Source organism: Blennius ocellaris (genome assembly GCF_963422515.1).
Source record: "Blennius ocellaris genome assembly, chromosome: 2".
Taxonomy (NCBI): domain Eukaryota; kingdom Metazoa; phylum Chordata; class Actinopteri; order Blenniiformes; family Blenniidae; genus Blennius; species Blennius ocellaris.
This window is the reverse complement of record NC_137651.1, coordinates 13,956,421-14,100,599: the sequence shown is the minus strand read 5'-3', so window position 1 is coordinate 14,100,599 and position 144,179 is coordinate 13,956,421. Positions and strand designations below refer to the sequence as shown.

General features: G+C 40.6%; 4 protein-coding genes across 4 annotated transcripts; 3 read left to right on the top strand and 1 right to left on the bottom strand.

The window, feature by feature from the left end:
- The first annotated feature begins 39,412 nt into the window (after nucleotides 1-39,412).
- On the top strand, nucleotides 39,413-47,960 carry ccnl1a (cyclin L1a). Its single transcript, XM_080510139.1, has 10 exons — nucleotides 39,413-39,705; nucleotides 39,948-40,022; nucleotides 40,758-40,867; nucleotides 42,613-42,733; nucleotides 42,870-42,934; nucleotides 45,332-45,431; nucleotides 45,540-45,644; nucleotides 45,768-46,021; nucleotides 46,100-46,198; nucleotides 46,283-47,960. The coding sequence occupies exons 1-10, from the start codon at nucleotides 39,457-39,459 to the stop codon at nucleotides 46,755-46,757; spliced, it is 1,653 nt and encodes a 550-aa protein (XP_080366265.1). The 5' UTR covers nucleotides 39,413-39,456; the 3' UTR covers nucleotides 46,758-47,960.
- A 5,747-nt stretch (nucleotides 47,961-53,707) lies between these two features.
- On the bottom strand, nucleotides 53,708-124,778 carry veph1 (ventricular zone expressed PH domain-containing 1; the record flags this gene model as incomplete). The annotated part of the gene is made up of 14 exons (XM_080510112.1): nucleotides 53,708-53,890; nucleotides 54,162-54,215; nucleotides 57,219-57,355; nucleotides 69,715-69,832; nucleotides 78,725-78,859; nucleotides 79,794-79,933; nucleotides 83,929-84,308; nucleotides 86,708-86,959; nucleotides 90,157-90,377; nucleotides 95,204-95,413; nucleotides 96,171-96,334; nucleotides 118,178-118,352; nucleotides 123,407-123,625; nucleotides 124,641-124,778. The coding sequence occupies 14 exons, from the start codon at nucleotides 124,776-124,778 to the stop codon at nucleotides 53,708-53,710; spliced, it is 2,526 nt and encodes an 841-aa protein (XP_080366238.1).
- On the top strand, nucleotides 107,478-115,362 carry ptx3a (pentraxin 3, long a). Its single transcript, XM_080510148.1, has 4 exons — nucleotides 107,478-107,814; nucleotides 110,174-110,336; nucleotides 110,523-110,962; nucleotides 113,397-115,362. The coding sequence occupies exons 1-4, from the start codon at nucleotides 107,676-107,678 to the stop codon at nucleotides 114,032-114,034; spliced, it is 1,380 nt and encodes a 459-aa protein (XP_080366274.1). The 5' UTR covers nucleotides 107,478-107,675; the 3' UTR covers nucleotides 114,035-115,362.
- Nucleotides 124,779-134,746: 9,968 nt separating the features above from the next.
- LOC308140403 (lysosomal amino acid transporter 1 homolog) lies at nucleotides 134,747-141,386 on the top strand. Its single transcript, XM_080510172.1, has 9 exons — nucleotides 134,747-134,872; nucleotides 136,365-136,409; nucleotides 136,497-136,762; nucleotides 136,848-136,977; nucleotides 137,360-137,447; nucleotides 138,704-138,813; nucleotides 138,948-139,049; nucleotides 140,163-140,348; nucleotides 140,967-141,386. Exons 3-9 carry the CDS (start codon nucleotides 136,560-136,562, stop codon nucleotides 141,081-141,083), a joined length of 936 nt encoding a protein of 311 aa, XP_080366298.1. The 5' UTR covers nucleotides 134,747-134,872; nucleotides 136,365-136,409; nucleotides 136,497-136,559; the 3' UTR covers nucleotides 141,084-141,386.
- Nucleotides 141,387-144,179: the final 2,793 nt, after the last annotated feature.

Below are 144,179 nucleotides of genomic sequence, written 5' to 3'. Positions count from 1 at the left end.
TGAGAAACTTTTGCTGCGTTCGGGCTATGGATTCACCCCCTGTATGGGTGATGCCCGTGCCTTCTACAGCCAATGCGCACACAACGCACTCACTCCGTGAGTCTTTTCAATTTTACACTTAGTTTAAAATTGCAGCGGGGAAGTAAAAAAAAAAAAGCACGTTATTAAGGGAATTATTTGTAAGATTTCAGTGGCCTTGGATGAATGGTCAACATTAGCAGCTGTATTTCTGAAAGCAAATACGCCGTAAGGTTAAAACGCAGCTTCAAAATGTGAACGTCCGCCATGTCATCAAATTTTATTTAACTCTTTTGGCCACTCTCCATACAGTCTTTCTGTATCAAACACAGGCAGAAGACATGCAAAATCCTCCTCTGAATACTGTTTATCTCTCTTGTCACACAACTCTTATTCTGAGTTGATGATTCCCAAAACCCGGGCAACCAAAGCTGTTTGCTTGAACAAGCATAATAGTGCGCTTTTTTTGGAATCTTAAAACGCAGCCCAAGGTGAGTATCTTCTGAACTTTCAAACACTCTTCTTGATATGAAAATGATGTCAAAACATTGTATGAATCATGGATTTCATCTGTGATTTGAAATGTATTGTGACCACTTTTGTGATCTACAGAATAAATAATTCCATATTTGGTCTAATTAAGACAATCTTCATCTCTGTAGCATTGTTACCACATCTTGTTACCACATCTTGTTATGTTGTGTCGTTTCAATGCTTTTAGACCTCATTTTGATAATATAACATTTGGTTCTGAACCATTTCACAAGCGTGCACACAGAAAGAGGAATACACCCTCTCCATAAAGGGAGTAGATGTTAAATCTTATTATCTACTTGACCTGACAGGCTGTAGATGAAGCATTCATTGATTCCCTAATGCTTCCTCCCTTTCCCTCTGTAACCTACCAATCATTCTGTCTCATTCTATTCCCTTTTTCCTTCTAAATGACTGATTTCTAGTTTTCTCTCCCATCCCAAACAGTGCTCGTGCTGCCTCCTTCAGTTATGTGATAGATTGTGTCCTGCAGAAAGGGTAGAGGAGTTGAAATACTACATACATACATTATATATAGAACATGCTGCAGCATTGGTTTTTGATGTGTGTACGTATCATGGTTGCAGCTCCTGTGGACGGACTTACCAAAGCTATGCCATATTTAGTTTATTGTTGGATTCTGAGTATTTTTGGAAGATCGATTCTTTTTTCTGTAAAACACTGACATTATGTATAAAGGCACAAAAATACTTTCTGCTGTTGCTGTTGTTTCTTATGCCTCTTAATTTGAGACACGAGTTGACGTGGAAGACCTCAGATAAAGCATTCCTTTGTGTTGTTTTTCCAAATTTCCTTCCTTCACCTCAATTTTCTTCTCTTTTTTCTTTCTCCTTTGCTCATCTGTTCAAATGTTCTCTCTCTATTAATCACATTTTTAGCACGTTTGTATAATTCACAATCCATTCTATAGTTTTCTTCTCTTTTTTAATAGCTTCTTTGTTTGGGTACCTTATGTAGGTCAATTAAATATCATGTTTTGTTTCAAGGTAAGTTAATGTGATAGGAATTAATGGATCTACACCTAACCATTATATTTCGTGCAAATTTTTCAAATGTCCAGTTCATCGTTTTGTTACATACACGTGTGCGAAACATGTACATCCACCCAACACAGGGGGATCAGTGCTGAGACAGGGAGGACGGAGGGGATGTTTGCAGTCTCACGCGACCCACCCAGACATATGGACATATGCTATAGGGGGAATCGGCCTAAAGGCCATGTTGCATGAGTTGTGTGGGGAGGATCAGGCGGCCATGCTCAAGTCTGTGACTTATTTACAGGATAAGGAGTCTCTGCGTGCGTGTGTGCGTGCGTGCGGGCGTGCGTGCGTGCGGGCGTGCGTGCGTGCGTGCGTGCGTGCCTGAACATATGGGGACTTGTATTTACTACCATTGTGAGGATCAAGCTCTGTTTACACACTCTCATTTTGGTGAGTTTTCATCCTTTTTGCAGCTATTTTACATTTTACAGGTAGATTAAGGTTAGAACCACAAATACAGTTACTGTATTTAAGTAGCAGTTATGGTTGAGATCAGGGTACGTCAACAACAAAAAAGTGTGCGTGTGCGTGTGCGTGTGCGTGTGCGTGTGCGTGTGCGTGTGTGTGCGTGTGCGTGTGCGTGTGTGTGTGTGTATTTCTCCCATTGTGTAACATTTATACAACGACTTCAGGTTTACGGAATTCCTCTGACCAATCTCCAGCAGGGAGAGGTTTGTGCATGCTTTTGTCTCAAGTTGGATTGACAACTGTAATGTCTTTTTGGTCTTTCACCTAAAAAAAAAAAAAAATCTTAGAACTCAGCTGCTTATGTGTTGAGGCTCAAGACCTTTCCTTTGTTGTAGAGTGTGGGAATTTTTATTTAGCAATATATTCATCTTTGATATCATGTTTAGACTGATTATTAATACTTACTCATGTTCCAGTTAGCCTTTAGTTTTCAATGAAGGTGTATATACACTGGCGCGAGGTGGGTGCATGGGTGGGTATTACTACCGGTAGTTTGTTTTTATTGAGTTCTTAACTGTGTCAAGCACTTTGTGCTGCAGTTTATTGCGCAAATAACTGTGAGAAAAAATAATGTTTGATTTGATTTCAGTTGAAACAAAAACAACAAAATAACAATGTCTGTCAAACATTTTTGTAAATATCTTCAAATAGGAAGCTGTTTCACTTCAAGAACTCCATATGAAAATCCCATTATAGACTTCAGACTAAAAGCACAGTAATAGCTTTTGTATTTCATAGAATGACTAATGGCATTGTAAAAACTGTGACTTCTATGAATTTCTTTGACATATAAGAGTAAGACATTGCCAGTGTCTCCAAGATTCCATTTATTGAGAGACAGATCACAAGTGCATGACAACCCAAAGACACTATCACACTTTAGAAAAAAGAAAAAATGTTTGTTTGCATCATTCTATTTTGGAAGTTTCATTTCATTAGCATTATTTTATTTATTTATTTTACAGAAATAGAAAGCTTGACAAAATTCAATTGTACTCATTGTATAATGGCCGTAAACATTTCTTTTCTTTCATTTTATTGTTGTTCATGTGACGTACTCTAGAAGTCCCTAACTTCGACTTATACTCCTTTCTTGCTGTATTACTTAGCAAACAGGCCAGGTACTTCTCTTCCTACTCCACGCATGGCAGACAGCCAAGCGAGGTCTAGACAGAGCTCCAGATGGGACGTCTGAGTTGATCGGCTAACCCTCCTTTCACTTGAAGCGGATTGGTCACCTTCTTCAGCATCTGCCGTTTGTGTTTGTACTTGTGCTTGTTTGTGTGTATGCGCTGTACTCTATCAGCTCCTTTGTGCATCTTATCGGTTCCACAACCAACTGTTTGTATGCAGGAGGAGTTGCCGTGACAACTGGCCTACCTTTGACTCTCCCACCTCCATAAAGCATCACACTTTCACACCTGTTGTATTTCGGTGGCGCCAGCCTGTTGCTTTGGAAACGCATATGTACATGTGTTTCAGGGGCGGGGTGAGGAATTTTTCTGATCCAAGCGTACAATCTGATCAGCATGCCAGAGGGACACTCAAGGGCAGATTGCTTTGTCATCAGTGGTTACGCTCACATGCACACTCTTCAGGATGTCCGAGCATGCCGGTAATCTTTGAGTTGTGTTACACGTTCACTTCTCAGGCATGTGAATGGAGATGCCTGCAATTTGTATGTCACTTTGATCACCCAATTTAAAAGTCAGACTTTTGGCTACTGGACAAATCTGCAGCAGTGCTGGGAAGTTATGAACTCGGCCTATGGATGCTCTGACAGCATTTGTCGGTGGATCAACAAGAGCTTCGCCAACCTTGTACCATAACATGTAGGATGATATGTACATATATAAAAAGGTGTCGGGAAGCTTCCTGCTGCTCTCTGATTGGCAGGAGACGCTGAGCTCATTCTTTCATCAGAGGATGAGCACGTGGATGATCCAACACAGACACGGGCCCGGTTGAAAGGATGGATTAGAGGGAAGAGAAGGATAGTTGAAAGATAGGATGGACACACTAAGCAAGGGGGAGAGATGAAAGAGTGGATGGTGGAATGAGTGAAGGTCAAGAGAGAAAGAGCAAAGGATTGATGTGATTGATGTGATACAGCTTGTTTTCATAAGGCTGATGCATGCCAACCGCTGTGTGTGTGTGTGTGTGTGTGTGTGTGTGTGTGTGTGTGTGTGTGTGTGTGTGTGTGTGTGTGTGTGTGTGTGTGTGTGTGTGTGTGTGTGTGTGCATACCTGAGCGTAAGCGCATGCGAGCTTTGTGTCAATGCACTTTTTTTCTTTATTGACAGTCGAAGATCTATTGATCGAAGGGTGAATTCAAGGACCCCGTTTCTCGCAAGAGCTTCTTTTACTATTTCAGACACCCACTTGGAAAAAATTTTTTTATTCTGTTTGTAGCTTAGCCTGCTGTTTATCTTATGTTAGATAAAATCATTCACGGTCCTCTGGCAAAAAGAGAATGTTCATTTTTCTTTCCACTCATTTAAAAAAAGTCTCCCTTTTCTAGTTTCTCTGTCTGTTACGGAGCCCCCTTCACCAGTTTTATCGTTTATCATGTAAGCACACACCGCTCAATAAATGCTATTTTCCTGAAATGGTGAGCACTTTTTTTCCTCTCGTGCGTCTGTTTGATATTTTGGGGACGAGAGACTCAGCAGGGTGTCGTAGGCCTGTCGCAATTTTACTGTTGGGATTCACCGTGTTTTGGACTGTCTGCCTTCTCTATGCTCCCCCTGAATCAACGGCAAACTGTACGCACATTTTCGTCCACTTTAATCTGGAGAAGCACGCCCACGTGTTTTGCTCGGTGTTTCACTTTCATGACACATTCTTTGACTGGTTGACACATCTAATTACACAAAGAAATATATCTGGCCGAGAAGGTAGATTTAAACTTGATTGTGTTTAGCATTCACAACAGCTGATTACCTTTCTTTCAGAGCCAGCTGAAGGCCGCAGAAATGTGTTCCATCTGCAGTCTGTAATTTGAGTGATAGCTGTTGTCAAGCTGTGATTATGCATGCTACATCTAGTGGCGTTACCGTCATTAAAACTTGCGCAATGAGGAAACCTTTTCACCCCCTCTCATGAAAAATGGGCTGCATCTTGTTGCAGGTGGAGACGGTCGACATCCTGAGGTCACACAGTTCACACAATCTGTTCCATGGAAAATTAAATAACAATTAAATTGATTTATGCTTTTCACACCAAAACCCTGAGATTTTAACTCGCTTTGACACACCTTCCATGTGTACACCGGCTGCAACGTGTACACGCAGCTACAAACCTACCCCAAATGCCCCGCCACTCCTTCGCTGTACTGTTTACTTGACTGCACATTGAAGCCTGAGTATTTCATAAGAACACGTCTAACTTCTGTGTCACTCCAACAATTCCTCCTTGTTCTCGCCCAACTACTTTTTCACCACTCTCATTAAAAAGAAAAAAAATACTGAGATCAGAATGTAAAGAACACTGTAAATAGTTGAGCGAGACAGAAGACAGACTGAAGCAAGATAGAGGGACCAGGAAAAGGACACAACAGAGGAGGAACAACATGTTGTGACTTAACCACGCATAATGTAGACACACTCACAACTGTCAGTAGCTGTAACAGCCAGGGGAAAGAGAAGGTTGAAGACGAGAGCAAAAGTGCAAGACTCGGCGAGAATAAATTGCATGGAAGGAAACAGTGTGGTGGAAAATGCAAAGAGGCATGTGCTTGTTTCTGTGTGTGGTCAATGTTTTTCCAGACATCTCTGATGGAAATTGCTTTTAATTTTTGGAAAATATTTTTCCTTCGTGCCTGATAGATAGATAGATAGATAGATAGATAGATAGATAGAAATACTTTTTTCATAGACTTTACTGTCTCTTTTGTTTAAATCCCTTTTAGTGAAATGTGCACATAATTCCACAGTTGTCAGAAGAATCTTTAGGATTGGAAGTGAAAACAGGCCATCTGCCTGTGAGCTCAGACGTGCAGGCTCTCTCACTCTGTATCCTCATTGCGTGTGGTTGCAAGGTCACAGGGCTAGACAGCCAGTAACACACACACACACACACACACACACACACACACACACACACACACACACACACACACACACACACACACACACACACACACACACACACACACACACACACACACACACACACACACACACACACACACACACAAACATATTAACTGATCATGCCGCCAGAGAGGAGATTAGGCTGAGAAGCCGACAGGGTTAGGAGGGTTAGGGTAAAGTCTGTGTGCGATGTGTTTGTGCACAGAAGGAAAGAGTACCACATCCTGTCATGGCACGCAGAATTAGAATTAAAAGTGATTTTGAATATAGTTTCTCAAGAACGAGGCAGCAGCCGCAGGAGGCAGGAGAGGTGATCTCGAGCACATGTAACTGGTGTATTTTGAACTATAAATATTCAGAATTACTTCAGAGGAACATCCCATGGCAACCAAGAGCACTTGTCAAACCCAAGAAGTACATGATGCTTTCTTGAACTTGTGCTGATACCAGAGAGTGAATTCATTGTTAAACTTGGCTGCTTCCACATGGACACTGAAGCGTAGGAGTACACAAAATACTAGTTGTGTAGATTTGATATCTTGCTCAAGTGCTTTCCGGTGACACTTGAGATTTTGAAAACATACTTTCCTTCTGCCTGAATGTAAAATGCTGGTGAAGTAGATGTGAATTGCGTTTATAAAAAAAAAAGAAGAAGAATTTTTTGTTTTCATCTGTATGTCTTCACCTCTGACTCAACAAATACCGAAAACTATACCGAGTATCCATGCCATGCAATTTGTGTCTCCAGGGAGCAGAGGAGACTGAGAGAGGAGCAGCTGTCTCAACAGGAAAACTCTGAGAAGGAGCGCATAGAAGAACTACTCAGGTTTGCTCATCTCTACTATTTCTTTCTCTCGACAATTGCGTTTCACATCATGCGAAGTATTCCCAAAATTGTCTCACACTGCTTTAACACATTACACTCATTCTCCTTCTAATTACTTGCTTTCCCTGCTTGATTGCTCCTCGTCATCCCTATCTGCCCAGAGAAAGGTGTGTGTTGGCACCAGCTGAGATCTGCTGCTGGATCAGAGGAGATCTCAGGCCACATAAACTGCTAGTGACACAGCAGAGTCTCGTGTGAGGCTGGTGCGACAGATGGAAGCACTTCTTTGTTGGCTGGGAGTCATGTTACGCGCACACACACACACACACACACACACACACACACACACACACACACACACACACACACACACACACACACACACACACACACACACACACACACACACACACACACACACACACATCTGTGCACAGAGGCACACAGATTTTGTAGACATGCAGAGGCGCGGTGGCACTTCTGTTGGAGCACATCACACTAATACACAGGCAAACACATGTGTCTCACAGACACACACATGCACACCCAAGCCACATGTGTGGACAGACAGACAGGGCCTCTCATCTTTCCGTGCAGGCGTTAGATGTGTTTAGGGTGTGTATTTTTTCACATGGTATCTGCTGGTATTCCTTTTCTGAGCCACCGGCAGCCTGGTGTGTTCAATTACACTGTCGATTTATTTCCCTTCCCACACAGTGGTCTCTGATCTAACCCCTCCAGCTTCTATACAACCCAACATATGATAGTGGTGGATACCGGTGGGGTGGAGACTATTTCAAATGAGATGAGTGGTTAGTGGGGGCAGGGAGCACCCCTGTAGCTGTGAGAAAATGTAATGGGAGACGGGGATTCACTAAATTGTCCAAGCGTTTAGGCGAGAGCTGCCGAAACACATTGTTTTCACATGGGGGAAACACATGGATTTATATATGCTTTGGCTGTGGTTTTATTTCATACATTGACCTGAAACAGATAGTCTTCTGACCAGAATGCTGATCACACATGTGGTGGTATTTGTTTAAAAAAAAACTAAAGGCTTAATGGTGAGATGAGAAACTCTTTCTATGTTTAATAGCATAGCTCCAACCACAGACCAGAGGCGCTGTTTTCAGGCCACTCCTCTTTATGAAAGTCAAGTCCTTCTTACCATCACCTTAAAAAGAATCTATTCATATTTGGTGTGTTTTTATTCAGATAAACATTCGTTCAAAGATCAATTGATTCACCTTTGGTGGTCAGTTTTCAAGGAAACTGTTGCTTCATGTTTGTCCTTTTTGGTTAATGTCGTACCGAAGAGAAACATATTTAATCTATTTCACACAGAAACACTCAAGCTTTCATGATATATTGCTTTCATTTAAGGGCTAAACTAAATATTATATATTTGGACTCTATATTTGAAGAATTGTGTGTGTTCTCAGTATGACTATCTGTTTAGTAAGACCTGATTGTGTCAAATACTTTACTGGAGAATTAACGGTTTGCCACCTACATATTAAACTCGTTTTAACATGTACCTATTAACCTGTTAACACTGGCCTCTATTTCCTTCATGACTCATGAGTGTATTTTCAGTTATTTAAAATGTGCATGCTCTTGATCTTTTCATAATCAGATTTTTTTTTTTTTTAAGTCTTCCTGGAATAATCAGGACATCCAGTACTTGTGTCTTTGGACTCTTTGATCTTCGGTTTCTTTTCAACAGCTTAAAAGTGGAGCTGGAGCAGAAACACAAGCAGTGGTTGTCATGTCAACAAAGGTGCAACAGTTTGCAGGAGCAGCTGTTGTTTCAGGAGCAGCAAGAGCAGCAAATGAAGCAGAAGTACTGTGCAGTTGTGGAGGAAGTGACACAAGAGAGGAAAGTCCTGGAGAGGATCCAGCAGGAAGCGACAGAACTGAAGAGAGAGAGGTCAGGACTGTATTTTCTATTCTATTCTATTCTACTCTATTCTATTCTATTCTATTCTACTCTACTCTGTTCTGTTCTGTTCTGTTCTGTTCTGTTCTGTTCTGTTCTGTTCGGTTCTGTTCTGTTCTGTTCTGTTCTGTTCTGTTCTGTTCTGTTCTGTTCTGTTCTGTTCTGTTCTGTTCTATTCTATTCTATTCTATTCTATTCTATTCTACCGTATACTTTATCTCACTCTTAAAATGGTCATTGTCCTCTTTGTGATGATACTTAAAACTTCCCTGCAGCACAAACCGTCAATAAAAGAAAAGACATATACTGTACATTCCTCTGACATTAGATAATGAAAGTGTTTTTCTTTCTTTGTCATTATACAACATAGTTCAAGGACGCTCAGGCCTTCCAATGAAATCCACAGCTGATGGATCATAGAAAATTAGCCTGAAGCTTTGTGCACCAGGGAGTCCAGCTTTGGTTCAGATTCACAAACTAATATTGTCTATCGGTTCTGAGCCGGGACAACAGAATCACCAAGCAGGATGACTGGCTTGTGACCCCAAAGCACAAAACACTGCTGTCAGGTCGAATCCTTGTTCTGCTGGAATAATCAATTCAGCTTGTTCCACTGCAAAAAAAAACCCCAAAAAACCTTTGGAGTCCAAGGAAGCATTTCCACCATAAGCCACCTGAGGTAGAGGTGGACTAAATATCTAATGAACTCAGCCTTCTTCAGATTTGTAGTGTTTCTTCAGCAATCGATAATATTCACATACTTCCAACTTCCCCAATTGATTTTTAGAGAACAATTGTTTATTTGCTGTTGTGGATGTGATAATAAAGTGTCATCCAGGCAAGCTCTGAGTTGAAATGAAATGTAATTAGTGTAAAGCATCGGGGTAATTTGACAACTTGGATGTTCTCCTGGGTAACTTCATTAGGACAGGAAGTGACGACAAACACCACAGAAACACTTTTTACAATGTGGTGTGAGAATGATTTTGTTTCTGGGCCATTACCGTGCATCCAACTATTATTTCAAATTTCTCTCCGATGACATTTAAACTCTGTGATGCTTATTGCAAAGAGCCATGACATGAAAATGAAAGAAAAATATTTGAATGTACAAAAACAAACTCCAGGGAAAGCAATGCTTTTTTTCCAGTAGTGGTGTGTTTACTCAGCAGCTTGTTTATCCACGCTTATTTATCACATTTCTTTCTCTTTATGAGGAGACGGCAGTGAGCATTATATAATAGAATTGATAGCTGATGCACAGTAAGTATGATGATGGATGCTGTATGAAGTCGCTTTGTTAAAACATTTAAAACCAGCTTGAAAGGATTGGGGTTTTATTGCTGCAGACTATTGAAATTGTCGATTTTTTTATTTATTTCAGTTAATCCTTAATTCTCTGAATATTGACAAAACCATGTTTGTCAATATGGTTGCATTTTCTTTTCAGCAATTCACAGTATTTAGTGTGAATGTACGACTAAGCATGGCACAGTCAGATGGCCAAACATGTTTCAAAGGCAATTAGGGTCTATGAGTGTGGTCACACCTGGCAAATGGGTTTTGATTGAATATTGATTAACTTCTTTTGTGTGAAGGTGTAATTTCATTTGTTTAATCTCAACCTTGCGGGCCGACCTCTTTGAGAAGCAAGTCCCATTCCACATTCACTGAAGGCTCTTGCAGCCAGTTTTAGCAGTCTTATGGATGGATGGATGGATGGATGGATGGATGGATGGATGGATGGACTCACTCACCGTGACAAGGCAATCTAGGCACCTCAGTTTAAGGCTCAGCAAAAGATAAAATGTAAATTTGCTCTTCTTTTGTCTACAACGAGCCAGCATATGTGTAGTGTTTATTACTCTCTATGGGCCAAAGTTGCCAAATTTCCTTGAATACAAGATATAAAGGATGCAGGATGATTGTTTTTTTTAATTCGTATGAGACAAATGATTATTCCTTGTTCTTAACATTTCATAAGACATTGTAGTTTAAATTTTTCTCAAAAATAATACCAAAATACAAAGCACAGAATATAAATACATGCTTTGTTTTGTTTAGTTTTTTTTGTCTTGGCTGTTTCAACATGTTCTTAATTGTCTTCACGTGTGTAAAATTCCAGTAAGAGAAATGTGCTGCATTATTGAGTCACACTGTTCCAAGAAACTTGGAAGGAACATGCATATATCGCAAATTTATACAAGTAAGATTTTTTTTTTTTATGTTTAGTCTTTATTGTAAAATTGTGGGGGGATCAGTCCTCCTCTGCTGATTTCTGATGCCTCATGTGAGGACAGGCTGTTCCCTTCCTGCTTTGGTCTTTCTCTCATACTGTTCTTGCACATTTTACATCACACATCATGCTACACTTTAACAGTATCTCGCTTTTCTCCATTCATCCTGTGCTTCCTCTCACAGCTCGACCTGGTTCATCTCTCTCTGTCCCCCTCTGACCCCACTGACGCACACCGCCAAATGCACACTTCACCCGTTGTGACACCAGGCCCTGTTCCAGCATCTTGGTTGAATAATTTCACCAGACACATACACTGTCCCTCTGCCCTCGAGCATCTGTTTACGCAGTTGGATGTACCGTGACAGTACTGTGGTTAATTGTTCACTAGAGTTTAAATATGTATATTACTGAGACGTTACTGATGGAACCAGCCCTTCATCAGGTAAACATTTATTAATATGAGCTTTTAATCTTTTTGAGCTTATTTATCTTTAGTGTCTGTTTCCCTTTTCATACATATAATGTTTATTCTATGTTTTTCTATGCATGCTTCTGCATTTCAAGTCAATTAATTTGGAGTAATTTTAAACTAAAAGAATGTCACGTGAAAAAAAAGCATATAAACAACTATCCGTATGATCCGTCAATCTTCTCTATTGCTTCAGACATTCCAGGGTTGAGGGCTATGGGTAACGGCAGTTTATTCTGGATGAAACAAACCACCACACACACAGTCACATTCACATCTATAGGAATAATCACCAATTATCCTCATGCATATTTGGATTGTGGAAAGAAATTCATGCACAGGGGGAGCATGCAAACTCCACACAGAAGGAAGGAAGGAAGGAAGGAAGGAAGGAATAAAGGCATAAATGTAGAGAAAATGAGGTGGGAGGCAAGGAGGAGGGATGGAGACCGTGACTGTGGTTTCAGTGGTTACTTCACACAGTCTGGCTCTCGCATGCACACAGCTTGGGTCGCAGAGGCCACACACACACACACACACACACATGCATGCACGCACGCACATACACACACATGCACGCACAGGCATAACATGACAGCCTGCCCTGGTTCAGTATAACTGACACAAAGTTAAAAACATAGCGACAGGGTGAGTGAGGAAAAGTGGTAAGAGGGGAAAAAAGAGTGAAAGTGGCAGAAAGTGGAGAGAGTAAAAGATTTAAAAGTCAAGAGAGGTCAGGAGTATCCGTGTGCTTCCTCATCCATCTGTTAAATGTGAGAGGACTTGTTTCAAGTGGTTTCCAGCAGCCAAGATTTCGTGATAAAAATGATGATCTCTAAATCCCAGCGGTCTGTCGATCCACATCCAGAGACATGAAGTAATGCTTCTTTTTTTTTTAAACAGGCTAATAAAAGAGTCGAAAAGATGAATGTCAACAAATCGTCCTTGAAATAAGGGTTTACTCTGTTCACTGCTATCTCTTTCTGTTTTCTACCACAACCATAGAGCAAAATAACCCAACTGGAGGATTTTTTTTACTCTATATCCAACATCTTTGACCATTTTAAGCAATTATTACTGTTTTTAGAGATTTTGCCATATATTTCTTTCATTCACTAAGTTCCTCTCATTCATGTTTCCTGACACAGTACACACAGCCAGTGGGAGGTAAAATATATTGTATATAATCTGAGTTATAACTTAAGTTTATTGTTTTGTTTTTGTCAACTTAAAATGTTCAAAATAAACTGCTTTTTTTTAAAGATCCCCAAGCCTGGACTTGAAACGAAGATATTCAGTATCATCATGTCCTCCCACTTTCCACTTAACATGTGAATGGACCGATGATGCACTCGATGTACTTTGACTGTATTTTTCGGCCTGCATCATATAACATCATCAGCATACATAGGAAAGAGTTTCCCTCTGGGATTCCAAATGTATTTTCTATTCTATTCAATTCTCTATTACATATGTAACAAGTAAACATATGTCAAAGTAAGTGTTGGATTTTGTCTTTGCACTGGACACAAATGAGGCGTTGGAGAAGGTCCTTTGTTTTCTCTTTTACATATGCTTTATCAATCTTTTCGCACATGAACTCACAACAAATGTGAATTTCAAGTCATTTTACATTTCCTCATTAATCTTTTTACAGCCACTTTATTTGGAAGCCATACTGCTGTTTTTGCCTTCATATCTGTAATTTCTTTCTTTCGTCTTCTGTCCTGAGGATGAATTGTTATATTAAACTTTCCCGGGGTCTTGATTTTTATCATGCGTTCATTTTTATTGGCGGTTCAGAAATTCATGTCACATTTTTACAGGCAGTTTATGTACGCTGTGAAAGTCTGAGAGTTTGAGAAGTTTCTCGACTTTGAAATCTTAATCACCTTTCCAGGCGGAGAATTTGTCCCTGACAATTCACATTGAGGAAGCATGATGTCAGCGGAGATTCCTGTCACCGGTTCATCTCTGTTGTTGATTCATAAACAGTATGAACCATTTCAGATCGCCCTTGAGCTTTGCTGTAAAAACTGGACATCAGTGGAGCCGGTCGTCTTTGTCTGCATGCGCACGCAAAGATTGTATCAGCAGTAAGTGGAAAAATGGAATGTGTCTTTTGACGAGGTAGCAGCCGCTCATGCTGCACACACACACACACACACACACTCCCTGCACACGCATGCCTGTCCTTAAAAGCAGCCTAGCGTGTGAGTGAATGAGAGAGTGCTCCCAGATTTTCCCATCATTCCTCCCTGTAATCCCCCCAGACCTCCTTCTGAGGGCTGAATTTGCACGATCATGCTCCCTGGGGGGGGGGGGGGGGGTCACAAAAAAACACACACATATACACACACACACACACACGCACACACACACTCACACACAGTGACACACGCCAACACACACATGCACATGCAGGCTCCTAGTCAATTTACAAACTTCTGGCACTTCACCTTTGCAGGAGTCTACTTTTTTTGGCAATGTGGATTTATTAGGGAGTGTAACATAACGCAAGCACTTCAAGACACACGCACGCACGCACGCACGCACGCACGCACGCACGCACACACACACACACACACACACACACACACACACTAATACTGGATGCATCAGCAAGTTTGTCACATTTATAAAAAGGGTTCAGCTTCTTAAAAGTGTAAAATCCCCACATCCAGGGATTTTAACTGGCAAAAATCAAACTGGAAAAGCTCCAAAGTATGCACAGAAATTTTACATGCACAGGCACTGAAAATAGTCATAAGCTCTGTCAAAAATCTGTCATTTTAACAGCGTGCATACTCCATGTGAACAATTACATCTAATCAGAAAAAAAAAAGGTTTATTTACTCTGATGGATGGGTGATTTCTTGAAGTATATTTAGAAGTTATCTAGCTTTCATCCTGTTTGTTCTCCTGGCTGGAAGACATTTAAATAAGAGTCGCATCTCGGCATCAAACTTGCAACTCTTGGGGTGCGTTCAAGCATGGCTTTCTGTCTGCATCTATTTTTGTGGCTCTGTTTGTCTGTGTGCGTCTGCAAGTGAGTGTGTGTGTGTGTGTGTGTTGGAGGGGAGCAGCCTGATGTGATTAGCCAGAGCCAGTGGAGTGAATAATATTGTGTCTGCCCTGACAAGGAAGAGAAGGAATGTCACTGCTGCAATTTATTATTATACTGCAGATTTTCTACTTCTCTATCAGACAAATATGCGTGGGCATCAACTCACATTTTATTTCCATACACAAATAGTCTCAGTAACAATACAGCTGTGTGATATAGGGTTAAGATTTTTATTCATTCACATGTCGCAGGGTAACAAAAGCTCCAAAACCCACTGTTGGTTATAGTTTCAGACTGTGCCTATTACAGTTCAGTTTTCTAGCTAAAAGTTCAATAAACATGGATGTTTTCACAATGTACTCACGCTTCCTTGGACTAAAACTAAGAGGAAAAATAAAATGTTGTTACTGCTCTGGCCTCATACAGATGAAAATGTTCCCTGAACTAAAATAAGTTTAACTTTCCTCCTGAATGGAGTTTTTCTCATGATGCTCGGTGTGTCCCAGCATGTGCCAAAACCTTTGTGCACTTGTTTATTTTGTTGCAGATTTCCTAAGATGCAATGTGTTTGCAGGCGTCTCGGTTTTCTCTGTGATTTTCTTTCAGTATAGCAGAATGTGTTCAGAGGGTTGCTCAGTTTCTTTGAGAGTTTCTTTCAGAACGGTTTTCTGCCAAACCGAACTGTACAAACATTTGCAAAAAGAAACAGCCGGTTCATCAATGTGCCTGCGACTGGTCTCAGATTTATGCTGGTTCACTTCTTATCAGCCACAGCAGCTGCTGAAACGACATATTATATTTGGACAGAAGATCAACAAATCAATGAAGTTTACACTTTCCAGCACTCCCAACTTCATCTTTTATTTTCTTTTTTTCTTTCAATTTTTTTGCTCACTTCCCTCCCTCGACCAGCCATATTTCTCTAATTCCCCGGAGACTGTTGGGAGTTGTCTTGTTAAATATGCTCTATGCAGCCTGACACGCTGAGAGGATCATCAAAAAAGCAGCATGTGTAAATATTATCTGAGCTTTTCGGATCGTGACACACATAGATATGATGTTGGTTTGTGTTTACCGTGCTTATTCATTCAACTGTTGAAAGTGCTGCTCTGGTAAAATGGTTAATGCAGTCTGGTGTGCGTGTGTGTACAAATGTGCATTTTACACTTTTACACATGTTAATTCATTCACCATCCGGTTATACCTCAAACTCCCTGCCTGTTTTGTCCTCGTGCTGTTTCTGTGAAAATCTATTTAGTTTCATATCAATGTCAAAAAAAATCTAAAGTCAGTTGATTATTTCTTTTATTTTTGACGATTTGCTCTGTGAGAACAAGTTTTTTTTTTTTTTTTCTTTGTCAAACTCCAGAAGCTAAAGCAGACAGTGAGTGTGAACATCTTTGGTCTCATATGCTAATCTTAGGGCATTTACAGCAGTCTTCTGTCTGGATTTGGAAACAGATGGCTGTTTGCATCTGCTGTAATAAGTGAGGCAATGAGTTATTTAGTCCTACGGCAGCTGCTATTTGAACATGATATCAAATGTTGTTCTCAACCGGATGCCACATTTGTCTTCAACGCAGCATCAACACAGACATTTTCTTGCCTAATGTCACCATTGTATTGAAGTCATGGGTGAAAATTCAGTTACACCACATTTCATCACAAAATCAACATGTGAGTGCATTAACGCTTCAGTGTTTGTGTGTCTGTGCTGACAGGGATCTTCTTATAGTGTTTCATGGAAGAGCTCTGACAAAAATGAAGGAGGACTTCAGTCAGCAGCTGGCCGCAAAGGTGAATACTGACTTGTTTCACTAATACCTTAATATTTAAATGCAAATTATGTTGAAAACTGTGCCTATTTACCACAATGCTCACATTGCTTGTATTGCATCCAATTGAAGGGTAGGACTCTCGAAAGGTTCAGAGACTTTGGGGGATGACTACTAATTCCATATCTAAAATTAAAACTGCTGTCTGTGGACCTTTTCTACATTTATCAAAAATTCTCGGATCTTCTATGTTTTCTATGTCTCTTCTATTTTCACAGGCTTCTCCATTATTACTGTATGACTTTGGTCTTCCTCTTATAGCTGCTCCTGGACTGAAGGCATAATGTATTTCTGGTCATTGATTGTCCTCACATCATCAGTGTGTTACTCTTGGAAATGCAGGTGAACGCGGGAATAGAAACCTTTCTTGTTTATTTGATGATGAATACTTGGAACTAAAGGTTTCGTGTAGTTTTGTTAGAAAATTCAGCCATATTGGCTTTTCCCGGTGATTGAGCAAAATTAATCCACAGCCACCCTGTGATTAATCTGATTATAATGATTTATAGTTTGATAGCACTAGTAAAGACATAACTGGGAACATTTTTCTTTAAAAAACTATGCAAATGTCCTACATGTCATATCAGTAATAAACACAATTAACAAACACAGCATTAAAAGCAGAACTCTAAAGAAAAATTCCTATATATATTGTAATTATATGCAAGTGACATTACAATACGCAATCATCAATGTACAACTACTGAAAAATACAAATTTTTGTTACAGCAATGTGTAATTCATTACTCCCATCCCTGGCAAATGTTGATTTAATACACAACATTAAGAATAAGCTTTGTCGGGATGTGCTAAACTCATTTTATGGATTGTTGTCAGGTCTAATCCAGCCATGTATAGTGATTGTTTAATATGTAAATTAGCATCATGTTTGTCATAAATGTCGTATTCTAATCTCTTTAAATACTGACGAGAAACAAAGGCAGTTTCTCAACATCATCTGATCAGCTTGTTAATTCTGATGTGGTTGAACATTATTATACCACCTCACCACACAGCTGCTCACAAGCTAATCAGATAGTCCCCCTCAACAGGTTCTACCCTAAGACCTTTGTTTATAGTGCTAAAACCATAATGTTTTAATTATGTATAATGAGCTCAAACAAATCAAGATTCAGCTCAGTAACTGTGGACGGGTATCAGTTTGTGATTTGCGATTTGTTCCAGTGTGTTGAAGTAAACAGACATTTAGGACAACACCGAAAGCCCTGTCACAGCTCAGAGGAGTTTAATGGGGGGAATCCTGACAAACACACACGCAATGTGGTTGAGATTAAGTGGCTCCAAGACCACCAGTCTGTACAACACCAGATAAACAGCGAGACAGAGAAATACAGACACACATAGAAAACCAATCTGTCTTTTATTAGTGAAACTGTGTCATTGTGTGTTGGGTTGCGTCTTTCTCTCTGGCGGCAAGAGTCACTGGGTTTTAGCTGTACGTCACAACAAAGAAGATGTGTCAGCAGAAAAAGGGAAAAGACATCAAGCAGTGTTTGATATTCAGGGTCTTTTTTTCTCCATGATTCTTTTATTTTTATTTTATTATGAAATTAATCTTTGTGATTGAAAAATGTGCTGCAGTTTTACTTTAAATAGACTGTGGTTTTAAATCGCTTCTACCAAACGTCTGTGAACCGTAGTCGGCTGTAACACAAAAAAGTGCTGTCGAACAAAGAGTTTTGGTTTTCCATACCGTTGTGTCTCACTTGACATGTACTTGACCTTCACCGCCACCTCAATTCCACTGTGCATTTGAGACACATCTAATCCCACAAATTGCATCACACAAAACCCACTCTGTCATCGAGCGTTTTTGGTCACAGTGATCAAAGCGAGTCTGCGAGCAGAATTTGAACCGATGAAATACGAGATGAGGAGAAATTTGTCTTGCCGGGACTTTTTGTTAGAAGCCAAACGTGAGAGCCGCGGGCGTGCTAAGCGCTCGGTCAGCTCAATCCGCAGAGACTGCAGCCTCGCTCCAGCCAACCCTGTCATCAGAACCAGCTGCCCGTCTGTCAGCGACACGACCATTTAAAGCGCCAGGGCGAGAGTGACTGGACAATCTGTTCTCACCACACTGACTGACGGAGCACATTTACGACACAAAAATAGTTTTTTGTGTTGGCTCAATATGAGGATGGTATAAATTAACTCACTGATCTTATAGTGACGTTGGAGAGTCCGTGCCCTGGGAAGTTGGCTGAGTGGGAGCCCATATCAGTCATAGATACTGTTAATAAGATCCGTACATGTAAACAGTTGAAGATTACTGTGATTTGATCTGTTCCTGAAAGAGATTGCTTCGTACTTAGTTATACAATTTCACTGAAAACCTAAAGATTCTGGGGATCCCGAAGTGATGCCCATGTGCAGACTTACATATTCAACTGGAACCTTATCTGTTCACTGTGACAAAATGCCAAAAGTGCAATACCTTCTATGTATGTCGATGCTTTGTTCCTTTATCTTCTCCTTCATTCTCCACCTGTGGGATTGCTGCTGGCATTGCATTGCTAAGCCAGCAGTGCATGCTAAAGGACAGCTGAGCACACACTCTGATGCCTATCCATTTGAAGACACTGACACATGCTGCAGAACCACTAAGACGGTGCACGCACGCACACACGCACGCACACGCACACACACACACACACACACACACACATCCAGGTTATTGTTCATTCCGGGCTTCCTGACCTCACACAAGTTTATGCCCATTAAAAGGAAGCGGTCACTCGGAGCACTTCTTAAATACAAACGACAGCTGTGTACACACACTCATACGCCTGCACACACACACACACGCACACACACACAAAAGGATATACACGCACAAACCATCCATGTTCCTCACACGTACATTCACACTGCTAAGAGGAAGTGGTGTTTTCTCATTTGCTCCAACACACGCAATCTTCGTCTCTCATGCCGTCTCCCCAACCAAAACCAGAGTAAACACGCACGCAAAGGGTCAAATATGCACTTTTTCACACGCCAATCTGCTTTTTTTCTCTCACACCCACATCCACTATTTCTTCTCCTGTTTCACACGAGCAGGCATAAATACACACAGGGGCTCACGCAGATAAACACACGCACACACACACACACACACACACACACACTCACACAGAAACACAATGGCCTCATGGCAGCGGCACTCGTTTTGTCAGATCTCTTGTGCTGGTTGAAAGAAAACAAGGTGGCCTTGGCAAAGCTTTGTGAAAAATATGTTACATGTGACTTTGGTGCCTCTCATTTAAAGAGATGAAGCTGGTGTTTTATATCATCCAGCCATTCATTTTTTTTCTTCTTTTGCCTGTGGGAGTGTTATGATTGGGCTAGTCACAGAGCAAACTGCTCTCACTGTCACGCACCATAGCAAAACAAAACTTCTCATTGCAAACGCTCCTTTTGTGGAAAAAAAAAAAGGTTCAGTGTTCTTTCTATTCTGACCTTGAATCAGCAATGGTACATACCCCCAACATAGAACAGTAACACATTTTTTCAAATGTTTCTTTAAGTTAAGAGGCAACAAAACATTTCAAAGGAATATAATAGGATGAAATAGAATAGAATTTACTGCAGCAGCTGTAACTCGCAGTGAAAAATTTATGGGAAAATACAATAATAAATAAATTGTGCAGATCAGATTTAAGTGATCATGGATTTAATTGCACATCATGTGGAGGTCATGTGTGTGGGAGATGAGTATTGGTCCTCTGAAATACAACTGACCTTCTTTTACCGTCACATCGAATGTATTTTAGTGGGGGTGTAGTGGTCTGTTTACAATTGTGCTCTGCCACCTTCGCCGCCCCCTGCAAGTCTTTCTGTTCTCCTCTGTACAGCTGGAGAACCACAGTGCAGCAGTAGATCAGGACGTTCTGAGCACAGTATATCTAGTTTTACAGATAAAGGTCCAATAAATCGAACAATGGTCTCCAGGCAGACCGTGCAGGAGCATACAGTGTGGGATGTAACTTCAGCTTTGAGGTACTTTGAATTAGATTCAGTTTCAATTCCTATTGTTTCTTCCCACCACCTTGTTGAAACAGCTTTTTTTTTTTCTTTTTCATCATACTGACAAATATTTCTGACTTTCCTTGTTCCTGTTTATATTATGACTAGATCAACTTTTATTGGACTTTTTCAGCTCTAATTTAGAAAAAGACTTGAGGATGTGAGTCTTTGTCTGCTTCCAGTTAGTGAATTGGTATTGAGTAAAAGCATATCTCTTGTTGTTCATGTTTGACTCGTTTAGCTGTCTGCTTCCCTCGAAGAGCAGAGATCCCAGAGTGCGTTGTACTTAAAGGAGCAGATGGAGGAGCTTCGTAGGGATGCAGAGCTTGAGCTCAGTGTTCACATGGAGAAGAACCAGTTGCTTCTGAAACAGTGCCAACGAGACGTTTTCCAACTTCAGCAAAAGGTGCGAACCAGTTGGTAAAAAAAACCCAAAACAAACACAAAAAAACGCAGCTAATAAATACATCACAGGACGTGCAATATGTAGGGTTAGTCTGTTAAGTCTGTTCACAATATCAAACAATTTAATTGTCTTTTTGCATTTTTTTCTTTCTTTCCTATCATGTCTTTGGGATTTACTATCACTAGAATAAGATAATGTCATATAATATTGATAGAGATAAAGCTTTTTTTTTTTTTCATTCATTTCGCATTCACCAAATGAATTAAGAATTTTCACTTTGCAGCTTTGCCACAAATGGGCAGCTGTTGTGCATCAGTTTTTGGCCCGACAAATGCAGGGTCTCTCCCCAAACCTGCAATCATTTTGTCATCAGACCTCATGCAAAATGGAGCTCATAAAATGAGTGCGGAGGCTGCTGGATGGGGGCTCCGAACCTGATGGAAGTACTGAAGGCTTTCTTTGGCTTCGTGACAGATTTTAGACATCCACAGAACAAAAAGGTCTGCAAACATTTTGAAGATAATCTGGATTCATGTGAAGCCCCTGACTCACCAGAGGAAAGTCTTTTTTTAAGGAATTTATTTTGGAAACTCCTTTGTGAATTCTGTTCAGGGTCAGCAATTTGTTGGCCTTAGAAACACAACATAAATTACTTTTAACACTGATTTGACAGACAATGAAAAGGCTGAATGCGACTCGTCCCCTGTACAATGTCAAGATAAGATCACAAAAACCATGCTGTCCCTGCTTGCACATTGCTTGTAAGCCATTGCATGATCACTATGTCTCATCTTTAGAACACATTAACAGGTTCACATGAGGAACCTGGAAGTTGTGAGTGATGCACAAAGATCAGCTTCACTATATACACAGATTGATTCTTCTATATTCCACCAGTTAGAGGAGAAAAATCTTCAGCTGCAGGACCTGCTAGAAGAACTGTGGCAGGAGAAGAGGAGCACCGAGGAGCAGAGGAGAACACAAAATGAAAAACAACGAGAGGAGTTGCTACAGCTGAGCCAGGCCAAAACTGAAGTGGACTTACTGACTGACAAGACTACTGAACTTCAAGAAGAGGTGTGTCTCTGTCAGTGTGTGTTCATCATGTATCTCAACCATGCGGTGTTCATCTCAATAAGAAAGACAGTAGAAGTAGAAGTAGAAGTAGAAGCAGCGCGTAAAGGAAACCAAAATCTTTCTAAATGGTTTTCTGTATTGCCATCGTTGTGTCTCTGCACTCGCCCTGTTCAATCCGGGCTGGTTTAGATTTATTGAGTGTGTATTTATGTGAGTGCGATCACAGCTGAAAGGAAGTGAGCGAGAGAGAGGAGAACTGGAGACAGACAGATCTCATATTTGCTTTGGCAGCAAAATCCACCGTGATGGATTTCTGTGCCAGCACTATCCAAATGGAGCTGAATTAAATTGTGAAACAACACGTGAATAGATGGAAAGCAGTACGAGGAGGAAGAAGGACGGATAAACACTCAGAGGAAGAAATAAATAAAAGAAAGATCGTGCGTGCGTGGGTGCGTGCGTGCATGTGTGCGTGGAAGACAGTGAGGAAGCAAATTACACAGACAAGAACAAAGACAGAACAGGATGGACAGCTCCCTGGAGTAATGAGCAAGAGTGGCTTTGCTCGACGCTCTGTGTGAATGTGAGTGAATGGCTGTGTGCGGACACGTGGGGCTGCCTGTCTTGAGGGGAACCGTCTGAGGACGCAGTCACGACACATCTCAGCTGTCTGACCGCGGACAGACACGCATGCAGGCACAACCCGACACAAACAGGCAAGGCCCATTTTTAGGATGTGCTTCCCTCTGTGCCCTCTACCTCAACTTTACCCTTCGTTTGACTTTTGTTTCTATCGCGTTTTCTTCTCGTGTTCCTTTCTTAATTAATTTTTGTGTCGGTCTGCTTTATAATAAGGACTTCATGCCAAGATGTGCTGATGGTAACCCTCTCAATGTATTTCAGTTTTAAACTTTTTATCTCCTGTTATTCCTAATAATCGCAAAAACTGCAGGGTGGAAAGGAACAGAATCTAATAACTCCATTATTGCTACTGTGACAAGCACAGCAGAATTATGAGAAAGAGGTAAAGCTTTAAGCCACTGTATCTCTGGGCAATCTACTCTATGGTCGTCATACATCCAGCTGTCTTATAATATTTTATCCAACTTGACATTACAGGCTGTTGGAGCCATAATCATAGCTGATTATGGAATAAGTCAGAGTATCTGGATAAAACTCTCGCATGCACAACATGCAAATTCAACACAGTGAATTGTGTGGTGACCCAAAGCCTCTTGAGTCTGAGTTAAAACCAATGAACTCGGGATGTCCGGGTTATTCACTCCACCAACTGAGCTTCCAAAGAGAGAAAGATTAAACAGAGCATCTACAGTCTTAAATAAACAAGAGTGTAATTTCTGTAGTGTGAGAAACACAGAAGAAGAAAAAAAAACTGAATCAAGTCACAAAAACAAGATTTTGTGACAAATGCCAAATTGTTTGTGGATGTTTCAAGAACATTTGAAACCAATGAAGTCCTTTTACATCTTGCGATCTTTTGGACAGTGGAATATAACCTCAGGGCTGACACTGATAAGAGACTTTTACAGAATTCTGGCAAATGAGTACAGACATGTTGTCTTGAATCTTTGTATTCACCATGTGAGATGCATCCGGCAAAAACAAACAGCTTCTGTTAATATATCCATCCTAAAAATGTTAAGAAAACACACAGAAATGTCAGCTGCTTGTGTCTGTTGTTGAATTTTCTAAAGGAGAAAAAAAATGAACTAAAAATAAAATGGTGTCAAGTAATTTGAAGCGAGCAAGTAGAATGTGCATGGAAATGTACATTCTTAAAAGAAACATGAAATATATTGCTAGTAATTGCTTTTTTATGATTGTACTTAGTCATATTTATTTTGTTTTAAAATGGAAAACTGTTTCTTTCAATTTAGCACATGTTCACTTGAGCTAATTTCGGGTGGCCAAAGGTGAAGGTTACTGTGACCTCATGAGTCCCATAGTCATCAAAGCAATAAGCCGTGAGGGAATCTCATCATATTGGCTGCAAATGTTCATTTGGAGTCCATGATGAACAAGAATTTGATGGCCATAGGTCAAGGACACCATGGCCTTCCCATATGTGAGCTTTTTCAAAAGGCATTATCTTTTGTAACTGTATATATCATTTCCAACTGAAAACATGCCGGACAATTGCAGCTTTGGAAATTGCAGCTTTGGAAATAGCAGTGATGATTCTGTGGGCTTCTGAACGCTCTACATTGTTACTGCCGTTGGCTGCTTCTCAACAGCTAATGTGGAAACACAACAATGTGGAAAAAAATACAAAACCTAGACAGGCTGAGAGGCTCTAAAAAAAAATTCTGTACAAAATTGGGAGATTTGCCACTAATCAGGGAGGCCCTACTTCCTCATTACAAGTAATTTGATCCATTGTCCAAATAGCTGTTTTTGCAGCTTTTCAAAAGTCTTCATTCGAAGCATATGGCTGAACAGGTGTTAAACATGTTGTATAAGAACACGCAGTCATTGTTCTTCTTTTCCAAAGGTGCATTTAAACGTTGTTGCAACACCCCCAGAATGATCACAGAAGGGAAGCAATCTGATGCCTTTGCCTGCAGAGGTTATCAGGTCAAGTCATTGCCTCCTTTCTTGCACTCATCACTCCTTGATCACTTCATGTCTGCCCCCCCCCCATTCTCCCTCTCCCTCGTTCATGCAGCTGAGCTTTGTACTGCAGCAGCCTGACAGCCCTCCAGCAGCCCTCCCTTTGTGTCCACCCACTGTCTCTTTAACTGCCTCCCTTTCAGACAGCCTGTCCAGATAGGTTCAGCCAGTTCAAGGTGCCCTGATGCCAATTTCACAGCTGACATGCTCTTTTATGTCATTCATGGACCTTCAGCACAGCAGCTCCTTCACCCCCACCACCTCTGTCTTTCTGTTCTCATTTAATTTAATGGGCCTCTTTCTTAATGTGCTGTGTCTGTAGTTAAAGCTGATCAGTCAGATAATCCCTTTAGATGGTTTCTTTCTTTCTTTCTTTCTTTCTTTCTTTCTTTCTTTCTTTCTTTCTTTCTTTCTTTCTTTCTTTCTTTCTGTCTGTCTGTCTGTCTGTCTGTCTGTCTGTCTGTCTGTCTGTCTGTCTGTCTGTCTTTCTTTCTTTCTTTCTTTCTTTTTTACTGTCTTTCTTTCTTTCTGTCTTTCTTTCTCCAGTCTTTTCCTCATGCTCTACACCTTGTGTGCGCGTGTGTGTGTGCGTGCTTGTGTGTGTGTGAGTGTGTTTGAGATAATTGGCTTTTGATTGTGACCTTGTGATTTCACTCTGTTGCTAAGATACTGATGTATTTTCCTGGAGCACATCAGTGACCTTTCACCCACCAGTTTTTTTAGATGGTAAACTAATCAATCTCCTGAGATGTGTGAGTCATTTTTGGATCGCAAATATAAGACCTGTCTTGAACAACACTTTCCACAAGTTATCAAAGCAGCCATTATTATATTTGTGGTATCTGTCCTTCAAAAAGTAATATCCTTTCACAGACACAATCCAAGTGGCTGATGATTTGAGCATTACGGCCATGACTCACTCTCCATTGCTTACTACTGACGACATGAAATATGTTATCATATATACAGATTTGTACTGAAATAATGCATTTGGGAGGCTTATAGCATCTCTAAATTATGACATGAGTCCTATTGATTTTTCTATCACTCTGTCATTTCAGATCACAAATACGATGAAAACTACATCTGCTGCATGTTCAATGTATCCATCCAAATTATATACTGCTTCATCCAATTCAGGATCACAGAGCACTGAAGTTTTATCGAGTTAATCTGTGTAAGACGGGGTACCCGCTGGACAGGTCACCAAACACAGACTCAGTCAGACACAAAGCCGAATTAGAGTCCCCAAATAATCTAAATGCATGTTTAAGGTATGGGAGTGAAAACTGGAGTAATCTGAGAAAACCTATGCATGCACAGGGGAAACATGCAAGCTCTACAGAGTGAGGCCCAACCTGGACTCAGACCCTACACCTTGAATAATGTAAAGGAGAAAACCAGCACAAAAATCCTGCCCTGAACAGGCTTTGTGAAATGCTCTTACACCGTCTGTCCGTGCTCTGTCACTCTGCACTCTCCCTGTCCCCTCCTGTCTCTCTCGCCACCCTCCCCCTCTCTGAAGCTTTGTCACAGTTGACCAGGGCAAGAGGGAAAGGTCACTATGTCTGGGAGAAAAAAAAAACGCATGACCTCTAACCTTCCACTAAGCTCTGAGGTCACACAACACAGAAGGTCGGGGAAAAAAGTGTTTGTTTTTTTTGTTTTTTTAACATGCGTGTAGTCAAATGTGCAAAATCCTCAAATTGTATACTGTATGTATATAGAGCGTGCGTGCGTGCGTGCGTGCATGCGTGCGTGTGTTGCCACTGGAATGTGGTTTACAGTTTTAGATTAAAAGCAGGGGCTCTGTGAGTTTGCGTGTGACTTCCTTCTAATAGCCCTGTAATCCTGCTCTCACTGGGAGCCCCTAATGATGGCTGTCTCTCTGTGCAGCAAGACTGGCATACACAAAATGTACACACACATACACACACATGCACACTATACACTACACATGCATGCGTGCGCACACACACACACACACACACACAGACTTACATGATCTAACACATGCCTGCATATTAACAGGCAGGAAAGAAACTCATACACACCCCTCAAGGAAGTGGCCTCACGCGTGCGTGCAGATCTGCCACACACTCCAACAGTAAAACGCCAATTCAATAGCACAAGGTGTGACACACATCATATGGAACATGAATAATGTGGCTTGTGTGTGTATGTGTGTGCACACATTATCTCATCCACATATGTTCAGAATTATTAATACATTAAAAAATATATATGTACAAAATATGAAAGTACACAGTTACATACACAGTTAATATTTCAACTTTTCATTTTAAGATATGACATCAGAGAGAGACTGGACTTGGTTCACTTTCAAAAACACACCACTCCCTATAAGTTAACATATGTTTAGGCTTTCCCCCCAACGTATATTCATTCGGCTTGTTTTCAGCAGGGTTAGGGTTAGTGTCGTTCCCACCATGTCCTTTATCATCCTGGTGCAACTGATGGATTCATGAACATTTGGTGCTCTGTCTGGCTGGTGCGAACATTAAGAGCTCCAAAATTACTGAAAACCACCAAACCACTGCTCTTTACTGAGCTGTGAATAAATCAAGGTGTTTCATCTGATGTTTGACACATCTAAGGAAGTGTTATAATACGATTAACAGTATGCATTACCTAATACTGTTAGCCTAGCCTAGAAATGTGTTTCATTAAAAATCTGCGGGGTTTTTTTTCCTTCAGATTTAATTTTTTAAGTGACAATATCATATTTTGAATATGATACATATTTTCTAGTCCATGTGGAATAAAACAGCAGTGAAATGTAACATTAATTAATTCATGACAGATGTGAGAAAACTTTAGATTGATGTTGCTGCTTAACTGAGGTTACACGTGGAGTAGAAAGGTCCAGATGGGATTATTTCACCTCTGGTGGCCAGAATAATTTAAATCAGTATGGGATGTTTTCATTTAAAGCTGTGGTTTCAAGGCAAATTCCTTTCCATAGCACCATTCAGACACAAGTTAGTTCACTGTGCTTTACAACGAAATAAAATAAATACACTAAAACATAGGGATTCAAAATAAAAAAGGACAATACATGAAGTAAAAGCTTTATTAAGATAAAGCTAATAGAATTACTAAACATTTAGTTTTATTGGAAAGACTTAACAAATAATGTTTTAAATGGTAAATGGATTTCACTCATGTAGCGCTTTTATAGCTGTGTGAGCAGCCCCAAAGCACTTTACATTGCTCATCACATTCACCCATTCACACACCATTGGAGACTGCAGCCATGCAAGGTGCTGTCACTCCAATCGGAGCAGTTTGGGGTTCAGTGCCTGGTCCAAGGACAAGACAAGACAACCTTCTGACCTCCTCAGAGGTCTGGAGGTTTCATATTGGACAATTCAATCCGAGATGTATTTAGGCCCGAGGCCATTCAAAACTTTCTGAAAACGAAAGTAAGATTTTGAGGTTGATCCTTTGACACACAGGTAGCCAGTGCAGAGATTGAAGCTCAGGTGTAACATTCTCCACCCTCTTTGTTATGCTGGGGACTCTGGATGAGCTCCAGCAGCCCCTGATTTAGATGTAGTCTTCTCATGAACTATACCAACAATCCTGTAGTACTTTTCTTGTCCGCAGGGGAAAAAAAGGGCTGCTTTAACACTAAATGTTAATAATGACATAGATTGCACGTAGGGATCTTAGTAGGTGGCGGTAGAAGTGGCTGCTGTTAAATAATGAAGTCTCACCTGCTGGATGAGAACAAATTAATATGCCGTTCTTCTGCACAGCTTCATCAGTCACCTGTAATATATCAGTCATGGAAGCCCCACCTCCGTGCTACACTTTCCATAGTTGTAAATGCACACATGTGCCGAATGTGATTTAGTTTGTGTGGTGTTAATGCTGTTATGTTCCCACACAGACTGCCTACAGAAATCCTTCTTATCTCAGAATTTAATTCCTGTGTTTAGGTTTGTCACTTCACCTTTTGGAGATGCAAACATGCGTCTGTGTTCTACCGGCAGATGGCCATAATGATGTAATCCGTTGAAATGGCACATGTTTATGATTAAATGAGCCAGTGAGCAGCATTTATGGCCAGGCTCCATATTGGTGGGGAAGAGCATATAACATCACAAGGAAGATATGAAACGCTCTGAACAAATAGCTTTTCTATTTTTCCAAATTCTGGCCTGGGACATAAAGTGAGCTGCTTTCCTGTCTCCCACTGTTTGCATGTCTCGGTTACACAACAACAACAAGTGCAGAGGATTTTAACTACATTTTCTCTAATAGGCTTTATTTTTCCGTAGAACACAAGATTTTGATCAAGCAATACTTCACATGGTGTCCTTTCACCCACGTCTGATACTTTTCACTTTAGTGGTTGAGATCTTAACAGCTGGCTTCACTCTAACCCTCACCCTACAATTCCAGGTGTGTGTGGGGGGGGGGGGCTAACACTAACCCATAAGGTTTACAAGGCAACATATAGAAGATAGATAGATGGATTTATATCTGCACAGATTATCCGCAATCGAAAGTTCAATTCTTGCCATCATATATTGTGATGTTCTTCTTTCCTCTTTTGTTTTTGCAGTGTGGTGCCGTGATGCTCTGCTGCATGCTATTAATACTGCCCCGCTTTCACTCTGCTAGAACAGCTTGTCTTTTGGGTCTCACTGACCGAGTCTCTTTGACTGTGCTACATTCTTAGTGTCACCGTGTTACTCTGCACGGTCACCCTTTTTTTTTTTTTTTTTTTTTTTATACTGCACACATAGCGAGATTGATTTTCAGGTACAAGTGGTTGTCTCCGTCTCATGCACTTTCTGCTTGTTTTTTAAACCACGTTCACTTGCACTACAAAGACGCGCATCTCATGTGCAGCGGTTTGCAAATCTATTGAGCAGTTTATTTTCATCCATTTAGCAAAAAAAATAATGGATTTACACTTCACACAATAGACATTCATTCCAAATACTGACACAGTATTCATGATGCCAGTCATCTGTGTACTGACAAGAAGACACAGAGCCGAAGGTTTTAAACAGGAATGTAAACACTGTTCTAAATGTACAGAATATTGGCTTTGGTGTGTTTTATATGGAGGCAAACCTGCTGGGTAGCGTATTTCATTTGGCAGATTTGGTTATGAATTTAAAGCACCCCACCATGGAATAACAAATAAAACATGCAGGGTCAGTAGATTTATGAATTGGGTAAAACTAGACCAACTACAAATCATCCTCTAATCACCACATACCTTCCTCTCTATGTCCCACTCACATTATCTCCTGAATGCCTACACTTCATTAATTTGAACCTTATGTTTACTCTCGTACAAAAAAATTCTGAACTGCCAAGATTTTAAGCTCCAAAATTTAAAGATGAAAGGTACTGTGGCTTCACAGGTCTACCATTTGTGTGAATGCACTCACTGAAAAAGCCTTAAGGTCATATGTACATATTTAACACAAATGTTCCCCTGGACTCTATAATGCACTGGTCACACTGTGGTGGTCAAATGTCACAGTCACCTTGCTGTGATATCTTCAGGCAGTCATGCGGGGATTTCTTCAAGAGGTCATGTTATTTGGCTGGGTCTTGCCTTTGACTTCTTTCCCAAACACATGCCGGGTATGTTGACATGGTGACTCCTAATTGGCCTTGGTGGGTGACGATCCGATGGTCTGTCCATGGATGTCCACCGCATGACATCATAGGTCAGCTGATGTGGCCACTTGTCCCTCATGACGCTGCTCTGGATAATGTGGACATATAAAATAACTCATTGGATTGTCCAGGTCACCGTGTCCTGATATTTATATCATTTTTAAGAGTGGAATATTGAAAGTTCAAGCTTAATCTGATTTATTTGAACATTTCTGACGTAATATTCAAGGAAAAGCCTGTCGATCAGCTCTACCCTCCTTCTGACCACACTTTCAAAACCCTGTGAGTGCAGACAAATGTTTCTATACTCTATCAAATAAATAACAGAGTATATTTAATATTACAATAATAAATATAAATAAAGTTGTTATTAGAAACAATAAATGTCATGAATCAGAATCAGCAGTATACTCATGTGCTGTCTCTCTCTTGTTTCCCTCTAGGTGGCGTTGCTCCAAGAAGCCGTGAGGAGGGAATGCGAGGAGAGGGAGGAACTGACTGCTGCCCTGACTCGAGCTCAACAGGAGCTCTCTGGGCTGCGGTCCGGTGCATCCCATCAGGGCGCCTTGGCGCCTCTACCAGACTCCATACAGAGGCTAACGGCCCGGGGGCAAAAGAATTTCCATCCCCACAGCCAACTCCGGGTACTTCTTACTCGCTCTCCAGCCTCCCCAAACACACTCCGACACTCCCCGTCCAGCAGAGACAAAGACAGAGGCTGGGGCACAGATGGAGGAGACGCAGAGAGGAATGTGGAGCCCCGGAAAAGTGTTGTGGTGTTAGGTGAAGACAAAAGACGCGAGGGGACCCTGCCGAGGCTGAAAGCAAGCGGCGCAGTGAGTGAAGTCAAGCAGAAGGTCAATACAGTGACAACAAGGAAGGACAAAGTATAAGAAGCCAACCTGTAAACTGTAGTTTAACACTATTCTAACAGTATTTATAGATTTCTGTTCTGTCTCTTCCATCACTTCCTCTGAATCTGAGACGCACAAATGAAACTCCGTTCACAACTTCTAACCCTGTTGATACACAAGTAAACTCCCAGTGCGTACAGCTCCCCAACAGTCGTCCACTTGTTTCCCCACAACCTGACCCATGCACTCTCTCAGTGGCACGCACTGGATTTTACACACACACACACACACACACACACACACACACACACACACACACACACACACACACACACACACACACACACACACACACACACACACACACACACACACACACACACACACACACAGAGCCTGTCACAAGGGCAGGGCTGAAGTAGCATGACAGCGTGTCCCCTGCCACCCGTGGACACAAACAAAAGGCAGGCGAACACAAAAGAAGCTGTACAGCAAGCACCCCCTGTAGCAAACACGTACGCACGCACGCACGCACGCACGCACACACACACACACACACACACACACACACACACACACACAGACACACCACAACCCCCCCACCCCCCTTTGTATGTTACTGACATCATTCACTCCAGTGGAAGGTCTTTCCATCCTCCCCTTCCCTGCACTCTTCCTCCACATTTGAGATGCGTGAAGCATGTGTGGCATGGAACTCATTTCCCCATTCGCTGGCACAAATGCACACAAGGTTTTGATTCGACTTCTCTGTGCTCTGCCCCTCCTTCCAATCCATCTGTGAGGACGCACACGTGCACATCGTTTGCTCAAAAAGGTGGATTTTTTTTTCTCATCCTGCCAACGCTTCCTGTTTGCCAAAACACAAGCACAAGCGCACTCACACACATACACACACACACACACACACACACACACACACACACACACACACACACACACACACACACACACACACACACACACACACACACACACACACACACACACACACAAGCACACGGTTTATCTGCTGAAAACCTTGGTCCAAACAGAGAGGATGTGCTGGACTGCTGAACAATGAACATTTTGTGCTGCTCAAACCGACTTTGTCTTTGAAGTGTTTCTCTGAGGGTTTAATGGCATGTTTCCAAATTACTTTTTTGTAAAGATGTAGTATCAAGAACAAAGAATTGAATGTACTAATTTTTATTCATGAGATCATTTGTGAATTCAAATGTATACTCCAAAGTATTTTGTGTTTTTCAGTGTGTACGGTTTCCTTTGAAAATGACATTTTCCTTTGATGTGATTTGTGCGACAGAAGCCTCTTTTTTGTGCTTTGCTACTGATTTGTTGATGTCTTCCTGTGTTTGAGTGTGTGGCCTTGTGTACCATTGCTGTGACTGCGTACTATGTGTGTATGTGTTTGTTTCTAGGCCGTGATTGTTTCTGTCCTAACCATTACTTCCTTTTTATGCCTCCAGAGAGGCAACAACTGTGATCAGAGCCATTATATTTTCAGATTGAAATACAATTTCACAGAAAACACCTGGAGGATTTTATAGCCTGGTACAGAAGTTCAACTGGACTCAATTATAAAATCATGGTCAAAGGGCAAAGACAGTGTGTCCTCACAAAACATGTTTGTATCCCCCAACTCAAGATTCTGTCAGTCAATTATTACGTTTTTCACTAATGTCGAAAATGGATGAAAAGATATTGTTACTTTAAAAATGGTGCTTCAAAATAAATGTTTGAAGCATCCACATTTTCAAAAGTTTTATTTTCTTTGTAGCAAAATTTCCAAAAAGAAAAGCTATATCTGCTTGGATTCAACTGCTGAGTGATAGGTCTATAGAGGCAGATCTATACTAGACAGAAAATCCTAATTCAATGATCACAACAGTGTTGTTATCTATGTGTGGAAAACGTGAAGATGTAACGCTAAAAAGTTGTTCCACTAAGTTTTTGTGAGCTTGTTAGCCACTTGTGGCACAGAAACAATACAGTGGTAGAGCTCCTGTCTCCCTTTGTTCTGCTCATTTAACCGGCTATTAGCTTTAGCATTTTTAAAGTTTTTGTCTGAATGTCGGACAGTGGAAAGATGTGTAACTTTGTGCTGTGATGCATGAAGCTGAAGTAAAAGCTTTATTAATGTCTGCGTTTCATCTTGGCGATCCAGGGGTCACTGAGCACTTCACTGGTACACTCCATTCATGTTATTACTGACACCTGTGTACTTCATGCTCTGTAAAGTCAAAACGCCGGCCATGAAAGGAGTCCATTCTAACCATGTGCTGACCTTTGACCTTTTCTTTTATCCATGTTCTGCCTCCTCTCTCCATGACCTGCATTTGTGCCGTTCATAAAGAGAGAAGAAGTATAACGATCCCAGTCGGAGGCGTGAACCTGCCCTGCTTTCCACGCTCCTCCTTTGTACCACCACACACTCTTTCTTCTCCTTCTGTCTGGCTCACAACATAAACACTCTCCCTCTCTCTGTAGCTCTATCACAAACACATAAATCTGTCTCCGTGTGTCAATATTCCTTTAATCTTCTTGGCCTTCTTTTGGTATTCAGCCTCTACGACCCTGCTGCGAAAAAGCAATTCCAAGTCAGCCTCTCCTCCTCAGCTATCTTTACTTTATTTTTGATCCAGTCGGCTCTCTCTTTTCTACTCCCCTCTGCTCTTCTGCCGAGGCGTTTTCCTTTGCTGGTGCCCTTGCTTTGCAGCCCTTGACCTGCTGTCCTTCCTGGTTTAAATGTGTTTCAAAAAGAGCCACGAAAGAAATGTGGTCTAAATAGATACGACTAACGACAAACTTTGTCCACGTCTCGATACGCTGATTGTCGGCACATGGTACGAAATTCCATCGAGCTGATTGACACGGATGAAGTTTTGATCAGTAATGAACATTCAAATTTAATCGTCCCAAACAAATGCCCGAGCACACAAATGTTCATGCAGCCCACGCACACACACACACACACAGGGAATGTGATCTCCTTGCGGTAATTATCATAGCAGGGCAGGCACGCACACGTGTCCCTGGGGAATCTGTGCGAGTTGCTCGTAAACACACACGCTGCAGGGAGTGGCGTGTGTATGTGTGTGTATGACTAAGCCCTTGTTCGTCACTGGGTGTCCCTTAACGCCTCGCTGCAGCGTTGTCGTACGCTGCTTTTGGTATCCTGTCGTCCCGTGAGCCCTCCCACACCCTATAATTAGTGTCACCCGGGCAACCGGAGCAAGAATGCTCAGTATTCTTGTCGCGGTGGTAACTGCGTAAGTGCGGGGGCCGGAGGTGCTGCTTGTAGGTGTCGGTTAATGACGGGGACAATGAGACCTCAGTCTGCCACTTTATGGGCTGCATTAGTGAGATCCAGATAGGTGCCCTGTGCTGTTCCCTGGACGCCCTGACAGGTTATCCAAGTGAGGAGACCGGGGGTTTGCAGGCTTCACAACCATTTTGGCCCCGTCTCAACAAATCTTAACTTTTCATGTCAATACGTATATGCATATGTATATGTATAAACCCTGGGCCACACAGTGGAGGTAGTGGTTTGCACTCTGGCCTCCCAGCGAGAACATCATGAGTGAAAGTCTGTATTTAGAGACCTTGTACTCCATTTTCCTCCCACAGTCCAAAAACATGTGTTTGAGACTAATTAGTGACTCTAAATTTAAGAAACGTGTCAATCTGAGTGTGTTAGATTGTCTTTAGTGTTCTGCCTGTGATGGGCTGGTGATCTCTCGTGTGGCTCTTTAGCCCCTCTCTAGTGGATCCTTTAAGATTTGAGATATACACATATGTTTTATTTGTACACACACACACACACACACACACACACCACACACACACACACACACACACACACACACACACACACACACACACACACACACACACACACACACACACACACACACACACACACACACACTTATTTTCTCCTGGTCAGACAAAGCGGTTCAAACGACAAGAATTCTTGTTGAGATCAAATGTCAAAACTGAGAAAATGACTGAAACTGCAACCACAATAGCTGAATATGGCTGAAGGCAGAGTACACAGTGAACCAGTCCATCATTCACACACACTCACATTCACATTCACGTGCGATTTTAGAGTCACTTATTGACCACAAATGCATGTTGACTGAAATCCTCCACATCACATCAGTCACCTCAAACTTTCAAATAGGAGTGTGTTTTTGAGATACTCTGATGCGGAAATATAATATAACCATTAATTCCCATGTGACATTGTAAAAGCTACAGGGAGAAACCAACTACAGAGAAAAGACTGAAGCAGACCTTTGTTTCTACATGATTACAGTTTTTGCTTCCAAAGTGCACAAAAATAAACAACTGCAGCCAGATCAAACTGTGTTGCAGGGCTTGAGGCCATAATTTGCTGATTGGCTCCTACTTAACTCACCGTATCCTATGTCTGAGAGTTTCTGAGGCAAACGACCCCATGTTTGTTGTGTGTCAGTTATTGGGTCACATTTGTATTGAAAATAATAAATCGTGGAAAATGAAACTGAAGTATACTGCAAACCAGCTCATTGTATGAAGGGATCAATCTGAGAGATCAAAGGCGATATCACTCAATGATCAATCCATCTTCATTTGTATTTGTATAATAGAGCAATATCACACAAGAGGGAGCGATGTACTGAATGTCAGCACGGCTGAGATTCACCAGGACGAAGGTAATCACAGCCGTGCTGTTATTCTGTTGCTTCAAAACAACCATTACACTCACGTTGGTTGACAGCAATAAAAATGGAAACTGACTTATGTACTTCATTGGTTACTAACACAAATCTTCCACCACTCACCTACTAAGTGCTTGTTGGCATATTAGTTTTACATTACTGTATGTTCTGCTCTTTTTTAAAGTACTGCTCATGTCATCAATGAGACTTGTATTCTAACAACTCTTTCTTGGTTGCATTTTGCTGTAAGAGAGGAGGATACAGTAGCCAGTGGATGATTAATGCTAAAATGGCAACTGAAGATAAACATGAAGAATCTGTTGTTTTTTTTGTTTTTTTTTACATATTCTCAAAAGACATATAGAAATAAAAAAAAAATTTTTAAATCATGAATATGTATTTTGAGTGTATATTATTCAATATCAACATTTAATGGTCTTCTATGAAAGAGCTCAATTATTCAAAGTGGGCCGTGTCAGAGGCTCTGCCACAGATTTGGATGATAATGTAACAATAATCCCATAAAAATCTCAGTAAGTGGATCAGCTCTTTTCACAAGGAAACTTGAATTTTGGGATTGTATGCAGGGCAGTGTCTCCTTTAGCTGAAATACACTCCTGTGAACAGGCGAGACAACTATTATTGAGTGATGATTTATCCTTTAAAGCGGGGTGGACATTTAATTTTATTTTTAGGGGCACTTGGGGAAAAAAAACCCTGGGATTTTCTTGGCAGATAGAGCTGGTGGTTGATCTCAGTTCTGTTAAAAAAAATTATATACTTCTCAATAAAAAGCTGTAAATTGAATATGTTTGATGATTGACACATTATTGTTCTGGATTCAGACCGGACAGACCAGGAGTGATTAAAGGGTCACGACCACATTCAATGAGAAAGTCAGTAACATGGAGGTCAAACTTAAGGCCCATGAGCCAAAACCATCACCAGATAGTCCAATCTGGCCCACAGGGTTATAATATAAGGTATGAAAATTACAAAGGAAATGTGTATTGTAATTTTTGATGCATCAGCGACACAGTAATCTTAGCATCAAAGCCACATTGTGAGAGTACATTTGTAATTGTGTGCTTCAAAATGCTACAAATTTATTTTTATTTTTTTGAGGGGGGGGGGGGGGGGGTTGTTGAAGATGCCATAATGTAAAAATTGCTCTTCTTTTTCTCCTGGATTATGGAGTATTAATGAGTACTTAAGAGGCACAGCTCATGTTGGACAGTTTGATGGGAAGGTGAGAATGACCATTTTGTTTTTGTTTTTGTTAAATATGTGTGAGATGATAGCTTTGTAGATGAAACGGTGCTGAGGATGGGAGTGATAGCAGGAGATTGGAGAAAGCCAGTGAGGAGGTCTATTGATGTAGTAACGCAGAACATGAGAGTGACTGGTGTGAGAAAGGAAGATACGCAAGAAGGAAGAAGAATGCTGGTGTTTTGCACTGCAATGTTATCCAAAAACTAATATATGGCTACTTTCTTTAAGTACATAATTCTAACCATATCCTCTTCTGTGGATCTGAAATATGTTGGTATGGTTAGTTTACTTTTGTAGAGGAACAATCATTAGCATCACTGTTCAACTCAACAGACTGGAAAAGGTGCCTCTATGAGTATGGACTATGTATATAGAAAAAAGAATAGTTAGGGGCATTCCAATGAAAATTCACTGACAACATAGTAACCCTCTGTCCTCATCATCAGGGAAATGTAACATGTAACAAGGAGAGGAAGCCAAGTGCAAGATCCAAACAGGATTTACAGATGCACCAACAATATGTGTGTATATCTGGCACATTGTCTGTGAATAATAAAGACAGAAGCTGTCATTAAGAGAACAAACATTTTAATTTATGGAGCGTCAGACTTGATGGATATTTGATACATTTACTGTCCTGACTTTGACTCTTTGCTTCACTTCAGGTATATCAGGGCTTCACCACCCTCTACTAGTGGTACTCTGGTTTCCTCTGCTGTCCATTTATAGTTACTGCAAAGCTTCTGAGGCTGAGCTGTGACTGAACAGTGTGAATGAACACAATGTTCCCTGTACAAGCTGCTCATGTGGCGCTGTGGATTTATGAAATTAAGATAATGACCAGTTCAATGTTGTTTTTGTCCTCTCCTCTTGGTTTGCTTTATATTTAGACAAGAATACAAGATCTTGTATTCTGTCTATCAATAGACTCATTTCACAAAGTTAATAGAGCAAACAAACTGGAATTTATGTATAGTATGTCAAGTACTTTATTTTTTGTCATAAATAGCTATATATACATTCTTTCTTTCTTTCTTTCTTTCTTTTTCTTATCGGCGGATTGATATGTACCCGCAGTGGTGGTGAGAAGCCCGGTGTTTCCTGTAAAACACGTCACAGAAACCGTTGGCGGTGACTCGTTTCCCTGTGCTGCGTTGGTGAAACCTCGGAAACATTGAAATGTATCAGCTACCGTTGTGTGATAACTTGTAGAGAAACGTCAGACATTAACATATATGGCAGATTTACATCAGTTAGTAGAAAATCTGGCCATAGCCATTAGTTTGTAAGCTCGATAAATCAGTTAAATCAGTACGGAAATATAATGTTGGAAGTAAATAAAAATATTCCTGAAGTCTTTTAATGCAACATTGAACAACACTTCTCTTTTTGAGTTTTGGGTATGGCTTATCTTTCTATCTTCATTCTTGTGCTTTCCTTAATGGCAAGGCACAAAGATTACTATCCTAGTGGGCGGTCGTTTAATTTTCTTATAATGTCTTTCCACATGACTCATACCACACCATTTGGAGCATAGACACTAACAGCGTATCATAACGTGCTGAACATTCGTGAATATGCTGCAATGACTTTTGTTAACAATTTGGCCGTCCTTTTCCGAATAAATCCCCAATTAACTGTTCAATACAAAGTGGATGGGAAATTAAAGGAGATCAGCGTCTGTTGCCATGACGGTGTTGATATCAAAGAAGAGGGCAGGCACACAGAATTTCTCTGCCTCTTTAAGAAGCAAGGCGCAAAGCCTGCTATACCAGGCAGACGTTTATTTTTTTAAATTTTTATTGTTGTTATTATCAATTTTCTTCTCTTATTATTTTTCCTGTAAAACTAGTCCTGCACCATTAGAAACACAGACACACGTCAAAACGTGTTCGGAAACACAGGTCTGTTGCTATGACACAATATTTCCTCTGGTATTTTCAACTTTACATTTAGTCTTTCTTATGTCCAAATGTTTATTTAGAGTCAATTTAGATCTTTATACAAATCCCAAACGAAATATTTACTTATTAATATTTAAAGTTTATCATAAGGATCACTTCATAAGAAACTGCGGCATTCACTCACACGCAGGTTCAAAAAAGAGAACTATTTTACACTCGCGGATGTGCACTCTGACGTCACATCTTTAGTCGCGTGCCGCTTTCCGTTGACGTCCTGTTGAGGCTGAGCCGCCGCTGCTGGTGACCGCCGAGTATTCCTGTTAATATGGCTGCTGGTCAAATCCCCGCATCTTCAACCAACGCTCCCACCACCACCACCAACGATGGCATCCTCATTGGCGACAAAGTTTACTCGGAGGTTTTCCTCACCATTGACAACTCGCTAATCCCGGAGGAGCGGCTCTCCCCGACGCCGTCGATGCTCGACGGCCTCGACCTGAACACGGAGACCGACCTTCGCATCCTCGGCTGTGAATTGATCCAGTCAGCGGGTATTCTGCTCCGGTTGCCCCAGGTAAAGCATCAGACGGATTCACAAATTCTTAAAACACTTGAATAAAGTATCAGCCGTCCATTTAACACGGGAGATTGCGCGGTTTTTAGTCTGTCTCGCTGCGGCCTAGCGGTTAGCTTCATGCTAATGTCAGGTCTTTGACGCTGGCGTGGTGGAGTTAAAATGGCGGCGGTCTATTGTGCGAGGTGAGGCCGGCTTTCACTGGGCTGAATACATATGTGGTTTTATTTCCCTCCCTTCAGGTGGCCATGGCGACGGGTCAAGTGCTTTTCCATCGGTTTTTCTACTCCAAATCATTCGTCAAACATAGCTTTGAGGTAAGTGTTGAGTGTTGGAATCAGATTCAGCCGCGTCATTAGCACGACGTTATAGTTACGTTGGTGGAAGCCATGTTGTCATCAGGAGTACATTTGTATCGATGCGAGGCAGGAACTGACTCTCTTTTGTAGATTCGAAATCGGAGTATATCTTATCTGAGATTCACATTTTTGATGTTGTGATTTGAAAGATATCCATTTTTGTTACTTTGATCGTCCGTGCGGCTTAAGGATTAACATCGACTCACTTACCAAGCGTGTAGACCCACTTCTATTTTTGTCGTCTTTGCACGCTCTGTTAAATATTATTCCTTGTAAATCCTATTTTCCTGAGACTTAACTAGTGATATCTATTCACGATCAGAGGGCCTCTGTCCTGGACATTGTGTCTTTAGTGATTGTGTCAATAAGCTCATGAGAAAGTCTATTAAGGATCAGGTTTACACTATGACCAGACCTAAAACAATCGGGGAAATTACCCTTCAAGGATCATCAGCAACTTTTTTTTTACATTTTCTGACTTTACATCCTGGCCTCTTATCCAGACTGTCTCAATATGCAGATAAAGTACTCTGTTTATAGATGTGAGCCTTACCCTTACTGAAGAGCTTCACCTATTCCTTCCATAAAAAGCAAACATCTGTCATTGTCTAATCACGTGTGGGCTCTATTCTGGTTGCGTGTCCTCAGAAAACTCTTCCTTCCAACTTTGCACTCCGATCGTTTCCTTCCCAGATTGTTGCAATGGCCTGCATCAACTTGGCATCCAAGATTGAAGAAGCGCCACGGCGAATACGAGATGTCATCAATGTTTTCCATCACCTGAAACAGATCAGAGTCAAAAAGTAAGTATCAGCCTTGAATGTATCAACCTGATGGACTGTGACATTGTATTATTTGCATCTTACACAATGTTGTATATTTTTAATTTTTTGCTGTGAAAGTGCTCTTCTGTTTATCCATGTAACCTAAACCGTTTTAAAACTTTTCAGTTTTCTCTTCTCTAATAGTTTCAGAAGTGCAATTGGCTACCCTTAAACATGAGTCTTGCATTACAATGAATTTGATTTCTCAACAAACTCGCTTCACAAACTGAAGCGCATAATGAGACTTGTAAGACAATGCACATTAACTTTGTGCCTTTGTCCTACTAGAAATTTGTTCATGTCCATATTTTAGACCTTGGTATTAACTTGGACTCTTTTTTCCCTTGCAACCAACTAACAGCGACCAGCTACATTTACCAAAGCCTGGGTGATGTGGAATGGTACGTAAGATGAAGCAGTCGGCATGACAACCATGATGCGAGGGGGTCGCTCTGCTCCCCCTGGCCCACCCCACCCCCGACCTGTGGGAGACTCCTGTGGTCTGAGCCACCGCGGGGCACTGGGATCGGGGATGACAGGTTGGCCGAAGGTCCTTGGCCCCCGGGGCCCCTTGAGGACTCCTGTGGTTCAGTCTTAAGCTTTGGGTATCTAACTATCCGTCCGTCTGTGGACCATTGGGTAATGTAGTTCTCTTCTCTGACTGCTCCTCACCATGCATTTTGAATGTGCTTCAAGAGCAAAACCTCATTCACCCACTGTAACCCATGGCTTTTAAAGAAATATCACTGAAGACAATGAAGTGGTTACTTGTTCATTAGAGCTGTCAGTGCATGAACTTTAGTTGTTGTAATCACATGCTGTTAATGTGAGTCAGTGTTTGCCCCGAGCTTTGATGTACTTTAAAATGATGTTTCTTTGTTACTGATGTGAGATTGTAAGATTTATGTATAATGGAGATTTGACTTTTTGAAATGCATGTGGTTTGTAGCATGATATTCACTTGTTTTTCTAAAAAAAAAAGCCTTTGGTTTTAAAACAGCTCTGGCTTTGATTTGGTCAATTGCTGGTTTGACTGCTTGTGAATGACGAATCTGTATTCAGTTTCCAGATAAAATGATGATGATGATGTTGTGATCAAGTTTTATTGATGGGGAAAAAATTTACTCAAGAGACATCTTGTCAACAGATACCAATTGAAAGGCATTTTATCCAATCATGTGATTTGGCAGGCACATTTTGTTCAGAGTTTGTTAAAGGTAAAATTTTAAGTTTCTCTGGTTGTTAATTTTGAAGTAGCCAGCCTTTATCTGTATGTTGTGCATGGATTTATCGTTATTACTGGCTGGAAAGATTCTGTTGTGTCTTTGCTCTTCCATATATGTGTTGGATCGGTTAAATAATGAGTTGAAGTTTCAGAGTTTACTGTGATCGTCTGCCTGGTGAGGTGAAACTGTTGTGGTTTGCTTGGTTGAGTTTCCTTTGAAGGCTTGAGGCCTGAAGTGTCTTTTGGTGGCAATTATTGATATTTCTTTGAAAGCTGTGGTAGAGGGTGTTTGAGGCGGAGGGCTGTCTTCAGATCCCAGCAGATCAGCAGAACCACAGGAGTCCACAAACCCCGACAAACTGTCAGGCATGCAAGCAGTTGCTTTTAGTTGGTTGAACCAGGAGAAAAAAGTGTAGGGTGACAAAAGGGCACTTTCATCTTTACGTTTCTTACGATGAGAGGGGAACAACTTTTTATTTTCATCCCTTTATAAAACTAGGAATCCAAGTTCATTGATACTTGATCAGAACTACATAAATACCAAAAACCAAGTCATCAAAGCGGAACGGCGGGTCCTGAAGGAGCTGGGCTTCTGTGTCCATGTGAAGCATCCACACAAGGTGAGTGAAATCCAAACAATCAGCTTCGTGTTTAGCCACCTCGTTGTAATCCAAATTATTTAAGTTTCTCACTTCTGTGGAAAGGAGTGAGCAGGTTTGTTTCTGTTTTTAATAAGCTTTAAATGTTCCTTTCCAGCTCATCGTCACGTACATTCAAGTCCTGGAATGCGAAAAGAACCAGACTCTGGTCCAGACGGCCTGGTAAGTTTCTTTGTTGTTCTGCACTCACAATCCCCCCACAGCAGCAACCTGTGTCATGTCTGCAAGAAGTGCCACCAGACCTGGGCTGTAGAGGAAGTTGAACGACTTTCAAATGGTGTCATTTCTTGAGTACTTCTTGGATCTCATTTTGCAATCTAAAAAAAAAAAGAGTTGTATTCAAGTGGCCTCCAATTTGAAAAGCATTCAACAAACCATTTTGCCCAGGTCTGACAAAGACATCCCCTCACTCCATTTGAACCCTTCCGCATCCTTTTTTTTTTCTTCTGATGGAGCAATTTGCAAACCAGCTACTAGTCTCACTCTCTTGTCTGCCCTTACATGGCTTGCTTTAAAGTCTGTTTGATTTGAAATGCCCAGGGAACTTGGTTTAACTTTGTCCTTTCTCTCTACTCTTTGATTAAAGGGTAGTCCATGCTGGTAAGTCACATAAAGAACCTCTGAACTCTGCCTCCTCCAACCACATGACCTCAGGAAGCTCCCCCCATTGGCTGGCTGGCCCACTCCTGACAGCCAATCCCAATGCCGAGATTCTCAAGGGGGCGAGCGGGCCTTTTCCAACAGCCAGCATCGCCTTGTTTTCTCTTGGGTGTCCAAAAGGATTTGTATTTTTTTTGGTCTTGCTACAAACTGTAATTCCTATTTTTGCCAAGTAGCTACAGGTAGATTCCACTTTTTGTAGTTTACTTGCATTTATCAATGAAGTAAACTTAGCCAGAACACTACTATTTATTTATTTTTTCAACAGTTTGATTATTTTTCACTTTAAAAAGTAAAATGCTGTCTTGTCCCCAACTGACGTGGTGTTCAGACATGTGTCTCTTACAGGCTGATCCAGTTCTCAGGTTTTGCCTCCAAGGACCTGTCTCACCCACGCAGCAATCAGAACGCAACGTTCGTATATCTGTAGTAGCGATGGCAAGTCTGGCTATTCATTGATGGCAGAGTAGACTGGCAGTTTTGTCTTCGGCAGGTTTTCAAACATCTGCAAACCTCTGCTGGAGTGGAAGTCTAAATATCCACATGCTTGTAAATGGCTTGACACACAAAGTGATGCCTATGTTGAGGTGTTGAATCTGTAAAGGAAGTCTGGTTGTCTTGAGAGAAGTTGCTGTATCTTTGTTGTCTGGTTTGAGTGATACCAATGTTGAGTTTCTTTTCGAAGATGTTACCATCTCACTTTTTTTTTTTTGTCCTTACGACTTCTATGTGTCTGAATAACATAGATGTCATGCCACCCTGCACTTGTATGATCCCCATTATGGTCGTTGTGTCTCTAACCCTCCTAGTGGCTAATCTCATTTGTGGGTTGTCTTTGACTCATTAACCTGTCTGTGTGGCAGCACCGGATCTTAACGTTGCACACCGGAGCTTCTAACTGACACATGCCGAAACTGAGTCAGAGGCTGACGAAACCTGTCCTCATACCCGGCCTGTGGCTCACAAGGATTTCTTAGGTGGAGCAGGAATGTTCTTGTACACCAGAAACTTGGATAAAAGGGAATTTTGGTCAGTTTGACCAATTTCAAATGTTCCCTAATTCAAGGTAGTTGTTGCATGCTGCCATATTTGTTCTGCCTCCTTGTGTTTTTCAGATGTAGCGATCTGAAAGCTGCATTCTAGCAGTTTGCATGAGTGTTCCCTGATCTAAAGGCATGTGCCATTGTTGTCAGTCATCATTGGGTCTAATCTAGCTATTGTTTGGTTTCATGGGCCTGCTTACACTTGGCATCAACATGCATTTCGGGTGATCAGATCATATGTGGTGAGCCCTGCCGCAGACTGTTTCTACTGGTCGCCGTCATTCACTTCAGGCCGACCACTTCAAGTTAGGATTCTGTTACTACCTCTACGCCACTTCTGCTAAACGGTCAAAGGGCCCGCTGTGCACTGATTTCCCCCAAGTCTGTCCGCAGACAAAGGCAAGGCTGGTCAGATCACCCAAAACGTGTGTTAACGCCAGGTTTCCTGGGCCCAGTGTGGCCAGATGTCAGCGGGTCATCAGTGGACTTTCTTTGCCCCATTTGTGTCTTCATTCTTTATCTATGACCAACAGCACTCCTGTGGATGCCCCCGAGAGAGAGAGAGAGAAACGGACAAAGTTAAACTCGCTAATGAAAATAAATCTTTCACTTCACTCTGACCTTTGGATGTCTGGTCCAAATGTAAAATAACAAAATGAACTTGGAAAAAAAAATCACAAGACGAGCCACAAATGTTTTCAACCTTAAAGACAGAGTTAAAAGTTTTATGGCCTTTGTGGGAATTTGGCACTAAATAAAACCCATGAAGATTGAATTGTTGGGTGATTGGGTTAGTGAGACCTTGTGTGGAGAAGATGCTATGTTTTTGTTTTTGTGTCGTTTTCTCCCTTTATAGGAACTACATGAACGACACCCTGAGGACAAATGTCTTTGTGCGGTTCCAAGCGGAGACGATTGCCTGTGCCTGCATTTACCTCGCTGCCCGTGCTCTACAGGTGAGATTTGTTTTTCTTTACACTTGGGTTGGCTTTGTATTTCAGATGGAGTTGCCTAAAGTCATCTCCAGGTCCGTGGCCTAAACAAAGCTTTGCATATGTTCTCAGATTCCTTTGCCATCCAGACCTCATTGGTACCTGCTGTTTGGAACCACTGAAGAGGAGATTAAAGAGGTCTGCATCACCACCCTCAAGCTCTACACAAGGAAGAAGGTAATGATCATGTCGCAGGATCACTAAGCTCCTCATAAAGTCTTAACCATGATGTCAGTCTGCTCAGCTGCCACAGGAAAACTTGACTGTCAAACATTCAGAATGGTCTTGTTGTGTTCTCAGCCTAATTACGAGCAGCTGGAGAAGGAGGTGGAGCGGCGGAAGGTGTTTCTGGCCGAGGCTAAGCTGAAGGCCAAAGGCCTGAATCCCGATGGAACCCCTGCACTTTCCACACTGGGGGGCTTCTCTCCTGCTTCAAAGCCCTGCTCTCCAAACGTGGTCAAGGTGGAGGAGAAGTCTCCAAACCCCCAGACCCTCAAGCCTGTGAAGAAGGAGTCTGACAACCGGGCTCAAATGAACAAAAGTCCACATAATGGGTACGACTTTTTGGCCAGACGGAACTTCTCTGTGATCTGTGATTTTCTAACTTGCGTCTTTTCTTTCTCACCACGAAGGTTACGAAAGGAAGTGAAGATTGGGAGGAACAGCAGGAGTGGAAGTCGTTCTCGCTCTAGAACACGATCACGATCAAGGTCGCGTTCTCCCCGCAGACAGTAAGTTGATCCAACAAAAACCGACTAAAGTTTACATTTGATGCTCTTGGATGACATTCACCATCTTCTTCTTGTCCTCCACAGTTACAACAGCAGACGCAGTCACTCAGGGACCTACAGCTCTCGCTCACGTTCTCGCTCCCACAGTCGCAGCCCGTCACCGCGGCGACACCCCCCCTCGCCCCTCCTCCCCCACCTCAAGTCCAAAGCCAGCCACCACGGCAACAGCGACTCCAAGCTGAGCGGTCGCCACAGCAACAGTGGAGGTGGCGGGTCGGGTCACAAGAGGAAGCGTTCGCGCTCTCGCTCACGCTCCCGCACGCCGGTCAAAGTAGACCGGGAGCGCGACCGAGAGAGGGAGCGAGAGCGGGACAGAGACCGCGGCTCCTTCGAGCTCACTTCAAAGAAACACAAACACGAGCGAGGAGGCGGCCACCGAGGAGACCGCCGCGAGAGGGAGCGCTCTCGCTCCTACGACAGGGAGCGAGACAGGGAGCGTGGCCACAAGAGCAAACACCACAGCAGCGGACACTCAGGACACGGTCGTCACCGGCGCTGAGACACACACACACACACACACACACACACACACACACACACACACACACACACACACACACACACACACACACACACACACACAAAGGGGTCATGGGGTTGATTGTCACTGAAGCATCTCCAGTATATGCAAAACTGTTGAGTTGGACTTTTTTTTTTTTTTTGACATGTTGAAAGTGAGCTGAAAGCAGGAGTCGTTCTGTTCTCTCACAGCCAGCTGGAGCCGCACCTCCTCAAACCAAGTGAAGCAAAACTTCTGTGAAAGTTAACCAAATGTTCAACATTTTCCAGTATGTCAGATGGTATTGTTGACAATTCCACCCGTCTGATGTAGCTCAGACGTTTGCTTGATTTTGGGGATTTCTCCAGCCTGGTGCTGCTGGTGCCGTCTGGGGTTTCTCCCATGCATCCTTTAAAAAAGGCTTTCAAATTTAAATGTTTACATTTAACACTTTACCTGTAAATCTGCCAGTCTTGCATTGACGGTATTTGTTGCTTTGACACTGATGTCAAATTACTCCTTTTTGCGTCCGAGTGACCCAGACCACCAGAGAAGATAGTTTCCACCTGGCCAGACACCATCAGCCCCAAGCCCTCTTCTCAACGCTCCCACCACTTATACACCCACCAACCATCTAGCCTACCCTTGTGTTCTTGGTTTTACATGTAAAGTTTTGGACTCTGGGGGAAAAGAAACTTATTTACAGTGTAAAGACGGCCTGCTACCCACTGAGACATTGTGAATGCTTTGATTTATAAAAGCTAAAGTGCTCAGTGGAAGGATTGAATGAGTAAATGTAAAATAAAAGTCCATCAGGACAGATGTGTGTTTGCACATTATTACAGAAAAGTGGTTTTGTTTTTTGTTTTTTCACATGTATGTACAAATGCTGATGCTGTATTTTGTACAGGTTTGGAGAAAAGCAAACTTTCTTTTTTTTCTTCTTCTGTCCAGCAGGGAAATGCAGACTTGAGTAAAAAAAATATTTTAGGGTTGATGATTTGTTACACTGGTTTTTAGTCCACACGTGTTCATGTCAAATTTTTATTCAGTAATTAAAGAGTTATGCCACTGAACTCAATTTTTTTTTCTTTTTGTCTTGACCAGGGAACAAATATAACAATCCAGTTTGGATGAATGTTACATCATGTTTAGATCTTGGTTCAATGTGAAAATAATTAATAAAGGTGCCGTTGGAGTGCAGTTGTTGACATTTCTGAAATATAAGATGGCAGTATTGCAGAAAGTACTTATTGTATTGAGACACCAGATGGCGTTGTGGAGCCAAGAGACTAAAAATGACCATTTATGACCACATCTTGTTCTTGAAGTGACCCCACACTAAGTTTTATCCTGAGAAGAAAGTTAACTGTTGTGCAACACAGAAATACCATGGTTTTGTAACCTCTTATTGTCTCGTGGCCAATTTATAGACCTTTGTTCCTGGAAACATTGGCCAATAGCACCTCCTGAGTCCAATGACTTCGCAGAAACCTTCAGCAAAGCCATGATAAACTGGAGTGATCGTTGTCTAAATGATCCAAATTATGATAAATGAAAACCAATTCTGAATCTCAAGCCAGTAGCAGCCACCTTTCTTGTTCCATTTAGGCAGAAATAAGCAATAGAACGTAATTTAGAGGTGGTTATTCTGCCACCCAGTGGTGAGGTTACAGATTACAGGCAACATCCATTCATTCATCTTTTACACCACTTTACACTGGAGCGTGATCCTAGTTTCATCTTGAATTTGCTTCTATCCCATAAATTAGTTATTCCTCGCACCACTTCAGTGAGATAGACCTTCAATTTGTGAAGCTTGAAAGCTTCAACTTGAAACTTGAGAATGAGTTCAATTTGTATCATGTAAAAAGTCAGGAAGCCATCACAATAATCTGATTCTCTGTGGGTATAGTTTTTTGTTTTAATTTACAAGACCAAAACTAAACCCAGAGAAGAAGAACAAATTCACACTTGACTGATTCCAACGATTTATTGTACAACTCTGTCAGGAAAAGGGACGAAGAGGCGAAAATGCGACCGGTGAAACAGGCAAACATCACAGTCTAAAACAAGGCCAGTGTACAGTAATCATCAATACCACATTTGTTTTGCAATTTCAACTCAGAGTAATATTAAAATGGAAGAAGAAGAAGACAGACACTCAGTAGTCTTTGGAGACATGATTAAATGCTCACATTCATGTAAAAATAAATACTGACCTCATATCAAATAAATCAACAGTGTTATTGTAAAACAAAGGCAAAAGAAAATCTGAGATTCTAAACACAATGTTGATTTTTTTTTTAAATGTATACATTCAGATACCCTAATACTTGTATCAATCACAGTCTTTTGATTGTTGAAAATCTACAGCCTTGAAATCTCATTGTGCTTTACATTACCAACTCACTACCGCCATAGATAGATAGATAGATAGATAGATAGATAGATAGATAGATAGCAACTCTGACATTCACATTATCAGACATTTGCTTCAGTTAAAAAAAAGAATTGAGAGATTAAAATCAGCTTCATGGTACTTTCACGTTATAGAAAGTGCATTTTACCTACATGGAGCAGTATTTCAAGATTAGATCTGCCTGTCAAATATACACAAACTGTATGGGAATTTGAGTTTGGTACATCAGCTACTGCTCATCCTACAAGTGCACTGTCTTGACAAATGTGGCACCATTTAAATGAGAAGCAATAAGGCTTTCCGATTCTTTTCTTTTTTTGTCACCATGAAGCAATTTCAGAGCACAGAAATACTTTATCAAAACATAGAGTTCCATACTGTACCAGTATCAGTGTTTTCAACACTGTGTGAATTTAGACATTTTCAGTTGATCTTTGTTTCTATGCTCTCACTTGGTGAAGCCTGAAATCCACATATGAATTACCTCAGGCCAGTAAACTGCAGCTTTACAATGAAGTGAATGTAACTCTACTTCTTAAATATATTTGTTTGCTGTTATTCTACAGTTCTTTCAGATTCAATTACTATAATATACTATTATACTATTGGTTCAGTTTCTTGACGTTATTTGATCCACGGCTATGCGTATTAGATCCGAGTTTTACCGTGTGACATCAGGGATCACATGATTTACGTTCATGCCACCATATTGGAAGACAAACGTCTCTAACCATGGTTCAGTGTTTGACCATAGACTGCCATACGTAAATGGTAACAAACTGTCACTAATAACCCATTTAAATATCTACAACACTGGTGCAGCAGCTGTTAATTCCTCACACAAACTCCATCGAGCCTCTACATTTGTCTTCTAATATGGCAGTCTATACCAGTGGAGCATTTTGAAATGCATTGTGTCTGAGCATAGCACTAACTTCATCGCACATAGACATTCATGTACATATATTTCAACTGAGGATTCATGAGGACTACATTGATAAGGCCAGTGTTGATAGGTTTCACTTGGTTACAGATATAAAACAAAAATAATCACATCATTTTAATCTAAAATGTGTGTAAAGCCTCAATGTTTGACTGCATCAAACACGCCACCTTTAATTTAAAATCTTGTCTGAATTGTATCAGGAAGCACGTCATTCAAGCTTGTTTAGTTTTGTAACGATTGTATAGAATAGAATTCAGTAAAATAGAAATACTTTATTAATCCCAGAGGGAAATTCCTTAACATCTTGTGTCAGCCTCCGAGCAGTCAAGGTAAGAATATTCATGACATGTTAAATCTAGGACAGGCGAAACCTGATATCTGCCATTGGGAGAAATAAAAAGTGCAGATATCAGCCGGAAGGGGTGGAAAACATCTTATTACCTAATATCAGGCCAAAAAAAAAGAATGAAAAATCTAGCATCGTGTGAGGCAAAAAAAGTCAAGTAGAGGTTGAGTTGTTTTTGCACTGGATGTAAACATACCATGTAGTCATAGTGGGACCCCCCCCCCCCCCCCTCCCCGCACTCTAGGGTGTATAGCCAGCTGTGTATGTAGGTCATTAAACTAGAGAGGGTGGAGGAGAGGAATCGAAATGTGAATGAGAGGCATGATGTAAATACAATTATGAGCAAGCAGATGCAGTTCTGCAGCGTAGGAGGCAGCAGGACGAGCACAAAGGCGACTTGAAGTACAAACGGCGGTAACTAAAGCCGGCGTGAAGCCGTGTGCAACGGCGGCATGTCTGACAGGATTTTAGCCATTCGGCCAACTTGAAAAGAGAATTTGTTTTTTTTACTGGTGACGAAGCGAGACCACCTTCAGGCATTTTAAAATGCACCTAAACCGAAAGCACTGAGTGAAGTGGAGGCCCTCACCTGTGGGCAGACACACACCTCAGATCTGGCTCCAGATAAACAATGGAAATCAGACATCACACAAAATGATGGATTTGCTGCAGCCGGCCGTGAACGCTCGTCCGGTGCAGGAGGTTCAGAGCTTAACCGGGTCCAGACTTTGGTCGTCCGCCACTTTGCCGGTGAAGGCCACTGAGACCTGGTTCTGCTCAACATGTTGAATGTGTTGCAACCGGTTGATAAATTGGAGAGTTGACCAACTTCTCAACCAATCCGTCTCAAAGTTTGAACGAAACTCAATACAGGCTTTTCGACTCTCACGAGAGAAAAAGGCCTAAAAATAAGGGAGCTCACATTTGGTCTCTGTCTAAACAAAATCGTTCAGTGAATCATCCTAAATCAACACGACTAAACTGGCAAGAGTTTCCAAATCCACAAGGAAACCACTAATTTACTTCAGTGTTTTCTTAGAACTCTGTGGTCCAAACTTTGCTATTAGGCAACAAGTTGTACTGACATTGTTCCTCGTAAAACATCTGAGAAAAGTGCTGCAGACGTTTCTCATTTGGAGGAAGCCAGAAGTAGCTCCGTCTGTACGGTACCGGGATTGCAAAAGAACAGAAATGTGACAAGAATCTTCAGGGCCTCGCTTCATAACTCACTTCAGTACTAAAACACAGACAAAGGAGTGGGGGTGTTTTTGTTAGAAATGAAAGACAATATAAAACAAAAATACATGATACAAAAGACACACGCGATGAAATATTTACACTCAACAATAATGTGTTTAGAAGAATAGATTGACATTTCAGGAAATACCCCGTTTCACTGCCCTGGCATTCGACAGCCACAGCCAGGCTGGATGTTAAGATTTCTGGCCTGATCGTAGGAAGGACGGCCAACTCTCACACTGACTCGCATTATCACACCACACAGCAGTACTCAGCTCAGTGATAAACTTCCTGAGTTTCACGTGAGAAGACGAAAATATTGTTTAAACTATTTTGAAAGTAGTCATTCTGTATTTATCACCTCCAACTCCACTCTGGCCTGTTTTATAGCTTTCACTTTGTCCACATGACATTTATTTAAATGCTTTCACCCTCTGTTCCAAAACAGTAATGTTTTTAACGAATGAATATTAGTTCTACCTTTCATTTAAAGCTCATTTCTAATAATTTCTTCTCAAAAATAACTGGATGAAAAACAAGCTCGGGAATGCTGGAGTGCTTCTACAAACAAATTATTTCTGTTCACACGACAGTGTTTGGAGCCACTGTAATCCTAATGTTTCAAAAATGCCCCCCCCGATGGAACTATTTAAAAACGCTCAGTCGTATATAGAGGTAAATGTAACTTTTTTGAAATGCTGCTCCTGGGAAAGCTCACCACAGCCATAGTTAATAGTTCTGCACATATGCGAGTGGATGGACAATAATAATGGCCACCTCCAGAGTGGCACGACTTATGATCTGTATTCTTCTGGAACCTGGTCGTCTTAGAGTTGAGAGTCAACCGTAATAGCAATCCATACGATCGCCTGTGCAACTTGGCATTGTTAATGTCTGCAGCGTATTGTTCTCTGCACGCATGAGTGTGGTTTACAAATACAAACAACACCACCCACTAGTGGCCCAACAAGAAAACCTCATCGTTTTCAAGTGTTTCCGTGTAGACGGACATCATTTTCTAAACATTGCCATGGAAACGTGAAACCTTTCTGAAACGAAACCATTGCAACAATGTGCTTTCATTTTGTTGTGTAAATGGGGCCTCAGTTGACAGTGATCCGGTGGTATTTAATACACAGTGTGTGTATCTGCAGACCCCTCGGCCATTAAAGGAAAAACACTTTAGTCTGCAGTTGGCAGAACTGAACTTCGCTAGTTTAGGTGAATTTAAAGTATTCTAGCAATCTTCTCAATGTAGCATTGATTTGACTTCCAACTCTACATGCATGGTGAAAATGTTGTGTGCCTTCTCCTGGCAATAAGTGATGAGCTATTCCCTTTAAATGAGTGAATTTGATCTCGTTCTGTAACTCACTCACACACATAGACAAAACTTGAGTTTTCAATGTGCTTCTCCCCCTCTGCTGTCCATTTGCCTCCTCTTCATCCTGGCTGCTCATGAGGAGTTCTTCAGTCCCATTATTGTGAGGTCCTTTCGAGGTTTGCACTTGGATTATTGCTAAATGCTACTCTGGGCTGAAAACATATCTCGCTCATCATGCATCATTAAATTCTGAAAGTGTCTACAGATATTGGTTTTGGTTGGTCTTTAGTAAAGGAACGTAGTTTGGTCCAGTTACAGGAAATCAGCTTAAATCTCTTAACACTTTTGCTCTGTAACATTCAGTTACAATCCACAGAAGTAGATGTCTCTCATGGAAGCAGGTTATCATGTAACATTTTTTTTTTTAAATAGCTGGTTGATTGTAAGAATATTGCATAACAAGTATTTTTTATTGTTTTTAGTGGTATTTTGATGTCGTTAAGACAGAAAATAGAAACGACTGAACACAAGTGCTACTGAGACGCTACTGGCAGTGTATGTTGTGTGTTTCATGGATTAGTTTTGCTCCTCACGGTGACCCGCTGTGAGTTTTCCTTTCTCGTCAGCGAGCATTGACTGTAGATCTGGCTTAATGTTGACTTGCGAACAGTTTTCAAAGGTAGGTGGTGGCCTCTCGGTTCTCCCGCTCTCTGGCCTGAGCCACGGCCACGTTGATGCACTGCAGCCACTCCTCAGCGTGTTTCTCATCCTGAGCTTTCAGGACGTAGGTCTTGCTGTCGGTGAAGATCTCGAAGGCTCGCGGCAAACCCCGATCCCGACGCTTCTTGGCAACAACCTAAGGGGTATAAAACAACGGACAGCAGGAGAGAGGATGAGGAACTCGGATTTAAACGTGTGTCCCCTGCTGCTGCTGTCAGGTTGAAGGTTGATGCCCTCGTGTCGCCTCTTTTCTAACTTTACAGCATCTCATGTGTTGACTGTGAAGCTATAATCTCCCTGCAGTGTTTGTGAATTTTTTAGTTGCATTCACACAGATTTCCCAAACGGACACAATGTAAAGTGACAACAAACTCAACAGAGGTGCTTTAAGGTAAGACGGCGTTCACCTTCACACTCTGCACCTTACTCAGCTCGATCGGGATATCATCCAGCTCGTCTTTCTGTGGAGAAGAAGAACAGTGACCAAAGCACAGTATGAGCATCTTAACTTAAGCACAGTTTTCTTAGTGGTGGCCAAGTATGTGCTACCGCCGAATAGACCATTTATGGGACGAACAATTGTCCTCTATTGTTTGGTTCTCCAGAGCAGGAAATGAAATCCGCCGGCTCCGTGGCGCACCGGTTTTGTGTGAGTCTGAATCTGAATCGGTGCCTTTGTGAGAGCGGGGAGCTGCAGTTATGTGCATACTGTAGCTCTGCTTGATCCTCTTACCCCATTACTAATATGGTTTGAACCACATAAACAAAGGCAGCTGAAAGAGCCATGGCAAATGTCCACATCCTTCTCGCTCTGTGTGTGTGTGTATGTGTGTGTGTGTGTGTGTGTGTGTGTGTGTGTGTGTGTGTGTGTGTGTGTGTGTGTGTGTGTGTGTGTGTGTGTGTGTGTGTGTGTGTGTGTGTGTGTGTCACCCATGCACTGCTGACATCGTAGGGACCTATACCACATTGTGAGGACATGTCCTCCTCATGAGGACAAAAGCAAGTCCTCATGACGTGAATGTTTACAATCTATGGTTTTAATGTTACAGTAGGATGAAGCAAGTAATACTTATATTTTAATGCAAAGTATTTGTTAGAAAGGTTCATGTCAGTGTCATGTCCCTGAAACCTGCAGAAAACAAACACGTGTGTGTCTGTTTGTCTTTCTGATGCTTTCATGAAGCTAGGACTTTTGGAAGTTACAAGGAGGGAAACTCATTTTTTTTGTTTCATTAAACCTACGAGTAACGCTGAACAAATCGTGAATGTAAAAAGTTTAAACATGCATGCATTTGGAAATATTGATTTTCTCAGTAGTTAGTGAACTACAGAATCTGGATTATTAATGTGACTGTGATAAGGAGAGAGAACATCATTAAAGGAATTCTCATGCAGATACAAGAACGCTGCTTTGACAACTGAAGTTTCATCCTTCGAATCCCGTTTCGTTTGAACTGTTGCTTGGTAATTCTTTTACTGCCTGTCATAAAAGGCTAGTAGTCAAATGATGGTGTTTTAATGCGTTACCAATGCTTTTTGAGACAATAGTCACATTGACTGTTGTGCAGTTATATTTTAAATTCTGATTAACACAATATTTTTTTTATTATTGGCATTCACATTCACAGCAGTATGATCATCTCTGGCTGCTCACCCAGATACATTTCTTCTTGTTTTCCATGATACGCTTGCTTTACTGTCACTTTTGCTCACATCTACTGACAAATCAGCTTGTAAATGCACCACGACCCCCATTTCAGAGGTTACAGTTCTCCATAAACAACCATGACCAAACATTTTTCACTAGATTATATAAAACAAACTGGTTTCAGGTGTCTTAACAGTGAAATAAATGGAAACCAAAACCTTCCCTAAAGGCCAGAAACACTAAACAAATGATGATTGTGAAGTACTCCAGTAGATGGCAAAAAAATTAAGGGAATGATATGTTTACATGGTCAGTGGTTCTAAATATTGGTCGTGAGGAAGCACTGCTTTGAATATTGTGATCATTCATTTGTTTCAGGTGTGCTCGAACAGGAAGACAACTGAAACATGGAGGGCACAGAGTTCCCACGAATACAACCCAGTGACCCACTACAGTTTTTAAAGCATTTAAAAACAATAATAAAAAATCAAATTATGGCCATATAAACCAGCTATTGTAGTGAAAAATGCAAACAGATTTAACACTCCATTCTTATTATTAGATACTCAGGAGATTCGTCCAATTCTCTGAATTTCAACATGAACAATCGCCAAAGAGAAGTCCTGAATGTAGTTTAGTGGTACTCACTTTAAGACACACTAGTGTCGATATAAACCACAACATAGACGTAATTCTGCTTTGTTTTATTGCTATATTTTATCGATCAGAGCGAAACATTTGAGCTGATCCAGTCTCAAAGGTTTTTCCCATTCACTCTAGTGCAAACAAAACATGTTTGGCTCATAATCTTCTACCCAGTTGGGGGAAAAAAAAACGAGAGAGAAAAGATCTTTCACAACATACCAACCACTTCCAGAGCACTGTTGGCAGAGATAGACAGAGCTTGGAGAACAAAGACACTAAACCTTCCCAATCCGTGGCTGCAGCAGAGTCTATTACCATCTGGATCGCAACACAAAGACTATTGTTTGGAGTTAAAAAAAAAAAAAAAAAAAAAGGCGCCCTTTCCACTATTTCTGCATCTCTACCCCACATTTGTCTTTTTTTAGTTTTGGAGAGCTGACTGTGTATACATGACATTCCCGAAAGACCTGGAGCATGAACAATCTGCTGTTTGCTGCCACATTAATCCTAATTATAGTGGTTTACATGATCAAGAAACAGGTCTGATTTGCTCGATGTAGAGACTTTTTCAGAACCAAGGCTACAACAGATTCTCCATTATGCTACTTTGGTATTTTTATTTATTTATTTTTTGTGAAGCCATTCTTTTAATCTGTTGTGAGATGAGACTTTGTTCAGCTTTTCTGGTGAGTAACCAGCAAGTGCAAGCGTTAAAGGAAAAACCGTGCTGATGCAGTCCGGAGGGATAAAAAAAATCACCTTTGCTGAAATAAGACTAAACAGTCTTTGTCTCTTTCGCACGTCGTGTACGAGGCGGTGTCTCCTCCTCTGTGTTTGCTACTTGTGCGTAATATCTGCTTTGAGTTATTGCGGGTGGGAGTGACTCATATGTTGTTGCAGCATCATGCTTTGGCCTTGGGGGGGGGTCCCTCAAGCGGCCCAGCCACGGCCAGAATTTGCTACAGTTGGATTCAGCAGATTCTCACAAGGGAGCACCGATCGTACGACAACACAGGGTTTCCACGGATTCAGGCAGGGTTTCATTGTGATTTAAGTGACGCAGAACTTGGAAATAGAAGTGCCGATTTGTCTGAGTCAGAGGTGATGGACGACGTGCGCTTGCATAATTGTGTTTGTGTGTGAGGAGGCTTCATCTTCGCCTCCTACGTACTGATTTGCCTCTCCGGAAGAGGAGTTGATTTCCTGCCAAGGTGAAGTAACGGGTTTTCCAGCGCTTAATGAACTTCCAGCGGACCTGCTTCTCCTTCAGCTTGCCTTCGATCAGAGGCTGTCCCTCCTGGTTCACAACTGAAGAGCCACACAAACACAGCACAAGAGAAAGAGAGAACATTTAAAATAAATTATAGTTTAATTGTTTTTGTTCTGCTTAATAAGAACTCCACAAAATGTTAAAGTACACCCCAAAACTAATAAGGAACCTAACGGCCTCCTGGGTAGCTTGAGTCCGATCCTCAAGGAGCAGAGTAATGAAAAACAATAGCTGTCTGTTCGCAGGCTGAAAACATTATGTGTCACAATCTCAACCACCCTCCATGTTCTGCCACTTGATTTTTATTTAATTTGACTGTTTTATGATCCATTCTTTTTAGTTGACTGCTTTCCATGTATATCAATTTCAATGGACTCCTGTTGACTGCATACAAGTCTGAATTTGTGTTTTTTTACTTTGTATATTTGTGTTTTCCAGGTAGAAAGTAAAAAGAAGTGAGATGTCTCCAGATTCCATTTGTATTTCAGTAGCACTGGACGGCTTTGGTATTTGAAGCAGGCACTGCTGTTGGTACAGAGAAGGCGGTTATTGACTTAAAACATTGGGAAAGACAATTAATCCAAAAAAAGCTTTTTCTACCAGAGGTATATAAAGTAAATACCTTCAATTTAAGGATGAGTCATTGATATAACACAGATACAACAGAATAAAATAATTATTTTACTCATCATGTGGCTTTTAGGTTGAGAGAATTTGATTCTTAATGCTGTAGCATTGAGTTTTGTTCATTTTCAGCAGGACTACTGTCTTTTAATGTATGTATGTATGTATGTATGTATGTATGTATGTATGTATGTATGTATGTATGTATGTATGTATGTATGTATGTATGTATGTATGTATGTATGTATGTATGTATGTATGTATGTAAGTCATATAAAAGCTGGCAGAAAAAGACAATGTCAACGTACGTTTAAACACGTCAGTGAATGCACATATGAGGTGAGCCCTCCAGCTCATGTCCTCCTCATATAACCCGTTTTTTGTTTTTTTGTTTTCCAAACAAGGGTGCATTGCACTGACACACATTTTGCATCAAAAGCACGACAGAGCCACCCCACCGATCAAAGACTTACATCATTAACTAGCTAAACACCCCCATAAAGTTTGGTTAAACTCTTTATTTCCTTTCTTTTTATTTATGTCCTTTGGAGCTGCTTTTGCATGACATTGTGCGATCAAAAACAAATGTGAACTTACTCATTCACAATGAATCCTCATGAGTTGTTGAGTTAAGATTACGCTGAAAACAAGGCCACATAGTGGAGTTCGGATTGGTCTCAGAGTACTGTTTAGGTCTTATTTATATTTATATATATACATGGGAGTGAGTAGTACCTTTTGTTATGCCATCAGAAAACTTTGGAACATATTAGAGAGGATTTATACATCAATTTTCCATGTGTAAGACTGCGGTAACAATGACTACACTCTCTGTGAGGACTATTAACTTAAGGTTAGATGTTTTTGGCATGCTCACGTTGGAACTCCGTAAACCTGAACTGATGTGGATGATCAAACAGAGTAAGTCTTTGTATCCACAGTGCTGAGTCAAGCTGTTAAGAGATTACTGCAGTCCTATCAGTTTGTGCCTAAATGTGGGTGTGCATGCTGCAGAGATGATTCAGAGGCACCCGTGACCAAACAAAACAAACTGTTAAAGGTCATCAAACACATTTATCAGGAGAACACAGAGAAGAAAGAGAAGAAAGAGCCTCTCCTCGGCTGCTTTCCTGGTTCACATTATTGTAAAAGAAATATTTTTAGTTTCTTGTAACCAGTCAAACCACATTTGACAGCATTTTTCAAGATTTTATTTGATGGTGTGAAATCTTCTGATTGTATGTTATGACACTTTAAAGATTATACGGTGAATTCATTCAAAACAGAAAATTAGTTGAAATGGTAACAATAATAAATGTCAGGCAAAGCATTACTCAATAGTAAACATGCTCTGTACAATCACCAATTCCTGCTTCAGGGAAATGAACTGATGAGGGACTTTTTAATAATTGTGTGGGTTTTTTTGTGTATTGTTCAACATTTTATGAATGCAAGAAACAAAATGAAACAAAGAAAACTACTTGATTTGTTAAGAGAAATAGAGTAAGAACATCCTACCAGGCCAAATTTTCTGAAAACACAAGAGAAGAGCTACACTTTGAAAATATGTACCTAATACAACCAAATCACTAAACAGTGAACGGTGAGCATTTGAAGGGTAAATTCAGCCCATTTAACACCCAAAATAACTCACATTTTACAAATTGCCTTTGATTAAAATTGCCAGCATATGGTAAAGGCAAATCACATGAAAACATAGATTTGAAAACATGATGTGATTATAAAGTCAAAAAATCACTTATTTGTGATGTATAACGAACCATAGCTCTTATATATGGCACTGGAAAACAACTGGCAATTTCATCCGTTTTTAATAATGGCTGAGAGTTGCAAGCAGGCAGCTCCAATGGAGGTTTACAGGTTTGAATGCCATTGCGGACAAGTTTCCACGGTGAGTCCACGAGGGAGGCAAATTAATAAAGTATGCTTCTATATTTAAAATGCCACATATCTGGAATCTGTGACCTCTAGTGGCCGCAGTAAATATGATGACAGGAAGACATACAAGAATGAAAACGTCCTCAGAGACAAAATTATAGGAGTGGATAGTCAAACACACTACTGTGTTGTCTGGGGACAAGTTTGCTTTATTCTATGATTGAGTTACATCAGAACTTTCTTCCATCATAAATCTCACTGGAGTTTATTTTTGAGAGAATAACGCCAACAACACCCTGAAAACGTTACCTACATATTGTTCTTGCGACTGTGACAATATAAGTGCCTCACCTGTACTTTCACAATGCTGCATTTATGTGCCAGAACGGTGTCGGTCGTGTAAGAACATTTACATTTTTGAGAGGGGAACAGAACGGAGAAGCCATCTCTGCATGGTAGCAGCTTTTCATCATTCAGCAAATATTTCACGTTTTAAAGCTTTGTAAATCATTGTGCCTCGTCACCCTGCTTTGAAGTCTACACCTGGAAAGTGATCCCTTGATTTGTTGTAAGCCTCGGGCAACTGCTCTGGTTCACAACCTCTCAATAAAGACACACTGATGTCAGACAAAGACGGCGGCCGAAAACGCACAGGAACCCATGAGCAAATGATAAGGGCATCTGGTTAATCAAAACGCAGGATATTTTTGGCCACCACCCTTTTTTGCATGCAGTTTATTGACCATTTGACTTTTTTTTTTTAAGTATGTTTCGGTCCACCGGGTCACACTTTACACTTAAGACACATTTTAATAGAAGTAAGAAATCCCACTGCGGTGCTTGATCTTAATTTACAACATTGTTGGAGTGACAAGAATTTCGACACTCTGACAGGAGTCAACCGTCCAACCCAAATCATTATCAGAAACAGCTGCTCCTGTCAGATTTTACCCTCAGGTATAAAAATATGAAGAAGACATGTGCTTTTAGAGTAGTGCTTGCCAATTTAGTTCGTACTGTGCGTGAGTGTAAGTGTGTATTGCTGCAAGTCGGCAACATCAAGGTATGGCTTGTATGAATATGACTCGTATGGAGAATTTTCTCTCAACATGCTTTACATGATCATTCACGTTCAACTATTGGCTTACATTATTCACATAGTTCAGTGTCTTTCACCACATGGGCAGGGTGGTGATGGGAATCAAACCACCAACCGTAAGACTGGAAGACAACTCAGTAGGTAGAATAGCTGAGATCCAATACGCCTCCTGAATGACAACAATGCAGTAAACTACTAAAATATACATCTGACATTGTTAAATACTACTTTGTAAGCAGTAGTTACAAACAAGTTGCCTGTCTGTTCCTTCATTGGCCCTGCTTGATAGTAATGACTATAAGTGGTAATGTACTATTTGTCCCCACCGTCTAAATAAAGGTCTCCTGAGTTTGCTACAAGCTTCAACTTGTAATGTAGAGAGGTAAACCCTGAAAACTCACATACATTACCTTCATTTGCTTGGCCACTGTTGCTAATATGGGAAAAATAAAACTTCAACAGCTGGAGAAATCCACAATAAGCCTGCACAGCACCGAGAATACAGGGAAAAAAATTATAATAAGTTAAAGAAATAGTGACCAAATAAACCCACTTTATTTAAGATTAGACAAAAAACAGGGTTTAGTGCTGCTGAAACCAAACCTAAGTGTTGAGCTGTGAAGATTTAAAAGAGAGGAAATGTGAGATAAAAAGTTTGGCTCTCCAGTTTAATAGGTTGATATCAAAATGATTTAACTTTGTCATTAAGAATGTATATTAGCAGATATGTCTTTTTAACCAAGCCTGATGATACAACCAGAAGTTCTAATAGCACCTTTGAGAGACGCTGTCTTAAGAAATTTGAGCAAAATCCCCTCACTTCAAACTCCCTCTGACGTAATGCTCTCCCAACACCAGATGATGGATGTCTCTCTTTAGCCGATAAGTCTCCAGAATTTGCAACATAATTCCTGAAGGTGAGTATTTCTGTCCAGGGTGTCTTTACTGAATAAGTTTTGCTTGGGGTTTTACAATTTTTCCAGCATCAGCAAATCCACATGGAGGGACATCCTACGTTAGATATATACGGTATAATAAAAAGTTTGAGAGCACAGAGTTCACTGAGGCTATTTTCAATTTTCTTTTCTCTTATTCCTGCTGCTTTACCCATCCTCTGTGGTGACTATGGCGGTTAGAAGACGACACACTGTCACCTTTCACGGTTCGAAAAACCAAAAAGGAGACTTGCTGAACCTGGCATGCGTACACTTATTACACACACGTGCACGTGTTCTCTCATTAACACAAACTTCAAAGACATTCCTGTAGTTAAACCCAGCAGTATAACAAAGTATTGAAAACTTTCAGTAACTACTGGCTCCACACTGGCCCTCACCATGGAAAACACTTTCACCCTTCCCTGTTTTCTCCTCCATTAAAACATGAGAGCTGCTCTTTGCATGTATGCATATAACCTGAGGCACTAAGGCCAAGTCAGCAAGTTTTCATTATGGAACAGCAATATAAAGCATTATATAGTGAAATGTTGGCGAAATGTAGCTTGTAATATGAACAGTACACGTCTGAATAATCTGCAAACTGCTGTATTTATAATAAAAGCAGGGGGAGGAAAATAGGTCACGTAACACTGAGATGCTTCAAATCTAAATTTCTCTGGACTTGATGTCTATTTGTTATATTTGTTTGAGGGAGATGCAATGAGTCAGTTCTGTCATTTACTGTAACCTGACCTCATGTACTGGATGCAGTTGGACACTATTCAGATGGAACGGCATGTTTCCAGAAGAGGTTTTTTTTTCTTCTTTTTCTTTCTGGCTCTCACTACGAGCTGTGGGCTCGCTTTATGGCCACTTTCATTGTTGTGAACATGTTTGCATGTTTCAAAGAGTCATAAATGATCTGAACCTCTGTGCTATTTGAATGTGTGAGCAGATAATTGCCATTATCTTACATTGCAGACCAAGACAACCACAGTGCTGTGTACCGTAAGCACTTTTTGTTATTTTTCCATGTAAAATAGGAACAGCATTCATGTAAATCCCTTCAGGAAGGAAACAATCATTTGTTTTCTGCAAAACACAAAAATGGTCCAGTTTTTCAAGTTCAAGCAATCTTATCTGTTCCCATGTGGAGGCTCACAACATCCACATAATTGCAAAGTTTTTATTAATATTATTACGAATACGTTACGTGAAATCTGACTGTTGGACTGAAGTGCAACAAGATATTGTGATTGTAAATGCAAAGAGTTTGACGAGTTACACAACATAGCTCAGCATTGAGTGCTTCAATAAAAAGGTACATAATAGATTTGCTCTAAGCTTGTACTTATGTGTCCTCGTTATGGACACTTAAGTTGTGTCCTTTATGGAAACATGATTAAGGCAGAGGTTCCCAAACATTTCGCACCAGGCTCCACCTTTTAGAAAAAAAATCTACATTTCAGGGGCCACTAAGACTTAATACAAAGTCCAAACTTAAAAATAAACAATTTAAATCAAGTCTAATAAAAATCACATGAACATTTAAATAATTGTCAGTACACCCTGTCTTAGACGTTTTGCATTGCAACGATAACATTTTCAACATTCAGTGCTTTCAAAATATGTTATAAAAATGACTTCTCTGTGCAAAAAAAAAATTAACATTACCTTTGCAAATGGGACTCATTGTGAAAAAAAACAGTTATGTGGCCAGATCCCTCCTCCTCACACAACCGGAGAAACATGCACGCTTGAACAGGTTGGATGTTAAATCCGGATTTTGAAGTTTAATGCAACGATCACATTAGTTATCATACAAGTGAGCTGTGCCCCGAAAGAGATGTTAGGGTCTACTGTCTGTGAGCTTAAAAGTGTGTTAAAGTTTTCAAACGTATCTTTTCACATCTACTCTGTGGTTTCTATTTGAACCAGCTTTCTTATTTATTTGAAAATGTCCGTTCTAATAAAACTATCCCCATCTCACCATATACCAGAGGAGCAGGAGTCTTATCCAAGCCTGAAAGGACACAGATACTTTCCAAACACAAAGTTAGAGGGAAAACTCTATCATACTTCCTCTAAATCCCCCTCTAATGAAGGGAGGCTGATACGAATCTGAAAGCTCGTATCCAATTCTTACACTCATTCAGCTCTTTAAGTGGCTTTAATGGTTTGTTCTGAGCAGCAGAGCTGGAAGAAAGTCATTTGACTTTAGTGCTGTTTATACTGGATGGGCTGGAGTGTGTGTGTGTGTGTGTGTGTGTGTGTGCGTGCGCGTGTGTGTGTGTATGACATGAACAAATGGGAAAATGAAGAACTGCACTCAGCTCAGGGTCAGACTCATGGTTGTCCATCATCGGGCCTATGGACGAGAACTGGCCCACCAAGGTGATAGAATTTAGTCCGCAGGTTAACTTGGCAAAGAGTAAAAATGTCAGAGAAGACAATAAAAGCAATTTTTGAACAAAGTAATTTCTGTTTCTGAATTATTTATTCACAGTGGCAGGGGTCCTGAGATCAATGTCTGAATATCAATTCCACCCAAATTAATGAGTAACTCGAACATGTCGCTCTCAGAATACACATTTAGAAAATCAATATTTTGAAATAAAAACCTTTCCTGGTAAATCACAATGGACACAGGTTTCTCAAATCATATGAAACGGAGCCTATTTTAAATTAAATAAATAATACACCCTGATCATCTCGCTCTCTGTGGAGCTTCTGCTTTCTTTTGTTGTATACATTAGGTCTGTGGCATAAAGCAGCAGAAAGCCATTGTCTGAAATGTAATTTGTCACCAAGGTTGTAATAATTGCTTTAATATTATTGGAGCTGAGGTACTACAGTTTAATTTCAGTGACAAGTTTGATGCTGTTAGTGACTGAGCTTATTGTCTGCTGATTCTAAAGGGTAAAAGAGAGCGGAGAACAGTCCACATCAGACAGCAATCGCGATAACGTAACAAATGTGCCAAAGTTTGCTAATTATTTTCCTTCTAATCTGGACGCAACTTAACATGCAACTGAATTAGAGGAGATTTTAACTCTCGGCTAAGAGGGGTGGTGGTGGTGGGGGGGGGGGGGGGGGTAAAGATGTGTTTGATTTGTATTTAAGCCACTATTAGTCCCTGAGGATTACTCCGGTCTGCAATGCCCTTGACAGAAGCAATAAACACAGTACGAGACAAGACTTTAATGAGAGGTGATGGCAGGATAACAAAACAAATGCAGAATACAGGGAAGCGGCCTTAAGTTGACTGAGACGCACTCACACATTAACATTTACTTTACCAGGAGTGCTTTATTTAAATTCTGACACACAGTATAACAGTGAAACCACTGAAAAAAAAAAAAAGGTTTTGTTTAAACTGTTCCATGAGAGAAGTTTGCCTTTTTAGGTTAAAGATATTCAAAGTCTGAGGCAATGTGTTATAATGCTGCTTATGCTCCAATGAATATGCATTAAGGCATCGGTGCAAAAAATGATCTGAGTTTAGAACTAGATAGAAATACTGCTCCTTCCTAAACTGTCTTTTTATAGTTTCTTCTGACATGCAAATCCTTTTTCCATTGTTTTCAGGAATGTGCATGTGTTGGTAGTGTGCTTTTAAATGCCAATTTTAATGGGGGTTTTTTCTGCATCATGCTGTGGTTGGGGTGTTTATAAGGTTTATAATAAATACATTCATCATTTGAGCCATTTTTAACTTTAAGTCACACTGTGTGATTAATCCTCTGAGAAGCAGTTCTTGTGCTCATACTGAACATTTTCAGAAAACAACCAGAATGCAAACAGTGTAAACATGAGCACATCTGTGTGATTGTTCCAAGAGCATCCAGGCTCAAAGTGAAGCTGAAAACCTGGTTCATGCATGTGGTTCTGACAGACCATACAATGGAAATTCCTTATTATGAGGGCGAGCCAACCGCGCTCTAGAAAGGCTGACAATGTTACAGTCACATCACTGACGGGAACCAGCAGGGCAGATCAAATTCCCCTCATGTTGGGTTCTCTTCGAGTGGATCCTTGTAAAATACATCATGTCCTGCAAAGAATATGAGGCAAGCATCCAACAAGCACTTTGTTCTCAAAGTGCTGGTTTGCTTGAGGTTTGAAAAGTTATTAAAAGCCGGTTATGAAGCAGAGATTTGAGCTGAAAGGTTCTTCTCATATGAACGCAGCGCTGTCTGGGTTTATATACACGAGTGTCATATACACTAATGAGATGCACAGAGGGAAGGCAGGCGGCAAAGGAAAATGAGCATCGCTGGAGACGAGGCCAGTGAGCACCAAGTGATATTGATGTATCTAAAAAGTATTGTCTTGAAGGTGTAACTGGGAGGTGGAAAACGTCCCACTTCCTACCGGGACGAAGGCATCCGGACACCTTTTAACAGAAAGATTTTCATTGGGAGAGTCTTGAGTTGTGACAGCAACCAGACGCAAATCTGATATTAGCAAACATGGCAGCACATCTGATGTAAGTTTAAAAATACACAAATAATATTTCCATCTAAATAAATTAAAAACATTTTCTCAATGCTTCAGTGAAAAAGACTTGTTTGCAATGATAAAGCTGTACGTCAATGTAGTGTGGCTATGAGTTGCATGTCTGCTTTGTTTTATCACCTCCTAGTTAACGGATGCGATGATGAGCTCATTTTTAACTTTTTTGCCAGGCGGCTATTCTGAGTGTCTGATATTGTAATGGGATGGCTGTAAACTGGAAAATAGAATCTTCCCCACTGTTAACTATACATATCACTAGCTGCTTGAGCACAGCATACAATTCCATAAAATGAGATTAGAAATAAGATAAAATAAGAAAAAACTGTCAAGTTTCTTTGTATTCAGAGGAATAACAATTTGAACAAAGCTAAAACTCTTACGACTGTCAGTGGTTTGCCTTCCTGTGTGCTGAAATAAGGTGGAACTTCAACAAAATCACAGGTGATGAAGGAGTATTGAAGAACTGAGCTGAACAGCATAGCTTTTGTAAAGTTGAAAATAAGCAGCTTGCTCTCTGCAGGTTGTGAGCCACAGGAGTAGCGCTCAGCATACTCTGCATATGCAACAAAAAGAATTGACTAGTGGCTCTGCCTCATCCGTACGAGACAGTCGATAAAACATTAGATGTAATTGGGAGGCTCCGGAAAGTCAGTGGAGAGCAGTTATTCACTCCACACTCCCCCATGTACTTTGTACAGTATAAAGCACTCCACCAAGCTGAAAATGTCCCTCTCCTACAATGAGTCATGTAATCGTACAGTATAGGTCGATCCGCGAACTGCCCCAGTGTGTGACTGTGTAAGTCAAAGCAAGGGTGCTTTAGAAAATGCAGTTCCACAGCAGCTGTGCTTCATCACTGCAATACAACCTCTAACAAATGCAGAATGCCAAAGTACATTTGTGCAGCCATTGATTCTGTCACACTAAGGGCCAGATCCACTAAAGTTATGAACATATAAAAACCGGCAGAGGCTTAATATTGCACGCACAGACGTGTACACTAGAACGACGACTGGCCTTCATAAATGTGGAATATCAGACGTGTGTTGAAGTATATCCTAATTAATTAATGTGCCATGCACAATTTGATTTACTACCCCTGTAAATGGTTGCATTTTTCTTATTTTCTTCTGTTTATACTGAGATTGAAAAGGTGGCAAACTGGATCAGCCTTTAGCAGAGATTCTGTTGTTATTGTGGTGTGGATTATTTCCTCAGCTGACTCACTGTGACTTTTGTTTGCAGACTTTTAGACAAGCTATTATCCGTGTTGTACCTCAAACTTTGACTTTCTGCCATTGTTCCCATGTGAACAGGCTCTAAAGCGTGCAAAACCCTCATGATGTTATTCTTAGTAACTCACCTGCAAAATGCGTGCATATTGAAAGGGCAATCTATTTGTATAAGCATGTAATTTAGAAAGCTTTATGCACAATCTTAGTAAATCAGGTCCGACATGTCCAGCAGCTATGCTACACTATACATCATCACCATGTTGTATCCAGATACAGAGCTCCTCTTTTGTGCTTACTTTGCAGTTTGCTTGTAGCCCCACACATGTGTGCATGTGCACAATTTGTCACATAAGTATGCAGCCAACACTGTTGACATTTCCACTGACCCTTGTAGCAGGAGCATGCTAATCAACATGAAACGTGTGCAAACATGCAGACATAGCTTCCATCAATAATGGCTTAAAAATAATATATCTTAAAGCAGATTTTTACATGTTGTGCAAATGTGCAATCACTTGTAATTCCTTTGATTATTAATTAGAAATCTGGTAATCGCCGGTGAGGTAATAATTGCGATTTGAACTTCTCTCTCTCCAGAGCAAATAAATATCAATGAAGACACACATATGAGCACACTAAACTTTAACTGCACCCCGTGTGCCTGCTTCCTTCCACCAACAAACATCCTCCTGCTTCTGGCTTTAACTTTCTGGGAAATACCTGCTGATTCCTCATTACCCGTCATCAAACACCAGAGTCTGGAAACAGTATGTCCATGTATGGAGAGGAGGTTTTATAAGCTGCTTGTTAGTGACATTTCACTTTCTTCTTCATCCGAAGCGAGGTCGTTTGTACTTTTTTATCTTTTTTCTTCTCCGTTCGCTTTCCCCTCTCAGCTTCTTCATTATAGCACATCTGCACCTAACATCAAACATGTTATATAACTGCTCAAATGTGAGGCAATAAAGAGAAAGATGTAGACTTTAAGACTGATATTTACGACTCGACATGTAAATTTACTCAGCTACTCACTGTTTATTTCCTTTAGTCAGACTGGAAAAACAACAATAAAGAGAAACATGTTTGGCTTGTCTTGAACTTCCTGAAAGCCTGATTGATTTCTTATTAATAACTAAAACTGAAATTGTTTATAAGTACTTTAAATTAAATGACAGATTCCAGGGGCAGAGGGTTTAGTGGTTTGCACCTTCACCTCACAACTACATTATTCTTGGTTTGATTCCAGGTCTGGGATGTTTCTTTCCCACAGTGCGTACATCGGTATTACGGGTTTCTCTCATAGTGTATCAAGTGATCCAGCGTCTCTAAACTGAGTGTAAGTATGAATGAGAGTGTGTGTGATTGTCTTTTTCTTTGTGTTTGCCCTGTGAAGGACGATAACCGGTCTGGAGTGTAACTTTTATTTTATACAATGTTAGCTGGGATCAGCTCTACTATGTTCAAGCTTAAGCTGGACTAAGTAGTACAGCAGATCCATGATTGAATAGAATAGTATCAACAATCTGAGTTGAACTAAAACAAATAAGACATATGAACAATAACAGTGAACTGAATGTGAATTTGGGATTTGGTCTTTACTCCAAATCTCACTCCAGTGAAGGTTGAACGTAATCTAATCTTGACTGAGCCATAATGGCAGTGACTGACTGCATCCAGTGACCCTTCATAAAACTAAAATCAGGCTGGAAGCCAGTCTAATAAGAGCTGCTCTTTGCTTCACTTGAACTTGTTCTGGGAAAAGATTATTTCCCTTGAAGGCATATCGAGTGAAAATTCCCCAAAAAGCATCCCAGAGAGGTGGTGAGACGACAACACGTAAGAAAGCAATCTTGCCGTCCATCTTTACGGGCTAACCACTTTGTTTATAGAAGAAAACGGTTCAAGCAGCAATTCAGGGAAAACCATGGTGGGATTAAGTGAGTAATTTGATGGTGGCTGATAAGAACAAGCACCGATGTATATTGAGGTTGTTTTTGAAAGCATGAGGCAGCAATTTTTAGATAATGCCATCTCATCCCTTAATTTCATCCATGTCTCCTCTGTGTGTGTGTGTGTGTGTTTACCTGTGGCTTTCTCAGGGTTGTTGCACATGAAGCAGAGCCAGCCTCCTTCTCCCTCACTGTATCCAAACAGGTCAAAGAAACGCACCTCCTCCAGCTGGATCTGGAGGTTGTCCAGGTCCTGAAAACAGAGGGAAACAGATGAAGTTACCACCCACCACACACAACACACCATTTTTAGATTTTATGGGCCACATTCGAACACTGTGAGCGGGAAATGTCAGGAAAAACAGGGGTTGTGTAACCAGCGTCACCATACAAACATGACACAGGTGTAGAAAATTGAGCATAAAAAGATGGATATAGATCTTAGATCCACTATTTATTTCTATATTTTACTTTGTGGCACGGAGGCAAAACAGAAAATCTACACAGTTTGCTTATAAAGACTTTCCTCAAATGAAGAATTATTATTGGTGGCTCATGAGAGATAGAAAACCATTATTAAAACAATCACATTGAAGTTAATGTTTTTAGCGATTAGGAAAGGCCCTTTTATTCATTTGGTTTTATTGTTTTGGTCAAGTCATCTTTCTTCCCATCATTTTCCCGAGCCACTCAGTGTCCCTACTTTAATAATATCAGTTAAATGTTCATTCTACTGGCCTCCTTGGGTCCAGGTGGGGAAGTAAAGGATCCTGCTATTGGAGGCTCTGCAGGTATATACCACACATGCGTTTGACTCATACTTACTCGCAATCCCTTGTCATACTTCTTCACATCTTGATAAAAGATGGAAGACGCCATTCTGAACTGTGTTTAGCTTCCACTTAAAAAAGCAGAATTCTGTTTGCTCTTGCAGGATAGTTGGGATCTAATCACCACTGTGCAGGGTAATTATGGCTTTTCCACTTGTGGTTTTGCACGAGAGCTTATTTGATTGTTTTATCCATAAAAACAAGTTATCTGCCCGCTCCCAGTGCAGCCTAAAATTTGTAATTAAAGCAAACGCACAGCAGATATATGAGTAAAAATAAACTGTACCATTGCAGTGAATATCTTGTTGCTGAATTAGCTGAACTGGGGAAGTTTTCCTTAAAGATCTGCTAATTGAAAGCACTGACAGAAGAATGCAACACATCCCATGTCACCTTGGATTCAGGCTTCAGCCATGTGTCGAGGTTTGCGGGCCAGTCTACGCATATCAGGTCCACTGCACAGGACTTTTATCGCAAAGAAATATCCTGAGGAGGCTTATATGCCTTTCTCTATGTTGCATCACTGTGCGATACTGAGCATGCGTGGATGTGGAAACCATGAATCAAGATTAGAAGGTAGCTTCTTGAAAGCTCCGCATTGCCAGCATGGACTGCTGCACACTGAAAACAGCACTGTCATAACAGAAAGCAATGGAAATCTAGACCCCCATTAGAAATCTCTAAAGACCTCCTGCACATGGTGAGCGTTATACTTCTCCTTGAATACACACAAATATACTCCGGTGACACTTAAACCCTTGAGATAATGCATATTTCTCTCATGTCGGTACGGAGGAAAAACAAGGAGATGATGGATTACTGTCATTAGTCTTTATGACAAAGGAGCATTTTTCCTCCTGTGTGTGTGTAAAATCTCGAACCCTAACCTTGTAGGATATTATTATCTTATGCTCCTTCATGTGATTGCTGTAATTTAATTCAGATAAACATCTCCTCATCATTTGTCTTGCACTAATTTTTGCAATGTTCAAACAAAGCAAGCTATATATTTTTTTTTTTGATCGCAGAGACCTGCAGAGACCTGCAGAGACCTTCACTTGAAACCTGCAGTAGGAGCCAAATGTAAATGATTGTAAGGAAAACCGGTAGCTGTGGTGGCTCAGCTACTAGTTGGTTGGACCTTTTGCCCTCTTCCTCTCGATGTTAATGAGCGAGGATGTTGATGTAAGAGCTTTTTTTTTAATAATATATATATGAGTAGTTTCCCATGTGTACATACACCCTCATTTCAGAACACACACAAACACTGAACAGGTCATTAACATAAATGTGACTGAGTAAGTGGGAGTTCATTCAGATTTCTTCATGTGTCAGAGCTTTCTCTGTGTTGTTACAAGGCAAAAGAAAAAAAAACAAAAACTGAGGTGAAAGGGCTTCACTTGCGGATACCGATAAACCAGGACCATGTGTGACTCAGTGAGAAGGTTTACACCGACATTAATATTCTCACAGGGTGCAAGGGACGAAGCATCCTCAGGAGACGTGCTGCACAATAGAGCACTCCACAGCATGATTAATGAAGAATCTGGAATCGAGGTACGAAAGGAAAAATATATTATATATGTATAATAGCTATAATTAAGATTACAGCAATTTATAGTTTACATTTTGATGGCACTCCTAGTAAATTTAGGGGTTTTGTATAAATATGGACACTTTAGGTTATGACTTTAAGACTTCAAAAATATTTTAAAGTAAGCTAAAAACACAAAACTAGCACTTATGAGTAGTTTGCTTTTGTATTTTTGGATGATTATCATTAATGCTATTATAATCCTAATACACCAGCTGTAGAGAAATTGCTATTTTTCCAGCATACAATTTGAGGATTCACCTTCTACAGTTATAGTTTCAGGAAATTTCAATAGTTTTAGTGGATTTGTGGGGAAGTGTGTCTCTTCTTTCAGTCTGTCATAAGGTCCTCTATACTAATGGTGATGGTAACATAAAAAATAAGCTATGAAGACACAGAAGGGTCTGAAGTCAGTGGAGCTCACTGCTCTGACATCTCGACTTCTGGAGTTTCTGTTCAATGAATAAACTTGATTTCTTTTCTCCCCCCTGCAGACATGCAACTCTATTGTGTTTGTGAATATAGAGTTACACTAATAAGATCCATACAGGTTACCATCCAGCAAAATTACATCATTTATTGTTTGTACTCGGCTACAATATCGGCTCTGTTCGCATAATTTGGCTCCTGGCGCTGATAAGAAAGGATGGTGTCAACTATAAACTATAAACTGTGAACTTTCTCCAGCACAAACCAGTGACTGATGTCACATCTCATTGCATCCTCATACCGTCAACGTGACAGGATTATTTCCCAAATGGTAACAACAATGAAACTCCTCTCATCTTACAGAAGAATATCTGCTTTGTATCATGAGCGTTGGCCATTTTGAAAACAAGAATCCATGAAGTGTTTCCTGTGGCTTTTGAAAAAAAGTGTCTCTCTACAGAACATAGGAATAATGGACCGGTCTTACAAAGAGAAGGTAAGAGAAAAAAAGGCTATTCATCAAGCAAAGAAGTAATTGTAATGTTTCATAATGAGAAATGAGGAACTGAACCAGGATGTTATTTTCACCAAGGGTACATGAATATTATAGATGTGATCAAAGGGCTGTATGAATGTAACTCCATTCTAATACACCGTTAAATTACAGTCTCTTTGACTGTTTATTCAAGTCAAAATATAGTTATTTCTTAGTCACTTTTTTTGACCAGGATTTTTTGAAAGGATCTCAATAGCAATGTTCCTCATTAAATAAAGAGTAATAAACATAGGGCTATCAAAAATAAACATAAATGTACCAGAAAGTGGAGGGACACTGTCAATGTGGATCAATAGTGAAGGTTACTTCAGCCATGAATATTTTCATTTTAAGGTCAATAAAACATTGCTCTATCAAAGATCTAACCTTAAAAGAGAATAACTACGTGAATATGAGATTTAATTGTAAAACAATCTGGTGCTAGTTGATTAGCCTTTTCATCCTTCATCAAATTCCCTCCACATCTATTTATAACTTCTTGAAGATTTTGAGACATTCATTTATCTTTTTTAAGCAAATCCCTTGTTTCAACTCAAAAAACAGTTTTTGCCAATTTAGCAGTGGTAAGAAGTTGTAAAATCAATAGACATTGTTTGAACTGTAGTTCATGGTGACTTTACAGCAGCATAGACTTGTATTTTGATGACATTATATCCATTTCAAACAGTCTGAGGACCACGTTAAAAGTGGAGGACTATATTCAACCTGCAGACTTGAATTAGACACGTGTAATATGTGAACTGCAATATTTGAGTATCTGTTTATTTTCAAAGGCACACTTTCAGAAACTTGATGAAAGAAGTGCAAATCTTTCCCTATAAAATATGCATCACATTAATGAGCTTATGTGCTGCTTTTACATTATTCCATCAGCATTTATTTTAACAGCACAAAATAAACTTCATTTTTAACAGTTAATTAAAAAAAGACTGAGTCATGTTAATTTAAAAAAAAGAATAAGATTTTTCAGCTGATGAATGATGATGCTGCTTGAACTGAATGTTGCTCCTTGAGGCTAACAAGCAGGAATCTTCGCCTCCCACCAAGTCACACTGAATCACTATGTAATTTGCAGATATCCTGCATCCGGTTCTGGCTTTCACAAGCAACAGAAAGGGACATTTGTTTGAATTTTCCACCTGATCAAACGCTGATGCATTTCAAATAACTGTGACATTGTTTACCGATTACAAAGCAAAAACTCTAAAAAGCAACAAAAAAAAAAAAAAAAAAAGGAGACAGAAATACAATAAAGAGTCTGTGAGTCAGATGTTGAGCAACAGACACTCAGAGTGTAAAAGACTAAATCTGCCACAAAACAGCATCAGAAATGAATCACCAACAAGAAAAAGTGAGTAAGATGGCACAAACTCGCCTCCGGTGTCCATTACCAGGAAACGCTATTACTACTGTGTGTGTGTGTGTGTGTGTGTGTGTGTGTGTGTGTGTGTGTGTGTGCATGTCTGCGACCTCAGTGGCGCCGGTGGGCCCTTTGATGCAGACAAATGATCGGCGCATGGATCGAATGATCATGTAGGTCACTGTGACAAAAGGCCTGAAGAATTGAACATGACCCCGTGCTTGATTCATCCCAACTGGAAAGGAGGATTCAATAAGGAGATGAGGAAACATTAGCTGGATTATGTGATTGTTAATTTAATCTATCTGTCCTCATGTAACCCCTTTCAATCCACCGCCCCCCTCTCTCACCTCCATCTCTACCGGGCTCTCTTTATCAGTGCTGTTGGATTATAATTCGATCAAGATGCAGGAACAAAAGTGCACATGGTCGATTACAACAGAGGGCGGAGTGGTGAGAGACATCCAAGAGTTTTCTGTGGGAAGTTTGCAGGTTCTCCCTGTGCATGCATGGGTTTTCTCCGGGTAAAGTCACAAGTTTGGTACTTTTACGTCGGTACTGTCACGTACCGATTCACGTACCGATTCACGTAAAATCAAACGGTACCATGTTTTCAGAGCCTCGACGCATCCGTGTGACTGTGAGGAGTGGAACAGTGGGTGATTTTCAGAGCCGGACTTGAACGCATCATTGCGTGCAAACGAGGATTAATATGTTAAATTGAAAAATGTGGAAATTTTATTATTAAACAAATAAACACATGATCACAAACAAACACACATGAAAATCAGTGCTGTTGAGAACCCGTATCAATTCCCAGGTACCAGATATTGGTTCAAATGTAAAAGGTACCCATGCCTATGCGTTACTACGAACTGGTCTCTTTAAATCGTCCATCGATGGGATTTTAAGTGTGTTGTTGTCTTTCTCTCTGTGATTGACAAGTGACTCCATTCACTTGGATGGATTGAACTGCACCAGAAGAAGCTTCTAAATATGACACAAAGATGTTAAATAGTATTTTATTTTATTTTATTTGAATTCAATGTCATCTATGTATTGGTAATTCCTATTCCAAGATCCCAATTTGGATCAGTATTTTTTGATGAAACCCAAATAGATGACCTTACTGCTGGTGTTTTTTTTGTTCATATTACAAACTGACCTGTTCTTTACACAATCAGCTTCTGTTATTACGTCGCTTATATCCCTCCATAGAGGTGAGGACAAGTAAGGAGCCCGTTTGAAGAGCGCAAGGAGGAAGAAGGATTTGACATCTAATGTTTCAACTAAAATGGAAAAACAATACCCAACTGAAGTTCAAATATCTAAAAATCCACTGATAAAAGTAACTGAACTTTATCCGGAACGAAATGACGGGAAGGTGAGAAGAGAGCGCTCGATGAAATAAGACAATAAACAGGAACCAGACTTCGGTCTCGGTTCGCATTCATCTTCAGGTGTGGGCTTCAATGTATGACAGGGGTCCTGACATTAAAATGGATATTTTAAACGGGCAGAGTCTTCAGCCAATCCCCCATCTTTTCTGTTTTCGTCCACAAACATCTTTATCTGATCACAGCCTCGGCCCCGTCTTCAGCTCTGTGTTATCTCCCGCCTTCCTCTCTCCGCTCCCTCCATTAAGCTTTATCTCCACCTCAGTTGTATCAACAAGCGCTCCTGTCTCTGGGCCAAGTGACGGAAAAAAAGTCAAATCTTTGTTAAGAGTCCATTTCGATGAGCTCCCCTCTTGTCTCACACTTCACAACATTTGAACATAACTCCACCAATTCAGATTTCACAGCACTTCATCAAAATCTCCACGTTTCTTCTTTTGCTATGGAAGATAATCTTTTGTAATCCGCGCTCTCGTTTCAACAGGCTTTACTCCTTCCTGCTCTTTCTAATCCTCTCGTCCTTTATTTCTTCTTCACCTGCATCTCATCATGCATCCATTGTGTCTCCTCTGTGCCCTTCATGCTTTCGTTTCAGCTTTAATCACTTATGTGTCTCCAACCTGTCGACGTGGGCTCAGTTACATGTGTTTGCTCTAAGAATCTGAGGAGTTTCTTTTTGATCTGATCTCCTCAGTACATCCCACCCATTCTCTTCTCTCTGTACGTTTTCCATTTCCTTCTTCATTTTAATCACGTCTGTATGTTTTTTTTGCCCGTTTCCTCCTGAATGCCCTCCACGCCAGCCACCCCACCCTCCTGCTTGTTACTGGCTGTTCAAGTGATAAATGAAGTGATGGCAAAGCTCTCTCCACTCATTATGTTTGAACCTAGTTTTAACCATTTCCTACCTTTAAAGCAATTTTTTTGCTTGATCTATCGTCTCTTTCTCAGCCCATGTCCTCTTTTTGAATCTCACTTTTGTCCGTTCCCTCCTTCTCATCCTCTCTCCCACCACCTTTCCATTTTCTCCCCGTCATAAAAGGACTAGAGTGACTTGTCGGAAGCCGAACATAAGTCTTTCCTAAATCACCGAAGCCCTGTAAAGTCCTGTAGTCTCCCTTTAAATCTCCCTGTCGGTACTGATATAATTGGCAACCTTTCCTGTCTCATATATGTAACAGCTTTAGCTCTCCTTACATCTCTTCTCTTGTTGTCAACGACATGTGTTTCTGATTGGCTGACGGTGAAGGGAGCGAAGCTGCAGGCCTGATGGAGAAAGAAATGGGGATAAAGGAAATGCAGTACACATGCAGGGGAAGAAAGGTTGAAACCTTTGTTTCGGCCCTGTAAAATCTCGTCTTTTAATCATGTGCTCATGGGACTGAACGGACTCACGAGCAAAAACAGACAAACTAAACATTTTGTACTAAATATAGTGTTTGCCACACCCTGCACATGTCTCACAAGAAGTACTTTTTAATGTCAGAGCACAGTGTTGTGGATAATTTGTTTTTGTGGTAACAACGATTTAGTGTTTTTCTGACATTGTTTGCCCCTTCCTTCTGGAAACCTTGGTTCAGACATTAAATGCATGAAATCATTAAGAGCGAGCAAATCTTGATAGAGGGGAATGTTCGTAAAAGCTTTAAAATGATGAAATAAATCCCAGGCCACACACGCCCTGCCAACTACCCAGCAGCTTCGGTGCCTGAGCTGAACTCAATCTTTAGGTAACTGACTAACAAATCAACACACAGACTTCTTTATGGCATTGCAGTTTACAGCCACAGCGAGAAGGTCACCCCTGTGTGGAGCCCAGTGACTAATTAATGTACATTACAATCACAATATACATTCATTGTCTCAAATTCTGCTCTTATGTGATTTAAATGGTCAAAATGTTCAATGTACTTTACTAACAGGGGGCTTCTCTATCCATTAATACACCTCAAAACACTTTACGCAAAGACATTCACCATTGGAGGCAAGTCACAGTGGTGTCTACACACTGTGGCTCCCAGAACTTTAACCACAAGGGTAGAGGATGGCCTGCTCTGCTGCCTGGCTCACAGCTGCCTGAAGTGAGTCATCCAAAAACAATGATATGAAGATAAAATATGAGCTGCCGAAACTTAATGTGGAAACTCAAGAACACGTCATAAGATCAGCTGTAATAACGGGAAAAAAAATCCGGTTTATATTGAACTGAGACACGATCTGAATATGAAACACGTTTTAATAGAACCTTTATCATGTCGCGAGGCCATACTGCCAGTATGTTCACACAGCTTTAATAAGAGAATCTGCTCTCCTTTTTGGAGTAAATGAAATGCTTCATAATGCTATTCCAACACCTGTGGTGTGGAGAATTTTTAGTTGACAGTGCATGTGAATAAACACGGGACAAAATAACCTCTCCATGAACCGCATGAGCGACCTGCTATAGCTGTCAGTCCCGTGTAAAAACATACGCGCACATATGCTTGTTTATGAGTGAGCGGGTGTGTGCACGTGTGCGCACATGTGCACCGGTATGTTCGGGCTCCATATGGTAACCATAGCAAGGCCCTCTCATCACAGCCAAATGCGCATGTGTCGCGGGGAGACGCATGGCAGCTGTGTTTTCTTTGTGGGTCTAATTATTTCCCAATGACCACTTAGCTCGTCACATTATGGAAAAGGGAGAGTGTGGGACAGCGCACACATCCAAATAGAGAAATCTACTGATACAGATGCTCATTTTGCTTCTTGGCTTTGCCCAAAACAGAGTCTTTGACAAACGTACAGAGAGAGACCCAATAAAGGTGAGGTACAGGGGTGCAAGCAGACCTTGTATACAAAAATGTCCAGCTAATGCATTTCACGTTCAAACAAAAGTTTCTTTTTCTTTTCTTTTTTTTTTTTCTTAAACAGCGAGTGACTTCATTTTCTGCTGGGAGACGGATTGATTTTACGAGAAACCACACTGTGGCCCAGTACCTTCCTGTGTGGGGTGGTGTGCTGTGTCATGGCCATGGAGAAGCTGTGAGCTCCTTTAAGTTGCGTTTTCGCCCACAGAGAAGCCAGTCTTTGGACACACTCATCCTTGGTGCACAGTGGGACACTGGACTTATTCTGGTCAGAAGAGGAGAGAAAATAAAAAACAGCAAGAGAACAACCAGTTAAATTAATGCGAAGCAGATCTATATAGTTTGGATGTGGATGGGAAAAATTGGAGCACGAAGGGGAAAAAACCCCAATAAAGAATCTTTTTTTTTTTTTGATAGACTGAAGAACTTATTGTATATTCTTGGCTATACATTTTTTCCATGTTGACAAAAATTAGCAAAACATCTTTCTAAATCAGTGTATTTTTGATTTAGACTTTAAAGATTTAATTGTATGGCTTTTTGTATTGTTCCACACAAATCAAGGCAATCAAAATATAAAACCCAGAATTAAGATAGATCGTTTAATGCCTAAAACTACAAACAACTTAATTTATTGTGAGGCATAGTCTGCGTGCAATTTGTGACAAAGGTGGGCACTTCAGATAAAAATGAGAAGAAATGATGGAGGAAAACATAGAGATGTCCTCTCTAAAAATGAATTACTATCATTTCTATCAAAACACAAAGCTTTAGTTAGTGGAAGGTTTCAGAGAATTAACCGAAACCTGTTATAGCGTTCACTTTTAAAGTAAAAACATCTAACAAGCGCATGTCAGAAAATGTCAGTCCTTGCCTGTAGATCAGAAATTATATTTTTAATTGTGAAAATACAGGAAATGTGGCATTAAACCTACATTTATAGCTTGGTTTCTTAATTTCTTGATGCATGGGAGGTAGCAGCTTTGTGTGGCAAGACTCTTCAGTTATATATATTTGATGTGTTTTGTTCAGCTGATAAAGTAGTTTTACTCACTGCATGAGAATGAATGATGAAACAAAATACAGTAGAAGGGGCATGAATAGACCAAATGGAGGGAGGATCTACTGTCTCCCACAACAAATTGCAACTTGCTTCCTGTATTATAGTGGAGATTTAATGGCTGCGTGTTTGGGCGCACCTGTAGATGCAGCAGCATGATGTGAATCCAGAGGTGAGGCTGTCGGCTGGTCAGGTTGAAACTGGACTTGGCGTACAGACAGTAGTGTCCCTTCAAAGGACAAGAGAATGACAGCTTGGCCACACAGCCTCGATTGGAATCTGTCGCAGAAACACAGAGAAAAAGAGAAAACTGAAAGACTGTTGTTCTAACACCCATTTCACAATGTTCTGCCTCTTCTACATATGGACCTGTGTCGCCTTGGGAACATATTTACAGAGTGATTCATAGCATGCAAGGATGCCGAGTCTCGTCATCTTTTTTCGCACAGTAATTTCCACAATTGTCTGGCTCGTAGTGAAGAAACCAGTAATGGGACAACTATTTATGTGTACCATGTGGAGGTCATGCGCTCATTGTCGTCACTGGAGGGATGATGAACATGAAAAGACAGTTTCTTTTGGCACAAGTTTTTCACCGTATGACAAGCATGTAAAAATGGATTTTATGTGATTCATTTGGGTACATTTGGTCCAGATTCTTTCTTTTTATTCACCACAGCTGAATTTCCACTCTAACGCTTGCTGGCAAAGTCATGTTCCTCATGACAAGCTCTCATTGCCTCTTATCAGCCATCTGGTCGATACAGAAAAAAACAAAAAACAAAAAAATACATGGAAGTTTTCTTCATAGATGTGATCGAACAGAGTGAGAGTAGACGTAGAAAGTATTGTGGGGGGGGATTCCTTTTTTATTTATGGAAAATTCACTTTCTAATGGTTTTCCCGCAGCAATATGCATCCCCTTTAAAGCAGTGGTCACCAACCGCTGTGTCTATAAGATGTATAAGACGAAGACACCTTTGTATTTCACACGACACAATGAAATATGTCCTTTGCATTTAACCCACGAGGTGCGGCAGGCAGCTGCTGCGTGGCTCCCATGACGCATTGCAAGAGTAAGGGTCTTGGTGGGTGACCCATTGCAGTGACCTGTTTCCATATCGTTTTATCCAATTTAGGGTGACAGGGTGCTGGAGCTCATCCCAGCAGACTATGAGCAAAGGGAATTTAGTTGTTGCAGAATCAATAGAAGCGCCGGTGAGGGTTACTCCTACGGCTCTCAGCGGCCGCTGAACAACCAGAGACACACCAGAACACTGAAGTCACAAACTTGGCATTCAGTCACACACCCTTTACCCTCTCTGTAGTTTGAATAATTTCTGTAAACTTTTGGACTAAGATGAAGTAAGAGTCCATCTAACAAACCTACATCATCCTGGGTTATTGTAAAAGCATGTTTATTGTTTTGTAATTAATCTGTTGTCAACATATCATGTCTCATATCCACTGCAATCATCATCAATAGGCTGTGAGCTGATAACTGTAGAAGGTTTGTTTACTTATGAAGCAGCTCCTAAAAGATCCTTTTGTTAACTTCTAAAAGGTTAAAGATTATACCACTTGCTTGGCAATGTTTAATCAACACAAGATAAACTAAAGATTATGAGTGTTTCTGTTTTAGTGTGCACTCAAGAGCACACTGGTAAGCCTGTGTTAAATAACAGAAAAATATTGAAACAGAAAATAAATATTTACAGCCCCACAAAAAAAAAAAAAGGAAAAGAAATCATGACTGTCATTTAAACTTGAAGTCTGATAAATGAAACGAGGTCTGAGATCCAGTCAGGTGAAGAGTTCTTTTGACTTATAACAAAACTCAAATTTTTATATTTTGTAAGGTTGAAAAGGGGGAAAAAAAAGTTAATTTGCAATAAACTTGAACAGGTCATAAAGTAATCTTGAAATAAATCAGTTAGTCAGCAGTCTGGACAAATGATCATTGAGTATAATATTGCAGTTAGGAAACTCTCTAGTAGTCATTGATGCAGTTGAACTTCTGTATTCATCAGTTTACCATAAGCAATATATTGAACAGGCAGGGAGGAGCTGATATGTGCAGTTTGCATGTTCGACCTGTGTGGATTTCTCCCACAATCCAAAGCTTATTAGGTTGATTGGTGAGTAAATTGCCTTGAGGTGTGAGGGACTGGCGACCTGTTTAAGGTGCATCCTATGGAATGCTAGCAGGGTCAGGCTGCAGCTCCCTCCAGTCACGGCAGGTACAAAAGATTGGATCAAAGCTGGATCAAGTTAAACAGACTGACTCAGTACTAGGGAAGTTGATGACAAGAGCCGCAAAGAGATGGCAGTGAAGATTTAATTCAAGTGGAGCAAGTCAAATTGAAAAATTGAAAATAAACAAAAAAGTATTAGACATGACTGAAAAATAAAAGACCACTTCCCCAAATAGTGGGAAAAAAAAGGAGTTGGGGAGAAATTTAAGAATGGATTAGATTAGGTTGAGATGTATTTGGTTTCTCCTTTCATTGATCCTCCTCATGAACTGCTTGAACTTCAGTTTCCCTGCTGACATTGCAGCTTTAACGTATCTATGTGCGTCCACAGGACTGCGCCCACATATTACATGCTCTTCCTGCATACATATCATGTATGCATACCACTCATCTGTTTTCCCTCAGATGCAATTATGTTGTACGGATGAAACCAAACATACAGACCCAGCCCACCTCAAAACAATCCCCATTTTCTTTACATTGATTAATTTGTCCATTAACAAATTAGTTCCAGGACATTTTGCCCCTAAGTGCTCAAACCCCAGACTTTACATCATAGCAGGAACCAGAGGAGATAATCTGTAATTGCATTTGCTGCTTTCTGCAGTTAAGCTAATGCATGAATGCAACAAAATGTCATATTTGTCAAAATAAGAATGAATGATAAAAACTTGTCATGTGTTTCATCTTTTTGAGGCTTTTATAGGTTTGCCTACTATTATTATGAGTCGGCTGTGGGGCCACGCAGTGCAGTAGTTGTGCACAGGGTCAGGTCTTGGCTTAAGGGCTTTTCTATGTAGAACTTACATGTTCTTCCTGCACATCCCTGTTTTTGTATTTAATTCCATGAACCTGAATTTATCCTTGTATTTTCTGTTATCATTGAAGCTTATTAAAACACAAAATCCAAAGGTCTAAATATTTCTCATAAACACACTTTTTTACCTCAACTTTAGTTTCTTGGTTTTAAATGATTGTGCTGCCGAAATTGTGCAATCTGAAAGTAAAAGGTGTAGACATGGATAGAAAATCTGCATGCAGTTTAGTTAGCTTTAAGAACAAAATATTACCAGCTTTTCCCTTCAGCCCTGCTTTAATTGATCCAGCATGCTGAACATGACTTCTTTGTTGACTTCTGTTGTATTATGTAATATTTAAACCAATTACAAACATGGAATATCAAACAAAGTTTCTCCTGTCTTGTGTCTCTTCCTCCACACTGTGTTGTGTAATCTGTAAACCCAGGAGGCGCTCAGCAGGAGAGAAGGCCAGCGGTAAATAAAGGCTACTCTCACTTGAAGTGTATTGTTTATGTGTCAACTCAGGGTCAAATGCCCCCTAAAAGACATAATTTAAATGGGATTAATAAGGGATAATGGTGATGAAATATTGAATGTGCATCCCTGTAACTGCACTGACGTCATTTAGAAGAGCCTGTGCCAAATTACAGGAGGGGGTCACGGCAAAGATATTCCAGAGGAGAAAAATCCCACAGACTTTGTCATTACTGCTGCACACAAATACACAAGATACATGAGCATGGTGTCTGTTCATGATATAACATGCAAGAAGAAATAAGCATACACAGATATTCAGCACTAAAGGTTGGAGGAACAAAAGACACTTATATCCTCCAGATGGGATTAAAATATTTCGATCAAATTGTCCCACTGAGAAACATTAATCTCCTTCCAACAGGAGCTTAAGAAACACGAATAAAAGTTTTATTCTCTACCACACAAGGCCGCAGTCGTGCGTGTGTGTGTGTGTGTGTGTGTGTGTGTGTGTGTGTGTGTGTGTGAGACGCAGAGAGGTGAAGAGGAGGCATAAACATACCACACCATTAATCAAGCCCAGTCGCTCTGACAGTCGTCTCCTTCAGGTTCAGCAGGTTAAATAAACCCTGCCTCTGCCTCTCTCTGCTTACTACTACACTATATCACCCAAGTAATATTATGTTATTGAATACTGATAACATTGACGATGTATAGTCCTTGTTCTCAGCCGCTCTCACATTACCTTCCATCACACACTGCTCAGGTATGGGGATCTGTTGCGCCATGCCTTTGCAGAACTCCCTGATAGCCGCCATGTTGTCTCGTAGATGGATGAAGAGTCTGTCCGCCTCCCCCTGCGCCTCCTTCTCTATGTCCTTCCCGCCACTGAGACTGCTCTCAGTCTCTTTCAGTGGCTTGTCCAGTGGAATGGTGATGGTTGGGGGGCGGTCACCTGCCACTTTCCTCTCAGGAGGTGATGCGTCTTGGTGGTTCTTGCAGTTTGGATTGGCCAAAGCGGAGGAGAAGGTGTTGTCTATACTGAGCTCCACGGCCTCGCCATCCTCCCCCGTGTCGGAGTTGATTGAGCGTGAACGCACAGCATGGAGCGCAAGACTCTTTGACCTGTAAAGACAACAAAATGACAACAGGAAAAATGCTGTTAAAATATTCTCTATACCTCTATTTTCCAGTCCTGCTTCATTGGAGCACATAATAAGTAATAGGATTGAAAACTGCAGAGTGAATCAGATCATAAGCGTGAACCGAAGACACCACTTGGATAAGGAGCAAAACATCCTTCGACACATATGAACTACTCCAGGTCACCTGATTCCATCGGCTCAATGGCAATTCTTCTAGCAGTAGCTTGATCTTTACTGAAAATTTGAAAAGTTTGTAATTTTTGTGATTAATCCTTGAATTCTCTGGACTTTTTGTGTGTCTGAAGAAGAGAACGTCACTGGAGGATTACAGGCTCAAGCACATAATTTACTAAACATAGAAATCGTCTTCAAATAACGTTTAACTTTGATTGAATACAATTTACTGCTGAAAAGAAAATAGCAGTTTTTACCATTTGGGCATTGTTAATGTTTTATGAAAGGATTCCGTACTCTTGCTTCATCATGCACTCCTCAGTGGCATTGCTACTGAGACCAGTAAATCCAACATTTCTAACATTTACCCTTTTGCTTAATGGCTTTTTTTGTTACTTTTCAATACAGCCTGAAGTGAGACGGAAAGTCTCAGTTTCTAAGACACTGTTTATTCCCCCACTCAAACAATTATTCCTCATGGGTTTCCTTGATTGATCTTTGAAGAAAATATGAATTTGTTAATTCATTAGGCAGCAATCACAGTTGACAGTGCAATCCAGTTTCCTGCATTGACAAGAGCACATGAGACAAAAGACTGAAACAAGAGTTTCCAATTCAAGATTAAACATCAAACTAAATAAATCGACGTGACATCCAATTTTTTTAAGCATTTACTCAAATTGAGAGCAACAACCAGTTTGTTGTCGGGAGTAAAACAACAAGATAAACTAAAACTGATGTGAAAAAAACAATTAATAACAAAGCAAATAATCTTAAAATATCCCAACAGTAAAAAGAAAACTGCTAACATGATGGAAAACTGAAACTGCAGGCTTTGCTTATCCAGCCAGGATTGGCTCAGACAATAAAAGGAGATCAACACATATGACATAACCATGAGACATGGATTCTGGGGCTTCTGTGGCTGTAGCCGGTAGACACTGTGTTTTCATGTAACAATAGACACGGGCATAAGTCAACTTTGCCCACTGTGGACTAAAGTACTTCATAACCTAGTGTTTCCCAACATTTTTTCCTTGGATCCCCTACAGACTGTCTTCCTAAAATTAAAGGCCATGTACAACCTGCGTTGGGTAACAGTTCTCTGTCTTCATTAATTCTCAGTATGTCTTCAAACTTATTATTGCCATTAGGCATCACTATGTTGCCAGTGAATCAAGTCCTTTAAATTGAGAAGTAGACTCTCTTTAAGTCAGATTTGTTATTCAACATAGTCCTCAGATGACTCTGTGTGGAGTCATAAACCAAAGTTACAGACCCGAATATTAGCTTCTTTTTACACTGCATGCTTCTGCAATTTCTCCCCCACAGAGTAAATACGTCCAGCCAACCACAATAGATCAGTTGTTTGATTACTACGAAACCCAATTCTTATTCTCTCTTGCCTATTGTAGTTTGTTTGTTTGTTTTTTTGTTTTTTATAAGACTGAACAAGGGTCAATACGTGTACCCTGTGTGCAGTCCAGTGCCTCAAACTGAGAATCACTGAATGATATGGTATTTTATAAAAATGCTTATTTGCTTCTATCACTTTAGGTTTTATTTGTTAAACGTTACAGTGTTGGATAAAAAATTTCAGACTCAACTCTTTGATTTCAATGAAACCAGAAAATGAGAAGAATGGTTAAAAAAAATTCAATATAAGTTCTGTATGAGATGTAAACTTGGCTTAATGTGCCTCACATACTAAAATATAGGACTCAGCTCCATTCCTACTGTAATTAAAAAAACAGGGTGGTTTTGTGAGTTCAGTGTTTTTTACAAAGACCATAATGCCGAGGATGTCAAACTATTTTCAGTTAGTGTAGCTTAATAAGCTATAAACACAAACAAGTCCATTTTTCTTAGTTTTAGTCCAAAATCCCACTTAAACATAAAGAAAATGTCAACTTGTTCTTACAAAACCTGATCTGGATGAATTTTCATGAGAACTATTTGAGGATTTGACAGCCCTCCACCAAGTCATGTGCTCACTGTCTCCTTCTCTTCTTTTTAATAAACAATATTGTTTTCAATAAACAGGCACAGAAGGATGTCTTCTTGACAGATGGCCTCGTATACAATCTTCCTGGCTGCACAGTGACAGTGATAACAGCCCGTCCTTCATAAAAAACAAGTAAAACTATCCAGTCGGATTAAAGTAGCTGCTCAGGAGGCTCATGTTAATGCTACATACTAACTGACCTGTTGAATCTCATCTCGCGTCTCTCCTCCCTGAGAGCTTGGCTCAAGCTGAACCGTCGCTGGGGAACTGAGGAATCTTCCTTCACCTCCTCCTCCTCTCCCTCCTCCTCCTCCTCCTCTTCTTCGCCGGCCTCCCCCAGTTTCTCCTCGAAGGCCTGGATCTTCAACTGAAGCCGCTGCTCCGACAGCCCTCCTCTTCCCGCTCCGCCACAAGAGAGGGACGCGTGGTGAGACGGGCACGCATCGTCCAACCTTCAACACAAACACACAGAGACAGGCGGGATTTCAGGAGTGTGAGATCGAGCTGAAGGGACACATTTTCTTCGGTCTTCCCCTCTCACCTCCCATGTCCATCTGTTTTGTTGATGACCGTCTCTCACCCACCTCTCATGACCTCTACCCCTCTTTTCCTTTTTTTTCTTCTTCCATAAAAGGCCTTCAGATATTCCAACTTGTTTGATGGAAGAGGACTTCTGCATGCCCTATCGTTGTTTTTTTTCTGCGTGTCCTCACCCCCTCCTGCTCCTTCACTAATAAACCAGCATGTCTCTCCCAATCCTTCGTTCCCTCCATCTTCCCTCCAGAGGACCTCAAGCAAAGCCTCTGGAAGCCTCCAGTGTTTCACACACTGTTCTTATTTCAGAGAGCTATGCGTGTGACTCCCACACTGCAGCCAGATGAATCCTAGTCAACTTATGAACATTAACACGCAAATGCATGCACGCAGTGTCCTGACGGGACATCCTCTATGCAGCCCTTTTCATGGTTCCCACCAATTAAAAACAACATGTGACAGAAGTCACTGGGGGACAGAATCAGACATTAGAAATGTAAAAAAGTGTTTCAGTGATCTTCAGTGCATCCGGAAAATATTTACAGCATTTCACTTGTTTTTTCCCCAACATTTTGTTATGTTACAGTCTTGTTCCAAAATGCATTAAATACACCCCCCCCTAACAATTATACACACAACACATCCATATTGACAACTTGAAAAACATTTTTGAGATTTTTGCTAATTTATTAAAAAAAAAAAAAAGAAAAGAAAAGAAATCACATGTACATAGGTATTCCCAGCCTTTGCTCAGTACTTTGTTGATGCACCTTTGGCAGCAGTTACAGCCTCAAGTCTTTTCGAATATGATGCCACAAGCTTGGCACACTTATCTTTGGGCAGTTTGGCCCATTCCTGCTTTGCTACTCCTCTCAAGATCCATTGGGTTGGATGGGAAGCATCTGTTCACAGCCATTTTCAAATCTCTCCAGACATGTTCAATCTGATTCAAGTCTGAGCTCAGGACATTCGCAGAGTTGTCCTGAAGCCTCCTTTGATATCTTTGGCTGTGTGCTTTGGGTCGTTGTCCTGCTGAAAGATGAAACTGTCACTCCAGTCTGAGCTCACGGGTGCTTTGGTGCAGGTTTTTTATCCAGGATGTCTCTGTATATTGCTGCATTCATAAGCATTCAAAAAGCCACTGAAAAACATCCCAACAGCATGATGCTGCCACCACCATGCTTCACTGTCGGGGTGCCTGGTTTCTTTCAATGTGACGCCTGACAGTCACACCAAACAGTTCAATCTTTGTCACATCAGACCAGAGAATTCTATTGCTCATGGTCTGAGAGTCCTCCAGTTGTCTTTTGGTCTGCCATGTGCCTTTCACTAAGGAGTGGCTTTCATCTGGCCACTCGACCATACAGACCTGATTGGCGGATTGCAGCTGAGAGGTTGCCCATCTGGAAGGTTCTCCTCTCTCCACAGAGGAACTCTGGAGCTCAGATCAGAGTGACCAACAGGTTCTTGGTCCGAAAAAAAATTTCTTTGGCCAGTTCTGTCTGGCTGAAGAAAATTTGGTTCGGCTGTGCCAACCGTCCGGGAGGAAGTATCTCGGCGCCACACTGCGGAACCTCCGGCACTGATGTTTGCTGCACATGCATGTTCCAGCTCGCGAATGACTGTTTTCTTTTAATCATGTTTAGCATGTAACCTCGCTGCTGCATGAGCGCTGCAGCTCGTTAACATGTGGAAGCTGAACTTTTCTTCTTGTTCTCATGGGTTCTTAGGGGAGTATGCAGAGGCCTTACGGCTCTACTCCCCCGATCGCTCAGTTCAGATGGCCGGCCAGGTCGAGGAAGAGTCCTGCTGGTTCCCAACCTCATTCACTTACAGATTATAGAGGCCACTAAGCCCATTGGGACCTTCAAAGTAGCAGAAAGTTTTCTGTAACCTTCACCAGATTTGTGCCTCGAGATGATACTGTGCTGACATGCACCGTCAACTGTGGGACCTTATATAGACGAGTGTGTGTCTTTCCAAATCATGTCCAATCATTTGAATTTCCCACAGGTGGACTCTAATGATGCTGCAGGAACATCTCAAGGATGACCAGTGGAAACAGGAAGCACCTGAGCTCAATTTTGACCTTCATGTTGAAGGCTGTGAACACTTATGTATATGTGATTTTTTTTTGTTTTTAATACTTTTGCAAACATCTCTCAAAACGTTTTTCACGCTGTAATTATGGGCTGTGATGTGTAAAAATGTGTAAATATGTAAAAAAGATTTTAATCCATTTTGGAATAAGGCTCTAACATAACAAACTTAGGAAAAGGTAAAGCACTGTAAATACTTTCCAGATATACTATATGAATAAATGTTTGAATAAAGCCAGATTTTTTTCATATTTACAGAAATGTGTATACATCTGTGGATTCAAGATGTGTATCCTCTTGAATCCGAGTAACTTTAAAAGTTAAGGATTCATCTCTACTGAAGCAAAACAGCAACATTTTAGAGTTTATTCCTTGACCCTAAGTCTCCAACAAACGTTTTTAAAAGAAGGGAAACACTTTCACTGCACCTTTCAACACTTAATGTAATGATTTAACAATAAAGGGAAGAAGATTAAGAAAGAAGAAACCACAAAACTGAGCAACTTCCTTTCCTGGAGCAGTGGCTGCTTCCTCTGTACAGACGTTATTTAAAGATGTGGAGTTTCTTCCATTGTTTAGATGTGATCTTGCCATGTCCTGCCTCCTCGAGCACAGAACTGTGACGCCTGTCTCACTTCAATCCCGTAAATGTTGAATGAAATGAGAAATGACCAGTCAGCCGGAGGTCAATTCGAAAAGCCTCACATATGCATCTGATTTAGAAGTACATATGGAAGTGGCTTGGATCTGATTTGACATAGAGAGGAAAAAGAAAGTTTTGTGCCATTCAGACTGTCAAAAAACATCAGATATGGGTCACATAGGAGCAAAAAAGTCCAATTTAGGCCACTTTCGCCCGCAGTGTAAATGGAGCCAGCGATAAAGCAACAATGTAGCATATTTGCTAACGAAAGCAAATCAGGACAACACTGATAATGTATCCATAGTGAAGGTATATGAAGCATGTTTATCTCTTGCCTGTTAGCCAGTGTTAACATTATACAGTAGTTGCTGACCTGCAGTGTGTGGCCGTTTTCTCCTCCAGCCGCCGCCCCAGCAGCCTGGCTATCGCTGTGAACGAGTTGCTCATCCGGTAAATGTCTTTCCCACAGCCGCCCAGCAGAGAAGGGTAGCGGTCAGTCAGCGCTCTGATCTCCAGCAGCAGGGTGTGATGAAAGCTGTGCTCCATGCTGCCCAGAAGGGACACCAAGTACACCAGTGAGCCATGAGCGTGAGTCTGCAGGAAAGAGGTACATTTATATTACGGTAATTGCTTAGAGGTACATGAACACAATTCTTCATTCTTTATATACCGGAGATGAGGTGAGAGAGTTAACGAATGAACTACTATGCCATGTTGGTGTACAACAAGGGGGAAAAAAAACGTTATTTCCAAAAAGTACTCTGACAGAGTCTGTCCAGTTAATTCCTGTTTACAGATGTTGTCATCACAACTTGTCCTATAAACCTGCCTCGTTTATAGCACAATTTATTGACATCATACATTTCAGCTCCAGGGCTGTAAGACACATGCTACTCGATTGCATTTCACCCACCACACAATATTTTGGTGCAAAAAATAAATACATGAAAGGAATCAACATCTTTTGTTGATCGTTTTGTTGACCGTGCAACATGCCGGTTTGAAAGTGAAGAAAATGAAAGCCGAGTGGAACCCGTCTCTTCTTATCTTTCCAACAAGCATCACAAATGTGAACACTGCCAGAGTACAACAGAAAATGGGAATAGTGACCTGTTATGACGAGGTTTTGGAAGTACTCTTATGTTTGTGAATTTATATATTTTTTTATCAAATCAACACACATTAGTTCTGCACGTCCAGTCAGTTATGAGTTTGGTGTAACTTCTTTTGTTTCTAAATCACGATGAACAATAATAAATACAAACACATGCAGTTGGCTCTGAGCAGACTTACAAAATATAAACTTTTTTAGTTTTGTTTTTTCCCCCTTCAGTGGAGTTTCTTCTCTTCATTGAGTTTGAAAACACCCACATTTCATAATTTTCTACTTTTGGTATAAACCAAAGCCAAAGCATATACAACCTGCTTGCCGCTGACACTGAGGGATATAAACAGTGTTACACAAATAACAGCTCAGGACTTTCTTTTATATGCACAGGTGTCTCAAATCATAATCTATGTCTGTTTAAACATATCCCTGAATTTCATCACAGCTTAAAATGCAAGATTTAATTCTAAACCTTTTTTTTTTTTTTTTGAGAGGAGAACATTTGAAAGTGGTACAAACCTGTCAAATGAGAAATCACAGAGACAAACTAAGGTGACATGATTCAGTAACTGCCCTCTGGCTCTGTTTGAGGGTAAATCCAAAGCTAAACATCCCCATCTGGGTGGACCACAACAAAAAGCTAGATTTTATTCTACGCTTGTGAAAACTGATCATGTAACGAGAACAGTCTCTTTCCTCTTGCAGATGAGACGGGCCGATGGGGGGGCAGAAGGATGGATGAAGGCGTCCTGGGCTCAAACACACCTTGTAACAAGAGAGGAATGCAGTCATTGCATAGTTCAGGCATGTTTCACTACCACTTTGGAGGATCCTAAATTTAAACAGGGCTCGTAAAATGGCCAGAAAAGGCATAAGCTGACTTTATACCGTAAGAACATGCCAAATCTGTATTTCGATCGGACCGGGAAGAGTGCTAGTAATGCAACACAATTAAAAAAAACAACCAAAAACTCAGCCTTGATTTGCAGTCCTAAATGCTACAATGCATTAAAAGAAAACTAAACTGTTGGATAAAATTCTGCCAAAAATGACGATAAAAATGTTTGTAACTATGCGTTTTTATGCTTTCAGCCAAAAGTGCCAATCTGGAGAAGAGTGATACATACGTGAGGACACAAATCACTTTTCCTCTCTCATTTGAGCATAAACGCACACATAAACATCCTCTGTGAAATACACACCTTAACTCATTCATTTTCTCTCTTTGCCATTATCATAAATCCAGCAGCAGTGGGAGTCGCTCTCCTCTGAAAGCTGGCCATGCTTTGGTGCACAAAATAAAGAAAGCAAAGAAAGAAAAACATTGCGCCGCTCTGGTGACGAGCCAAATCCTTCCACTGCTCAATAACCATTTCATGTTCCTCACTCAATTTCTTTCCTTGTTGCTCTGTCACTTACCAGTCGTTTCCTCTGGTTTTCCAACAGGACACTGATAACTGTGCTTTCCTTGGAGCTCCAGTCTGGCATATACATGGACTTTACTAATGAAGTAAATTGGTGCTTTATAGATATTTTTTTAATATAAGTAGTACATTATTGGTACTTTATTTTTTATATACTAATACTGGTACTTAGTTAATACTTTTTTTTAACTTTAATTTAATTTAACTCTTTCTTGAACTCTTGAACTATTTTCAACTACAAATTCTTAAACATTTTTCAAACTACTACACCTTAAACTTTTTTAAACTACCAGTTGTTCAACTTTTTTAAACTATAAGTCTATTAAATTCTTCTTCTTCAGCTTATAAAAATAATAAAAAGTGTGGCACAACATTTACACAATAATTGCCTCAACTATAATACAGTGGGACATTTCTTCACTTGAAACCATCCAAACAAGGTCAGGGAATCTCAGTGGCGTTTGTAAAATTAGCACACGCATTTAATGTTTAATGATGTTTAGTCAAGTTAGGCCAATAAAACACCTGGAAGGCTTGTGTGGATTTTTGCCTCTCTTGAATACTGCCTTTAATCCCAATGCTCAACCTCTTTGCTCAAATCACCAGAAATAGTTTTGCCATATCAAAATATATCTGCTCAATGCCAGAAGTTTATATCCATAAAGCACAATTTCAATTTAAAAAAATATCGCAAGCTCATACGAGTGCTGCTCTGGCTGCACAGCTCTGTGAAAAATGCTGAATATTCGTACTGCAACAAATAAATAAATGATACTACCAGGGGGTATATTTACCACAGGGCTTAGTAGTGTGTGGGGTATAGTGTTTATTAATGGGTTATATATTGAGATTCAACAAGCTGAAGTTCCAGAAACAAAATATAGAGCAAGTTTCTTCAGGAGATGAAGGGATCCAGAGAAAGTTGTGCAATCATGTGTGTGTGTGTGTGTGTGTGTGTCGGGCACAAACACAAACCCAGAGGAGGCAGCCCTCTCCACTGCCATCACCAGGAGGCCTCTGCTGGGGCATTTCCCAGAAAGCATGGGTTATTTTCCAAATAGTTCCAATGTGAAGAAAGACAGGACACCAAACTCTGAAACACTCTGTATGTGTGAGTCTGTGTGCGTGCTGAAGCTGGGTTGGCGGGTATATTGACAAGAAGATTGAGGACGAAGCGTTGCCGTGGAGAAACAGAAAGCTTCATTGTGGTTTCCAGGTTGCCTGATTTTGTGTGCGTGTGTAGAGGGTGGGGGGTGGGGGTGGGGGGGGACTTTATCTACAGACAGCCATGATGTTTTTTCCCGTGTTGCTAATTTCCCTCAAATTGTTGTTAAACTACCCTAAATGCACCCAGAGGAGACGAGAGCGTGGGAGCCCTCACCTGTCACTTCGGTCCCTCTGAATGCGCATGCACGCATTGATCACAACTTTGTGACTTCACGGTGCAGGTTTCTGTGTTACATTTAAAAAGAAAAAAATCCTGACTAACATAACATTTTGAATTACTTTCAGATGGGAAGGATGTGTAATACAAACAGAACAATTGTAACTGAGTCGAATAAACATAATGATGTTCAGCAGATACAATTTCAACAGTTTGAGTTTGAAAAATAAGTTCACGTATTCGATTATTTGATTTCGTAGAAGACCAGAGGTCTGCTTTCTTTTTACAAATTAAAACAATAAAATAAGCTCTGCTGGCTGTAGTGAACAACTACGTCCATACATTTAATGCTGCGGCTGTCAACAGCCGCAGCATTAAATGTATGGACTATGTTGTGGTAACTGGTCCCAGACTTGGTTCAGATGAGTCTATAAGACAGTAGCTCAGTTTTACATAAAACTATGAAGAGGGTCAGATGGTGCCCACACTCAAGATTCATGGTCTTGACTATAATTTCTTCCAAGGCGAAAAGCTCTTGATATCCCGTTTGTTCCTTCCAGCCTGCATTGATTGCCCATGGTGCCCAATACTTTGGGAAATTTCCACTCCTCTGTGGTTGGTCACATCCACCTGTTCTTGACTCCAGTATCTCCTAGACCTTCTATCAAGTATTTTTTATTTCAACTCAGCAGAAATTCAGCTGAAAACAACACCTTATCGGGCACCTTGATTCTCTCGAAGCCTCACATTTAGGTCACCCTACCCTCCAGCAACCCCGTCGCAAGGCCAGTTTATGGCTGGACTTCCTATAACAAAATGAACAGCAGCACCTGCTCGATGATGAGTTAATGATCCCTGTAAACATTGAACACACTGTGGTGGGAATGATAATCCCTGATACAAACTAATCTGCACCAAGTAACACTTCTGGGACTACATTGTCCTGTTAATGCAGTGATTGGTCCAAAAAGTGCAATTTCTCCCTAAGTCAAACATTTACCACAATATTCTAATCAGATTCAAACGTAACATGCTGTGAAGTGATCAATAAGTAAATAGTCTGACTTTTATTCTTGATGCATAAGAATTGAGACCAAGAGAGGAAGAAACTCGTGTGTTCATGCTTTATAAGGAACTAGGATAACCATTTCAAAGGCAAATCATTTGAATCTGCGACCACTGGGATGGCATGATTGATTGATAAATACATCACCTATAAGCAACGAAACTCTCATCCTGTTTTCTGAATCACAAGTAGAATTCCGCGTGTACGACCCAATCCGTCTGCAGCCATGCCACCGAGCAGCTTGCTCCATTTCTTACGCAGAATTTCAGACTCTAATGACTCATTGAGTAAGTGACATCATGCCAGGTAAACTGCCCGACCACCTCAAACTTAGCTGTAATTTAACTCAGTATTTGAACCCATGGCATTCTTACTGCGGTGAGAGCTTTAACCAATGCTCAGCTATGTGGCCCTGAACTTCTGTCGGTAAAACCTCACCTCACTGATGACTCCCACAGCACTATGGATCTTGGCCACGTGACCCAGGAAAGCTGGAGAATGCTGCCCGATGATCCTCAGTGCTGGGAGGAAGTTGACCAACGAGGAAGGGCTCGCCTGCGACACGTCCACCAGTGCCCCCAATAGAGCCTCGGTCAAAGACTGGTCCGCTAGGTAGCTGACCAACACATTCACCTGAGGGCTCAACATCTGCACGGATAAGAGAGAGAGAGAGAGAGAGAGAGAGAGAGATTGAATGAAAATGCAAAGAAAACTGCAACTGAGTTACTCTTTTCGAATAATTATTCTAATATCAAAATACTGTTTGTGAATCAGAAATGATTCCAAGTCAACTTGCGCAATACTGAGTTTCCATGTAAGTGTCGTATTAAATGTCTCCAAAAAGGCAGGCATCATTTCGAGTAAGTGAACACCAGCATGCAAACCATGTGGTACGTGCTGTGACGAGCACAGTTACAATCACAGCACAGCTATTTTGTGGGGTCTGTGTGGGGGGTGTAGATTAGAATAATTCCAGATGGCTGCTTTTGTTTCTCCACTGACTGGGAATAACTGTGTTTTACCACCATGTGCTGCGGTACTTCCCCGCTCCCCCCCATGTAGAACATCAGTGGCTCTGCTCGAAAAAGACGCAGGATTGAGGGAATTCCTGCTGGGAAATGCGTGTTTCAAAGCAATCCGTCAGAACTATCTTTGTCCCTGACAGTTTGGCTGCAATTTGGCTCGTTACCGGTTCAAATTGCAAAAGGCTCTGCTGAAGGTTTTACTGAGGATATAAAAAGCCACACACATATTTTACTCTGTGCCCGTGCCAAGCTTAATAAAAACACAATGAGGTCTTATAATACACTTATTTAAGTCACCAAAAGGTGACTATTTTGAATTACCCACACTTTATGGAATGGCACACAACGCAGTAATAAATAGAAACATCACAAATGCTCACAAGTGGATGTTGCTCGGCAACCATTTGAATTAGTCTGATTAGGTGTTGCTGCTCGGGGGACTCCAGCTGTGACATCATTGCGGTCAAGTTGCCAAGGTGATGGTGGATTGTATCTGGTTGTTGAGGGTAGACCGAAGGCAGCACTCGTAGCAGCATGTGGTTACCTGCCAAACAGACAGAAAAGCCATTTCATCGAGACACCTTTAAAAATATGGACACAAAATTTCTAAATCTGAGAAAACATTATTCAAAACACAGACTATCGATACTTGATTTAACACCAGACATGCTTTATCACAGAAGATGAGCAATTACTGATGAGCAATCTTGACTCACAACGAGAAATCTCCAGTTTGATTCCAAGCTTGGAAACCTTCCGAACTGATTTTTCAATGTTTCTCCCTGTTTGTGGGTGAATTTTCACTGGATACTGCAGTTTACCCTGACAATCCAAAAACAAGTGTTTGAGGCCAATTGGTGAATCTAAGTTGCCCCACAAATTCGAAATTGCAGATAGTGTGTGTGTGTGTGTGTGTGTATGTATGGTACTGCAGAAACTTGCTGATTTTATATCGCTGTGATATTTCTATGTTGTCTTCATACTGTATCATTAATAATAATCCATAAATGCATGTTCTCATTTGTTCAGGTGTGTTGCAGAATGTACAATGTCCACGCTGTATCACATTCTGCAACATTTCTCTTTGTATAAGTATAAAGTTTCTATTTGATGGAGTTAAGTTTCATGTGAGCTCACTGTGGTTTTTACTTGTGAGCCATTCAAGTCACAGCTTCAACATCAACATTGTCCGTGGTGAAATTGCCAGTTTATAATGGTAGATAAGCTTGAGAACCAAAATGACTGAAAATATGTGATTACATTGTTTTAAAACCACAGCTGGTTTTGTGAAATTGTTGTGGCTAAATGTTGTTTACTTAATCATCTCCCAGCTACTTTTTGTAAAAAGTGTTTTGTGTGATTGTAAAGCAATCAAATATATTTACTTTTTGGGTTCTTACAAATAACTTTGGCTTCCCCAAAAAACCTTGCAAAAATTGCACATGTAACTTGCTCAATCACTCGGTTTTCTTAGGCACCACATTCACAGATTGTGAACAATTAACTTGGTGACTGATTTTTATCACTGTCAAGTAATTAAACAGGCAAAAATATGATAAAAACACCAAGATTGCATATAAATACCACAAACATGTGCAAAGACCAGAACTATGCCAAGTTGTGAAATTGAGAAATGTTGGTGACACTGGTGCTGGTAAAAACTAAGCCAGAAGTGACACATAACTGAACATGAAAGCAAATCAGCTACAAAGCCCCCAGCATTACCCAGAAGCCACTGCCTGAGCAATGAAACATATTCAAATGATTCAGCAAAATCCTGTATTTTCAGAGGACACACCAATTGCTGGTGAGAGTGTAGGGATTTTCTATGATGAAAAAAGGCACACCACCATCTGTATTGTGCATTCTAATGGACTGCCGAAAGTTTCCTTTGGAATTGATCTGAGCAGTGGAATAACGGCTGATGTCAGAAAAATTAAAGGCTTGAAACCATGAGGTGTTGATATTTGGGGATTTATTCTCATGATCCTTAAATTATCAGTATCTGCGAAACAGATGGAACGCAAGATAATAAAAACATGGAACATGGACTGGAAATAAAAGAAAGACGTCAGTGGAAGTTTAAGGGATTTAATCATTAATCGAGAATGTCCAATGAAAACGCTTGACTGATTATTACAAATAAAATACGATTTCAAACAATACTGACAACTAAGGCTGCATTAAAACTGTCAGTGTAATGTGACCCAATTCCAATTGTGTTGCTCATATGTGGCACAGATCAGATATGTGTTGTGACAGTGTAAGCAGGGAAACCACACATGCACTCTGATATTTGGAGATTGAATACAGGCCTTATTCATTATAGAAATAAATCCGATGTGTATCGGATATATGCCAACACAACTGCCATTTAACCAGGCTGATCGGATTTGCTTAACATTACGTCTCTCACGTCATCAAATGTGCAGCGATCTTGCTAAGGAGGCTGAGGAGGCCACATGACTTCTCCATCTTTGGGAAGAACAGGAAATAATAGCAACACATGCAATAGAGACAATTATGGCCCTTTTCTTCCTTGTCTGCCTAAAAGTCCTTGTAATGTTTGGTGACCTTCTTTGGCACTGCGACATTAGAATCAAACATACGTAATCCTCCATGGCTTTGCAGTTAGCGCCTGTCTCAAAAGAAGTCTTGAAGTTTGTAAATATCAGAAGTAGGCGCACGCGATGTTTCTGAGTATTGTAGGTAAGGGTAATCGTGAGGATAAGATGTGGATCACTTGATAAAATAAAATTGGCTTCAGGCAGGAAACATGGTCTGAGCATCGAGACTGGCAGCGTGAATGCAGCCTAAGATTTGACTTCAGGTACGAGTAAGTTACAAGTTACTTTACTAGTAGCTGCAATAAGCATGTATGGAAGGAACTTTTGTGTTACTTTTAAATGTCTGCCAAGGCTGGTTTTAAGATTGTGTACAATGGTGTGTGAATGTGTGTGTGAATGGGTGACTGTGATGAACCATGTAAAGCACTTTGGGGGCTGATCACACGACGGAAAAGAGCTTTATAAGTGAAGTCCATTTACCGTTTACCATGTACATTGTTGTTTTGTTGTAGTGATACTATGACGAATGAGCTGAATGTAGCTGAAGTTACATCAGGTAGTTGGAGGAAGATGCTCTATAATCTGGATGTTTGGTTCATAGAGGAAACAGATTTATGATATAACAACAAAGAGAAGAGGCATCAATGAAACAATTTAGATTTAGCACCAACATGCAGACAGCATTGTAAGTCAAAATGTATTTAATGCTTTAGTATTGCTGAGGCTCCTTGTATGCTGATGCCGGGACGACTGCGTTCAGAAAAAATATGGTTTCTATCTTCTTTCTATAATTTGAGGTCACACTGAAGCAAAAGCTAGGAATAAACCTGGGAAAGAAGGTGAGAGAGAGACAGAAGCTGCTCAGCTCGAAAAAGGTATTGAAGAACAAAAGTCACAGGTAACAAAATCCCTCAGGTGTGAAACTGAATTTGTGTGGGTTAAAATTGACTATGAACACAATAATAAACTACAAAAGTCCTTACTGAGATACAGTAACATGTTATTTTTGCAGCCTGTTGTTCCCAGTCCTGTAAATTATCTGAGTATAAAAACATCATAATCATGTTTAATTGCAGGTAATGTTGTCTTTAAAGCTCAATAATTAAAACCGCATGTCTAATTTATTTGTAATAATCATTAGCAAACCTTATCTGCCACTGCTTTTTACTCAGCACAGATACGAGTGATAATTGATTCACGAGGAAAGCCAAAAATGAATCTAATCTCACAAAATGTCCAATTACCATTGAGATGCAAATCATATTTTATGCAATTAAGAATGAGAAACTAAACAACTGGTGTCTGATTTTGAATAAGGAACAGATGTTAGATATTCTTAACATAATTATTGTCTGGCTCCATGCAAACTGTACATGTGTGCTTTATGTCTTACATTAAACTCCATGAACACTCTAATGCCTGTGTGGGCAAACAGACTCAAGATTGAATTTGTGATGGAATCTCTGGCGTCTTTATCTAAGTGAAATTACAAAGAGATAAATTATGTCTGAGAAAAGTCATGACTTGTATTGAAATAATGTTTTTTTTACACCAACGGGTATTGAAGAAGTTAGACTCCACATCTTTCAGAATGATACAAAATTGCTTCGTCAGATGTCTCATGAGGTGTTTTTGATAAAAGAGTTTACTTTTTAATGGAGCGTGCTGAAACAGAATATATGTGTCCTGCTGCAGCATTTGTGACATTAACTATTGTTTCTATTTCATCACTGTCATGGATATCAAAGGGATCTACATTGGATCAAATGTTAAGGAAATATGACAACAACACACTTTTGTCATGCATGAATGCTCCCAGCAGGATCCTCTATAAATTGTTGAAGACAACAGATGATTCACATCCAGAAGTCACTGTAACCACAAGCTGCGAGCTGAAAGTGATAACACAGGACGAGCAGAAAGGACTGACTGTTCTGTACTCTGGTGTGAGAAGCCAGCGGAGGGGGAAATGCAATTTAAATTATGGTCGCTGGCTCTTGTCATGTCCCTTCTGTTGCTTTAAACACAGCTTACACAATGCAACATCACAACCCCCTATACTTTCAACACAAATCACCTTAAAGAGGGACAGATACAGTTCACACACACACACAGAGAGACAGAGAGAGAGAGAGAGAGAGAGAGAGAGCCGGTAATAACCATAAAGCAGAAGTTGTATCATTTACAGGTCTGTTCAGAGGAATGTTAAAAGGCAGGAGGAGAAACACTGAGCAGGATTTATTGAGCTGAACCCCCTGGAGTACCCTTGGCCCTCAAGCTGGCACACGCGCCGCACCCACGCACGCACGCATGCACGCACACACACACACACACTCACACACACAATACCTATATACAGCAGCAGCATGTGAGAGACGCAAAATACTGTACTTGCTCAGCTGCATGTCAGGATCCCTATTTACGCAACTCCCTCTGCATGGAGAATTGCACGCATCCGCCTCCATACCAACAAACACCCAAGCATAACTTTTCAATCCCAGTGAAACATTCTGGAAGGCGACATTGTGAAAGGCTGCTGTGACATTTTACCACAATGAAAAAGAGATGATGAAAAGAAGAGATGATTTTGAAAGTGACCACTGAGTGAGTGTGTGTGTGTGTGTGTGTGTGTGTGTGTGTGTGTGCGTGCGTGCGTGCATGTGTGTGTGTGTGTGTGAGAGAGTGTGTGTGAGTGTGTGTCTGTGGTTCAAATTAAACTTACAACATGACTCCACAAACTTGATCAACTCTGCAGAGACTTCATTAAATCTTTTGGCTCTGACTGTCACATTCCTTCTTTGTCCCTACGATATTAAAATACCTGTGGACATTACCGCTGTAAAGCTCTGAAGTGGACGCTGAAACAGTCTAAGTCATGGGAAAAAAGTATTCTTTGTGTTTTTGCTTTAGATATGACTGAAGTAAAAAAAAAAAAAAAGTACATAAATTTGAAAAGACAATGAAATAATGATCCCCATCAATGATAAAACACTGAACTGCAAGTATTATCATCAGGGTTATGACAAATATATAAACATTAAAGTATTGAACCATTTCCACAATTGATAAGTGAGATTATATTAGGGTGTGGGTGCCGAATGACATGTGAAACTAAGAAACATCGTCATCAAGTAAGTCTTTTTTGACCATTTTAATAACATGGAAGTGTGTGTGAATGAGATTCCACGTAAAGTTTTTATTGATACTCAAACAGGAGTATATACGGATGCGTCCACATTGTTTTCCCGGGTTTGCAATGCTGTGACCCGCTGGAAAGCAACAATCCTGTTAATCCGAGGACATGTTGTCATTGCAAATTACAAGTTTAACTGGAACACTTTCAAACACAAACAGGGATTTACTTTATCTACGTGTTAAAGCATTTCTTGCCCACACATTTTTAAGAACCGAACCTCAAAGCGAACAGGCCTGTTTGAAACTCAGACGTTTGTTTCTCTCTACCCTGTTCTTTTCTCTTACAATATCAATAGTCTCAACCGACACAAACACCCTTGATTGTGGATCTGCAACCCTATCATCAGGAAGTTTCTCTTTCATACTGCCGCCTGTTGCCTACATTGGAAATAGGGCTATCAATAAAACTAAATTGCAAATGGAATCCAGAACGGCTGCAATAGCTGAAGATTCAAAAAGCCAAAGGCTATTTGATTTTTGTGGCGCAAACAGCCGGTAATTGAATATCTGCGCTCTTTGAGATCAAATCAATTATCAATGAATCGACTCTTGTTGCAGCTCAAATACGTGAACATTTTCTTCCAGGCTAATAATGTACATCACTTGCCAAAATAAACTACTAAACTCTAAATTCTGATGCAAGGGAGGTTACTGTACAGGACAGGACTGCTGAGATCAGCACAAATTATATCCTGGGGGCTGTTTCTGCAGAACTTTATGGCTTAAACGTGTTTTCAGCAGCTTCCAGCACTCACTCTAGGCACGTCCTTCAAATCGTATATCACGTCACTCAAATAACCTCAGGTGGGCAAGAAACGGTCGTATCTACACGTGAGAGTCAGGAGACCAAGCTCTCCCTGACAGCCAATATCTTCGATATGCTGCGCATTTTTGCTTCATGAGCGTATTCCACCTCCTTGCAATGCTGTACAAAAAAAACTATTCAAACTATTCAGGCGCATATGAAACATGACTGCCCACATTTCTGGAAGGCCTCCAGTTGTCAGTGTGCACGGAAAGACCCGTAAGGACTCTCCTCACGTGTACACGTGATTCCGAATGTTTCAAGCGTAAAAATATTTTATGTCCGCCGTGCACCATAACTGCAGGCCAGATGGACAGCTGATGGATCCAAAGACGGTCCCTCCAGCAAAGTTTCACCTCCGTGACCGTCGGTCCCCTTTCACCTAGATCACGTCAGGGCTGCAGATTCTCTCCGGCGGCGTGTGGAAGCACCAGAGACACTTTCCACCTGAGAAAAGTCCCAAGCAGATGCATTACTCGGCACTTCTTTCTGCTGAGTCAGCACTTAACTAACCGCACCTGGGGGTGTATTCAATATGCCTGCTTAATGCAATTTATTCTCAGTGTGAACGGTGACTAAAGCATATATAAAGTAGGTCATTTGCATTGAAAACGTAAGTCATGAGAGCTTGTTTCTTTTTTTTTGTCAACTGAAGGCACGTCTTCATGCTCTCACTTTACCTAAAAGCCACTTTCAGCCCAGTACATCTAATCTCTTGTTTCCATTTTCACTGTCTCAAGTAGCATACTTGAACACTCAGACTATGGCGACATACGGTACAAAGTTCATGGTACCAGAGCTCAGACAAGCAGAATCTCAACTCAAAAATAAGGAACCACTAAAAAAAAAAAAAAACCTCACTGATATAATAAGATCCTGTTTGAAGCATGCTGAATTTCATGCTCACACAAAGCCTGCGCCGTCAGTTTGTCCGCATTTCGCAGGTGATCAATTAATAATGACAATACCATAACAGACATTGCATGCAGGAGTATTCAAATGAGGATTTGTGTGCATTGGGCCTTGTTTAAATGAGATTGATCTGCTGGAAATGTATTACTTCTATCTTTAATTGCTTGTGTTCACCACAGAGTGAGGAAGCACTGAGACGCCACATGCTCAAAAAAATGTTTATGCCAAAGAGTTGATTGTGCTGGTGGAGTAAATGGAACACTCTTCAGATTCAAATAAATCAGGAAGAGGGGGAAAAAAAAAACACATTTTAGAAAACATTTCAAGATCTAAGAACAGGAAAAGCTTACTAAGTTTTATTATAATAAAATCGACAAATAAAAGGAATGACACATACAACCATGAATTGATAGTTGTTTGAATCATTTTCTTTTAATGTTCAACTACCAGTCTGGAGGGAAAGTAGTATGTGTAACTGTTATGATCATCCTAACTTCCAGATGGGGTTTTTGAGTACAGAAAGCAACAAACACACAAACAAGAAAGAAAAATGCAATGGGCATAGTTGGATGACACAAGGCAAAAAGTAAAGAATCCACACAACAAATAAGGTAATGTTAATATGTTTATTCTGTTGAAGGGCACATATCTGTTCTTGAGCTTGCATGGAGGATAAATGAGCCTCAAAGCTCCATTATCGTGTCTTAAGAAAAGTTTGCATGTCCGAATGGCCCAATTTAGCTTTTCTGAATATCATAAACCAAAGGTAAACATTTTCTCTGAAGTCACTTGATTGCATCATTGTGTGACTTGAGTTACTGAATAAAGGGGCAGGAAAAACACGGTGATGATTTGGAGTTATTCCAAAGGCTGTAACAAAAGAACTTGGGAGCAATGTATCTCAATTAAGTAAAGTGTAACAGCCTGCTGTATATCTGCTGAAATCGATCAATCACACAGCGTTTTAGTTTGTAGCGCCACAGATAAGTTTCCGACATGTAAAATCATGACAGGACAGCTGTGCATGAAGCGACCAGCAGATGTCAGTACTCCTAAAAGAGAAAACACCTTTTGGTGAAGAATTGTAAGAAAGATTTTCTTGCATTCGTTACAGACAATCTGCGGTCACCAGTTAACTGAACACATGTTTTTCGGAGTGGAGTGCGGTTTGGTGAGGGGAAATCAGAGTACTTGAAGAAGACCCATGCACACACAGAGAGAACATGTAAACTGCACACAGACTCATGAAGACCTGAACAGCATTCATATTGTGAGGTAAGATTATTAACGACTATACAACCGTATGCTACCTGTACACAATCCACAGGCTGAAATACTGACGTGCATATTACACGAGTATTTAAGCCGTTTCGTTCTTGATTTAATCAAATCCCATATGTATTTTATCACAACACATGTACACAAACTGAAAATTACAAAGGAGCATTCATTGTTGCTTTATTCAACCATAAAACACCAGTCAACATCAGTCAACATTTCTAAGATAGAATATTAAACCTTGGACTATGTTCACATGGAGAAGTGGAGATTTAATCTTGATTACACATTTTAAGTTCAGTCCTCATTTTTAATCCCAATTCAGAGTTTTCTTATCTGCATTTGTGAAGTCACTCAAGGACAAACCTTGGCTGACATTAGAAAAAGTTGTCCTTGAAAGACACGGGATTGCTTGATTGATTTCTTTCGCCCAATGTCCCAGAGTAACGGCTCGCAGGCTGTGCGATCCAATGACTTCAATGTGGCCTCAATTGAAAGATTAGTATCATCAAGTTTCCTCTGCTTGTTTATGTGTTGTGATTGATTAGATACAGGCTTGTCCTCTCTTGCTCTCTTGTTTTCTCCTCCTCTACCTTAAAGCAAGGCAGAAGGTGCACAGATGCACTTGAACATGTGCAACATCCTACTGCAAAGCATCGTGGGATTAATCCACTGACAATGCTCTTAGTGCATTGACATATAAATAACAATTTATAATAACAACTCATACATGGATGTGATTCAGCATACATGTAATTGGGGAAATTGTGATCAGATTGACAAAATCCAGGTTTGAGGGCATTTCTGTGCATGCTGCTCTAATGCGTGTGCGTGTGCGTGCGTGTGCGTGTTTTCTCCTTTCATATTCCCTTAGTCCAAACACATGGTAATTAGTAGTATGTGTGAGTGTATGGTCATCTGTTTCTATGACTTTGCCCTGTGATGGTCTGACAAGCTGTCCAGGGTGAATTCTGCCTTGATTTCATCCAGTCCCCTGCCCCCCTATTAGTTCAAGTTTGTATTGAATCTGATTTAGACCTTAAGTTGTTTTTTTGTTTTTGTTTTTTTAAACACACAGAACCGTTTGTGTTGTGGATTCTGTGTCTTTGTTTGTTAACTGGTCTTGGTTAATTGTTTTTGTGAATTAATGCACTGATCTAATTCACCGTTTTAAATTCTAATCTTAAAATTAAAACACATTTGACTCCTCCAGCAAACACTTGTTGCTAAAGCTGCATTATAACACAGTAATAATGCAGTGTCTTTCCTATCATTGTTTTTTTGGTTATTCCAACACTTTTATTTTACTTTTTTTTTTTTTTTTTTTTTTTTTAAATTAAAACAATGTAGGATCTAGCAACAAGATTCAGCCTCAAAAAGAAAAAGGCCCAACTGTGTTTCAGTAGGTTTCTGAGAGGGAGGAAAAACACAGCGCCAGGAACGAGAGACGCAGGCAGACAGAAAGATGGAGGGAGGGGAGCAGGATGAGTATGGGCACATCCTGAAATCACATGAGGAAGTTATTATTTCCATCCCACTGAAAGTACACAAGTGAGTACACACCCAGGCACGCATAGTGTGTTCAGCATTGATGTGCATGCAGTGTATACACATACATATAGGAACACAGAAACTCTGAGAATCACAAATAAATAAAGTGAAGCAGGAGAACAATAAATTCATTTAGAGACACTTAAGAGGCTCTGTTCAAGCTTCCTTCCCAGTTGTGGGACACACACACACACACACATACCCACATCATCTCAGCATGGGGCAAAAATCAGGAAAGTTTATGCTTTCTGCTTCCACCTTCCCCCTCCATTACCTCCTCCCCTCTCTCCCTTTTCTTTTTTTTCCTGCAAGTCGCGGGAGCTGCAGTTATATCTGATTACGACACACAGGCAACCTCCAACGACGCATTACTCATCGCCCTGGCCAGCAGACTTGTGCGCTGCTCTTACATTTCTATACTTACGAGAGCCAAATGGTTTCACAAGGTGGGAGATTTACAGAAAAATTCAAACATTTCTTCACTTCCTTGATTTTACACTTTTGTGTAATAACTGGGTTAAAGTATCTTAAGAATAAAACATTGGTGAGAAGAAAAAAAAAATAAATAAAAGTTTTTGCTGTGAGTAATGATTAGTATGAAATTCAATTTTGAAGGATGACAATTTATTCGAGCGATTCATCACAGTAAATATTTGGATTGGGAGCCTGTTTTCAGCTGAAGGCAGAGCCAGAAAACGTAATGTACATCTTTTTGTCGTCCTCAAGCCTGAGACTCACAAGAAGAACAAGAGAGAAACTCAGTTACTTTCTTGTCCAAAATATGTTGAAAAGAACCTCTGAGAATATAGAAAAGAAAACCACAATGGCACAAGAGTGAACAAATAAGCTTGTTTTAGAGTTTCGAAGAAGGAAACAAAGTCAGTGACATGATCTTAATGTTACTGTAAAAATACAGTATAATGGATTCAAAATGTGCTGCATTATCAGGCACTTACCCAGTTAGCAATATTGGAACATGGACATGAAGTTTTTTGATATTGTTTTTTTAATAGCTGAAAGAAATTATATACGAAAAACAATAGAATCCAAGTTGGGATAAGTGGGGCTTTAAGAATAAAGCACAGCAGGTATGAGTTTATGGGTAAATACAGTAAAAGAAGTATTACAGAGAAATAGAAATGTCTATGTGTGCCAAGGCAGCCCCTCTCTCTCTCCCCGGCTGGAGTACTCTATACCACCGGGCTCCACGCCAAAGGATTGCTCAGCATTTAACAAGAAAGAATGAGTGTGAGAGGGAGAAAGAGAGAGGGAGTGAGAGGTGGAGAGTCATTAGGGAGGAGGGACAACTACAGTACGGGAGAGTGAGGGGTTGAAAAGAGAGTGGTCGACCTGCAGTGCAGCAGAGAGTGACACAGACAGAGAGCAGCAGCTGGAGAGACAAACTGAACACAGACATACAGACAGACGGGTAACGGACTTGAAACTTAGCGGATACACTTGTTCACCTTCACTAGCACACACACACACACACACACACACGCACACACACACACACACACACACACACACACACACAGATTTCCTCACACACATATAGCAGCAGCAGCAGCAGCAGCATGTTTCAGTGGAGGTTTCCCCAGGCAGCATGTGTGCTGTCAGTCTGCCTGTGTGTGGCTCTCGCCTATGAGGATGATATCGAGGTCAACTACGCTGACCCCTTCTACAACGAAATCACAGCGGGAGACACGCCAGAACGTAAGTGATAATAGTGATAATTTGCTGTGTGTGTGTGTGTGTGTGTGTGTCTGTTGCAAGATAAGATTTATCAGATCTTGACTCTTCGATGGCTGTGATTGCAATTTAATTAAATCCTCAAGCGTGAAATAAATTAGTTGCGGCTGTGTCAGGGGTGAGATCAGGACATTGATTTACAGGTTCAGTCCTGGTCAGAGTGGAAACGCAACAGGATGAAGTTCTGAGTTTGAGTGACAATCTGAAAATGGTTATAATTTAAAGTGTAAAGTGCCTTTCTGTGACAAACAGCGCAAACTCAGTGAGTTTTAGTCTTTAAGCAATTTAATTTTGTGACAGTTAGAAATATGTACAAACTCTTAAGATGATCAAGCACATTTTGAATAATTTTACAAATGTCATGTATTTTCTGTTGTTGCAAGAGTGAGAGTGAAACAAGTGAGAGTGTGAACAAAGTAAAAGTATCGCGTCATACCGACTGTTGGCAGACGTAGCGAGAGATGAGCAGCATCAAATGATTTGCTGAGCCAGGTCTTTTTTCAGATGCCTAATACATATTACAACATGAGTGACTGGACATCAATTGCGGAAACACTCCAGTATATAATTAAGAAATTCTTCTCTCAGCTGTTCTGGAAAGCGTTGCAGTTCCTCTGCCTGTGTGCAGCACTGCACGTGTGTGGTGAAGGGCTGACAGGGAGAAGAGCAAAGAATGTGTTCAAGTGTGTACATGAAACAGAACAAAAGTGTGAGTGGTTGTATGTTTTCTCTTTTTTTTATGCGTGCTCTTAACAGCCTGTGTTTGCTGTTTGGATCCTGGCAGGAGGTGTAATTGCAGAACTGGTTGTTAACAGGAAGGAAACTGGGCACTGTCTCTGATGTGATTAAATAGAATAGAGGTCAAAAATCTGAGTGGCTGAGAATAGTAAAACACTCTCACATTTGACTAGAGCCGGGGGAGGAGAAAATATTGTTTCTACATGGTAAAGCAAAGAGTGTGCATGACTAAGAAACACACAATGCTTCACGCTGGACCAAGATGGTAAAAAAAAAAAGTCCTGTCAAATGAGTTAAGTGCAGTTTGTATGCAGGTGTGTGAAGTCAAAGGCTGTTGGGAGCCACAGATCATTGCTCCTGGCTGAAATCACTGATTGTTTGACTGATATGTGGATTAATAGGGAGGACATGAGAGTGGTCTTTTCATATTCATTTTAAAATGAATGAGAGCAGAGTGAAGCAAAATGCTCAGATGTAGGTTTTTCCCAACACACCGAGCCAAACAAATGGAGCAGGTCCTTTAACAGTAACCTTTCAAACAGCTCCACAGTTTCAACAAACAGAATCTCTATAGAGAAGAAAAACAAAAAGTGGAGCAGAGGGCATGAACCTTCCCATTTAATTTACTTTGAACATTGAGGACAGGAAGCCAAAACAATCCTGCAGCCCTGTAATAATGCCCTTCTGGAATAAATCTGCAGGTATAAACACAGTCTGAGGAGCTCAAATGTTAAACGGAGCAGTGTGTTTTATACATTTTATATATAAGTATGTATAAGTATATCCATACCCTCCCAGGTTTGTCGTATCCCCCTGTCCCCCATATTTCTCACTGCTCTTGTTATCACTTGCCCTTCTCTCTGCAGGTCTTCCCCTTCCCTTTCCTTCCGTCTTTCACCTCATTCACAGCCGAAAAGCTTCATAATCACACAGGAAAACCCGTTGCTTAAGCTTTTTAGGTCACGAGTCAATTGTCCCGTTTCTTTCTCACGTTCTTATCTCTGGCATCCCCTTACGCTCCCGCTTCGTTGCTGCCAACAAATCCACCACCATGAGATCTGCTTCAGCAAACACAGCAGTGGACTCAATAACAAAACTGTTTTCACCTCAGTACATCTTAACAATTCTGCACATGGTTACTGAAGTCACATCTGCAACTGCAACACGTTGGAAAATCACAGAGAATAAGTTAAAGCTCTCCAAACACAACAAGAAAATGACAATAGTCTTTCATGAAAGTGAGAATATATAGGCAAAGTAGCAAGGATGTATGTAAAAGAAGATTTTAAAATTTCCCCAAAGTTTTGTGGCTGTCATTGATTCTCTTACATAATTAAAGGGGTAAGGGCAATGCAATCAAGAACCTCACTTAAAGATGTCGCTAAATCCAGCACGCTAGTCAACAAAAGCATTAGTTGCAGGGGAAGGTGTGGTTAGTAGCCCTCCCCGGGGTCTCTAGTGTTCTAATAAGTAAACATGTTTTTCAGTGCAGGGCACAAACCTGCATTCGGGTTTACGTGATGCGGAACCCTCAATGAGTTCAACCTCTGCTGGAGACCTTAACCTTTCTCTTCTTCCTTCTCAGCAACCACACAGAGTCCGGCACCCTGTGATTCTCAAGACCTGACCAAATGGGACAAACTCTTCTCAATGATGGAGAACAGTCAAATGAGGGAAAACATGCTGCTCCAGTACACCGATGACATCATTAAGGTGGAGATTGGGTCACTGCGCAATGAAATGTTGAGGTTGGTTGAAATCAGTCAAGAGTCAAGGTCTGTCAGATTCTGTCATCTGACTCACAGTTGAAACTAAAGTCTGTTTATTTTACCATCACAGAAAATGTGGTTGACAAAAGTGAGCTCAACCATTCTGACTTCATCAGCATTGGAAAAACTTGGATCTTATTTATTTTTATCTTTGCCTTTTGTCAGGTTTGTGGTGCAGTATGGAGGCTCCTGTGGAGCCGCAGTAGAGACAGCAGGAAGACAGATGGCCTTGCAGCTAGAGAACCGTGTCAGAACAACTCTTGAGCGCCTGAAAATCAGAGATCAGTCTTCTGCTGCCAACGGCGGTTCTTCGCTGAGCTCCAACGACCTGGAGTCGACGCTGCAGCAGCTCCTCACAGCAACGCGAGCACAGGCCTCCCGACTCTCCAAGCTGGAGACCAACTGCCTGAGCGGCCCAGGAGCTGCGATGGGGGTGAACAGTAAGGCGGGATTTCAGCTTCCAGGGGGCGGCGGGGCAGGGCACATCCAGCAAGAGGTCGCGTCTCAAGACGCCACTTTAGACGGGCTGTTGGCTGCACTGCAAGACATTCGGGGGGAGCTGAAGGATGTGATGAGATCATCGAGGCAACGGAACCTTCCTGCAGGTACGATCAATCTTACCTACAGAAACCTGCCTTAACCTCAGTTTCCGTTCTGACATGTGCCACCCAAACAACCTTCTGCCTCCAATTTTTCCTCCACTGACACATTCAGGTCACGCTTCCAGTGAAAAAATGAGACCACCCTCTTTCTTCAGAGCATCCAACCACCAAGCATGCAGCCTGTCATTGTCCTAAATACCTTTTACACTTTCTCTTACCTGTCTCCAGGCAAACTGTCCACCTCAAGTAGCAACATATCCTTTTCCCTTCACTCACATCACTTACGACAGTCAGGAAAGAGTATCAGCTCTAAAAAAAATCCTACTTACTCCTTCTAGACACCCATTCTAAACATATTTTGTAGATCTACACAGGAAAGACAGTTGTTAAAATGCTCAATCAGAAACTTTAGCTGAAGTTATTTAAAGATACCGCAGCAATAATGAAAATATTTGACAACTAAAAGATACACAAATAGCCAACAGGAAAAAGAACAACACATGACTTTAGTTAGTTTCTGGTTCAATGTTAATTTGGGATTTAATAAATTTAACATTGACTCAAAAAGATGCAAGATCTGATTGATGAGTGTGTTTGAGTAAAAGGCACCACATATTAGTTAGACAATTTAATTTGCCGGAATTAATCATATAAAATTAAAATGAATCCAAACAAACATAAACACACCTGTAAATGTATGGCGTACACAAAGAGCCCAGGGACACATTATCATTCGCCAGTTGCCAAAGTAAACCCACTCCAAAGAATTATGAAAAAGTAACACCAGCCAGATGGAAATCCTCACGACTGCGCACGCACACACGCACAAAGAAACCTGAGATAAATGTAACATCAATATTTGGGGTCTCCAGTTTTATCAGGTCGAGACTGTGTCTGCAAACAGGGAGAGGGAGAGAGCAAGGTGGGGCAAGAACAACAGGGAAAAAGGGAAATAATGGAAAGAAACCTCAAAAGAGCATTAAGACGAGCACGGATGAGGGACACAGCTTGAGACAATAAGCAGGAGCATTTCCACATGGCGAACTGATTGCGTGTAATGGTTGCACATGCACATACACAATCCAGTATGGAGCGCTGTACCTCCAACAGCAGCTCTTCAGCGTCAACGCAGTTATTTATGCTGTATTGTGTGTCGTGGGTTAAATCACCCCAAAAGGCCTCACTCAAAGGAACACACAAGCGCACGCGCACGCACGCATACACTTTTCATTTCCAAACTGAAGTTACTCCCACAAATTCAAAGTGTGTTTGAAATTAGATGTTTGCAAATCCGTGTAAAAAGAACACAGGGAAGAAAAAAATAAATTAGGTAGAACAGACCAATGAACTGGATGACCCACAAAGATGTGTTTATGAGCTGGTAAGGCTGAAAAAGAAATTCCTATGATTCATGATCTCATCACCTGACCATAAGCTGAACTTTGATGGTCTCATTCAAGCTCATTCTGCTACCGACATTTGAAAACAACATTCAACCTGGGAATGTTCATTAGAATTACTTCCACAGGAAAAAAAGATCCAGTCACAGTAAAAGGACAATCATTTTCTGTTACACTATAAACTCTGACTGTGCTTTCATATGATTCACAGAGGTGTCAGAGGAATTTGTATTTAATCTTCCACATTTATTTATTATACTCTAAGGTTTGCTTTCAGGCCTTCTGCTTTTCTCCTCTTATGGTTAAAAGAAAAATTAATTTAAACAATATGTCTTTCCTCTGTGGTATCCATGGCACAATAAGTTAGATCAACACACAAGTTACCAGATCATAATCACAATTTGTTGTGCAAATTAAGTTGTGATTTTGTGTCTTTTCTGCCAAACTGTAATTCTCAAAATGTGGAGATTTTGTATAAAAAAAACAGAATTCAATGACCTGCAATTAACATAAATCCTTATTTTGTTTAAAATAGAGCAAACACAACATATCTTCCGTCAAAATTAAGACTACACAACATCCCATTTAAAATGACAAATAATCGAATTTGAATTTGAAAGCATAAGTGTCGTGTCCAATCTTTGGAACTTTGTTGATCAATAGATAGACATAGTAAAACTTTACAAGTTTAAGAGTTTACATTTGAACAAATCTGAATAATATATGTTTTATATATATTTGAGAAACATTACTACCCCTATATTCACTAAGTTGTAGCTTGTGTGGTGCCTGTTGTTCCCAAGGACTCTTAATCCAAGTTCATATGAATTTTAAACCAGAGATAAGAAGACATGTCCTTCTTTCTTTTCCTTTTATTTATACCACATAGTAAGAAGTAGTGGACCGAAGTAAGAAGTCGAAAGCAGATCGTCTCTCGTGTCATGACTCTCTATAGTGGACATTGTTCTGCTTAATGCTCATGTGAAAACAGGATTTTTAACAAGAGGTAACAAATGCCATGACATCTTTTTCCACAGGTTGTGAGATGGCGCTCCTCTTCCCCATGCGCTCCCGTCGCATATATACATCAGTCACACCGGAAGCTCCTCTCTCCCTGTCCTCCTTCACTGTCTGCATGTGGGTGAAGCCATCCACCGTCAACAACAAAACCGTGCTGTTCTCCTATGGAAACCACCGCAACCCATACGAGATCCAGCTCCTGCTCGGCCAAGCTTCAGCTCTCTTCACCGTTGGAGGAGAGACCCACCTTGTGGAGGCGTCGGGCGTGGTGAGCCCAGGTCAGTGGATCCACCTGTGTGGGGCGTGGTCCTCCGAGCAGGGCCTGGCAACTCTTTGGGCCAATGGTAAAAAGGTGGCCTCCACACCAGGAGTGGCCGAGGGGCACGTGGTACCCGCGGGAGGAACGCTCCAGCTGGGGCAGGAGAGAAATGGCTGCTGCCCCTCGCCACAGAGCGGGTTCGAGGCAGGGTTCGATCCCAAGCTGGCGTTTGCAGGTAAGATGGCGGGGGTGAACCTGTGGGACAGGGTGCTCTCGGAGGAGGAGATTTCTCAGATGGCCTTGTGGGAAGGCCAAGGCTGCAGTCAGAGGGGGAGCTTGGTGGCGTGGGGCCTGACGGAGATGGTGCCACACGGAGGCGCTCAGTTCACCTTCTGATTCAAATTCTCATCCGCATCACGAGCATCCTCAGCATTGTGATAAGATTTCATACTAAAACTGAAGAGACTTACAACTGATCTTATCGTCTTTGTTTTCATAGTTTCACGTCTTATTAAAATGTGCCTCTTTTTTCATTGTCTTCACTGTTATTGTTATTATGGATGCTAATGCTGCAATGAACTCTACTGAACCTGTTCAGATGAGAGAACGCCAATGCTGTGAGAGACTGAAGTTTATTTTTGTAACATAACCTTTTGAACACACACACACACGCACACGCACACGCACACACACACACACACACACACACACACACACACACACACACACACACACACACACACACACGCACACGCACACGCACACGCACACGCACACGCACACATACTGATGCGCATTCAGTTTTCGTATTGTAGCAGAAAACGTGCTGCAAACAGCATTTACCAAAGACTTAATTAGAGTGCAAGACAAAGAGTTTGTTGTCAAAGCAAACAAGTCCTGAGCCAGTAAACGGAGTAATCACCAGACCAGCAGAAGGGGTAAACATGAGGTCAAACAATTGCATGGGTTTATCATACAGAATGATGAGTTTCCTATTTTACAGTAACACTTGTAAAGAAATGGAAAATGTGGTTAATCAAAAAAAAACAATGGAAACCCAGCATCACCCGAAAGCAATAGTTTGCTTTCCTTCCCATTTTGTGTTGTCGGTACAGTTATAAGTCATGCTCTCTATCACCACAACAAAAGGAATCAATGGTACCACTCCTGTGTGTTATTGGTATGATTTGATATAATGTCTGAAACAACATATCATGTATGCATATTTTCTGACTATAAACTGCTGTACTTGCTTTGTTTTTACGCATAGCCAACAAGCAACAACAAAAATTATTTAAGCACCCTTTTTATTTAGTATTTTTTCAATTTGTTAGAACCTTTTTTTTAATAAATTTGAAGACCTTATATTTCTAAATGTGTACTCATCAAAGTGTTTACATTCATGCGCGTTATATGACTTCTGTTCTGCTTTGTCTTTATTTTTATTTGTTGATAACTCTCATTTAGTTGTTGAGAAATGTTTGTGTGTCTTTTTATGATCCTGCAAAATGTTAAAAAACAATTGTAATTGTCAAGTGAATTTGACTTTTTTTTTAAAAAGTGAGGACAATGTTTACACAATCTAATCTTTTATGAACTAAGCTGTCTTGTATTATACTGTAAATTGCTATTGTTCTTGTGAAAACGGTGAAACTGAATGTATTTTGTATATAAATATTTTTGCATAACGTGACTGAATAAAAAGAGAGTAAGGTATAAATAAACTTTTCCAGCTATAGAATCCCTCTCAGTGAAAAAGGAGTGTCACGGTTTCCTGTTTTTCAATCCACATTCCTATTTTCTATAATTTTCTGATGGAAACCTGCTTCTCCATTCAAAGTTTCAGACAGCTACCACACTTGGGCCTATTTCTTAAAACTGTCTGGCAAAAAGTACTTACTCATTATGGACTTTACTGACCTCTGGAGGTGTCCTGTAAGATCACTCAAATATTAGCAGAAGGCCCCTGAAGCTTTGAAAGAGCTGAAGTCTAACTTTTTTTCAAAAACGGCCAATAAATCTGGACTCAAAATAAGATTTATGCCAGTTTGACATGTTTGATTGTTTGCATTTGGAACATTATTTAATAATGTCAAAGTACAGACAGGCAATGATGAGGCATACATGGTCTGCTATAATAGTCAGATCGGTGACGTATGAATCACACTTACCCAACTAGCTTACCCTTAAAGTACTCTGTATTCTACACTAATATAATGTACAGGTAAACAATGTCAATGAAACAGCCCATAAGATGCATAAGCACACAACTCCGCCAAAGGTTACATCTATCAGTGGTGAACATTTATGTGAAAATGTAGTTTTGATGTAATCCTCAGAAGCCTATAAAATTAAATCCTGATCCAGAATCTGGATCCGGATCTGGATCACCTCCAATATTTAATGGAGTTTTCCATGGCCTGATATATATCTGTGGTGAAAATTTCAACAAAATCTGTGCAGTAGTTTTGATGTAATCTTGCTGACAAGCATATAGACAGACAAACAAATACGCGCCGATGATTTCATTATGTCCTTGGCGGACGTAATGACAGTCATCACACTCGACTTCCCTCCTTTCCAATTCTGTGGAGGAAGTGAAGCCTTTGTAGAGGAGGACGGTCACGTTCCACTACTCTCTTGCTTTCTGTTGGCACTTTCAGTTTCGGGGTCAACAAGTGCATTCTCACTGGACTGCAGCTTTACCACTCCATGTGCATCAAGCTGAAGTCCACCGTGTCTTCAAATAGTTATCTATCACCGCTAATAGTGAGCGTTTTGCAGCAGGTGGTCGTGCTTCTGTGGGACGAGTGTCAATGAGGCTTGTATGCCCCTGACTCTGTATTGGGTTCATTGGGTTTCCTTCCTTTGACCTCTCTTGGTAGGTACCAACTCCATGGAATAACCCAAACACTCCCTATTTTTGAGACGATCAAGCTTAATCTTGTTTGTTTTGGTCCAAGATGTGAAATCCTGTTAGTTGTCCATGTATCATTTCAATTGACAAACAATGAGAAAACAGGAGTTGCTAACGTAGACAATAAGATGTAAATGTATGAAATGTGTTTTAGAAAACTGTTATTGGAACAATCATGAAAAGGATGTGATGACAATGCCTCTGAAAATTCATCTGAAACTGTGGAAGAAAACTGCCAACACATTGGCTGCCGCACACATATGCTTACAGTTAACTGTGGCACATGCTGGCTCATTAAAGAAACACTGGTTTAGTTTTTTTCTTTTTGTTCAGAAGACTCTAAATGCAACCTCTTACGAAATGGAAACTTCACCTTTCACTCTAAAATCACCCCCACCCCTCTCACCCTGACATCCTTTAACTTTACTCAGCAACTATACAGTATAGTTAGAGCGGTGGTAAAAATAAAATAAAAAAGACATAATTTTGTGAGGTTGGACATTCCAAACTTTACTATGACCTGAAGATCAGGTTTTACGTGGGGATAGAAGAAAGTCTGGACCTTAAATCCTGAGGGGATAGACATAAGTTGTGCCTGTCAGACATCTGATAATGACTGAGTCCCTCAGTAGCCATAAAACCATTCATACTGTATCCCGCTGTTTGCTTCCGACAACTTGAAAAAGCTCATAAAGTTGTGTATGCACTGAACTTGCCGATTAACAGCAGAAATGCAACAAAGTAAAAGCACCAGCCGGTTACATTCCCGAAAAACAAATAAAATCTGAGTTTCTGTGACATGCACACACATGTTCGCTCCATCCATCATGTGACCCATCATTAACCTTTCACCTTTGTTTGTGCTTAGGTGTCAGAGCCGGGATGAAAAGTGTCCGGGCTTGTAAAAAATACTCAGCATGAGGTTAAAACAGCCAGAGGGAAAAATATGTATCTGATATAATAAAACCTGACAAAAGAATCAATCATCTAGATATGAGATACTACTACTACTACTACTACTACTACTATTGTCGGTTGAAAGATAGAGTTGGGTGTCATCTACATGACAATACAACTTTTTTTTTCTATGAAAATATGGCCAAGGGAGAGGATATCCACCAACCCGATCCCTAACCCACAAATGTAACAAAAGCTAAACACCACAAAAGAGTAAACATGACCGCTTCATGTATACATTTCCATCTTACATAAAAACTCCATTAGATAAATGTATAGCAGCTGCTCTTTACCATCATTATTATCCTTAACGGTTTGCTTCGGAGGTAATTTCTTTTTCCACCCTTGTAAACGAGCTGGTCCCATTGTTTGAGTCTCTTGCAGAAAAAAAAAAACAAACAGCATTTCTTTAAAGCAAACCTGCATGTCAACTGTCAAAAAGTAACGCAGAACAATACCATCCATAAAGGCCTCATTTGAATATACCTACAAGGTTGATACATTCCTTCAAAGCTCTTGCTACACCTCTCTTTCGCTATATAATACTAATAATTTAGAAAGGAAAAAAGCCACATGTCCAAGTGCATTGCTTAAGACGCTCTATCTTTTTAGCGCAGCACAACGGAAGAAGAGGCTGAGTAGAGGTGAGCATGATAGAGTCCTACCTCCCAGCACACTGACTGTGACGGCCTCTGTGTGCTCCACCAGCAGGTCGGCCTTCGCTATCGCAGCCAGAGAGAGATAACTGGACATGTTCCTGCTCAGCTCCCTGTTGCCTCTCTGCAGAAACCGCACGGCTACCGGGACAGCGAGCACCATGACTGAGGGGCAACTGTAGTTCTGAGGAAACACAAGGAGACATTAGTGTGAAGAGATGGGAACAACAGCACAGATAATTACTGTAGAAAACACATACAAATTTACGAGCAGTGGGAATGTGTCAATTATACTAAAGGCAAGGCCGACTATGACCGACAGAAGCAACAGGATACAGAACGAGGACGTTCACGGATCGGCACTGACAGACGCACCATCTGTTTAGCGAAGATCCAATTCTTTCCCCCTTTATTCATCTCTTTTTTTCATATGGGAAAATGACATTAATACAGTAAAGCTGATGTCACTACACAAGACCGTGCTTTACAAGTCCAGGATTGGTGCATTTATGTCCTGTCAGCAAAGTCCTATGTGTACAACTACTACAGCTTGAAATAGTTTTTGATTGTTTTACTATTTATTAAATAATAGAAATAATCTTCACCAGCTCTGAAATGATAAGAAAAAAGAAGCTGCATTAAAACAAGTAAATGCAATGCAGAACATCCACTGATAAGCGTAAATGTTAAACACATGACCATTTGCACAGTGCTGTAAGAGTTTCTCTGTAGCTGCCAAAACAGAACTGACCTGTCAAGACACGGACTCTACTGTACATCAAATACACATTTGAAAGGTCTGCTGTGGTCTCTGGCACCGACTAAAATGTCATGGAAGAATTGGACTTGTTCGCAGAGCATATACCACAGATGCTTGACAGGTAATTCTAAATGCAGACACGGGGAATTTGGAGAAACAGCCAGAGGGATGGCAGGACCCAACGTTTCCAAGCAAAGCATCACACTGCCTCTGCCGGCTTCACTCTTTCGCATAGAGCACTCTGACTGAGGATGCACACACCCAACCATTCGTGTCAGAGAAAACGTGATTCATACAATGCTCCCTGGTCCAGTTATGATGCCCACATGTCCATTGTTGGGATGCTTTTGGCAGTGGGCAGTGGAACAGCTTGGGCACACTGACCGTGCAGATCATGTGCAACAAACTGCAGCCACATTACAAACTGTGATCCACTGTGTACTCTGCCACCTTTCTATCAGGGCCATCATTAATTTCTGCGGTTCCATGAGCTGTCAGTTGCTTGTCTATTGAATTGGACACTGGGAAGCCTTTAATATGCTGATCGACTCATCAGTGAGCCTTGGCAGCCCATGACAGTCACAGATTCGTCACGTTTGATCGATAATGACCACTTCAGACCTGGTAAATACTTGAACTACCTCGTTAGCACACTATGATCCATGTCAAATTCAATCAAATAATAACACTTGCCTTAACACATCAAACTTTATAAAGAAAATATCCTCATACTGATTGATATAGCACATCCACTAACAGGTGCTGTGACACTGAAATAATAAGTTTTATTCACTTCACTGGTCATAATATTATGGCTGCTCAGCATATCAGTGTGAACAAGCACCCACCACCGAAAACACAACAGCAGGGGGTATCACCACAGTATAGAGGGTTAAATGAGTGGTTGAATATAAAGACTTCTGATGTTTCTCATCCACACTACAAGCCAACTAGAGAAGTCAAAGCACACATACAGTCATCAACATGTCATGTAGCTCTAGAAAAAAAGAGGGTGGTGCACAGAAACAACACCCATTAAAAAAACACAACTTGCTTGATTAATAGCACCATGTAAACAAACTGTAAAAATGTTTCCCTCGGCCCCTTGAGGTGTTCATGTGGATCATTTTCACTGTTTGGCCTTTTTTAAAATAAAGTACATTGTGTGAAACTCAATGTGAATATAACCAGTGATACGACATTGCCCCCTAAAGCTACAATGGTTATTTTCTAAGATTGTAACCATCATCTACAGGTACATATTTTCTATGGAGTTGATACAAAAAAAACAGCGCAACCTAAAAATATTCTGACTAACGATGAGCCATGCATCAAATATATTTAGCAACTTCAAACAATGAACAGCTGCTGAAAGTAGCACTTGCCTCCAGCAGTATAATGAGTGCGGGAGGGATAAAAACAGGCTCTGAGGCAGACTTACAGTGCCGACATATACCATGTGACGCAAGTATGGAGGGGAAGGGAGGGGAGACTGGTTTGTGCTGGAAGGTAGAGAGGCACATGCAAGAGATTATTCTCTGAACATTGACAGAGAAAGGAAGGGGATTTGAAACACACTAGCACCCTCCACAGGACAGTCTGGGACTATTTAGCTAACTACATGTCTTGCACAACATATTGACCCCGCATGTGCCCATTGCAGCCTCATTTGCTGATACTAATGAAGGTCTGCCACAGATTTCTTATTTACAGTCAGTGTTTTAGATGCCATGTCTCAGTTGTGCCACAAGATGGCAGAACAGATAACACTTTAAAATATTGATATTTAGCCAATATGACCAAGGTATTTATGAACCAACACCAGGCAATGAGTTTTTTTCAGGGTGGACAAAGGTCAAAAAGTAAAAAGACCATGTAAATTTTGTTAATTTTGACAGTTGTTAATTGCAATGATGAAGTTTTAGGTGAGTCGATTTAATTTACTGTAGCTCACTCTCTCCTCTCATCTTTAATATAAAAGTTAGCACAGATCAAAAAGTTTGAGTAAAAAGCACAGGTGTCTTCACACACCCTCTGGTTCAGACATGTGTGGATCTGTATGTGTGTCACATTCAAACAGCCAGCTAGTTATAAGTTTTCAGGTGTCTGTTGCTCGTGCCTGTGCGCCTCTCTGAGGGAGTTTCAGAAAGAGGATGAGATGAGCATTTGTGCATGAGCAGATTTAAAAGGATGCAGTGAGGCAATGAGAGAACAGAAGAGATCGGAGATCAAGGTAGTCGAAGGAAGAGAAGGTAAGCAAGAATGAAAGAGTAAGTGGAAATCAAGAGAATAACAGATTCAGGGAGACAGCTGAGGTAGAACGAGAGAGAGAGAGAGAGCGAGAGAGGCCCATTGGTAAGTATGAGAGGTGGGACATCAGAACCTAAAGCTGCTGTCACAGCTTTCAGAAATCTGTGTGTGTGTGTGTGTGTGTGTGTGTGTGTGTGTGTGTGTGTGTGTGTGTGTGTGTGTGTGTGTGTGTGTGTGTGTGTCTTTCCTAATGAATCAGTCTCATTTCAGCCACATTAGACACATTTACATTCCCAAGAAAAGCACAGGGAGAGTGAAGGCTGAGAAGAGATTCTCTCTACTTTTCAGCCTTTTAAAGACCTGACGAGAAAGCAGGCGAGATTACATTTACAAAAATGGCATCATTTTCATGCCCTTTCGGCAGTAGCTGTATAAAGTAGATTTGCTCTTGCAGCAAGAACCCATGATACCATGCATCATTAATTTGGATATTTACACCACATTATGTATTTGTACATCTACTCCTTCCTTTTTATCCTAACCGTCTTCTGCTACTACAGAATACTCACAATGCCTTTAATACAGTCTTCAACGTGGAAGTAGTGAACAGCAGAACAACTGCATAATTGGGTAATTATCTGCAGCATTAGATAATATTTAAGACTAATCTGTCTAATATTTTAGACAGATTAGAAAAATGCAATAAGGGGCCCATTTTAAGCGTTTAAAGCACCTTCAATGTTAATTTGTGCCATTTAACGAGTAGTTTTGCATTTTTCAGATGGTCTGTGCTCGAGGGCAGCAGGGGGGTGCGGTGGTTAGCAATGTCACCTCAGAGCTAGAGGGGTTTGAATCTCGGGCTTTCTGGGTAACATTTGCACGTTCTACCTGTTCTTATTTGTTGTAATTGTTGGTTAAAAAAAAAAATTAGATAATGCATGATATTGCTGTACCTTGAAAGTAAAAAATGCATTTTATTGTGTGTCGCCATGCAATATGCATATGAATGCATCTTCCCTGCCTTCAAAACACACAAAGATTTTGCTGCAGCTATTAAATGACTTTGTGGGGAAATGCAGCAAACACAACTTGGGGACTTCTCATCTATGTGTGCTTAGCATCCTTAACAACTAACCAGTGTAACATTAATATTAAATTGATTTGCATAAAGCACTGTGGTCGCCTTGCACTGGATGTGAGCAAAAACATTTGTGAAGCATTTTTTTAAAAAATGCATGAGTCTGACATGAACAAAGTGACTGACGCTGTGCTCTGCACCATGTAAATTATTGTAAATTATGTGTGAAAGGGCTACAAAATCAGGCAGCCCTCGTCGCCGATTTATGATTAAGATGTGATGTAAATTATTTACAACTCAAGTTTAAAGTATATACATTTCCCAAATTTCAAATGTTGTAATCTCTTTAATACTGGTTTTATAATTTTGAAAGATGAAATGAAGTGAGAGGATTTAGAGGCGTGAACTCACTACTAAAAGGTTTTATTCCCAAACAGCAAGAGGAATTACATCTACTCCACTTAACAATAACACTCAAACAACTACGTCTGGATTTTCTAAACATTGGAAGTGCTTCTTCCCGTTCAGGATAGCTGTTGGTTTTAATGCAGAACCTTCCCTTGGAATGATGTCTGTTTCCAGACAGATCTGAATGTCTTCTACACCTCTGATCGGCACACTTCCCTGTGGAGATGCTGCCAGCATTGTTATGCCAACGAGATGAGAAACGCTGCCATTGCCATCAATGTCAGATATTGTCAAAGAGTCAGTTTGTTTACTTCAACTGCTGCACACCCCGTGCAGTCAATACCACACACTTTCATGACTCGGACAATGATTGCCTTCAGCCTCGCTCTGCATGATCTCTACTGATACGAATCTCTGGCTATCTTTAAGCAGTTGAACAGTGGTGCTATTGTGCATGGTGAAATGCAAAGAAAATCAGTTGTGTTCTACGTAAATTGGCTGGAATATCAATCACATATTTGTCAAACTTGTGTCAAGTGGACTTTCGGATATGGACAATCCACAGAAAACAAATGACGTGTTGAAATAGCAAAACACCCAGGGCACTTCGATTTCTATGGAGGCCGAGAGGTGCAAAACTTGTGCTCCTCCCGTGAGTGCGTGTGTGTGTGTGTGTGTGTGTGTGTGTGTGTGTGTGTGTGTGTGTGTGTGTGTGTGTGTGTGTGTGTGTGTCTGCACACACCTGCAGGATACAGCTGGTGATGTCGGAGGCTATCTTGGCGTGCGGCGTGTCCTCTGTGCTTTCACCTTGCGGTGTGAGGTTATGTTCCAGACACGACTCCCACAGTCCCACCAGAGCGGTGCTGTGCCGCTCGATGGAGCCCGTCTCCCTTATGGCTGTGGTGATGCGCGTTATGCAAATCTCCACCACGGCCTGGTCATTATCATTGGTCAAGTAGTCCTGTCACCCAGCACAGAGGACGCAAAATTAAAAAAATACAATGACAAGTTAGGGACAGCAACACATGAATTATGCAAAAGGACATAAATAATTCATCAAACTAATATTTGCCCTGCATGTTATTGAGTATATGAAGGCAGTGTCTCTTGTCGGGTTCACAAAAACGGAGGCTGACAAAGCCACCAAAGTAAAAGTAAAGTCACAGGAGCCTTTTTTGCAGATTAGGCTGCGTAAAGGGAAATATGAATTTAGGAGCTTTCGAGAAAAACAAGCCAGAAGCCAGTAGAGGTGGAGATGAAGAAAATTGTCACGTGACCAACAGTCATTGCGTGGAAACCTCACATGAAGAGGGTGAAGAGATACCTCGACACTACAGAACATGCACAAGAACGTCAGAGATGGAAAAGAGCGGGCTATAATGGTTAGATGCTGACCCACCTGGTCTAAGCCTTAAGACTTAATATATGTTTTGAAATTGACTTTTTAGAGGCACTCCGGCTTGTCATGAAGCATAACTGTTTGCAGCCGTTCTCATTAGTTTCACTCACTTAGTGAATTTTTCTATCATCAAATTCAAAATGTGCTCATATTAAAAATGAATGGGAAAAATATCTGACTTCACATATATATAATGTGTTTCTATGTTCTATTGTGGATCAACAAAAACAACTCGGTCTCTTGAGTCCTTCAAGTGTCAACTCAAGACTCACATGTACTCGCTGGCCTTTAACAGTAATTGAGCATTGTGATGCCATGGCATTGTTTTTACCCTGTTTTCAAGTCACTCTTTACTGTGTTTTTTACTCACTGTTGCCCTGTTTTGTTTTATTGTTTTATTATTTATTTAGCTTTGAAACACTTTGGTCAACCTTGGTTGTTGTGTTAAATGTGCTACATACAAACAAAGCTGGATTGGATTGGCTTGGAGCAAACAGGTTGATGATCCTTGCAAATAATTGAATGGTCTTTGTATTTTCATTTTACACGTGTGGTGTCGCAGGTTATGTGTACTGACCAGTGAGCAGGAGATCGCCTTGATCTGATCCAGAGCTTGAGACAGACAGTCTTCGATCTCGGCGTCCTCCAGAGAGAATAGATCTCCGGCTCTGGACAGATCCTTCTGTCCCAGCACCTGGCTGAACAGCTGGTGCATCCTGGCCCAGGTCTAGTTCTCCTTTCAGACCACGTCTTGTCTGCTGTCACCTGGTTTATGATCCCTTGGTTACAAGTGAATAAATCCCTGACATAATGGTCCCGGAAAGTCTTAGTTAATGAAAAGAAACGTCTACCTCCTCTGGAAACACATTTAAATAGTTTGCACAAAAGCTATCATGGTCATCCCAAAACAGTTTTCGGCAAAACGGAGAATTGTTATGAAGATATGTAGAAACATGAGATGCAACTATCGTCACTGTGCTCATAAACTGAAAAATCCTCTTCAGTGAAGACAAGGATCACATATGTTGGTCCACATTGGACCAGTTGGACCCAGATCTGGGTCTGCCTGAGTCCTGTTACCATGGAGATAAGGCATATTCCATAGGAAACTGTTGACCTACAGCAGAGCCCTGAAACGAGAGGAGACGATGGTTCAATTAAGGAGCATATAAATGCTTAGATATATAGTTTTTATTCATTTTAAAAGTAAAGTAATTTCATTCCAAACATGTAACGTTTTCTGGAAAAAAACACTCGTAGCAGCCGGAGCTCAACATTAGTCTGAAGATAGGAGTCATTAAGTAAAATTAATGAATTCTTTACCACAAAAATACATCAAATATGAACTTCAGCCTAACTTTATATTTTCAACAGTTGCACCAGTGGTGCAGTGATGTTGTGGACCTTCCATTTGAATTCAAGTTTGCGAGTTCCCCCTGGGCAATCATGAGTCTTCTTCAGATACACACATTTTCAAATACATGAATTTGAGACTAGCTGTTGACCTTAAATTGTCCCTGGGAGTATTTCATATCTAAAGTTTCATATTTGATGATTTTTATCCAGTGATCCAAGAAGCATCTTTCGGCATTGAAGCAGATGTGATTAAAAAAATAAAAATAAAAAAATCACCTGCATATTGTTAATATTTTGTCTACATACATCCACTCTCTGAACTCAGGGAAAGTATTCATATGACTTTTATGTTTTGGACTGGAGTACACTTAAACAAACAAATAAAGCTTATATAAGGAACGTCTGAAATGAGTGCTTCACGTCACTGTATTTGCTTCGAGTGCACAGAAAAGGCCACTTGACACAAAGCGACTTGTTTTCCAACCTCCCTGTCACACTTTACAACACTTTTCACACTTGGTAGGCTTCACTTTGTGATATACTTTCACAGTATATTCATATGTGTTATGTGCGAACGACACACACTGAACAAAATGCACAACCATGTGTGCATGAAACATTATGCCAGTTACAAAAACAAATATTTGCATTATCACCACAAACACAGTTTACATAGTGTATATTACCAGTATTAAGGCGAGTTTTACAAAAGAAATAGGACAAAATCAGTAAGCTGAGAGAGAAAAATGCATTCCTCTACTGTAATGTATCATGAATGTAGCTCAAGTTGTGGGAAGTCAAATGTACCATGTTAACCATTGACTTACTATTATCGCTGTTCTTGCTGGCCTTAATTAAACATTAAAACATTAACACTACGAGGGAACTGGGAGGACAGAGGATCACACACATGCACACACTCTTTTTCTAGACATCAATCGTTACATGACACTCAACCATAACTACATGCTCGATAAAACAACCTTTACTGAAAACGTGTTCACAGAAACATTTGATGAATTTACTTTCACGTTTGTCCACGTAGGCCTGAGTGCAGTCAGGTTGGTTGGTTAGCTAGTTAGTTAGTTAGAAGAGCATTGTCGTCTCTTATATACAATGCTAATATTTCCTGTGAGTTTGATGCATTTCTTTGAAGCGACCACTGAGCCTGCCTGCTGCCTCTGATCATGACTCTGCCTCCGTTCGGGCGATGAGCAGCTAAACGTATGTATCTGTGTCACCGTGAGCTTCCTGCTCCCGCTTCCCTCGACAATCAGACACCATCTCAGCCTCACACCGTTTCTCTGAAAGCAACATTGGAGTGAGCCCAAGTCTGTCCAAGGGAGACCACAAAGCTGAGCGCTTGGGGGGACCGTTAGCTCTTCTGCCAAGCCGGCATCGACCGTGGAAACCTGCCCATTGCCAGGATACCACATCAGGAATTCTTACTGTTCCAACAACAACAAAACAACCATAAACACCAGAGATTTATCCGTCACGCCTTATTATTCTTGTTGTTCGGTGCAACAATCACAGGCCTTTTTCTACATGCTTGGAGGTATTGTTGACATTGTACACCGTTTTGTCTGGTTCAATGACAAAATCTACAGTATTATCTTAAATGTCTTTCTTTTTAATAATACCACAACTTTACTCAATCTTGCTTGACAGCTAAAACTGTGTTTTTTGGGGGACTTTGCAAGAGTTCGTAAAATTTAGAAACAATAAAATACATAAAACTGGTTGGGGAGACATACAAGGTGATGCCAAGATAATTTAGAAGTAGACACAAGAGTTGTGCACAATGATTGAGAATGAAAGAGAAGCCCAGAGTGCTGATGATGGATAATGCCCCACTGTTCTGAATTCTCTCTGCAAATTGCAGACAACTCACACACTGAGTTCACATTTTTACACCCGAATGCCCACCGACATTTATATAAACACACACATTCACACACAGCAGACTGCACAATATTAGCAAGAGGAAAAAAAAAAAAGCCTTTATGTTGTGATACTGTGTTTGATAATAGCATCTGGATCCACCAAAAACATGCTATAAATTTGTCATCAGACTTGATGGCCTGTCTCACTTCTGCATATATATTTAACCATCTGCTCAATGTGCAGCAAATTCACTCAGCGAACTTCACCTCATGCAACCAAAATAGCTCAATCATTACTTTGTCATCTGCAAAGTTTGTTCTGCCACTTTGTAGTGTGGGCTCCGAAAGCAAAATAACAACTACCCGACACTGAACCCTTGTGACAAAATATGATTGACATCTGGAGACAAAAGCTGCGTGGAGAAATCAAAACCAAGCTATGTGGAGGATCTCCGCTCAACTGAGAGAGGAGCTTCGAGACTCATCTCTTGAACTTCCAGAACTATGTTTGTGACCAAACGAGCTGTCGTGAAAGATGTGTACCTCCATGTAAGCTACAAATCTAGGTAATATGTTGCTTTTAACAAGCACAAACCAGCACTGAACTACTGACTATCGCAGAATGGAAACTATGAATGTAGAATCCCGCAATTGTTACAAACGATCCATAAAATGTTGCCGCTGGACGTCTTGTCATGAAACTATTTAAACTGTGAAGCTCTTTGAAATGCTTGCCAGCATGAAAGGTTCTGAGGACATGGATTAAAATTTAACATCCAGAAAATATGTAGGTAATGTTGGGGGTTTTTTTGGGGGGGGGGTGGGTTGAGTTTCTGAAAATAATAAGATATGGCAAATATTGAAACATTGAAAGCTTTTTTTTCTTTTTATTGGTACTATATGGTGACATTCCTGCAAGCACACATCAATACGCTCTTTCTCTCCACTCAAGTGATTTGTTATGTTAGTTCTTTGTATCCTGTCTTGCTTTCTCCCTCTCTGCAATGTCACAGAGCCTGCCTGAGTAACAAGCGTGTGTGTGTGTGTGTGTGTGTGTGTGTGTGTGTGTGTGTGTGTGTGTGTGTGTGTGTGTGTGTGTGTGTGTGTGTGTGTGTGTGTGTGTGTGTGTGTGCGTGCGTGTGCCTGTGCATAAAAGCAGAGGAATAAATGGACCTGAGGAATTTCAGTTCTTAAACAATCAGCTAGTTACTATTAATCACCAAGCTACGGCTCAGCAAGCTGAGGAATGCAGCTTTTAAACACACAGACACACACACACACACACGGTCATGCTTTCATCACTTCAGAGGACGTCGCATTGATTTACATTATTCTCCCAGGAAATGTTTCCTAACTCTGACCACTCATAAGAACCACTAACTTCACCCTTCACGTTAAAGTTTCATGTTTAATACAAAAGGCAATGACCTTTTGCACCCAAATGAGATGTAGATCCTCGCAATGTGATTGTGAATGTGAATACCGCCACACAACATGATGAAAGTAACACAAACATACACACAAATGTACAAAACAGTATGAGTGTGAGTAGGATAAGTCGCTTCCTTTCCTTTCATCTTGGTGGTAGGTTGTCTATCTACTGCAAAAACCTAAAATCCTCCGGTGAAATCCAGTTGACTGTGAAGCTGCCCGCATGCTGCACTCAGACTGTGAGTGGGCCACTGGGTGAGGGGTGACAAGGAGGTGCGTTGCGGTGGGGGTGGGTGGGTGGGGGGGGGTGGGGGGGTTGTAACGGGCTATGTGAGGACAATGTGACCAAAAGGGCCTCTTCTCTCTTTCTTGGCCTCCACCACAGCCACTACTGTCTTCACCCAGAGTACCAAGAGAGAGAGAGAGAGAGAAAACACTGAGTCTTTTGTAAGACTTATGAAGACAGAACACCCCCCCCCCCCCCCCCCCCCCCCCACCCCCCCCTCCCTCCCTCCCTCCGCCCTGCCTTCTCTCACTCCCTCTGCTCAGCCGGCCCTATCTTTCTGTGTAATGTGCACCTGCTCAGCCTGCAAGACATCACATCACATCACATCACACACACACACACACACACACACACACACACACACACACACACACACACACACACACACACACACACACACACACACACACACACACACACACACACACACACACACACACACACACACACACACACTTAAGAAAGGAGCTGAGTGAAAAGAAGACACAGAGGAGGCTCAAAAAGAAAAGAAAAAACTGCATTCCACAGTTTTTTCTAGTATTTACAGCATTTTATATCTGACTTAGTATCAATTAAAAGGCCGGAAATGTTAAAAAGTGATTTCCAATGTATTTTTTTTTCCATTCGTCATTCATAGTCTTGGCTAATGTTTATTGTGTGAAGATGTGGAATGGGGAAAGAGAGGTGGAGGAGTTGAGGTACAAACTCTGAAAGAGAAAGCCCATTAGCTCAGATTATTACATAAAACAGAGATTAACTGAATTACTAAAAAAAAAAGGAATGATTCTCAAAACACTATGACTGAAGGGTTGTCATTTTGTGCTTTAGGACAAACTGCTCCGTGACGTATTGTTTGTGATCAGATTTTGGGTGAATGTATGTAAATCTATTGTTCTCTGTTGAATCTGCATATGCATTAATCTGAAAAATGAAAACTGTTCAGGTAGATTGGTAGGAAGAAATAATGTGAAAATATTCAAGTATATTCACCCAGAAAAAGGAACCACTGTGTTACATTAGTCCTCCATATAGACAGAAGTAGTAGTTCTTCTTTCACAGACCACATGCAACCTCATTTGTTCAATAAAAAAATAACCTCATTTCAAACTATGTTATAGCCACACCTGTTGAAAAACGTAGGAGTACAAATTTCTGTTGTTTAACATTCCTTCTTCAGCAAATATCTGGAATTTTTCAGAGAAGAATGTTGTTTTATTCTGTTCTCTGCTGCAGTTTCCCCTCTGTGATGCTGTAAATGTTTTCCATTGGTGGACAATGTGAAGACATGTTCAGCACATAGATCTTTCTACTGCCAAGACTTGCAGTGGTCCAGCTGTTCTTCCCAAATGTCCACATCCCTTTCAGTATTACATGTGTAAGAAAACCACTTCAGTGGAGTTACACTGTAAGTCTGAAATGTGACCCAGTGCATGACATTACATTTTAGGTGCAACCACTTTTTGTTTTTAGCACTTTTGGCTTATAAGCGGCCCAAATAAAAACCTGCAAGGAACAAATACTTGTTATGTGATAAATATAGAAAGTAATAAAGAAAGAATAAAATCAGAAAGCTTTATTTTGTCCTGTCACGTTATGAAGTGAAATACTTCCAATGGCGTATTATTGGCATGTTTGTAGTTAGTCTATAACTGGGCCAATCGGTTATGTAAGTGATGCCTTGAATTTCATGAATAAGTAAGACGAATAAAGTCACAAAGAAGTGTCTCCCTGAAGACGTCTTTGGAAATAGGTCTGCACCGCCGCAGAGAATGGAGTTAAGACTTGAAAGATAGACCCACGAGGTTTAGCGCAGGAAAAATAGAAAAATACTGTTATAGTTAGTGTGTGTGTGTGTGTGTGTGTGTGTGTGTGTGTGTGTGTGTGTGTGTGTGTGTGTGTGTGTGTGTGTGTGTGTGCGCGTGTGCGTACGTCCATTATTTATGCCTTGCAGTTGCGCAGCTGTGGAGCAACGATTGGGAATTACGGACAGAAGCTGTAGAAAACTGCTACTGTACAACAAATACAGAAAGTAAATGAGAGAAGTGGAACTGTGGAGAGACGTAGAGTGGAAACAAAGATTTAGCGCAAAGGGAGAACACAAAAGTGACTATCTCTCTTCTCTCCAGAGTGTGGACTCGATAAGAGCAGGAAAACCAGACCACAGGAACACTTAATGAAACACTGAGGGATATCATGCCTCACAGGATGGAGAAAGCAAAGAGATAAGCTTCCACATTCATACAAACAGATAGATATCTGCAATATGTTTTGTAGCCTTTAGGATATTTGTCTATCACTCCATGGCAATGGTTCTCAAACGTTCACAGTTTTGATCCAATAATTCACAGCTTTACACTCAAGCTATTTCTATTCATCATTTCTTCTCAGGGATTAAGATGAAATGGAAAAATGGCACAGGGAAAAGGATTTCCCCTGACCTCTACATTTTTTTTTCTCCAGTTTTACATTGGCCCAAAATAAATGACCTGATTAATTAAAAAAGAAAAAGTAAACAATTAGCACCTGCCATACTGATCCTTTTTCACTATGTCATTCTGAGAGCTTCAACTAAGTTGCTAAAGTGCGTGCGTGCGTGTGCTGCAGTCACTGCATGAATAGTTGTTTCATACAGAAGTGAATCGGGCCTGAAGTGTTGAAGTCAGAAGTCAGAGGGTATTTCTCTTTTCCCTGCTTCGGTTCTGCTGCACTTGAGGGACTCGTAGCTTCTGACAGGATTTCTGCAGCACAGAGAAGTGCTGGCCGGAATACAGCATTACCACCACATTCAGCCAACTAACATTCATGCATATTTCCATAACCATTCAATATTCATAACTCCTCCAGCCCATGGTTTCAGCACACAGGTCTGACCCAGGAGCACCAACTGCTTCGTGGAGGGACATTCACTGACTAAAATATTTACACCTATTTACACACAGCTGTGACGAGATAACCCCAAACAGACCAGCTTTGCCATCCTAGACTCAAAATCTAATGGACTTTCATTAAAATGGTGTAACTTACAGTACATGCCAATGAAAACAACATATACTACTTGGTGATCTGCATGGAATCTAGTGGTATAAACTGTTTCTGCAACATAATGAGAGAATGTTTCTGTGAAAAACAGGGAACTTCAATGCAGAGTTGATGGATTTGGCAGAAAATTAAGACTAAAAGACGAACGAATAAAAGAATAAAATCCATTCAACTCCAAACAGGTCGCCAGACTATTACACTGCCAAAACAGGGAAACAGTCCCTCTCTCTCTCTCTCTCTCTCTCTCTCTCACACACACACACACACACACACACACACACACACACACACACACACACACACACACACACACACACACACACACACACACACACACACACAGCGAGATCAGATTCAAATAAACAGGGTTCTGTTGCGTAAAGTTTTGCCCTATGTATAAAAGTACATTTAATGCACATGAAAAAAAAAAAATTATTTGTGAAAAAAGAAATAATGCATTTCAATAAAGGGTCGCAACAGTTTCTCCTTCTTTACTGGGACAATAACATCTGTCTGTCTGTCTCAGAAGTCTGTGACCTTGAAGAGTCTTCCACCTCCCTCGCTCTTTCTCGTGCTCTCTCTCTCTCTCTCTCTCTCCTCGCTCTCTCCCTGTGACTCACACACACACAGAGAGAGAGAGAGAGAGAGAGAGAGAGAGAGAGAGAGAGAGAGAGAGAGAGAGAGAGAGAGAGAGAGAGAGAGAGAGAGAGAGAGAGAGAGAGAGAGCGAGAGAGAGAGAGAGAGAGAGAGAGAGAGAGAAGCCCTCGTCTGTTATTACACAAGTGCAGCAACTGTACATTTCGACCTGACTGGACTATTCGAGGAAGAAATACACAGACAACATGCGAGTAATGCGACTAAACTTGCCTTTCAAGCTCCCGGTGCACATTCCACTGTATTTACACCGAATCACCGACACGCAGAAAGGAAAGAGAGACAGAGAACGACAAGTGGAAATAAACAAGTAGTCCATTCTGTCACAAGGATTACAACATAATCCCACCCAAAAAACTCACTGCCAATTGTGTCTTTATCCACTCTATCAAGTGTTTAAACCAGCATTACAATATTGGCAGCAGCCCAGAGAGACATATCTCAAAATCCACTTGTGCTTTCACCTGCGCTTTCCTATCTACATCTCCTGTGTAAAAAAATAAAAAATAAAAAATAAAAAGTATCCGATGCACTATTTGTAGAAACGGTGCACACAGATGTATCGACTTCTGATTTCATCTTATCCAGTCAACTTTCCAGACATCATGGAATGTGGGTAGCATTCATGCATATCGCCCGGCAACGATCCTCTACTGATAGACTGAAATGATAGAATGGGGGGGAAAAAAGAAAGAAAGAAAGAAAGAGAACATGAAGGCGCTTTACTGGTGCACGCGCGCAGCCTTACCTGCTCCATGCAGCGCGTCGAGGTCACGGACACCGAGCGTGAGGCTTACGATCTGTGCCCACAGACCGCGCTCCAAAAGCGGCACATAGCAACACAAAATTCTCCTGCACAGCCGCAGGTTCCCCCACGGAGCAGTCCTTACGTTTCGCCCTCGTCGGCTGCCATTGGAAAGCGCGCCACCGCGCGGTAGACTCGTGCGTGTCCTTCGCAACAGGTGTGTGTGTGTGTGTGTGGAAGCGGAGGGGGTTTACCGTATTTATTGACTGTAAAAGCAGTACTTTTTTGTTTAATTTCTATTTCTATTCCTATACAACACGTATTTCTTCATATACAATCCAAATACTTATTTTCTGATAACTGCTCACGTCCACCTTACAGATTCTGATACAGTTTATTAGAATGTATCACCCTTTTTCATACTTCCAAACCATGTCTGTATAACTTTACAACATCAAGAGTGATTTCAACACAAATGGGCAGACCCACAAGAAAATGCCTTAAACGTACCGTAATCCAAATCACAGCTGATAAAAAGTGAGCAAAAGTGTGAAACGATACCCGAAAAACTACCTGTAAAAAAAAATCTAAATGCCTTTAATGGTTTTAGTTTAATCGCTAAATGACCTGATGACTTTTTAAAATTCAACGATTTCCCTTCTCTGTCGCACTGTCAGATTGCTAAAAAAAAATATGCTGGTGCGTACATTGACGTGGTTGGGTGGAGTACAAATCTATAAAAATGTCCTTTAAGGGTTTAGAAAATAACACATCATTTACCTTTTTCTTGTAATATTACGGTTAAGACTTTTTAGTGCATATGTACTTAATCTTTACTTGTTTTTCCATTTTTTTTTTTTTTTTTACTTCGCATAAGTTGAACATATCCATAAGGTAAAGCAATTATTTACAAAAGAAATACAACCTGTTTCTGAGCGATAGATGGCGGTGTAATCCCAATATAGGCCTTCTAAAGTCAAGTTAGAAAACATGCAATTAGGAATTGTGGATATGTCTCGCCGGTTCCGGTAAAGGATTTTAAAACAAAGGCCTTGTCCCATTTACAGAGCTGTTGCGACTTCCATCAACCCAAACTATTTTAAAGAATGTAGTACACCCACTGTCCGTATTTTGCGTTTGAAGTATCTTAGATATTTTTTTCAATCCCATATAGACACTAATGTTGGGACAGACGACTATTCTGCTTTTATTACGAAAAAATACGGATGTGGTGGGTTTGTGTGTCTATATTGTCACACCACTGGAGACCGCCAGTGATGGAGACCACCACAACAAGCTAAACTCTGCTCTTCTCCCGGAGATACTGTCATCGGAGCAGTGGTACAGAATGTTTGACATGTTCGTGCAGACCACAAAACAGTCTGCAGACCGCGAGGAGCACATTGTATCAGGTGAGCGGTCATTGAAGCTAAACAGCCCTTTTCTTTATGAGTTAGCGTCTCTTACAAGTCTGTGCTGAACTAAAGAAGCAATGACACGAAACCAAAAATCTCGTTGACATTTGTTTGTTTGTTGTTGGGTTTTTTTTAAAAGTCAGTTCCAAATAGAGTTTATAAAGTACATAAACAGTTCACAGATTTATTTATATGTGGCTGGCCCCTACCGCGTCTGATTTCTTCATTTTTCTGCAAAACAGTCTCAGTCACAGTCACCATCATGTTGCATCAGATCAGCCTTGTAATTATGAAAGAAATCCGTCATTTGCAGCATGTTGGAGAATAACAGGGTTATTTGACAGCGTCCCGGTCGAGTCAGGTGACATAACAGTCTGACCTGAATGTGACACCTTCAAGTTCTCCATGAAGTCTGATAACAGCCAGCTTATCACTATCAGCTGTACTGGAGCAGAGAGACGTCTAAAACATCATCTGATTGAACAGCAACAATATTATCTTGAATATTAATCATCCATCCATCTATACCTCTTCATCGAGGGTCATGTTGAGCTGGAACCAATCCCAGCTGACTATCATCAGAAGTCACCAATCCATTACATCAAACTTAGAGGGACAAGCATTCACATCTACAAGTGATTTGGAGTATAAAACACATGTTTTTTGGAATGTGGAAGGAAACGGGAGTACCCAGAGAAAACACAGGCACTGCAAAGGATTTAAATGCCATGCAAACTGTTGTATGTCCTTCACATGTTGTATTCCACACGGTTGCAGTTCACTTGCTGGCATTGACCAGCTTATCACCGAGTGGGAGAACAGTGAGGTGTGTTTATCAGTAGTTGTGGACAATACCTGACCGTACCATCTGTTGGTGTGATTTTTTTTTTCCTGCTAAAATTAAAATAAACAAGGACTACCTGTTGTTGACATATAGCTACCGCAAAATCATGTTTGAAAGCAGGGAAGTTCTCGCTATGAGGCAGCCTTAATTGAGAGAACCTATCCTTATAAATTGTGTCAATTCTCTCAAGAAAGATGATTTCAGGGATATCTGCAGTGATACCTTCAGAGTTCTGTCTACATGTGCTTCTGTCCATCCTCTATTCCTGCTTTATCCAAATCTGGACCTTGGTCTTTCATTTACCACTAAATGATAACATCAGAGAACATATTTGATCATATGTGCCATGCATCTTCTTTCCCACTTAGTTCATATGGAGTCATGGTTGCAGTATGGCAGCATCTAGATATTCCTGTTTTCTGCAACTTCCACCAGATTTTCAGGGGTGGGGGGATGTCATCTCTGATTTTTTTTTTTTTTTTTTAATAAGCAGTTTGCATGACAGAATTTCTTTGCTACATTGAACATTGAACGCTGTTAGCTCTAGCTACTTAAGCATCAATTTGCATCTTGTAGTATTTATCGAGTAAATTCAGTGTGTTAAATGATGTAAACAGCTGACACCCATTTCTTTTTTATTTTCAGTCTCCTGAAATGACAGGACAAGTCCTGTCACACTTGTTTCATGAGGTAAGTGGTGGTTTCACGTCTGCTCGTATGAAGTTTGGGCGTGGTTGCCAATGTAAACACATCTGCTCACAAACACTGTGGCTGCAGGTGTAGCAGCAAATCCAGCACCGGGAGAACAGACACAGGAGTCAGCAGAGTGCGGCACTCACAATGGCCACGGCACGCTTCCTGGGTAAGAGTGTTGACTCTGCCGCTTCCAACTGGACCCTTCCGGTGGTGGGCCGGCCACTGTGTGTGAACGGGACTCCGTGGATCCTCAACCTGCTGGAGGAGTGTGTGGACAACAACTGGGAGTACTGCAGCGTGGTGATAGGACTCATCTCAATGTTCTGCTTCCTGCTTTCCACTTTACCGTGAGTAACGATGCCGATGTTTGGGAGTTTATGAAGCGGGAGTTTTCGGCTGGCAATGACTCTCATTTCGTCCGTCCCTCCGCAGGCAGGTCTATGAGGCCTACAGGAACTGCAAAGTGGAGGAGGCCATGTCAATCGGGTTCCTCTTGTTCCTCTTCAGTGGAGATGTGACCAGCTTTGCAGGCTGCTACCTCACAAGCCAGCTTCCAATCCAAGTGAGTGTACGAGATCCGGTCCAGCGCTGTACCGGCTGGCAACATCTTTAGATTTAATCCCTTTTCTTGTTGTTTTTTGGGAGAGGTTTTATTTACTTTCTCTGGCAATGATGAGTGATAATATTATAGACACACTCTGTCCCAAGCCTTCTTTTTGATGGAGGCTAATTTGACAATAGTGTGTATTAAACTGTCTAAATTGTAAACATGCAATTCTATAATGTTTCATTATAGAATAATGAGTCGCAGCCAAAGATGCCAGCAGCTCACAAGTGCACAGTATTTTTTATGACGTACATGAAGTAACCACTTTGCAGTGGGCGACGTGGGATTAAATGTTTTTCGTCTACTTTCCACTTCTCTCTCACTCTCCGACTCTCAGGTAGTCACAGTGGTGTTTTACATCTTCACAGACCTGATCCTCATCTCCCAGTTTCTCTACTATAAAATCAAGAATAGTTCCAGCAGAAGTAAGTCATAGTAAATGAGTATGCTTGCATGCTTTTGTGAGTCTGCAGATTAATGAAAAATCTCTGTTTATCTCACCTTGAACTCCAGTGTCATAAAAAGGTCAATAACAAGGGTGAGCACTTTTAAGACATGGTGATCTTTTCAAGTTCACTTATGAATAAACAAGCCGTTGTACATAACCTATAGTTTTAAACTCTATAGCTCCCATTCCCAATATAAGATTCCTGCAAATAAAATAACTCAGAATGTATATTTCCTGTTAATGTTCCACTTATGTGAACATTCACCATCATGGTTATGAACCTATTTCATTATTTTGAGGTTGCAGGAATGAGGACAATTCAACTAGTTGAGCAAGTTCTTGTTTTCTTAGTTTGTTAATGAGAGAGATAAAAAATAAAAATCAATAAACACACCCTGAAACACAGAAAACGTCGGCTTAAATAGGTTCCCAATGGACTTCACAATCGAACACAGATGTGTTTATAGCTGTAGCTAAATGTGGTTGCTATCATCCCACTGCTGTTGCTTGGGTACATTTCAGATTGTAATGAAAAATAACAATGCTCTATAAATGCTAAACTAAGCATTTTTTTTTTTTTTACTAACAACACAGACGATTTATTTTATTTTGTGTTTAAAATGTCCTGTTCAGTGTATATCTGCCAGTTCTTTACACATCTGCTTATGTTTCAATGGCATAACGGCGCAGAACATTTCTTTCATGTCTTTATATTTTAATCCAAACTGACTGTCAGGCCAGAAATTAACTTTCCATTCAACTTTTTCATTTCAAATATATACGGGGGAAAGGGTATAAATAGGTGTAATACTCATTATTTCCAAGTCAATAGTTGGAATCGGCACGTCAGAAACACTGAAACAATTCTGCCACCTCCTGACCTCAGACGAGACAAACGCATGGTTTCTATTTACCTGTTGAGTTGTTATGGAAGCTAAAACTACATACCTGCCAAATCGTACATGTTAATACAGGTGCTTAACCAAGACTGTATGTTGTTTTTAAAACCGGTACGTTAGAAAAAAAAGATATTTGGGATACAAGTTCAATTAAAAGGAGGTTTTGTAATGGTTGAAATAAGTGTATGAAAGTTTGACTTGATCAATTCATGTGAAAAATGTGCTTCGCCATTTCATTTGGATTCCGTATACACCTTCAGTATCTGTTTTCGTGTTTTTGTCTTAGTGCCTGGCTCTTCATTGTGTCTCTGTTCATGTGTGTTTTATCCTCCAGAGACTCCTGTGTTGAAATGGATGTGCTTCACCTGGTGCGGTGCTGCTACCTTAGTTCTCCTGCCTTTACCCAAACTAATCATAGACAATAGTGTGCCTTTAGACACTCAGGTAGGATTAACAATAACCTTCATTCACTTTTATCTGGCGACTGTACTACACCATTTTCATATGTGCAAAATTAACCCTTTTGCCTTGTCTCTTTCTTCTTCTTTTTTTTGCCTCCATATTTCCACCTTTCCCAGAGTTCAGCTACCTCTCGATCAGTGGAAATCACTGGCTATGTATGTGGATACACAGCTTCGGTCTTCTACCTCTGCTCACGTTTCCCTCAGCTTTATAAAAACGTAAGCGACTATGCGTTTTGTTTAACTTGCTGCTCTCTAATGTGGTTAGTGTGTGAGCAGTGGAGCTTTCTCAGGGTCTGACCCCGAACCCCCAGATGAAAAGAAAGCTGCACTTACTTTAAGTGAGTCATTCATAAACAGGCACCCAGTGTCTGTGTGAGGATGGTAAGATCTGTGTGTGTGTGTGTGTGTGTGTGTGCGTGTGTGCGTGTGTGCGCGTGTGCGCGTGTGCGCGTGTGCGCGTGTGCGCGCGTGCGCGTGTGCGCGCGTGCGCGCGTGCGTGCGTGTTTTTCAAAATGAAAACCACGTATTAAAGACAATGAAACTGTTGTGAAGAATCATCCTGGCTTGAATGAGGCCATTAATCACCAGAGGGGGCTCATCTCTATAATGTTCCAGTGTTGAAGAAACGTCTGGACACAAAATATACAATCCTAAATGACAGTAAATCATGTATATTGTATTTCTTCCCCCGGGGCAGTTCTGCATGTTCAGGCACATTTGTTGATTTTTTTTTTTTTTTTTTTTTTTTTTTACTTTCACATAATGGCAAAGGCATTTTCACCACTTGGCAAGTTTCGCAGAGCAATGAAAAGCAGCAGAACAACTGTTGCTCATTATATAAGATCTCTTTCAGCCTTTTCATGACAGTCAGTGGTTGCCCGGCATCGCGTGGGTCCAGCCCAGGTAATAATCTAAAGAGTGTTCACAATGTGTTGCCAAGCACAGATGGCGCTCAACAGCTCCAGCCGAAAATAAAAGTCCATTATTTGATCAAGGCTAAAATGTGTTTTAAACATGCTGTATGACTCCCTTTAGAAAAAGAAGACAGACACACCATATATTACAGCAAGAACAAAACACAGTGACATCATGCTGATATTCGCTTCTTGCGTATAATTTGAAATACACAGAGATAATGAACCTTTTCTTGTTTTTAACAGTTGTGGGTTCCCGCGTGTGTACACCAATGGTTCGGCTCCACTAATAACACTGTACCGAAGACGCCTCACCTCCTCACAAAACAAACAAACACCTTCCTATCCCACAGTGGGTCGCGGCTGCATTTCTCTCGTCTGTTAATTCAGTCACGCAAACTCCAATCTGTTCCAGTTCCAGCGACAGTCTACAGAAGGAACCTCCTACCTGTTGTTTGCTCTGGCCATGATGGGGAACGGGACGTATGGGCTGAGCGTCATCGTGGTCCTCCCTGCACTGAGGGGCTCCAAGCACTCCTTCATCATCAAACATCTGGCCTGGCTCATTGGCAGCATGGGAGTCCTCGTACTCGACTTCCTTGTATCCTTGAAATCACCAACGTGGCCACGTGTACAGCGTCAATACAAACACAGTGAATGTGATACCTGCAAGCAGAAACTTGATCCAGGTATGAAGTCAGTTGTTTTAACAGTGCAGCCAAGTTAAATCCTTCACTTCCTAAACTTGTACTTGGGTCACGTCCAGGCATTTTCATTTTTCTCGTCGAGAACTGTTCAAATAGTCGGCAATAGGGTGGAAAATAAAAGTAGAAACTTTTGACTTAAGAGGTACATTGTAATCCTGCTCGCAGTTGGAAGGGCACCAGGTGAGAAAACCAGCTATGGTGTGAGTTGAAATGACTTGCTTTGTTAACCTATTTAACAGGGAACAACAGAATTGGGTTAAAATGAGAATTACAGCTTTTTTCTTCTTCTTTTTGAGGACTAAATTAAACATGAACTCAAAACACAGGAGAAATGTTTGAGGTTTTATGCTCACAGAGCAGAACTACCAAAGAGTTTTTTTTATAAAGCCTTTTTTCTTTGGCTATCCTTACATGCACTCAAGTGAAGAGTGGTGTTCTGACACGTGTGTCAAAGTTTATTTTTAGTGTTAAATGTGATGCTGAGTGTGTGTATGACCCTTGACCTTTGCCAGGTGACTGCACAGTTCATCTTGTACAGGAAGAGGATCTCTGCTAAAAGCACCGCCGTCCTCAGCGTCCCAGAAGTGGAGCCTCTTCTGTGCGAGGAAGAGGAGCTGTCAGTTTTCTAGGATGCTGATGGGACAGGCCACTTTTTTCCAAGTATGGACCTGTAAGTTTGCAGTTTCTCTTAATCATTCATCTATTATTGAACACCTTCGGGGGCGGAACTGTCGAAGATTCATCCACGAACGTCTGGAGATAATCCTGACGAACCTCATTTATAGTCCTCATTTGTTGCTGCCAAGAGGACAAACACTAAAATGAACGTATCTGTAGTTCAGTGAATTAATGATGCAGGAGAGATGTGAGCAATACATTTCTTAACACTTGCGATTGTGTTCAAAGTAGTTACAGATCGTTTCCAATGAGGCTTGCCGGCATGACTCGGGGCTTTTTCCAGGTAATGAGCACAGTCCTACTGCTGCATTGGGATTTGTTGCTGTTGTTTGTGGCTGGAGGAGTTGTATTTTTATACTTGTGTGTGGGGGAGGGGGGGTTAAATGCTCAGAAGAGGGCGCTTAATGCCAGATGTTTTTTCACCAAGACTATCATGACATGATCACTTTTCTATTTACACATGTAATGTGTACATTGCCTGTCAGAAGTTTTACAATTTGTCCTTTTTTTTTTTCTTTTTTTTTAAAGACTATTATTCAGCTCAATGTGTTATTGCAGGCTGAGATGAAAGCATAGAACAAATAAACAATCATGGAATCAATTTATGAACCAAAATGCATTCTAAACTCAACAACCTTATCCAAAGTCATCAAAGCAGCCACATTTGGCAACTATACAGTCGTATAAAAAAATCCTTGTTAACTCTCGGAAACTTGTCGTCTGCTTACCTTTGTACTATTTTAAGCTACTCATTGGACTTGAATTACAGTAAATAACCCAAAAGACTTTTGACTGGCTGTGCACTTACCTACCCGAGTTTGTGTTTCGGTGCCATAATGTATAATGATTTGTAGGTTTTCTGTGCTTAACCCGTTTTCTCCTAGCTTGTCATCAATGGCGGGATTAATCATGTGTACTTGTCATACCTGCAACATCTTGACATTATAAAATCCTGTGAAAATTCATAATCTTCCGGAAAGCAGAGGAATCAAGGTTTTTGTTGGTATGCTTACGATTCCAGTGGCCAACAGGACATTCACCAGCGTGTCACACATCGGTAACATGCACTGATAAAAATGCACTAATAATAAAGAGCTGCCAGATCTTAGACTTTATGTCAAACTCGCAGTTAACGGGTTAACTAGTGTTGTAGGAAATTGTTTCAATCAAACAAGACTTGCCATTATGAAGAAAAAAAAAAACTGGACATGAACTTTTTATTTGGCTAATTTTGTTATGAGGGAAAAAACTGTTTCTTTTTTTTTTTTTTATCTAGAATCAGTTTAATATAAAATAGATGCATTACATGCACATTTCAAACCTAAGCTCTTTTTCAATCAAATTATTAAGGTCGTTTTTTTGTGTGTGTGTCTGTTGTAGTGATTGGAAAATGCAGTTAACCTTCTTTTTTCCTGCATTTTCCAAGCCCTCGATAAGACCTTCCTCCACATGTGTGGACTCAAGGTTTCTTGTATTCTTATTTTTCATGATATTGTCTTTTAATAATTATGTAGAATCACATTTTTTTAAATCTTTATTCACTTTATTTAAGTTAAATCAGAGAAACGGTTGTGTAAAGTAAAGTGCCAACTGTGCAGTTGTACTGAACACATAGACTCTTCTTCCTTCTTGTTATTTATTTCTTTGGTTTGATGGTAAATATTATAAGGCCAGTAGTTTTTCAACACTGTACAGATGTAAACAGATGTTGGTGGTGCTGTCAATATTTGAACTGATCATGTGCTGAACAGAAGATGTGTTTGTGCACTGCAGGTTGTTCTACCTTTTCTTTCTTCTTTTTTTTTGCATGAAGATTACTTAAGACTCTGTGGGAACATTTAGTAAATGAAGAGGACATCTACCAGGGATTTCTAGCAATTTTTTATTATTATTATTTCATTAATCTTAAAGTCAATAGATATAATGTAATAAAACTAATAACAATTGATTAGGATACAGGAGTTTTGTTTGGAATGTATTTCCCTTTATGTTTGCCTCAATGCAACTACTTGCCATTTGTTTCTTTTATTAATTTTATGTTGCACACATTCTCCATTCAGAATAAGCCTTTTTTATATCTAATTCTAATAATGTACATTTCTTGTGTGCGCATTCAATAACTCTAGTGTATACTGTGGAATAATAATTTCCAAGACTATAGTGAGTGACAAGGGTTTTTTAAAGCCTTATGTAAATTGTCACATTGTCATTACATTCCTGTGTTGTTCAGTGAGCTTTTCTCCAGGGTTGGGTTTGCTGACAAGGCCTTGTTACAACCTCAATTATGTTGTTAAGCCTGAATAAATGTATGCCCTCAAGAAAAATATATATAGGTGTTGCTGTGTGATCTGTTGCATCTGTATTGATGTGATGAGCTGTCAATGTGTTCTTTAAGCCCCCAATTTAAAAAATTTTTAAAATACATTATCAACTCAATTTTGTTCATAACTTTAATGTGCTTCTTTCGTTTGTCTCCGCGTTCATTTTAGAAGAGATCATTTACTTTCAAAGCCAGCATGCCTCCCGTTCTCTCCTATATGATGTAAATGCCGACCCCATATGAGTCTGATCATAGCCTCAGACAGATCCCGGACAGGTGGCCAGCACTCACAAGACAATAACACTCTCAATCACATCCAAACCTACAGACAATTTCAGATTGACCACTTAGCCTCAAATGCATGTTTTTGGAAATGGTACAAGGGGGGAAAAAGATGACAAATCAATGCACACATAGGGAGAACATGTACACTCAACATAGAAGGGTAATCAAGCCCAAACCTGCTCTTCAGGCTTTGAGACACTGACATTTAGAGAATTTGATCCTGAAAACAGGAAAAAACATATCCTGTGAAATCTTATAATTGTAGTGTTATTTTAATCAAATAAGATACAATTAAAAAGAATGAATAATGCTTTAGATGTATGTGCCAAGAAGATAGACTAAATGGAAGTTTCACTCGGTCAATATACTGTATGAGAAAAGGAGGAATGTTTTGTGCTATTGGGGGCAAAATAATTATAAATTGAAACAAAGCCCAATTAGT

Excerpts from the sequence above, each read along its gene's own strand:
- LOC308140403 (XM_080510172.1), top strand. The coding sequence starts at position 136,560 with ATGGCCACGGCACGCTTCCTGGGTAAGAGTGTTGACTCTGCCGCTTCC. Across the intron at positions 136,763-136,847 it reads TTCCTGCTTTCCACTTTACC|GCAGGTCTATGAGGCCTACA; the intron begins GTGAGTAACGAT and ends GTCCCTCCGCAG. Across the intron at positions 136,978-137,359 it reads CAAGCCAGCTTCCAATCCAA|GTAGTCACAGTGGTGTTTTA; the intron begins GTGAGTGTACGA and ends TCCGACTCTCAG.
- ptx3a (XM_080510148.1), top strand. The coding sequence starts at position 107,676 with ATGTTTCAGTGGAGGTTTCCCCAGGCAGCATGTGTGCTGTCAGTCTGC. Across the intron at positions 110,337-110,522 it reads CTGCGCAATGAAATGTTGAG|GTTTGTGGTGCAGTATGGAG; the intron begins GTTGGTTGAAAT and ends GCCTTTTGTCAG. Across the intron at positions 110,963-113,396 it reads GCAACGGAACCTTCCTGCAG|GTTGTGAGATGGCGCTCCTC; the intron begins GTACGATCAATC and ends CTTTTTCCACAG.
- ccnl1a (XM_080510139.1), top strand. The coding sequence starts at position 39,457 with ATGGCTGCTGGTCAAATCCCCGCATCTTCAACCAACGCTCCCACCACC. Across the intron at positions 46,022-46,099 it reads AACAAAAGTCCACATAATGG|GTTACGAAAGGAAGTGAAGA; the intron begins GTACGACTTTTT and ends CTCACCACGAAG. Across the intron at positions 46,199-46,282 it reads TCGCGTTCTCCCCGCAGACA|TTACAACAGCAGACGCAGTC; the intron begins GTAAGTTGATCC and ends TGTCCTCCACAG.